Raw genomic sequence first — 140,736 nt, 5'->3', positions numbered from 1 at the left:
ACTGTAAAACATGATAAATAATTTTCGGCGGAACAGTATGATAGAATTGTCTGAAATGCGATGAATTAAAAGTACTCTTCGTTTGTTACTATTATCCACTACATAAATTTTAAGCAAATTTTAAGCTAAAATCAGTAAAATACAAGAGATGAAAAAAAATATTCGAATATTTGTTAATTGAAGATACATAATAAGATAAATATTATGAGAGAGGATGATGAGGGGGTGTGATAAATTGTTAACTCACTCTTTAATTGCTAACTACAACTAATTTAAGACCATAGGATTTTAAAAATCTAGTGGTCTAAAATTTGCCACGTGTAATTTTCGATTTTATTAATTAAATCGAAAGAGATAAAAAAAACTACCAAATTGAGGTTTTGGATGGAAATGTCAATATAGTGTTTTGAAAAATATCAACCCATGCTTTGAGAATGTCAACCCATTGTTTTAAGAATGACATTCTACATATATTATATTAACATATATTTTATATACTATCTTGACATATTTTATATACTATGTTGACATTTGTTGTTGTACGAAAAAAATGTAAATTTTTGAATTTTTTTCAAATTTTGACATCGGAACATATGCAAGTGAGATATCGTTAGAATCCTTATGGAATTATCTTTAATTTGATATATGTTGTGCGAAAAAATAATTTAAATCGAGAAAGTTATTTGCGTTTTAAAGTTATGGATATTTTTCAAAAGTTAGTTAGTTGTAAATTAACATTAATACTCTTATTCGACATTTCAGTCTGATGATCTAGGCCTTTGATTTGAACATCTAATGACTATTATTTAATTGTAGTTAGCAATTAAGTATTTAGTTAGCAGTATAACACTGCCCGGATGATTAGAGATAAATTATGAGCCAAAAAAAAAATTATGAGTCATATTACCAAAAATAAAATGGATTATTTTTTATAGAAATCAAAATATATAAAAAAAAAGACTATTAATTGGTTGTTGGAGTGAGTATGAAATTTTAATTTCTATCAAAGTTAAATCCAAAACCACTTATTCATTCGACACAATAATAAAGAATGTACCGTAAACATTCCTGGCGATTTAAAAACTAAAATTAGGAAAATACATTTGCATGTTTACGTTATTGAATTAGAAAAAATATTGTCAAATATCACTGAATTTTAAAAAAAATGGAGTATATCATTGAGGTATTTAACTATGTGAGTACTATTTATATGACGGTTAAAATTTTGCAATTTAGAAATATAAAAAATTGTACTATCATTTAGTAGTACATATTTTCCCACTGGAATTGAAAATTCAATACTTCAATATTGTGCAAGTATGATTTTATTCATTTGAATTGAACAATAAGTACTCCATAATTTAAAATTTAAGAGTGTATTAAATGACATTATTCAACCAAAAACAAAATTATAAACTATACGAAAGGTTAACCAATTCCCTCTCCTCAATTATATGCAATCAAAGTAGTTAAACATAATTATTAAAATAGCTAACGCCTTCCAAATATTTAAAAGGATTTTTTTAGCATATTTATCTTTCTCAGTTGGACGTTAGTATACTCCGCGTGATACTTGTTTTCATATTGACCTCTTATTTCAATCAATTGTCAATTGAAAATTGTGTACTCCTACTATTTAATTTAACTTTGGTACTACATAATTAGGGTCTTAACAATTATTAGAACCACATGCCCTACCTGAATAAATTCTCTTATTGGAGTGAAATGTAAGTTATTGATCCTTCTTCATTAATTTGTTGTATAGCATTAATATCATCACCCCCTACAAATAAATTAGGGACCAAATAATACTACTCCATATAAACTCTCGAAAATAAAAGATACGGTTCACACTTGCAATTGCAAAGGCCAACTGCTCAAATATCATCGCTACATAGTACTCCCTCCGTTCGCTATATAGTACTCCCTCCGTTCGATATATAGCCTTCGTTCCCTTGAGTCATTTTCATATATAGTAACATTTTCTCCTTCTTACTTTATTCTCTCTACTTTATTCATTTTTGTACTTTATTCTTTCTCTTTTTTTCTATCTTTTACTTTTTATCTATTTATTTAACACACTCAACATTCATTTCTTAAACTCCATGCCAAAAAGCTTTGCCTCAACTATGAGGGAACGGAGGGAGTAGTAATACTAGTACTCCACTACTTCTTTCGTTACCATCTAAAACTTTCAAATATACAGAAAAATAATCGAAATGTAGATGGTATAGTGTACAAATTAAAAAGGGAAGTTCATTTTTACATCCTAATATTAAGATCCTAATTTCTAGAAGATTCACGTGGAAATTAAAAAAAATGAGAAAATTCACAAATCATGAGAAAAGAGTTGTGATCAATGTCGAACCCTTCTTAATGACCGATTTAGAGACCAAATTTGGGCCATCCATTTTTCTTAATCTTGTGGTTAGGATTAATTTATAATTAATTTAATATTTTATTCAATAAATATTTTTTTATTTTAAATTTTTATTTCTATTTTTAAAAAAAAAATTATTCAATAAAAACTTGTTGGAGTAAATAATGAACTATATTCACTGAACTAAATGAACGTATGTTATGAAGTAGTTTTTTGCATTAATTACATACCGAATTTACTTCAACTGAAAGATAATTATGTCATAACACATTATGAAATAATAAACTAATGGAATGAAGTAATAAACTAACGGAATGAAGTAATAAACTAATGGAATGAAGCAATAACATGATTGAATGAAGTAATAAGTTCATTACTATTGTTTGACGTTCAACACAGTTAACATTGTATTTCAATAAAATGTCATATTTACATCATTACTAACGCTTATTTGGTTCATTATTTATTGAATATAGTTCATTACTACAGCTTAATGTATAACACTTAAATTTGTTGTATCATTAATGTATTTCAATAACATGTCAAAATTACTTCATAACATACTTCATTTAGTTCATTATATAGTGAATATAGTTCATTATTTATTCCGGCAAGTTTTTATTATATTAAAAAAATTTAAAAAAAACTAAAATTAAATAAAATAAAAATAAAAATAAAAAAATTTATTGAATAAAATATTAAATTAATTATAAATTAATCCTAACCACAAGATTAAGAAAATGGATGGCCATAATTTGGTCTCTAGTTCAGTCTTTAAAAGTGGATTTGTGGATAATGAGACTCCATGATAAAATTCACAAATATGAAAATATATAAGTTATCTTTTCATAAGTTAAAATGTTATTGGTTGACAAAGTATTTACAATAAATAATACTCCTATTAACAAAGTAATATAATGATAAAATTTGTTTTTGACAATTATTAAACCCATTAATGATAATTGAGTAAGAAAGTAATAATAAGATTAAGTAGAATTATTATTTACACACCTTTTATACCATCAAGGAAAAAAATAATCAGATAAGGTACTTTAAACGCAATTTTTCATATTCAGGCCCTTATAACATGATTTTTCTTCTTTAAGGTACTAAAAAGATACATATCCCATTTTTAAAGACCAAATTTTGAAGTTCACTAAATTTATTATTACTATCACAAGGAATAAACACACAAAATATTTTAAAAAACGCGCGAAAGGTTGAGATAACAAATCCATTTTATTTATGATGGAGATAGCATTACATTAGATCTAAGTAGCTACTAACTATACTTGATTGATTAAACAAATTACAAGCCGACACTCGGAAAAGAAGCAAAATTTGCCATTTAATCGGCAAACCGACTATGTTAATTCATCACACATATATGATTTCTTGAACATCTATTATAATGACAACAATGCAGCATCAACACCGTCGAAACTGTTCATGTCTTCAAAATAATCCTCCACATCGAGTGAGCCGAGTTCTAGAAACGAATCCTTATAGAAATTGCTGCAAAAACTCGTTCCATTCTCGAACAAATGCTCTTGCGGATCAAAATCGAAGAAATCGTCGAAAACCGGAATGTCTGTTGGCAAATAATCGCTTGAATAATCTGGTACTATAATCGTTTCTGCTTCACACACCTCCATATTGTTATCATTATAAATTGGACCGGCCTCACATCTAGACCGGCCAATAAATACACCCTCGAATCCAACCGAGTCAAAACTAGTTTCTTCCTTCACACACTCGAGAACCGGTCCGGTCGGACCGGGTTTAGTACACTCAATGTTTAGACTGACCGGTTCAGTGGTCTCACTGAACCAGCTAGTATCAAACCGGAGAACCGAAACCGGAGAGGAAGCAACATGAGAAGACTCGTCAGTGGAATCATAGCCCGAAACCGACGCCAAATTACTCTCCGGCGGCGGCGCGGTGAAGTTTGTGAGAGCGTTGGGGCCGCGGAGCTTGATCGCGGCGTTGTCGTAGACCATGGCAGCCTCCTCGGCGGTGTCGTAGGTTCCCAGCCAGAGCCTCACTTTCCGACAAGGGTCTCTTATCTCCGCCGCCCATTTCCCCCACGGCCGCTGCCTGACGCCGCGGAACTTCCTCGGCGCCGCCACTTTGGGCGTCTTCATGGGCTTGGGTTTGATGCGGAGAGTGTCGACAGTAGCTGTCTCCATTTTGATCTCGGTGATGTATCGCTTGACGCGTTGGCGGTGGAAGAGGTCGTCGTCGTCGTCGTCGCCTTCGTCTCCGGAGGAATCGGTGGCGTCGGGATCGGTCATGGAAATTCGGATACATGAAATGTTTTGATGGGGTTTATTGTGATTTTGGTTTTTGATGAATTTGGTAGTGGTTTTTTTGTGCTCGGTGAATTTTATTGGGTGGTAGAGAATGGTGTCGTCATCCATGGTTCGAGCATACAAGAAAAGAGATTTATTTGCTTTGAGATGATAAATAGAGAATCAAACCCACGCTTGCAAAAATGTGACAAACAAAAAAAGACAATAGCCTTGAAAGGAGGCCTTCTATTGCAAAGTGAAGCCTATAGTGCTATAAAAAGATGAGAGAGAGAGAGAGGGTGTTTGAGATGTGTTTGTGGTTAACAACACTGAAAAAATGGGTATTTTATAGGATCGGTGAAAATGGTAATACCGAAAATTTCGTAGACCTTGAAGATATTATATTGATTTGCCGAAAGGAAATCAATCTTGGAAATAGGCCTTTGTTTGAAAGATGATCAAAGGAAATGGCTGAAATTGAGTAGTTTCTTTTGTATTTTGTGTCTTCGTGTGTGTGTTTATATATACTCCAAGTATTAGGATGGATATTAGTATAGTTATTTATTAGTATTAAAATTAAGATATGAATTTGATCGATCGTGTGGTAGTGGACTAGTTGATTAGTTTTCTAATCAAGAAAATAATGAACTTAAAAGAGAGTTAAAAGGTTTACAATGAAAACTCATATAGCTAAGTTAAGTCGTTGCACGTGATAAATAGGAGATGAATGATAATTGCAGTGAATAATTAATGAGAATCAATTCATAATCAAGTTACTATGGTTTCGTGGTTGTAGAGTGATAGTGATGGGTAGTACTTAAAGTAAATATTCACAATTACCCAATTTTCATTGATTCACTATATCATTGTACTAGGGAAAAAATATCATTTTCATTGAATACAAGGCAATAAGTGTAAACAATGTAAGTGTTAATTTTCCCAAGATAGAGATTTACCTTGTCTTGGAATTGATATTAATGATTTGAGGTAGTGTGACGATCATAAGGGGAAGAGTCCCTATGCTTCTTCTCTACTCAATCAAAATAAATAGTAAAAGTTAAAATTAAAAAAAAAACGAGATCCGTTGTGAAAAGAAGGGCCATCACGTTAGTGTTTTGAAGCTTTATTATGAAGACGTATTGGTATTAGTGTAATAAAATGTTTTAAGTACATATTTTGATGCTTCAAACACAGCATTAAATGTTAGTTTTCTACCACGATTACCGTGTCATAAGGTGTCTTCTTGAAGCAAGAGATGTTGGTCTCTCTCATTTCTTGTACATTATGTTGAGTTGTTGAAACTTGGGAGTGAGATATAATGATGAAACAACTAACTAAAACACTTGCATTTCAGTACCACAAGAATGCGTTTGGTAGAATCATAACTATGAGTCAAATCTCATATATCTAATAGCTGTGGATATTTAAAAGAAATAACTCATGACTGCAAATGAATAATAATGGCTAGGGCGGTCAAAATGGATATCGAGAATTGGATATCCGATATCCAAACCCGAAATATCGGATAATTGAATACCCAATACTCGATGTTTCGGGTTTTGGGATCGGGTTCAGGTATTGAATTTTTAGATTATTGGGTATCGGGTATACCCAAATTACCTAATTTTTTTAATTTCTTTTAAATTTAATAAATTATGTATCTATTTTATTATTAAAAAAAATCAAATGCACTCCCCAAATCCTTCACTCTTAAGTCACATTTAGGGTTAAGGTATGATTGTGATGTTTATTATGGATGAATGATATGATTTTTTTATTTCTATTCATTTGTAGTAGTTTTTGTTATTATCTTAAACTCGAATTACTTCAAGTTTGTATCAAATTTTAACAACAAGTTTGTATTTCTAAAATTTTGTAGTTAATTTTCCTAAAAAAATAAAAAAAATATTAAAAAAATCCACAATCGGGACTGGATACCCAAGTCAGGTATCTGGGTACCCGAAATCATTTTTGGATCGAGTATCGGGTATTAGATTTTGGGAAATTCGGGATCGGGTACCAGAAATTTTCGGATCGGATATCCGCGGATACCCAATTTGATAGGCCTAATAATTGCTCTCATTACATATGAACGGGTTATTTGGATTTTGCTACCATTTTATACACATGGGAGCGGCTCTATGAAAACGGTTTAAAATTGAGAACTTTGAAAGTAAAAATTAGTATATCAATTCTATATATTAATATAGGTATACTAGTTGAAATCATAAAAAATATCCGTTCCTGATTTTGAGACATGAACTAATATTTTGTGATGATAATGGACTGATATTGAGTTGAATTGATATGTTTGTGATGACTACGAATATTAATATATTTGGGAATTAATATTATTATGTTATGATTTCTATATACATATATAGTTGTATGGACCGTTGCGACATCTAATGGAACAAAGGTAGCTAATGTGGTCGAAAAGGGACTGTTTTTTTTTATGAATATCACTTGGAAGAAGTAAAATGTATAGAGAAAAGGCAGGTAGCCCATTCGTGACCATTCATCACTTTTGATTAGTCAAATAATCTACAAACTGCATAATGCATTCTGCTCTCTGCCTGCAAAGTTATCTTTACTTTAGATTCTTTTTGTAAATAAAAATGGAACTTGTGTTTATTCGAATGTATTTTATGCTAAATAAAATCTTGAATTTACTAACTTGATGTATAACGATTCGAGTAACAAATGCAGTGTAACAAATCAAATTGTGAGATTACATAATAATTCTCGTAAAACTTTGTTACGTTTTGAATATGCATACTTGAATACTATAAAGTATTTATTTAAAGTCGACGTGAATGTATATAAGATTAAATATGTAATCAAATCATAACTTAAATTTAATACACTTAACAAATTAAGAACAGTTTTAAATTATTAGACTTCCTATTTTTTCGATATTATTGATTTGGTTTCTTTATTCATCTTCTTTGCTTATTAAGTTGATTCTATGTAAATTTCTTAATATATCACAAAATTTTCATAATCTACAACAATAATTAACGCGAGTTTTACGATAGAAATTATACGAAAGAAATATACTCCATTTGTATAACTTTTTTGAATATATTGTGGATTAAAATGGAAAAAGGAGAAAATAGAAAGAAGTGCTATAAATATATAATATTCCCATTTCGCAAAAGGAAAAAGGAAATAAAAGAAAAAGGTATATTTTGGGAAACAAAGAGAAAAAGAAAAAGAAAAAAAAAAGTTGGTTAATTAGCCTTGAGAATCGGCAAAAGTGGACCCCACCTGAGAGCTCTCCACCGCTTCATCGGTGCCCTCCACGCGGCCAGACCATCTCATGCCACGTGTTCTTGTTCACGTGGCGGTGACGTGGCTCCCCACTGTTTTTTTTTTAAATGTGCTACTCGTATTATTCATTAATTTCAAATACAATGAAATTGAATATATTGCTACTATATTCAATTTTTTTATAAAATTGTAATTAATTTGTCCAAATTTGTTTTAATACAAAAATATAATTGCATCTGTTCATTTTTAAAATCTTAGCACCATGCTTGATTAATTAGATTCAGATTTTGGTCTTATTACTTTTGCAGTTCAGATTTTCCTATGACATACATATACATACTATTGTTAATTTGTTATATACTATATATATTTGGTAGTTTTTGGTATGGTCTAGTGGGGATTCTGTCTGGGAAGTGCTTGGAAAATGAGGGAGACATGGAAATTATATTTAAGAAAAAAAATTTTAAATTATTTAGTGCCTTAAATTGGGGAGAAAAGGAGAACTTTCTCACTTGAACTTTTTCATTTTGTTGGCATGTTTTATTAGTGGTCTTGGTACTTGTTAATCTACCTTAATTTTTGTACAGAAAGATTGCAAGTATTTTTCAAAAGTGAATAAATTACTTCATATTTAAATAACCTTTTTTAATTTTGCAAATTAAATTCGATTATCTCTGTTGTATTTTATTTATTTGAAGTTTAAAATATGCACTAAATGACTAAATATGAGATGTGTTCATGAAACTGTAACTAATTCAAAAAGTGATCAACATAAAAAGAAAAGAAAAGGAGTATTAAAAATAGTTTTCATTATCACTATATATAAAAGAATTAGATGAATAAAAGTTTAAGTTAATGCCACCTCTTCCTTTTGTATTGTGCCTCCCAATGTTAAATGTTTCGACTATTATTAAAAAAAATTATAACACTAATTATTGCACAATAATTGGAATAAAGGGGACCCCACCTCCATCCCGCCAACTGACCGCGCCGCCTTGCTCCGGCGGCTGCTCCGCCACGCAATCCTCCACTCATGCAGTGGGTGTCAACTTGTCATTCAAATCTTGTCTTCAATTAAGACAAATCCCAACTAGTAATATTTAAAAATAAAGAAAACATTAGGGTTAGATTAAAAATTAAATAGAATTGAAGCAGATTTTAAGGGTCCATGCTTCTTCTCCCTCTCCACTCGTGGGCACGACCCTTTTGCCGGAACTAAAATATGATAAATATCTGAGTTATATAATATAGTCCTTCTCAGATTCTATTAATAGTTTCTATTAATAGAATATTTATTAATAATACATACACGACATGGGTCACCCAAGTACTATACACTTATTTAAATGCTTTAGGGGCAAAAAGGAATAGATTTATTTAATTATAGGGAACAAGAACTATTAATAAATTGGTTTAGGATTTCTAGGCACTATTCTCTCAGTTCTTACTTCTTTGTTTTTGGTCTTCATTCATTTAACTTGTTACTTATTAATTTGATTATATATGATTGAAAATGACCCTTTATATGCAGTGACTATATAAAGGATTATTTGGAGTATATTTCTTAGCACACTATTTTTGGTGAGTTTGTGCAAGCGACATGTTTTTTTTCGAATGTGACCTTTATATTCGTTAATCAGATACATTTAATAATTCGCATATACTAACTTATTAACATGCAGATGCTAATTATATATGCATATGCATATTTAAATATAAATATAAATATTTTCAAGTTTGATAACAACGTCAAAGGGTCATCAAATCGTGTACTAGCCAATACAGTTTTATTACATATATACGTGACGTATAAACACATGTATAAAATACTTTCAAAGAATTGAAATAGACATTATGTTACACCAATTGGAAACAAAATACTAATACATACGTAACGTGTATGAGAATTATATTGAAGAAAAAGAGTTGGTGGAAAATACAACAAGAATTATAGTCTAAATTGTTTAGTACATACTCTATTGGATTCGGTGGGACTTGCTAATTAGTTAGATCATATCTCAACTAATTAATTAACTAATTAATTAGCATTGTGCAGTATACTATTCCTTTGTCTCCTAAAAATAAAAAAATTTAAAACATCACAATTTTTAATGCAAAATGAGATAAATAGATATATAATCTAGTAGAATTAACATTATACTCTATCTATCAAATAAAAATAGACTACTTTTAAAATGATACGAGTAAAATCTATACTCTACTTTATTTTGGGAGTTAATTATAAGTGTGTTTAGCACATTATTCAGCTACTAGTTGTGAGCTTTGGGTAGGATTCTTTACTCATTTACTTCACATAGCATACAAAACTACTAAATTTAGAGCTTTAATTTCAATTTCGACGGTAACATAAGATATGCACTGAATAGCTATTTTCCATTATTACGCAGTGCACTAATTGCCACGATAAACATTAAACAATAACATTAGTAAATGAAATTCTTGGACGATAAGTTTCATTCTCGATTCTCCTAACTATACATTGTATACTCAATTAACAAATAAGTAATTTAATGTAAAAAAATTAAAATTATCTTTTGAAATTTTTTTATGCCGACAACACATGTAAAAGAAGCAGGGGCGGACGCACGTGGATACAGAGTAGGGCTTAAGCCCTTACCCAATTTTTTTTAAAAATTTTCTACTTTCAATTTTTTCTTAAATTTGAAAAATCATGTTAAGCCCTTACCAAACAATGCTACTGAAGAACAAATTATCTTGTGATGAATAATTGTGTGGGGCTGAAATTAAAGAAGGAGAAGTAAAAATCTGCAGAAAAAGAATGTAACAATGACGTTTGGCAGTGTAAGGAAGAAGATGAGTAATTTTAGAAGTGAATTAATTAATTATAAAAGTAAAAGTCAAACTTACCCCACTTACCCCACATTATATGTTGAACTCGTTTTTAACTTTTAAAAATAGAGAATGCATTATTTAATTTTATAAAAGTGCTATCACTTTTAAACATGGGCGCACATTTTTATTAAAATTTGAGAAGAAGGGAGTTTAAAATTTTAAGTGGGTACACGGTTTTGGGACTTTAAAAAATCAAAGGAATACAGGCAGAAGTGTTTTGAGGTTTAGAGCAGAGCGGCTGCGGTAAGAGGGTTTGAGTCTTTGAGACTTTACAGAAATTAATATTCAAATTCTACATAAATTGTGAGGTAATTTTATATTCTATCTCTTGTCTTTTTAAGATTTTGATAGAATAGTTGCAAGTTAAAAAAGTTATAACAATGGTTAGTTGCAAGCTAATATTTGTGAATTGTGATTGTCTAGTATACAAAATACAATTATGTTATGTGGATGTGGGTGTTGATAGTATCTTACTGATATAAACAAATGGGAGGTGAATAGATGAATGGCAGTTTAATTGTGTATATTGAGAAGGACCTGTTTTGAACTATTGATAACGGGCGAATCTTATAACGTTTTCAATCAATGAGAACACGTAGGATTCAGTTGCCACAGCTTTAGATGTAAAACCACAGCTCTGACATGTTCTTTTTATTAGATATATTTTGGACTAGTTCGTATTAAATATATATGTATTTTTACAGTTGTTGTGATTGCGGTTTTTATATTGTATAATATATATATATATATATATATATATATATATATATATATATATATATATTTTATATTTGACTGTGAAAAAATATATAATGAAGCTCAACCCCTACACTCAATTTTTTCTGCGTACGCTCCTGAAAAGAAGTACTACTATTAGAACTCGACCTACTAAAGACCAAAGATATATATTGTTATATTGAAGAAACAAGAAATTGTGTTCAAAGATTAAGAAAGGAGGGGCATGGCATCAGTGTTATATACACCAAGTCCATATATACATTGAGTAGGGGTGAATATTCGATTTTCGATTTGTTTTTTTTTTTATCCTAATTGAACCGAAAAATTGAAATTTTGTAAAATTAAAATCGAACCAAAATTTCCGAAAAACCGAACATGAAAAACTGAAATCTGAACTATAAAACCATCTAAACCGAAAAACCGAAACTGTATAAATATATCCGAAAAATCGAAATCCAAACACATCCGAAATTGTACAATATATCCAAAAAATAGAAATTAGCCAAATATTTAAATCGAACCGAAAAAACGAATAAAACCTAACCAAATTTTGAAAACAATTTGATTCGGATCGGATATTCGATGTTCGAGTATTTCGGTCTCCCCTAAAGTTGAGTACGTACTTTGACTTCGTGTGCATAAGAGTGCAGAGCTCGGGTGAAAATCTCAGTAAATCACCCATCACATGCTTAAGAGGAGATCTCAAGACAATTTAGAGGCAATTAGCATGCTGTTATTATCATAATACTAATAATTAATCACAATTATTAGTATTCTTAAACAAGATTATCAGTATTCTTAAACAAGATTATCATACTGTAATACTATTAGATATCATACAAGTAACACACTACTTACATATTCTTCTACATAATTAACAACATATAAAGTTGCCTTCTTATTGCGAAATCTTAAGGTTTAGGTAACATTTTTTTTACATTCAATAAGTCGGAGATTCAAGTTATTATAACGGGTAACCATTACTAATTAATTTTTTTATATTGAAAAAATGTAGAAAATAAAATTGAACATGCATCAAGTTGATCCTCACTTAGTCACTTACTAAGACTCCAATGATATGAACTTGAATGGGCGAGTAAATAATTAAGGGTGTAATAGTTGGTTTTTTATTGGGCTTGGAGAAATATTAAGGTTGCAATAAATGGACTTGTCAGGAGACATTTTATTTTACAAAATGGAAAAGCGACCCATTCATAATATAACCATTTTTGCATATCTCGTGAATTTATATAGAAAATACTTTGTTGTCACTCATAATATAGCCAAATAGAATTGCTATTTACAAACATGTTGAAGTAAAACTATAAATTATTTTCACTCGCTATATAAAGTAAATGCACTTAAAACCTATAAAGATACTCCTTCATTCCATAATAATAGTAGAGTCATTTTGAGCGTTCCATAGTTGTAGAGTCATTTCCTTTTTAGTAAAAATGACACAAATTTTTCCCACTTAAGCACAATTTAACGAAAATAAGCCATGTAGAATTGCTTTTAATCTTATTTTCTTAATTTTTAATTCTTGAAAGTAATGATGTCATGTCTCCATCCTATCTTACCAACAAATTGAAAATGTTACTTACCTAGTAGTAACATATTGGATTATGGATCATATACATCCACGTATAACAAATGAAATACAACTCCAAGAATATAACTAACAATTAAAAAGTTTCGTATCCCATCTCAAAGAGAGAAAAGACAGATAATAAAAAGAAGATGATTTGATATCCTTTTGGCAAATAGCTGTCTAATAAATTAAACCAATTGGAAAGTTAGTAATCTAGTTGAATAGAACAAACATAGGGGATAAGCATATTCTTGAATCACTAATAGAGCATAACATTAATATCTCATATATATTGAAGTTGAATCACATTGCAAGCATCAGCATATCCAGCATTCTTTAGCAAATAGTCTAAAGCGAATGTTTCTAAACAACATGCATCATGACAGTCAAATTTGAGAATATGTTGAGTGTTTTGAGCCATTGATTGATGAGATTTGTGATTAGAACCAATCTTTTGTGTGTCCCTAGTGTGGTGAATATCAATAAATGTTATGATACATCACAGCAAGCATCATCTAAAACAAGTTTATTAGGATAATAAGGTGGAAATAATAGCATCCACTTAATGTAGAATAAAGTATTAAGTTCCCATTGTATTTAGTGGATAGCAGAAACAATGGAAGACAACACACAAAATGTGAGATCACCAATCATAAAAGTGGTCTTTTGTGTAGTGCAAAAAGGTAGTTTTTTTATAACTCCTGATTTCTTAACCAACACAAACTTATATAATAGTCATGAAGCACTCTTGGAGATGAAGCCAAACATCAGATTAATCAGATTAGTGGTGTAATGAATCAGGCATTAAATAATTACGATTCTTGGTTACGATCAATGTGTTTACCTTGAACAGTTGCAATACAAACAATACAGCTATGATTGCAAGTTTACAATGATCCTTAGAAGAAAAAGTACTATAGATATCAAATGCTGTTACTGTTGGCTATGAACATAAAGCATACAAAATGAAATCGTACCGTTTTCTTTTTTTTTGGTTTTCACCATTCAGAGAAAGATCAAGAAACTAGAATTAAAAAGATTACCTCAGTTGTTATAAGTGGACAGTGGAAGTCTTGTAACATCTTCCACTTGCAAGAGAACCTAGCAACTTATTCTTTCATACATTTTCCTGGTTTAGTCTCTTCCCTGTCCTTTTATTACTAAGAGATGCTGAAATTATTTTGAAACAACAAAATCAAGGGAAATAAGATGCAAACTGCTGGACTCTTATTCCTACAATTGTTTGCAGGTTATTCTTCTTTCCTCGCACTATATATATCGCTCTCTCACTATTACAAGCAGTTAAAGGGAAACAATAATCAGCAGTAGCACTTTGTAGGCCGGATATTCAAAACCAAACGATATGGAAGAGAAATTTCGTATAGCAGTAGGCATTTCAGGTAAACTTATTCTGCTCCCGACTCCTCAACCTTCTCATTGTATTTGTTGTGAGGATTGAGTTTTAAACGTCGTTTTGTTTTTCCTGCAGGGAATGCAGCCTCTATGCTACTTTATGCAGCACCTATGTAACTAAAAACTCTGGACTCTTACTCCGTTTTGCAACTTATGATAATACAAAATGTTTATAAAACTGAATGTTGACATTTTCAGATTCACTTTCTCAAAGGTGATAAGGAAAAAGAGCATTGAAGAGTATTCATGTGTGCCATATATCATGGCTCTGTTGAACTGTGTTCTTTATACTTGGTATGGCTTGCCAGTTGTAAGTTACAAATGGGAAAACTTTCCAGTGGTTACAATCAATGGAATAGGCATTCTTCTGGAGCTATCTTTCATATTAATATATTTCTACTACGCTTCAACCGATGGAAAGGCAAGTTATCGTACATAAAACAAACAACAAGCCTTCCATATCATGTATATCAACATAGCTTTGATGAAATTGCAGAAAAAGGTGGTTATGATGACTCTACCTGTTCTCCTGCTGTCCAGTTCAGTCGTGCTACTATCAGCATTTGCATTCCACGATCACCATCATCGAAAGGCGTTTGTTGGAAGCATAGGACTGGTAGCATCTGTAGCAATGTATGGCTCTCCACTGGTGGCTATGGTAAGTAGTACTACTTCTGTCAATGGGAAAGTTCATAATCTTCTTGGAGGATTTCTGATATAGTTGTTGTGATTATGCCAGAAAAAAGTAATACAGACGAAGAGCGTGAAGTTTATGCCGTTTTACCTGTCACTCTTCTCGTTTCTAGCCAGCTCCCTTTGGATGGCGTATGGACTATTAAGCCATGATCTTTTTCTTGCGGTTAGTGTGATCATGAGGTCTATTTTTTGTAAGGGAAATGGCTGATTTAGATAACTAACTTTTCGAACTGTGGTCTGTTTTACAGTCTCCGAATCTTGTTGGTAGCCCACTAGGCATCCTGCAGCTCATCCTGTACTGCATATACAGGAAAAGGGGAGGTGTGAAACAGCCTCAGAAATGGGATCTCGAAACTCATTCTGAGAAATCCGAGCAACATCTAGAGGTGAAAGAGGCAAACACAGATGATAAACCAATTCAGTATCTAAAGGTGGATGAGGAAAAAGATGATGAGAAAGCAAATCAGCAGCAGTTGCAGCTAGTGGTTGCTGATGCAACAAAAGTGAGTTTTATTTTATGAGATATTCAATAAGTGTGTCTCAGCCAACTTAAAAGTAGCAATCTGTTTCAACTCAAACAACCATTTCTGACTCTGTGATTCCCCTTTTTGACAGGCAAACTAGTTGATGTACTTGAGAATAAATGCCATGAACATGAGACAGAGGTGGGTGCAGAATCGTTTCGCCTCGCCTCGCCTCACAACAAATGAGGAAAAAGTTGCGGCATGCTAGATAACTATATCTATAAATGAAAGTTTGCTAAAGGTGCAAAAAAAAAAAAGTTCATCATTCTGTATAAAACTTGCATCCTTTTCAACCTACGAGAATCACTTGACAACAATTTGATGTATAATCTGGAAAATTTGGATAAACAATTACCAGTTTATAGCTCATACATTCCTGATGGAGAACAATATACAAGTATTTACTACTCCATATCAGGTTTTTTTGATTACATCTTGTTTTTTTTTATTATTATGGCGTTATTAATCAAACACAAAAGGCACCTGTGAAATCCTAATGGAGCATATATCAAATACCCCCTATCAATAAATGAATAAATGCCCTGGTAATTAAAATCTATTCATCAAACAACGAATCTCGACGTTTACTGTTCTATCAATATACCTTTTGCATATTATGAGATTCATGTTTACTGTTCAATTCATCTCGATGGCTGTGTTCTGTTTGGATTCTATAAATAAACAATAAATAATTAAACTCCATCATCCACATTTCTGCTTCTGCCATAGGTAATTCGTTGGAGCATTTTGTCAAACAAGTGGAGTGGAATAGAATGCGATACCTTCTTTTACCTGCCGTTTCGCCGGAAATGATCATGACGGCGGCGGCTTCAACTCCACTTTTACTTAATTCAACTTAATAAATAATCAAACCATTAATCGATATCAATTGATTATAAATTACTCGACGCTTTTCCCCAATTTAGCTATGGCGAAAGCGACACGTGTCGCACTGCAAACTTCACGCCAACCGCGACGATACTCATGCATTGAGCCACGTTACCATATAAACAAACTCCCCAATCTCCACTGACTAATTCTTCTCCCTAAACGAATCAAAATCCCTTTCTCTCTCATCGCGTCTCAGTTGAAGAAAGAGAAAAATGGTGAAGCTGGCGTCGGCGCGAGAGGCCCGGACGTACGGGTCGAGAGTGTCGCGGCACCGGGCGGAGTACATGAACGCGGGGCTCTACATCTTCGCCACGATCCTCCTCGCCGGCGGCTTCGTCGCGCAGTTCTCCGGCGAGCCTAGATCCGGACTGGTGCTGCTCCTATTGGGATATTTCGCGGTTATAATCGTGAACGTGCACGATCTCTTCGCGCATCTCGCCGCCGTCGATTACCGGATGTCGCTGATGGAGTACGATCTGCAGCTCGCTCTCGTCGAATTCGCCGTCCCACTCGTTTACACCATCGGCACTATTCTCCTCTTCGTCGCCACACTTTTTCTCTTCGTGCAGGTACCATTCAATTAGTATGTTTCAATTGCGATAATCATTTTCATTAAGATGGATATTACTTTCTAATCAAATGTGTGTGAGTAACTTTGATTGAATCGATCATGCTATACGAGTCTATAAGAGAGAGTGTCATTTTGGGTGTTGACTACTTTCGTGGGCCACCACTTCGAGTTGGCTCCCAGATGTCCTCGTTGGTCATATATACATATGTCACATCTAGTTCCTATTCCCAAGCTACTACTTCGAGTTGTCATTAATGTTACGTTCTAGAATTCTAGTCGGTTAATCAAAGTAGCAATGTTACTCTCTAAATATGAGAACTAATCCTAGAAGACTAGCTCATGGGGAGAGAGGGGTGCTACTTTGGTCTATAAGTCACATGTATTGTCTGACACGACTGATGTGGGACGAGTTTCCTTGCATTGGAGTCCGTAACATTAGATAGATAAATGACACTTATGTGCCCAAAAGTTGTGAGGATAATAGTGTTTTCCTTTTTGGATTATGATATCATCATCATTTAATGGGTGCGTACCTAGTCTTCGTGTAACATTTCGAAAATGTCATTGTTTGAAGCGAATAAAAGAAGGCCATTACACTTAAGCATTGATTAGTTCTCGTGGAGGAATAGTTGACACAGAGTAGAGGAATCTGCACTTCCATTAAAATCGGGTGGGATTGATCGATGTTTTATTGGTAATTACCATATCTTGTAGTTGAGATTATAGTGATCTTATCTTTATTATCACATTACTGCACATTACAAGTATCTATATAATTATGCTTCTTCAACTTAATTTGGTGTCTGCTTATGGAAAGTTCGGTGGATGAACGAATGTTGGACAGGCAGAAAAAGGATATGGATTGTTCAAATTGGAGACGCATGCTTTAAGAATGCTCATTGCTGGTCCGGTCCTGTGGCTGATTGGATCAATCCATAACTCATGCCAGATCTACGAGAGGTCGGATGCTCATATTCAAATCTTGCAAGAGGCTGTTCTCATTCCTTTCTTGTTGGCGAGCGTGTTATTTATAGTCAGTGCAGTTATCAATTGTCTAGAACACGATGCCGCCATTCACCACGGCTTGGACTTGCTCGTAAGTGCCAACCTGACATCGCCCTACTTCTTTTTTATATAATTTCTCTTATTTATGCCTTGTAGTATAGGTTATGTATCTTGTTATACTTAGTTTCTCTTAATATTAAGTTGCATACTGATTTGAGAATTTCATCGTGTTTTATCATGATTTGCAGGGCGAGACGTGCATATGGTTATGCATAATTGCAAGTTTGACGCTCTTCATTGGGGCGATAGTGAACGTAGTAAAAGTGTTCAAGATGCAACAGCATAACAGGATGAGACTAGAGAAGCTTCGAGGCGGAGCACAAGAGAGGCTCAATGAGTTAAGAGAAGGGCACATGCCACTCGTGTCGGAAGATTCTAGAAGGAGGAGGAAGTCAGATGCGCAACGCTCCAGCAACGAAACGGCAGGGGACTTGGAGAAGGGTCGAGCGATGAAGCTTCCCACGCCTTACAAAGATGTTCTTCTTTCTTAAAAGTGAGCAAAACCATTTTTCTACTATACTTTGGTATTGCTAGCGAAAGACATGAACATTTCTAGAATTGATTTTGAAACATGTATATTTCACTCTCAACTTACTTTTATCCTTCAATACATGTATACTTGTCTCTCTCTCACTCTAAGAGCGTCCTATCGCCTCCCAAACGCAGCATGCACCGGATGCCGGGTTTAGGGCGGGTCGGACGGGAGGGGAGGGGAGGGTTCGATTGAGGCTTTCGGTCTGGCTGGGTTGAGGCGTTGGTGCCTGGAAGCAAACATCTCTTTTTCCTTTTTTCCTCTTGTTTTTCTTTCCTTATTTTTGAATTTTTATAGTTAAAAGTTTATTTTGTCGATTATTCATTGTAATTTCAGTTATTTAAAATTTTTAATACGTATGAAATTAGAGATGAATGAAAAATGATGAATTAAAAAGTATTAGTCGTTTTAGAAAGTACTACTACTGTAGAAATTTTATTTTGACACTAACTAAAATGCAGTTTTTTGATGGATTCAACTCCCAAAGCTTCAATAGCTGCAACATAAAATGAAAAATACAGCTATTATTACATCATCTCTATAAGAAGCATCATCTCCACATTTACAACATCAATAGCACAAAGTCTCCACTTTGGCAGTTCATATCTCGGCTCCAGTTTGCTCATTCCATCTGTTTACACTCAGATACATCTATATACCGTGGTTCATGAGCAAGAAGACGACGAGCCAAAAAAATGACTTTGAGAACTAGTTACGAATACCAGACAACATAGTACAAGACGAAATGTAGAGGAAGTGAAGAGGGTGGAACTGAGAAGGAATGGCTATATTTCTGTCTCCAAAGCCTTGAAGAAAGCTTCATCCTGGGTGAAAATAGCATACGAGCAACGTACCAGCAAACTGTTTTAGGTACGGTGGATGGGTTCAGTTTTGTCTTGCACAGCAAGCCTCTCTGAAACATCAGCTAGTGATTTCAGATTACACCTGATCAGTGCTTCAACGAAGTAGCATGTTTCGTCCTTTGTGTTCCCTTCTGGCACATCCACCACAAACGATTCAATCACTACTGTCCCAGGTCTCCCGTCAATGACCTCAGGATGAACAGACACGATGGAAGAGTAGTTCTGCAAGAAAGGTATAGCAATTGTTATACCGAATTTGATTAATGCAGAAAGAAAGAAGAAGAGCAATCAGACGAGATCTAATGAGTCAATACAACTACGTTCTTCCTGACACTATAACAAGACACCCTGTGCTAAATAAGCATGTGATTGAAGTGAATGCAGGTGATTCTAAAACACTATGATTGAAACATACCCTTAAGGAACATTATCACAAACATGAATCACACCATAAGGCCTACAAAATGAAGATCTCACACTGTATATTAAACTTTTAAAAGATACTAATATATGATGATCAGGGCACAGAGTATTATCACAACAATGAACCCAACCAGGAATTTTCGCTGTACATCTAATTTTTCGAAGATTACATGAAATTTGATATGATCCTCGTCCTTCGGCTGCATCAAACTTCAAGGCTTGAATACATTAAAGTCAAGATTCACGAACCCAAACTCGACGCTACCACTCTTAAGAATTCACTGATCCATATAATTATCAATGGAAGGTCAGAACCTAGTTAAGAGACACGATGTTGATAATGGTTTAACTCCTAACAAAAGTGCATGAGAAATCTAGAAACAAATTAGGAGACGTAGAAAACAAAGAGGGAGAAGGAAACGTTGATCATACTCTGAGTCTGTGGTCTCCACCAACGATCCTTACACTAAGTATGTGCTCATTATCATCAAGAAGCTCCAATCTCTCAGTGCTGGTCGTAGCAGGGAGACCTGACTTCACATCGACTTCCCTCAGACTGCCAATTTCAAGATTTCCCTGCACGATGCAACGGCTAACAAAAGGTTTGTACTTCTGTGGCTGATCAAACCTCCTGACATGAGACCAAACCTAGCAGAAAACAACAGTATGAGCATAAACAGATTAAGCTATAAACGATGCATCGTTCAAACATCAATGCTAGTAGCCACCATCATCATCACCTTGTTTCAATTTCATTTGACCTTAATCCTCTTTGAAACACAAAAAAATCTCTTGCAGAGCACAAAAACATAGCTAGAAACCACATCCTCCAGAAACATTAAACCTTCTTCCAACTTATAAATCCGAAATGATCAAACGAAATTTTCAACCGTAAGCTGAGAATATCACCCTTCACTGTAATCAATTCAGATAATTCTAACTAATGAAAAATATAATTCGCTAGAAAACATAAAATTAAAAACATTGGACTAAGAAGAGAATCGCATAATTTTTTCTTTTTTTTTCTTTACAGAATCCAGTCTATTTGAAGATAAACGGATTAAACGAAAACCGAATCGAAACTTCAAATCGAGAATTCCATCACAACCAATAAAAAACACGCATTTAACATCGTCTCCCGCCCAATCAGAGCTCACCAACAGGATATAAACCCCAAACATAAATCAAATAAATAAAAATGAGTAAAAACCGTAACATTACAAGATGTACGGGCGCTTTAATACGCTTGATGAGGAAGGAGCTGCATTGATTATCCTTAATCTCGAGCGTGTGATGCTTCCGTATATACTCTCTCCCCGCCGCGCCGAATCCTTTGATGTTCATCATGCTCTTCCTCGGAAAATTTGACTTCCGATCACCTGCAGCTACGGCGAGTTGACTCAGCGAGATCGGTACAGAGTCGGCATAGCCATTTTTTGGAGGTTTGGGGAAGAAGTGAAAACTAATCATCATCATCATCAATGTGCCTCCCTGAATGGAAATAAATATAAAATCGCTATCTTACCTAATTTATCTTTTTTCTGCAATACTATTATTTTATTTAAAATATAAACAATTTTTGTGTGAAATAAAAGAATTTTAGGCACAGTATAACTTTACTTGCGCAAATTTTTGGTAGAGACTTGTATAGACATGCCCACAGTTTCCGGTTCCGGCGGTTAACTGCCGATCCGGAACCGCCGGTTCCGGTTCAGAACTGGAACTGTGACAAATTTTACGAACCAGAACCGTCGCATTTGAAACCGCGGTCCGATTCCGGTTCAAGATTTTACGAACCGGAACCGTCACCGAACCGCTGGTTCCGAACCGCCAGTTAACCGGCGGTTTCACGGTTCCGGCGAAGTAACCGAGGCGTCAGCGACCGACAGCTTTTTCAGGCGGTTTTGTTGACCGGAACCGGCGGTTTTTTGGCCGGAACCGACTGTTAACCGCGGAAACCGACGGTTTTCCGGTTCCGGTGCGGAACACAAGGCTGATACGTTGCAGGTAGTCAGGCGGTTTGTTGACCAAAACCGGCGGTTTTGGGGTAAAAACGGCGGTTAACCGCCGGTTTCGGCCGATTTTCAAAAAAAAAATTTATTCTGATTTTGAATTCAAATTAATCCATTTTATCCTCATTTTTATCTATAAATACTCCCTTCTATCCTCACTTACATTCACCTCATTCTTGTGTTAACAAAAGTTAACACAAGAATCTTGAAGTTGGAAGGTGTATATAATTCATGTCCAACCCCAATCAATTTGAGACTTTTTGAGAGTGATCTAAAAACAAATTCGTGTTGGCTTGAAATTTCTCGAATAACTTGAATATGAAACCACTTAAACCAATTTCATATCAAGGTGATCAACTAATACCACTATATTCCAAATTAATGCCCTGCTGAAATTATGTAAAAAAAATTAATTATGTAATTTTCGTTATTTTATTTTAAATTTTTAATTAATGCCATATCAAGGAGTATTTATTTTGTGTATTGGCAAACCAATTTAATTGTTATTGTTATTATAAAGCTAAGAAATTAGAGATAAAACCTCAATTTTTAATGCTAAAAATTGTGAATAATGCTCAAGATCTTAGTAATTTAAACAACTATTAGACGAAGTGGAATTAATAAAACTGCAGCCGAATTCTACTAATTAAGTCATACCAGAATGAATTGACATAAATTTGTGTCAATACCCTTCCTCAAAAAATATTAAACATGTTGGATTTTTTTTGATCAAGTTGGATCAGCCTATCCATAGCTTGGTCAGTCAATTATTTTTGTTTCGATTATTCATAGAAATCAATTAGTAGTAAGTAAGACTTTGTATAGTTTAAATCCAAAAAAATACTAATAAACTGGATGATCTAGCTAGATTAAGAAAATGCACAAACTTGATAGTTTATATAAATATATGAAAGTTTGATTTGAGGAAGAAACAAACATGGCAGACACTCACACACCATAACTACATAACTACATAGACAATCGAACAGGAGATAAGATGATACTCAAGAGAGAATTTATTAAATTACAAATGGCGCGGCGCTAATTGAGATGGTGAGTCTCGATATCTTTGGTGATGTGGAGGCAGAACTCCATGAGCGTGTGAGGATCAACAGTATCATCCTTCACCTTCTCGTACTCGATGGTCCACGTCACCAGGTTGTCTTCCCCTTTCGTGTCCACGTGGACCGTCAGCTTTAACTCCTTGTAATGCTCCATCAGATCCCCTTCTATCACTTTGTACGTCACCGACTTGTTCTCCTCATCTATGGCTTCGATTATGTCCTTCGCCACCCTGTCCTTCCCATCTACACACGCGAATGCACTTTTTTCAAAACGTTCACTATAGTGTTCTCGGTTATCCTCTCTATCTTTTTCTTTATCGATATTATTGAAAATTATCTTCAGTTCTTACTAAGTTGAAGCTGACAACTTCCTCTAGTCTCTATTGAATGTCCATTTTTTTACTGGTGCGGTTTGCATTAAATTGTTTGACTTTGTTAAAGTTAGTGAAATAATAGTCCTATTTTTATATATTATGAGTGGAATTAGGTAGTGGAATATAAAGTCCAATTACTATAAATAGTAAAAGTGATAAAATGAGATAATTAAAGAGGATTAGATGAAAATAACAAAATGAAACAGCTAATAGGGACTAAAAGGAGTAAATGTTGGTAAAACGTAAGAAAATAGGTTCAACGAGAGCCTCTGCCGATATTTTTTTCTGCGTACCATGGAAGTAGTTCCAGACGATGATGGATCCGACTTTGCCCCATTCGCCGGCATGCAAATCACATGTTTGGATCTTGTCTGGGCAAATGCCTGAGATCTGATGTGGTTTCTCTCTGAACAATTCATGGAACACATCTCCATCAGATTTTATGTTAATCTTATCAACCAACTTGCCACTAAGCCCAGCCATATTCTCTCTCTTTTTCTAAATATGAAATATCACAAATATGCAAGTTTTGATGTGATTATGAGCTTGCACACCCCTCTTCATATAGGCCTCAAAATGCTTCTAGAATCACATTTTCCTTATATTTTTGAGTTTTTCATGATGATAATGTGGGACCCTGCCAGTGGCGTATCCAGTATAGGAACAGAGGTACAACAATACCCCCAAAATTTGATATCTTTACTATATATTGTTGAGTTTTTGTAAGGAAAGCTTTATTGGTCTAGTGGTAAAAACTCTTTATTCTTCTTACTCACCCAAGTTCGAATCTCAGCAGCAACTTTCTATTGCTGTGGTTTTGTTTTTTCCCTTGGTATTTGGTAGTTATATTCTATATGAAATTAATATTTCTATTTGTTTTGTACTCCCTCCGTCTCACTGAAGATGACTCATTTTCTTTTTTGGTTTTTTCCCTTGGTGTTTTGTAGTTATATTCTACATGAAATTAATATTTCTATTTGTTTTGTACTCCCTCCGTCCCATTGAAGATGATTCATTTTCCTTTTTGGCAAGGTCACCCATTACTGAAAATGGAAACACTATTATCTATACTTTATTCCTTCTCTCTTTACTTTATTATATCCACTTAACATGCAAAATAAAGATGCATAAAATTTCGTGCCGCCTAAGGAAGGGTGATCTTTCTTGAGACGGAGGGAGTAGTATTTTGTTTGAATAAGAAACTTTCAATATTTTATATGTATTAATTATATTGTTTCTTTTCTAGTTGAAAAATAATAGATATTTCATTGAAATATTTTATCAATTATCACACCTCCGAATCAAAAATTCTGGATACGCCGTTGGACAATGCTCACTGTCATTTAAATTATTTTAGTTTTTTTTCTTGCATTATTGCCTCTTAAATTTATTGAATTTCTTACATATTTACAGGTCGATCGATGAATGCGAATGGAAGACTAATTCAATTACTCCCTCTGTCCCCGATTAAGAGTCACACTTTTTCATTTCGGTCCGTCCCCAATTAAGAGTCACACTTCATTTTTATCATAAATGGTAAGTAGGTTCCACATTCCACTAACCCACTTCACTTACATTTTATTATAAAACCAATATAAAAAAATGGGTCTCACGTTCCACTAACTTTTTCAACCAACTTTTCTTTACATTTTTTAAAACTCGTACACAGTCAAAGTGTGACTCTTAATCGGGGATGGAGGGAGTATTTGAGAATAAAATAAATGGGTATCAATAATTCATTGGCTTACCATGATACACGTTGATTTAATTGTTGCATGGTGCAGGTTTTTTGCTGCAAAGATATATATATATATATATATATATATATATATATATATATATATAACAATGAATACATTGTCCCACAAGCCACAAGTCACGACTAGACAATAAATAACTTTGTCCCACAACTATACGATAAATTTCAGTTTGAAAAAGATTTCTCCTTTAATTACTAAATTAAAACTTTGAATTAGCATGATTATATTTATAGATAATGAGAAACTATAACTTTAAAAATACTTGATGTATGAAAAAACTAGTCTTTGATTAAAAAAACAGAAGAAATAATAACAAATAATTATGGAACTAAATACGAGGTCGCTTAAAGCGAAAAAACACCTTAAATACAGAACGCAGAACAAAAAATAAATATAGTTTGAGAACACCTAGGTCACTTTTAACTTCATTATTGGAAATTCGGATTTTAAGATGAATAAATAGGTCATTTAAAAATCCAAATTTCCTATAATAAATATTTAAAACTAAAAATAACCTTAATTGCTCTCTTATAATAACCTAAGTTAGTCCTGTATAGATCACATAACACAAAGTACTACCTCTAAATATAGAAAGTTCGATGTAGAAATTCTTAATTAGAGGATGGAATGGATATAGTTTACTCAAAGCTTAGATTTTAACTTTACTCATATGCAACGTTATGAATTCAAGTGTCAATAAATTTCTTGATTTTGTACGTGTGGTTGTCTTATCATGAAGATTTGCTGAGATTTTGTTTGTTTGGTTAATTGAAATATCAATTCGGTATGTTAATCACATTATCTGAGATCGGCAGATAATGACTATCTTAATTACAGCTAACTATCATTTTTTAAATCTTGTTAGTCAAATTATCTGAGATTAGCAGATTATGACTATCTTAATTAGAGAAGAACTATTTTAATCTGACAGTAATTATTTTACCATTAATGGGATGAAATGATTATTTTATTTATAGGTCAAATTTAAACTAACCATTAGTTAAGTAAAGGTTAATAACAGTCGTAACCGTAAAGGCTACTGACTATCTTGAGGGCATCAGCAGTAGAGCGCCCTAAAGCCAGCCCTATACGTCAGCATTTTATCCTCCTACCCTTCCATCTGCAGTCGGGCGCCCTAAGACGCGCCCTATAAGTTTTACTATTATTTTGTTAATTAATTTAAATGTTTTCAAATATTTAAATGCAAATTAATTAAAAAACACAACGATTAAATGAAAACGGAAAATACTACATTGATGAAAAAAAGTTACAAGGTTTAAAAATAAAAAAAGTTGACTACTCTACAAAAGTTCCAACTTCCGGCGCAGCTCATCGATCAACCCCTGGAGGTATTCAGCTCTGGCCGGATCCGTACACTTCATGAGGGCGTTGTGTGTGTCCAACAGCATCCGCGCCATCAAGGCCGTTGCCAACTCCGAGTAGGCAAGTGCCGTCGGGGTCGGGGTAGGGGTCGGGGTCGGCGATGGGGGGCGGCTTGCGAGGAGGATGTCGCCTTCGCCTTCCCCTTGTTCTTCGCAGCCTTGACGCCTATGGGATGTCGGGAGGACATCGGTGTGCTGGAAGTCTCTTCCTCCGTATACGTCCGGTTGAGGTCCACCGGACGAGTTCCGCTTTCCCTGCTCGTGTAACCACCAGGGTCGGTGGTCTTCGTCCTCTTTGCTGCACCGGTGTGCAGAATCCCTCCCTGGAACTTCTGTTTGTCCCTCAAGAGCGCCCAGATGCTGAAGTGCTTGAAGTCACCGTACAGGGACTGGTTCGACAACAGCGCTCTATCGCGCACATCGCTCAAGCTCTCGCCGCTTCCTTGCTCCCTCGAGCACTTCTCGTAATCCGCCGCGAACAGGTTGACTTGCTTCTTCACCTGATCCCAGTGCTTGCGGAGCTGCTCCCTATGGCGCTTGTACGCGCTCGGCGATGCGTTCCAAGTACGCGAGCTGCTTTTGGTTGTTCGCGAATATCAGGTCCTCCGATATATCCACCCAACACCTCGCCAAGACTAGGGTTTCATTCGGTTGGTAGTTCGTCCTCCCGGGGGCGTACTCTTCATTCGTTTCCGGAGGTGGCAACTTGTACGCCCGGAACTTGGTCCGCTTCTTTCTGGCGGGGGCGGAGGGGGCGGCGGCATGGCGTGAAGGGGCGGTAGGGCGAGTTGGAGACGGCTCCATGTCAGAGAGACCGTACGAATCCGTACTGAAATCGGGGATCATATTGGCGTGTTGGGGTCGAACGACCGATATTCGTCAGGTTGTGTACCCGGTCAACGTGCATCATCTCCAAACATCGGGCTATTGGGACTTGAGTATTCACCGGAATCCATTTTATAGCGTAATTTGATAGTGGAAAAGTGAATCGAAAGGTTACAAATGAAATGTGGAGTAGGGGTATTTATATAAATAAAATTTTTGAATTTTAAAAATAAAAAAAAATAAAACACGTTGCATCATCCGCGTCGCCCACAGTGGGTGGCCGATGGCGCGGACGATGCCCTATCGTCCGCGGACTAAGCTTAGGGCGAGGACGACGCATCGTCCATCGTCCGCGCACCCACAGTGGCATACGATGGCGCGTCCAATGCATCGGGCGGCCTATCGTCCGCCCCACTGTGGATGCCCTGAAGTTGAAGATAGTCCTTAACCAATTTTTGAATTAATTATTTTCATTACAATTTTATCAAGGTCAAGTATTCTATCCATACAAAACCTTATTAGAATTAATATATTGCTTATAAAATCAGAAATTTGATCTAACTTTAATGAGTTCCGTACTTCCCAAAAATTAAACAATAAATTGAGAAGTTTTAGAAATTTGTCCAAGATTATTTTTTCTGAACAAATGCGATGTTGAGTTGACACACATATATGAGTTTAAAGATGTGTATAAATAGTGACGACTTATATTATAACTACTGACTTTTAGTAAGTAGATTAGCTTTTAACACTTTTATTTATCATAAAAATCAAATGAATTGTTAAATCCACTCAGTTTCAAATTTCAATCCTCAGGCCCATGATGCTGAAGCAAATCGATCTATTATTGTCATTGTTGGACACGAATTAAACTAAATCTTAATGTTAGGAATAGTACTCCTACCATTTTTCTAAAATGATCACTAATACTCCCTCCATCCAAGTCACCTTTCTTGGCGGCACCGGTTTTAAGAAATGTTAAGAAAAATGGGTGGAAAAAGTTTGTGAAATATGGATTACACTTGTATAGTTTAAATGAAATGTAAGTGAAATGAGTTAGTGGAATATGAGACCCTATTACTACTATTTATGATAAAAGTGAACCAAGACTCATATTCGCGGAAGAATGTAGTAATATTCAAAATGAACCTCTTTGCTTTATGACCCAAATCTCTAATCTATGATTGAAAATGAACCGTTTCACCAATTTCGATATGATACATCAACCTCACTTAATTGTATTGTTCTTGTTATTTGAAATAAAACAATTCTCGTCGCAAAACGTGGCATTGCTCTCATGATCCGCACATTTAGATTCCCACCTACAAGTAGAATCACAAACGAATAATAATTTTGTCGACCAGACATATTGCTATATGATGTGGCTAGCCAATTAGACATCATCATATGATAATGTGTTCGAACTACCAATATTTTACTCATATTTTCAGGAATTGATTGTAAATCTGGAGCGTTGACTTTGTGAAAAAAAATCTCTTCTATATCTGCAGTTTAATTTTAGAATGTGAGCTTGTATTTTGTTATATTTTGTAGTAGCAATCATCCAAGCAATGCAAATTTAATTTATGACCTAATATTGACTGGAGCACGGTACGGTAAAAGCAATAAACATAATCATGGATAAAAATATACTAAGGGTGAGAGTATAAGGGTAAACTGATTTCTGTCACACTGGAGTATTAATTTTACTCCTTTCGTCCCCTTTCCGTTTACTCCTTTCGATATACTCCCTCCATCTGCTATTACGAGTCTCATTTCTTGGCGGCATGCGTTTTAAGAAATGTTAAGAAAAGTAGGTGGGAAAAAGTTAGTGGAATAAGAGTCTCACTTGTATATATTACTAGTTTTAAATGAAATGTGAGTGGAATGAGTTTGTGGAAGATGAGACCCTATTACTATTTATAGTAAAAGTGAACAGGAGATGACAGTCTAAAATAGGACTGGGAAAATATACCGAAATACAACACTTACTGTACCGAAAAAATACCGAAAATACCGAATTATTGGTATACCGTACTTTTCGGTACGGTATCATACCGTACCGACAGTTTTAGGTACGGTAAAGGTATGCATTTTGTATATACCGCGTTATACCGCATCATACCGCAAATTTGCGGTATATACCGTAAATTTACGGTATATACTGGTATAACACGGTATACCGCAAATACGGTATATACCGTAATTGGTAGTATATACCGCAGATATACCATATTTAACATATTTATTATTTATAAAATATATTATCATATAGTTTTATTGCGGTATACCGCGGTATACCGAAATCATGGTATACCGCGGTATACCGCATATTGCGGTATACTGAAATCACCGAACGGTATACTGAAATGTCGGTAAGGTAACGATATCAAAATTTTGGTATACCGACTTTTCGGTATACCGGTATGCGGTATACCGACAAAAGCGGTACGGTAAATGTAAGGTTTTAGGTCATACCGCACTTTTCGGTACGGTATGCGGTATGGCAATTTCGGCACGGTATACCGTACCGTTCCAACCCTAGTCTAAAATGACAAAATAAGACTCCTATTCGCGGACGGAGGGAGTAATTAACTAGAGGCTATAAAAATTCCTTTAATTTAAAAATAAGATATATATATATATATATATATATATATATATATATATATATATAGGATTGTTCTATTGTTCTTTTTAATCTCAGCCTCACGATTTTGTCATCCGACGGTTAGATTGATGCCACGTGTCATTTAATAATACAGATTTTTAGTTGAATAATGCACACCGACTAATAATGCACCATTATAGTGTAATAATGCAGATTTTCAGTTGAATAATGCACACCGACTAATAATGCATCATTATAGTGTAATAATGCAGATTTTCAGTTGAATAATGCACACCAACTAATGCCATTATAGTGTAATAATGCAGATTTTCAGTTGAATAATGCACACCGACTAATAATGCACCATTATAGTGTAATAATGCAGATCATCACAACCATCCAATTCAAGGATCCAAAGGCTGTGATTAAAAAGAAGTTTGGACTGAAAAGCTGCAAAGGATCTTAACACACCCCTATATATATATGTATATAGGGGGGCGTTATTCTCCTATTCAACCCTTAGATCCTTTATTCTTCTTAATATGAGCCGTTAGATCTCATTCATCAACGGTCCAGATGATCTGCATTATTACACTATAATGGTGCATTATTAGTCGGTGTGCATTATTCAACTGAAAATCTGCATTATTAAATGACACATGGCACCAATCTAACAGTCGGATGACAAAATCGTGGGGCTGAGATTAAAAAGAACAAAGAACAAAAGATACAAAAAGGAAATGAAGTAGTGATCTAGAGCAAATGCCCCTTAACCAAATAACTAGAGAACAAATCATAGCCACAAGATCAAAAAAATCAAGGGCTAGTATTAATACATGTCATTTTCTAATTTAAGGAGAAATTAGTTCCCTCAATCACAAATTTACTCCACAATAACAAGGCGGGGATATAATGGTCATTGCACATCCAAAATTAGGCTACGTCATTGACATTTGAAAAAGAATCTGCGTTCTTCTCATCTTCTCCTCTTCCTTCTTTTGCAAAATTAGGCGGGGAGAGGACTACGAGGAGGAGATCTTCGATGTCGTAGGCGACTTCTCTGGTCTCGGCGATCCAGTTGTGGATTCCTTTGTCGATTTCATGCCTGGCGTCGGCGATCTCGAGGATGGATTGCAGCTGCCGGAGCTTCATTTGGATCACCTCGATTCGGCCGCGGAGCTCGGGGATGTGGCGTGCTTCGTATATTAGGAGCTCGCTGAGGCTGCGTATTACACAGAATACGACGTATTCCGCTATTGTTGGTTGGGGATTGATACAATTCAACTGCCGATTTGATTTTTGAGAAAATGGTTGTGTACTGCAAGTTGACTTTGAGTTGATGCCCAACCGTGTTGAATTTTGGACTATATTATTATACTATTGCAAGTTCATATATTCAAGTTTCAGGAATTTGGAATGGTGATTACTAGTTGAGATTATTGCATTACATGGCAGAATGTTAATTGCATTTTTCAAAACTTTTATACTCTCAGATACCATGCTGATAGTGATATGTTTTGTAAACAATAATGAAGTAAAATCATGATAAGAGTGATGTGTTTTGTAAACAAGAGTGAAGTAAAATCACAATAAGAGTGATGTGTTTTGTAAACAAGAATGAAGTAAAATCACAATAAGAGTGATGTGTTTTGTAAACAAGAGTGAAGTAAAATCAGAATAAGAGTGATGTGTTTTGTTAACAAGAGTGAAGTAAAATCAGAATAAGAGTGATGTGTTTTGTTAACAAGAGTGGAGTAAAATCATGCTAAGAGTTATGTGTTTTGTAAACAAGAGTGAAGTAAAATCATGCTAAGAGTGATGTGTTTTGTAAACAAGAGTGAAGTAAAATCAGAATAAGAGTGATGTGTTTTGTTAACAAGAGTGAAGTAAAATCAGAATAAGAGTGATGTGTTTTGTAAACAAGAGTGAAGTAAAATCACAATAAGAGTGATGTGTTTTGTAAACAAGAGTGAAGTAAAATCACAATAAGAGTAATGTGTTTTGTTAACAAGAGTGAAGTAAAATCAGAATAAGAGTGATGTGTTTTGTTAACAAGAGTGAAGTAAAATGAGAATAAGAGTTATGTGTTTTGTAAACAAGAGTGAAGTAAAATCACAATAAGAGTGATGTGTTTTGTTAACAAGAGTGAAGTAAAATCATGCTAAGAGTGATGTGTTTTGTAAACAAGAGTGGAGTAAAATCATGCTAAGAGTGATGTGTTTTGTAAACAAGAGTGAAGTAAAATCAGAATAAGAGTGATGTGTTTTGTTAACAAGAGTGAAGTAAAATTAGAATAAGAGTGATGTGTTTTGTTAACAAGAGTGAAGTAAAATCAGAATAAGAGTGATGTGTTTTGTAAACAAGAGTGAAGTAAAATCACAATAAGAGTGATGTGTTTTGTAAACAAGAGTGAAGTAAAATTACAATAAGAGTGATGTGTTTTGTTAACAAGAGTGAAGTAAAATCACAATAAGAGTGATGTGTTTTGTTAACAAGAGTGAAGTAAAATCACAATAAGAGTGATGTGTTTTGTTAACAAGAGTGAAGTAAAATCACAATAAGAGTGATGTGTTTTGTTAACAAGAGTGAAGTAAAATCAGTAATAATTTGCACAAAGAGTGAAGTAATATTGTTAACAAAACTAGTACTTCAAAATTGGTTAAGTGGCTGATTTTAATTTGAAAATATTGGATTTGGAATTAAATGAATAGAAGTAATAAGTGAGTTTGATTGGGCACGTCAAGGCGTCGATCCAATTCTGAACCTAACAATGTTTCCAATTTAACTATGGTCCATGCATAGCATAATACCCATCTTTCACAAAAGCATCTACAAGTACTACATATTCAGTCGAGAATTAATTATCAATCTAAATTAATTAACTCCCTAAATAGCGCAATGTATGATTTATGATGCAAACATTAGCATATACAGTAAAACCCAACTGTAATACATCCCTCATTTACTCGATCGTGTTATGAAAATTTATTAATTATCAAGGATCATTACAATATATTTCCTGTATTTAAGTTCCCCACCTCAGATACAAATATAAACTGCAAAGGGACTTGCTCCACAGTCGAACCCAAATTTTACAGAAAAAATGAAGAATAAAGAGTACAGGAACTGCCAAGCATTCAACTATTAAATTCACCCTATCCTCTGCAACAAAACACACCTAATTTCATCACAGATCATGGAATCGCGATTTGGATGAAGTGATCAGATTTGGAAGGAAATTTTAAATTCTGAAGGAGATTTGATTGCAGATTTGGAATGAGAAAGAAGAAAACTGCGTAATTGATCGCAGGTTTAAATCTTAAATGTAATTTCCAAAAATACCCTTCTCCTATTTTATATTATTAAACTAAATAATATTTGTTCCATTAAGATGTGTGGCTGAGATTTGTTCTCTAGTTATACACTTAAGATTAGTTATATCTTGATCACTAACCTATATATATATATATGTCCATGATCAATTGAGATTTTTTAGGCTAATTGAGAAATGAGATGCAACATCAGCCACTCATTTTTATTAAATGAGTGGTCCAGATTTTGCCAAATAAAAAATATTTTTAAATTAATTTATTATGAAATGGCAGAATGGTAATTTCATGTTTTATCTTCTTTGCCATCAATAATTTTTCCAATTTCATTCAAAAAATCTCCTCCTCGTTAACCACCGCCGCTCCTCATCTCCGCCGCACTTCATCTCCGCAGCTTTCGCACGACTCCACATCCTCCTCCATCGCTCCCGCCATTGCTGCGCCTCCGAATTGGAAGGCGAAATGGAAGGCTTCTCGATCGACGCTGCCGAGTTCCCCTATTTCCCCGGCGTCAATCTGTTCGACAGTATTGATTTCGACGATCTCTTCCTCGGAATTGACGAGAGCGACGTTTTGCCCGATTTCGAGATGGATTCCGAGCTCCTCGCCGACAGCATTGGTGTCTACTCTTTGTTGGATTTTGTAGTGAGATCTGCGATTTTACTCATTTTTCCTGAATTGGATTTTGTAGATCTAAAAATTGGAACAATAAGATTTGTGAGATATTGAATCCTCATGTCGAAATTGTTAGATTTTTTAATTGACTAATAGATTTTGTGTATGTTGGTGGAAACTCTGCGATGTTTCTGAATTTGATAGAGTTGTTGACATTTTAATAGAGTTGTTGACATTTGATATTCTCGCTATTGATATGTGAATTATAAGTGTTATTTTTTAGTTGTTGACATTTTAATAAAGTTGTTGACATTTGATATTCTCGCTATTGATATTGTTTTTGAGTTGTTGACACTTTATACAAGTCGTTGACAAGGTGTTGACATTTTATATACATGCTATTAACATGTTGTTGACATTTTGCTATAAGTTGTTGACATTTGATATGCATGCTATTGACATATATTGTATGAACATGATGGCTGATGATGTGATATTTTAGAGTTCTTAATCAATGTATAAAGATTATCAAGTTCAATTATTTTAACTCTAATAATACTACACTACTGCAAGAATACAGTATCGTAGTAGTATTTCAAGTGTCGATCCACAGGGAGGCAAGATTGCTTACACTTAATATGACTACACAAAGCATATAAAGATTTTGTTTTGATTTTGAGATGGTTAACTAAATTAAGCTACTAAAATGAGATTTTTGACACGAGAAAGACAGGTCACTCCAAGTTGCTCACTAAGCTTGCGTTGTTTTACACCATTTACAACGAAACATACGACGGGATTATAATTATCAACCTAATCGCGTGCACTGAACATGTCTACGACGTATAGTTCACAGTCAGCTGAACACTTGTTCCATGAACCAACTTTCAACGACATTTAATTCCTGCGGATGCGCGGGAATAAATGTCGTCTACTATAATCACTTACCTAATCCACTATCAATTTATCCCCTGAACAGTTCTAAATCGAAAGCATACCAACAAACGATCAATCCTAAGCTATGTTAAAGAGACAATAGTTAAGATTTAACAACACTACATCATTAGCCAAAAACGTAGCATTTTAATTATCAAACACATTGTTGGTATCAAACATACGATTCAAGGTGTTAAAACAAATACACAAGCCTAGATTACAACTCGGAGCAACAAAGAGAGCCTAGCCTATACACATGGTAGAATGTAGAAATAAAACCATAGGTGTGATGCTCTCGTCGAGTGGAGTCGGGATTCGGGAATGGATGGTCGGGATAATGGCCGGAATGCCTTCCTTCTCTTCTTCCTCTCCTCCTTTCTCTCCCTCTGTCTCTCCTCTCCGTCTCTCCTCCTGTCCAATTCATTTTCTAGCTTTTTTTAATCCTTCAACCGCTGGGTCAACTGCAAAATCGCAGTTACGCGACTAAAACGCCCGACCGGGCGAATTCAAAGGAGGTAATCGCCCGACCGGGCGAAAGGCTACTGCATGGCCTCGCGGGAAACGCCCGACCGGGCGTTTAGTTGAAATCAGAACGCCCGACCGGGCGAACTTTCTGGACTCCATATGCAAAAAATGGAAACGCCCGACCGGGCGTTTAGCGACATCAAAACGCCCGACCGGGCGAACTCTCTGGAATCTCAGCTATGCATTTCCGACGAACTTCCAGCTTCTAACACCCGAAACTACACTCAAAGCACGACTTGGTGAGTTATAATTAACATGAAATCCGGGGTAAAGAATAGGAAATAAGCTTCGCATCAAATACCCCCAAACTTAAGCTCTTGCTCGCCCCGAGCAAGGTACATTTTTTAGCACAAAAACTCAACGCAAGTCTACCCCGCAGAGAAATTTTCATCACAAAGAATCATGTAGGGACGTGAGTGACAAAATCTAAACCCCCAACATTTCCAATCGAGATTTCCCACTCTCAAGAACAATCACTCATCCCCCTAGAACGTCAAGTTAAGGTGCACTTCAAAATAAGTCCAAGCATGCGATCAAACAACTCAAACCATCATCATTGACTCATTAAGCAATACTAACCACATAGACTCACAGATTTCAAATCGAACCTCTTTAACTCTACCAAGTTCTTTACACAACATCCACAAGCATCAACGATAAGGTCCAAGGTCTTATTTCAAGGTTGTAATGGGGCTAGGGACGAGGTAGGATAAGTATGGATAGTGAGCTCAAAGGCTACACATTTGAGTGCCAAAATCTTCCCTCCTACAACTTCCTTCCAAAGATTAACCAACGAAAAATTACAACCAAACCCACACTCCCCCAAACTTGAGATCTATTCCAGACGAGATTACACAAACAAACATAGAAGCTCTATCTTTATTTCATCAACTTATTCCTTTTTTTTTTGTATTTGTAAAGACCTCGACTTTTGTGAATTTGGAGGTCGTCTTTTTCTTTTTCTTGTTTTTTTTTTCTTAGAACTTCATTCTTTTCACCTTCTATCAAGTCTAGAAATGTCTACTCTTTACAATTCACCACCCACACTCAAACTCAAACCACAAAGCTCAACTTGTATTTAGCACCCAAATAGTAGCAAGGTCTATCGATGAGGCTAAAATTAGGCTTATTTCAGTGGCTAAGTGTTTGGCTAAGTGTTTACACAAAGAATAAGAAATTAAGCTCAAGGTGGCTTCTAGGGGATCATTTGATGGACTAGGCATGTGATCATTTGGCCATGGAGTTCATCCTAGTGCCTTATCCTCCCAAATCGTTAACACAAACGAACGCAAGCACTTCACTCGATAAAGCAAATCAATCCAAAATAATTTCCACAAGTCATGCGATTTTCATACTCTCCTCAACTTAAGAAATCGGATGTAATCACAACATGCTCTTTCAAATAAATTCATGCACCCATTCCATTCATCCTAAGCTTCAAAGATCAAGTAAGATCAAGCAAGATTTCCTAACCAGAAAGCCGAAGATAAAGCATGCACCCGTCAACTACATAGATTCAAAACATCTTTATCAAGCAAAACACCCAAAAACAAACATCACAAATCATTCATAACCCCCCCAAACTTGAATGCGTCATTGTCCTCAATGCATGCAAAAAAGACAAATAAAGTAAAGGGAAAGGAAACTCCCCCAAACTTGGCATGACGTCCATAGTGCATTCGGGTGGGAGGGTGGGTGTAAAAATCCTTTGCAGGTGTGCTTCCTCCTAAGCTCCAATCCGCTCTCCATGATGCTCCTACAAAAAGAACAAAAACTACAAAAAAGAAACACTCAATTCAAAAAAAATGTTAGAGGAAAGAATTGAGCAAACAAAACCTCCAACATATGAAACCAAAAATAAAAACATAAAAACTTGGGTTGCCTCCCAATCAGCGCCTTTGTTTATAGTCGTTGGCTCGACCTTCTTCATCCTTGTCTACCTCTATCCAGGCTCCAATAGGCGCTTCCCCGCCTTCTCTTGCTTGATCACCACATTCTCTCCATCTACTCGAAACATGACCGTATTTGTCTTGGTCTCTATCACAACATCACCGGTTGCTAAAAATGGCCTACCAAATAGGATAGGCATATCCTTGTCCTCTTCCATCTCTAGGACAATGAAGTCAACCGGGAGTACAAATCTATCAACCTTCACTAAGACATCCTCGATGATACCTTTTGGTTTCACAATTGAATGATCCGCCAATTGTAGGTCAATGTCGATTGGTTCAATCCTCGCTTCTAGACCGATTGACCGTGCGGTTTTCAGAGCCATCAATGATATTCCCGAGCCTTGATCAAGTAGGCACTTTGGGAACTCCTTATCTCCCATCTCACATGGGATCACACAGCTTCCAGGGTCTCTTCTCTTTGCCGGCATCTTTCCCTTCACAAATTGTGAGCAAAATGCGCTCAATATCACCACACCATCGTCTTGTATCTTCTCCTTTTTCGCAATAAGATCCTTAAAAAACTTGGAGAATTTAGGAAAGTGTAGGAACAAATCCACCAGGGACACATCTACATTAACTTTCCTGATAATGTTCATCATCCAATCGAGTCCTTTCTCTTGAATTATTTTCCTACCCTTCTTCTTATTCTCGACTGGGAAAGGTGGTGGCGGGATAAAATCTGGAAAATTAAATGGACACTTCGGGTCCATTGCCGGACTTAGTGGATTCTTCTTGTGGATATCACTCATGGTTGACTCTTCTTTTTCTTGTTGACCTTCCCTAGCTTCGGTAGTAGCCCACTCAATCCCCTCGTCCACCCCTGCGTGCGAGGTTTGTGAGCCACACAACTTGTCCGCCCCTGCGTGCAAGATGTTGAGCCATTTTGTGCATCTAGCATGATTGGAGACTCAAGATCCTTTCCACTTCTTAACTTAACTGCCTTGCACTGTTCAAAACCTTTAGGATTGGGCACCGTATCACTCGGGATAGCATTAGGAATTCTTGTGTGAGATGCTGTAGCAATCTGCCCAATTTGAGTCTCGAGATTCCTCAATGTAGCCTCCATCTGACCAAACTTCTCTACCGTCCTTTCTTTGAAGCTCTCATTCTCCTTTTGACTCTTGGTCATGAAGGAGAGTATCTGTCCCAATTGATCTTCTACCGATGGCTTCTTCTCATAACCCGGGGGTTGAGTGTTTGTCCTCCATTGGTTCCCCGAGTTGTTGCTAGGACCACTTTGATTCCAGTTCGATTGCTGAGGCCTCCAATTCTGCTGATTGCTGTATTGGTTGCCTTGGTTAAACCCTTGGCCATTGTTGCCAATGTAGTTCACATCCTCGATTGGTGGTCCTTGAAGACTAGAACATTGATCAGTATGATGCCCTCCTTGACACAATCCACATCTCATCACTGCCACTGCTTGGGGTTGAGGAGTCAGTTGAAGAGATTTAACTGCCTTTGTCATCGACGACATTTGAGTGCTAATGTCCGCCAGTTGAGCCTCAATTGCGGTCACTCTTTCCGCATCCTTGGTAGCACCAAATGTATCTCCCGCTCTATCAGCCCCTCGCCTTGGATTGTGCCAATTCCGTTGATTGTTGGCCAGCCTTTGAAACAAAGCCCTCACCTCATCGTGAGTTAGATCATCTAGGTTCCCATTCGAACCTGCAGTCACCAATCCCGTGCCTTCACTGTTGAGTCCCTTGTAGAATTTCAAAAGGTCATGCCCCGGAGCTAGTCCGTGACTTGGGCATTTCCTTATCAATTCCGTGAATCTCTTCCATGCTTCCGCGAAGGACTCGTCATACTTTTGTCGGAAAGAGGTGATCTCCTCTCTCAACTTCTCAATCTTCATAGGAGAATTGTATTCCAAGAGGAACAACGTCTTCAACTCTTGGAACGTTGCTATGTTGTAGCCCGGGATAGAGTCATACCAAGCTCTTGCTTTCTCCCTCAGAGAGAATGGGAATAAGACCCTCTTGATTAGATTGTGTTCCACATTCGGGGGTCTGTGAGAGTTCGTCAACTCGTAGAAGGCATTGAGGTGGCTCACCGGGTCCTCATCATCCCGTCCATGGAAAAGATTCCCCCCATTCACCAAACTAATATAGTGAGGTGGAATGTTGATGTTGTTGTTCGCATAAGCAAACTCTCCGGGGTACTCAATTCCCGATCTAAGAGTGTCGCCAAACCTCACAACGGGTGGTGGGACAGCGTTGTTGTTATTATTGTCGGCCATCGACTCAGCTTCCAGATCACTGTCACTATTCTCAAACAATGGGTTATCTCTGATTGGACTCGGCGAATCCTGTTGAATTTCAAACCCGGCTGAACTTCCTGACCCTTTCCTTCTTTGATAACAGAGTAATCCGAAAGGCGGTGTACCATGAGATCTCGTGTGCATTCACGACTTTCCTTTTTTTTTTTTTTTTTTTTATCTACACAACAGAAAATACACCAAGCACAAGCACAATATATTTCCTAATTACCGAAAGCGAGACCTCTCGACAACTTCGGGGTAAGTACTATAAAAAGTGTGTGCTTAAGTGAAAAACTAAACTACCTAAAAACTAAACTAAGAGTTAGCTAAAAATTACCCAAAAAAAACACTCCTTCGTCTTCAAGTCCGGACGTGGTAGATGGCTATCACACCGTAGAACACGAACAAAGTACCTATAAAACTCAAAAAGGAAAAATCAAACAAAATAAAATAAAAACTAAAACAATTAAGCATAAACAAGCTATTGCCTCCCCGGCAACGGCGCCAAAACTTGATGTGATATTTTAGAGTTCTTAATCAATGTATAAAGATTATCAAGTTCAATTATTTTAACTCTAATAATACTACACTACTGCAAGAATACAGTATCGTAGTAGTATTTCAAGTGTCGATCCACAGGGAGGCAAGATTGCTTACACTTAATATGACTACACAAAGCATAAAAAGATTTTGTTTTGATTTTGAGATGGTTAACTAAATTAAGCTACTAAAATGAGATTTTTGACACGAGAAAGACAGGTCACTCCAAGTTGCTCACTAAGCTTGCGTTGTTTTACACCATTTACAACGAAACATACGACGGGATTATAATTATCAACCTAATCGCGTGCACTGAACATGTCTACGACGTATAGTTCACAGTCAGCTGAACACTTGTTCCATGAACCAACTTTCAACGACATTTAATTCCTGCGGATGCGCGGGAATAAATGTCGTCTACTATAATCACTTACCTAATCCACTATCAATTTATCCCCTGAACAGTTCTAAATCGAAAGCATACCAACAAACGATCAATCCTAAGCTATGTTAAAGAGACAATAGTTAAGATTTAACAACACTACATCATTAGCCAAAAACGTAGCATTTTAATTATCAAACACATTGTTGGTATCAAACATACGATTCAAGGTGTTAAAACAAATACACAAGCCTAGATTACAACTCGGAGCAACAAAGAGAGCCTAGCCTATACACATGGTAGAATGTAGAAATAAAACCATAGGTGTGATGCTCTCGTCGAGTGGAGTCGGGATTCGGGAATGGATGGTCGGGATAATGGCCGGAATGCCTTCCTTCTCTTCTTCCTCTCCTCCTTTCTCTCCCTCTGTCTCTCCTCTCCGTCTCTCCTCCTGTCCAATTCATTTTCTAGCTTTTTTTAATCCTTCAACCGCTGGGTCAACTGCAAAATCGCAGTTACGCGACTAAAACGCCCGACCGGGCGAATTCAAAGGAGGTAATCGCCCGACCGGGCGAAAGGCTACTGCATGGCCTCGCGGGAAACGCCCGACCGGGCGTTTAGTTGAAATCAGAACGCCCGACCGGGCGAACTTTCTGGACTCCATATGCAAAAAATGGAAACGCCCGACCGGGCGTTTAGCGACATCAAAACGCCCGACCGGGCGAACTCTCTGGAATCTCAGCTATGCATTTCCGACGAACTTCCAGCTTCTAACACCCGAAACTACACTCAAAGCACGACTTGGTGAGTTATAATTAACATGAAATCCGGGGTAAAGAATAGGAAATAAGCTTCGCATCAGCTGAACTTGTGTCAATTAAAAAAATTAAGATAAAATAGTTGTTATTTTTTAATTACAAGAATTGTTTTTGAGTTGTTGACACTATATACAAGTTGTTGACAAGCTGTTGACATTTTACTATAAATTGTTAACATTTGATATGCAGGCTATTGACATGTGTTGTATGATCATGATGCCAAAACTTGTGTCAAATAAAAATTGAAGATAAAATAGTTGTTATTTTTAAATTATAAGAATTGTTTTTGAGTTGTTGACACTATATACAAATTGTTGACAAGTTGTTGACATTTGATATACAAGTTGTTGATATTTTCATATAAGTTGTTGATATTTGATCCGAAAGCTATTAACATGTATTGCATGATCATGATACCAGAACTTATTTGAAATAAAAAAATTAAGACAAAATAGTTGTTCTTTTTTAATTATAAGAATTGTTTTTGCGTTGTTGACATTTCAATACAAGTTGTTGAACTGATTGATATTTCATATATATTACATACTGCTAAGTTCAAAAGTCAGAAACCACAATAGTTGTCCATGGTTTGTGTGGGTAGTGCAGGTTTTTGGAAGAAGCCTTCACCAACCCAAAGTTTGATGAGTTTAGAGGCACGTATCTCACAATCTTCGGGAAATGCACCCAGGTAAAGGAAACAGCCTTGAAGTCTAGCGGGCAAGTAAAGGTAGCTGAGAGCCAAGATCTCCAAGTAGGAACCCTCCCCCATTGCAGCAGCATCAGCAGTATCTTCTTCTATCCTTTTCCAGAAATCAATCTTTTCTGTCTCCTGAATGAGAAGACCACCAACCACAACTAGTGACAGAGGAAGACCTTTACATTTCTCGGTGATTGATCTTCCAATTTCCTTCAAGTGGGGAGGGCAGAGCAATGTAACATCATCATTATCATTTTTCAGCATATCACCGAAGGTAAGATAACAGAGGAACTGCCAGCTGTGCTCCAGCCCGAGCGGCTGCATCTCATGAAGTAAACTAGATTTTTCAGAATTTTTATCAGTGACCTCCCGAAGCCTAGTGGTGAGAAGAATCCGGCTGCCGTTCTCCTTATCTGGCAAGGCGTGCGCGATCCGATCCCAAGCATTATCATCCACGACGATTAGAACTTGAGATTGTAAAGCACTTGATGCAGACGCTGGAGCAACGTCTGCTCATCGCCCTGAGTGGCATAGTGGCTTGCTTGGTAGTTCTTGCTCTCCATGATTACTAGCAGTTCATGACCTCACCTATAATTTATTTACTACTGTTAAATATCAAATGAACTTTGTAAATTTGTTAAATTTAGTCATGCATCAAAAACATTATTCCGATATTGCATACTGAGAAACATGTTTTTACAAGCAGGACGAAATTAATTGATATCAAAATCATAAAAATAAAAAAATAAAAACACTTTGACGAACTTTCAGTAGCCAACTTCATTTAGAACTTTCATCAAACAGTTGGTAGAAAGATGCAATACTTACATACCGACGCATAATTCGTGACGCTCTTCACACCTCCAGAACCACCGCGGCCAGCGCGATGGAACTCATCCTCAACGTACAAGCTGATCGGCGCAGTCCCTTCCTGCAAACTACAACAATTAAACCTTATCCACAAACTCCTTAATATCCCCTTGATTCAATCGAATTAAAATTGAAAACGTAAACACAACCTTGAAATAGTTTCCAACTGGAGAAGCATACACCAAAAATGTGTACTCGGAAGACGACGCCAGCCCCAAAACTAGCCCGTTCCCTATCATCAGATGCTGAATAGTCAATTTGACTATGTCAACAATGATTCTAATAAGTATACACTATGTCAATAACAAGTATATCATGTTTAAAGCAAGCACACTTATCTTTTTACTTTTATATCAATTGTTAAAGTTTATAATGTCAACAACAATCCAAACAAACTTACACTATGTCACAATATACAAAATTATCTCAATGACAAGTATATGCCGTTTATAGAAAACACAAGTATATTATCATAACTATGTCAATAACTATTGTATGAAATGTCAATAATCTTAAAAATTTAAACAAATCCTTAACTGGAAGAAGATGCTTGTTCTCTTCCGTTTTTTCCAGCAGCATTGTTCATTTTCATCTCTTCCGATTCTACCATCGCTAATCAATAAAAAAAATAGCAGAAATCGAATTAATAAGAAAACAAATCCAGATGTGTTTTAATACACTAAAATCAAAGCAATATACTTAAAATTTGAATCAATTTCTTAAGCTGAAGAAGTCGCTTCAACGACCGCCGATTTGGAATGCCTTTTTCTGGCTACAATCGGCGCTTCAGCTTCAACAATTTCTTCGATCCTCATTTTTGGAAATTAATTGATGTAGAAAACTGAACGAAGTCTAGATTAGAAGAGAAGATGCAGAATTGTATAAGAAACTTGGGAGAGAAACGTTCGAGAGTTTTACAGAGGTTTTTTAATATAATTTAAACATTTTAGAACTGAAATGACAAAATACCCCTTGTTGACATAAACTACACGCTGTTGACATCGCACGAAAATTGTAAATGAGTGGCTGAGATTGCATCTCAATTCTCAGTTAGGCCCTAAAATCTCAACCTAACAGGACCATATATATATATATATATATATATATAGGGAGATGATCAAAATAAGTATGTGTTTAAATCCAGAAATGCAGACCAAATCTTGGCCCTAGGATTAGATGATCTAATGGTCAATAATTAACCAAAAACACGGAAGGTCATAATTAAACAATTTTAGGTCATATTATAATATTTGGGTTTAATGTCATGCTAAGATCGTTTTAGGTCATGCTTTGTTAGCATGACCTAAAAATTACCTAATTATGACATAAAAGTGCCCTAATTATGATATTGTTCTGCGTTTCTGTATTTAAATCTAGTTTTGCATAGATCAAAACCCTATATATATATATATATATATATATATATATATATAGGAGAGCGTTATTCTCCTATTCATCCCTTAGATCCTTTATTCTTCTTAATATGAGCCGTTAGATCTCATTCATCAACGGTCCAGATGATCTGCATTATTACACTATAATGGTGCATTATTAGTCGGTGTGCATTATTCAACTGAAAATCTGCATTATTAAATGACACGTGACACCAATCTAACCGTCGGATGACAAAATCGTGGGGCTGAGATTAAAAAGAACAAAGAACAAAAGATAAAAAAGGAAATGAATACATCCATATATATATATATATATATATAGAATACATCCATATATATATATATATATAGAGGTGTGATCAAATACAAACTCTCTAAAATACAAACTATACAAACTATATCACCGGAGTGTACAAATTCTGTCACCGAGGGTCGATGTCAACGGAATGTACAAATTATGTCACCGGAGGATGTACGGAGTGTACAAATTCTGTCGACGGGGGTGTCCAAATTCTGATTTTTCGATGTCAAAATGTTGACATTAGAAAAATCTCTTATATTAACCGTTGATTAATTGTATTAAGTGAGTATGATTAAAGTTTGTATAGTTTGTATTTTAGAGAGTTTGTATTTTATCACACCCCTATATATATATATATATATATATATATATATATATATATATATATATATATAGGGTTGTATTATATACCAAACTAGTTTTAAACACTAAACGCCAAACACATCATTATATAATAATGCGGAGTTCATTACAACTTTATTTGTAGTTCATTATAGGGAATTCTAAGATTTAAAAACAATGACATCATCATGCATAATTTAGAAATCTGAAGTTCATTATATGTTTGTTATTAGTTCATTATAATGAACTCCATTTTATCATATAATGATGTTGTTCGGCGTTTAAGGTTTAAGAGTGGATCGGTATTGATCACAATCCTATATATATATATATATATATATATATATATATATATATATATATATATATATAGAGTCCCATTATTCACAAATCCACTGTTAAAGACCGAACCACCGAACCATACCAAATTAGGGTTTTTTGATCTAGTTTTTCTATGGATGAGAGACACAAATTTATAATTTATTTTCACCTTCATCACGAGCCTATTTTAATTCATCCGAAGGTAAATAAGTCATACAAACATGTTACAAAGATTTAAATTCATTCCAGTAGGTTTTTACTTCATTCCAGTAGGATTATTACTTCATTCCAGTACGTAAATGCGGTTTCGCCGTCGCGTGTCGTTCTTTCTCTCTACAATATCTATCACCACCGCCACAACGCTGATATGATGTAATAAACACATGGAATGATGCAATAAATTACTGGAATGAAGTATGTGAAGTCCTACTGGAATGAAGTAAAAACATTATCCAATGAAGTAATAACGTTTCTGAATGAAGTAATAAACGCACTTGAATAAATTGCATTTTTCAATGAAGTAATATATATATATATCTTCAAAACTCTTGTTTCTTGAGTTGGCAAGTTTCTTTAAATTTGATAGAAAAAAATATAATTCAAACTATTCAAAATAACCAACCACCAACCATACATAGATAACATCATCATGTTAATATAAACATTGTTGGGTGTTGGGAGCTTTAGCTTATCTCTCATTAATTGCCTGTTCATCATCTCCACCTTGTGTTATGTTCCACTCATATTTATGATCAACATATGTCTTAGTATCTAGCCAAACATTCATACTAATATTCAACAGTTTTCGAGCTTCAAGAAAGAATCTTTCCTCCTCAAAACCATCGCTTATGGGTTTGGTAAGAACCTTCCAATTTCAAGAAAGTTGAGATTTCAATACCTTATTTTTAATTAAGATCACTCCTAGAGAACATATATCAACCCTCTTCTACGAAAAGGTCAATGCATAAAGTATTGACTACTAATATTTTATAGATTATGTTTAATCTAATATGTTAACATTTGGAGAAATTGGAAGCATTCAAGTCAATAAAAACATCTACTACACTTCTAGGAATAATCAATCCCTCTATTATTCAATGTTTATATTACAAACATTGCAAATTCGCCCCCAAAACCTTCTTAAATTATCATCCACGACCCCAACTTTTTCAAATTAACCATGGCATTTTTTCATTTGTTAATTGATTGATTCGAAATGTAATCAGTAGATAATAATGAGGTGAAACAAAAAAAATAAGCAGAAGGCAAATAATTCACTTGTATAGATCATTTGGAGATTGGGACCCAGCCACCATATATTATTCATTTATTTGTAATTTGTATCTGCAGTATACTTTGCACTAGAAGATATTGACAGTTATGTATTACCAAAGTAATATATCAAATAAAAAAAATTCATTTATAGTATTTTGATAATATTTTTTTGATTTTTTTAAATACCCTTATAAACGTTCCTTCTCAAATCCTTAAAATACCTTTTTTGCGCTACTTATATAGAATTCATGGCTTTGTCGGTGCATCAACACCACTCACAAACCAGCATATCTAAACGGTTATATTTTGAATAATGTTCTATTAATTTCGAAACGTAAAATAACAGTTATGATAAAATACTCTTTCGACACAAGAAGGAGGTTTTGGACATGGTGAAAAGAGGATAGGGCTTAAGAGCATCCACATCCATACTCTTGCGGAAGAGCATGGATGTGGGTCCGGCCCCACATTTATTCATTTTTTACTCCATGCTCTTTCGCAAGAGCACAACACTCACATTTATGCTCTTCCGCAATAGTATGCTCAAGGGTCTTACCATTCTATTATTCAATTTAAATACTTCAATTACTAAATACATTTCCACTATTGAAATGCATTAAAAATACCCGAAATACTATTACAAACTACTAAAAAATTAAAAATTACATAATTAAAATCCTAAAAATTAAAAATTACGTCATTAAATTCATAATCAAAAAAATTTGAAGTATAAATGAGAGATAATTTGATGTAAAGAATGGATGATGAATGTGAGTATTTATACATGATTTTGGGATAATTTTATTTTTAAAACAATAAAATTTTTTGAAAAACGGCTATATTTTTGGGAATCCAAAAATATTTTTTTTTTCTTTTTTCTGGATTATTTTTTATTTTTCATGAATTTAAAAAATTAACGGAATAAAACGACCCAATCAGGAGGCGCCACGTAGGCGTGCTCTTCGGCGCGGCGGTGCTCTTACTATCGAGCAGGGTTGTGCCATCGGCACGAGCACAACAACTCATAGCGGTGAGCACGGACGTGCTCTTCCGCAAGAACACCGGTGCATATGCTCTGATCGCATATCTTTTGTAAGTTGTATACTATCTCTTTTTCTTTATTTTTCATGTCACCACAACTACCAAATGATATTAATATTCCTCCAAAAAGGCCTACCAATTTTATTTTTATAATTTCTATTGCTCCTCATCAACGAGGCATAAGGTATTGATTATAAGGATAAGTAACTTGACACCGTAAATAATAAAATATCATGCTATATCAATCTAGCCACGAGAGACCATATCCACATGTAGATTCAACAGTTGTAGATCCCATCAATATATATTTGAACCAGTATTGCTAGATTACCAAATTGATTACTTTTATAGTAAAAAAACAACTTAACATCTGCAACACTAGTAGATGAATAGGCTTGCCAAAATAATAAAGCTTTAATGCGTATGTGTCAACCTATGAATGAATGCACTAACAATCACTAAAAAAAAATGCCGCCATTTGCTAGCATCCTCGTGCTAGCAAAAAGCTTTCAAGCATGCTCGCAATAGTTCAATTTGCTAGCACATTGAAAGCACAGTGTGTGCTAGCTATAACGCTCGTCGCAAAGTTGTGACAAATTTTTCTAGCACGAATTCTTTTTTTTTATAATCAAAATCGCCCACAAAGGGCGGAAGGTTTAGGCAGACCTCCAACCCGTAAATAATATCAAAATAAAATGTTCTAACAACATGATCTTAGCTCAAAAGTGATTAGGATCTAAACAAGAACATGAAGAAGCCAAATAGAGGTCCCACAAGTCGGGATCATCTGTGCTATCAAGTGGAAAAAAGCTGACTAAATACATACGAGTCAGAAGCGAAATATTATCAAAACCAACCACCAAGGAAGCTGGGTCAACCCACATCTCTACGTCGGAAACGGAAGTTAGGATATCCCAGCTGGTCCATCCTAACCAGCGCCTGCAGATACCGAGGCCCAGAGATTGGATCATAATAAGTAAGGGCAGGGGTCTGAACCACTCTACCTGCAAGAAAGTCAGCAACTCGGTTCCCTTCTCGGTAGATGTGTGAGAACCGAACATGCCGCTGAGCAGTCATACTCCGGATCAAAGCCACGTGATGTCTGAAATCCGCAGCGCCAAGCTGTCCAGATGACAACAAGGTAACCAGAGCCGCTGAGTCAAGCTCAATCCAGATGTGTGTCGAAAGCTCCATAGCCATCTCGAACCCCCGAATTAGAGCCAACAGTTCCGCCTCAAAGCTCGATGATGCGGCTATTGTAGCACAGAAGGCACGCAGAAGTCCTCCATCAAAGCCTCGAACCAATCCTCCCTCCCCCGCCTCCATTGTCGATGTAGAGAAGGCACCGTCAGTGTTTAGCTTCACCCAAGGGGCATCAGGGGGATGCCATAGGACCATGAGTGACCGCAGAACACGTTGTCTGGGGGAGAAAGACATGAAATCAACCGACGGCGAACATCCCCTCCAGTGGATCGGGGTGATCTTGCCGGCCAAGACAAGCACCTTGTGCTAGCACAAAGGCGAAGTTTGGACCTAGCTATATTGTGCTCGCAAATTTGCGAGTACCTCCATTGTGCTAGAAAGTTTGCGGTGCTTGGAATTTCGCCTCTTTTGCTAGCATTTTTGTGCTAGCAAATTAGTATTTTATTATCAGTTTTAATATTATTATTTTTACAAATTATTATCTGGATAATTCATAAGAGCAAAGACACTCAATTATTGGCACTTTTTACGAATAATTTGTAGAATATATATGCATATGATTTCGTTTTGTGGTGGTGGTGTGCATGTTTGTACTAGTTTGTATGGCTCTACACCCCTAATTTTGTCAACGATCATATTATTAATAGAAATGAAACTAGATCGTGTATGCATTATCTTATTGTGAAAACGATTGAGAAAAGGACTTAGGTATATGATTAAAGGGATATTCCAATTAAAGGTGATTGCGTGGGAATTTGAATCTGTAAAGAAATCGACATCATAAATTTTATTAATCATGAATATTGACAATTATTTCAAAAATAACTAAAATACCACATTTAATTTCTTTCCGAAAAACATATTCCTTTTCTAAGTTTACCTTACTAAATTTCATATTTATTTATTTATTTATTTATATTACCAGCTACAATGATAACATTTTTACTTAATCTTCTAAGAATATTAATTTTATTCATTTTCCAGACAACAAATTTAGTTTGTTCAATTGAAATATAAGAATACTAGTAGTACTACATAAATTATATAGTCTTTTGTGATCTGCCGGGACGGAGCCAAGAATTTATACTGAGAAGGGCAAAAATATACATAGACAAAAATTAAGAGTTTTAGAAGAGGCCATTAGTGAGAAATTAAAATAAATGAATTTTATAGTAGTTAATAGTACTTTATATAACTATGAGGAAATTGGAGGTGGGGCATTTGCTCCTTCTAGCTCTGTGCTAGCTCCGTCCTCGGGCAATTTAGTATGAGTGCATGTGACTACATATATCGGGTATCGAATAAGTTTGTCCCACATCGAAAGTGGAACATAAAACATTCAAGGATGTCTCTATAAAATAGAGACAACCAAGAATGAGTTTGTCCCACTTTACTTTTTTACTTCATTCCTTAACTAAGGAACGAAACCTGCAACCCTCCGTTTCTTATCCGTTCCTTAACCGTTCCTTAAATTACTATTCATTCAATTTCATTTTTTATTTTTATTTCCAACCCAATTCAATTAAAACAAACACACTTCATTAAAATTAAAATAACATTACAACTTCAAATTCAAAAAAATAGAAAAAGACATAATTAAAATCCTAAAAAAATAAAAAATGACATAATTTAAAATACAATTTTATAGAGACAACTAAGAATAAGTTTGTCCCACATCGAAAGTGGAACATAAAACATTCAAGGATGTCTCTATAAAATAGAGACAACCAAGAATGAGTTTGTCCCCCATCGAAAGTGGAACATAAACATTTAAGGATGTCTCTATAAAAGAGAGACAACCAAGAATGAGTTTCATAAATTCGCAAGCCCATCAAATATATATGAGCTAATACGAATTTCTAGTATTCATTTATTTGTAAAAATTATTTTTAAATATAAAAAACAATTTTTATAAATAAAAAATATTTTTTTAAAAATTCATTTTTTTAAAAAAATGAATTTATTGCGTTAGCGTGACGACGCCCACTCGCGGGCCGGCGAGTGGGCGTCACGCACGACGCAGGGCGAGCCACGTCGCCGAAGCGCTTGGCGACACAAGCCGTGCCGCGTCTCGCGGCGACGGCACCCGCGACGGCATGGGCACGACACGGAGACGGAATGCACCTCCGCAACTCGTCGCGCGCTGGTTCCGTTCCGCCGGCACGAAACGCGGAACGCGGGCGGCCCGCGTTGCGGGTGCTCTTATCTCCTTCATTGGCAGTTAGTGGATCTCTATTTAGAGCATAACCTATGGTTTGAAAAAAAAAACTTGGTACCTTTAATCTTCCTTTAAATCTATTGGTTTTCTTAGCCAATCAAGGTTGAGCTTTTCTCCTTTCTAGGCATTCAACTTGTCTAGATATAGCATTGATGTGCACTTATTTTAGAAGCGACTTGTATGTTCAATTACTTGTCTCGAGATTGTCCAAAATTAAATTAACCAGAGATTAATTTTGTTATTAAAAAAACAAGTGTTATAAGCCAAGATTAATCATTTGTATTAGTATTCCATAATTAAGTTCAAACTCTATCCATCCAACCAAACATCAATCAAACAATATCAGCAAAATAGTAAGACTCGGCTAGCGGACCGGCTAGCCGATTCCCGGCGCTGGCCGGTCGCTAGCCGAACCATTGTAGGTGGCGAGCGGCAAAACGGCTAGCCGATCGGCGATCTCTAGCCAATTCGCGATCCGCTGTCCGCCATTGTAGGCCCGGAATCGGCTAGCCGATTTTTTTTTTATTATGTAATTTTTTTATAATTTATTTTTTTTAATTTAAATAAAATTATTGCATTTTCCCGTATCTGTGTCGTAATTTTAATTCCGTATATGCGTGATTGTAATTTTTAATTTTGTAATTCCGTAATTCGTGTGTGGAAGAGGGGTTTTTTTAATTTTGTAATTTTTTTTAATGAACTTTTTTTAATTTAAATGAAATTATTGAATTTTCCCGTATATGTGTCGTAAATTTAATTCCGTATTTTGTGTGATTGTTAATTATTTATTTTTAATAATTTTGTTTATTGTGGCTGGGCTATGGCTGAGCTATTGTTTGTCCAGTTGCTTGTCCTGATGATGTGACAAGAGGAGTTTTAATGCTGATGATGTGGCCGGAGGAGTTTGTGGTTGAACTATGGCTGAGCTATTCTTATTGGAGATGCTCTAAATGCTTGAACACTTCTTCGGATTGAAGATAGTATATCTCAAAACGCAGTTGAATTGTATGGTAGTCACAATTTTTCTTTGTGATCATTCTCTTCTAGATTTCTGAGTCGTGTGAGAAATCAGATGCAAGACAATCTGACAAAAAAAATTAACTACACAACCAAGAATAATTAGAATATAGGTGCAGAGAGTTCAGAGAATATTGACATGTGAAACAATCTCAATTTTTGTGCATCAACAAATACTGAAACTGCCGAATCATTGATGTAACAGAGACAGCAAAATTCCAAAACTGTTGTTTGCTTTTCTTCTGATCTGCTAATCAGCTAAGCTCTAGTTTCAAAAGAATCCGCCAAAATCAGCTCTAGTTTTAAAATGTGAAATTTCTGGAGAGCAAGGCTCGCCACTTTTGTGCAGTTGCAAAAACTAACCAAAAAACAGTTGTATTTCCCGACTACGTGATCATCTAGTCGATGTCTTGACCTACTGAATGCTGGTTACCTTGTCACGTTCACTTGCTTGTTCCGTTCTTGGCCTCGAGATATATAAATACATCCAGAGCTCTAATTAGACCCGTCAGCAATTTCATCTGAACTACTACTAGGAAAGTCCTGCAATGCCTCTTCATCGCCATTTTTCGGCCATTTAGGATTGGAACCTCGTTACTTTTCCGTTATCACCTGAAGAAGTTCCAATGGGGTAGCCGCAGGGTCAAGCTCCAGGCATCCTTTTGGAGCATCTTCGGTTTCTAGCCCGGTGAGCAAGTGGTTTGAAACCCGGTGAGAAAAACGGTACATCTCTTCCTTTGGAATCCTCTTGATCCCTTCAGGGTCCATATTGGGACGAAATACTGTCTTGAAACCGGCAACCTTTACAAGGGGAGCAACGCGCACACCCTCTTCCTCACTGTAGTCATCCAGCACGGCCACCATGTCGTACTTGTGGATTACTTCATCAGGGGTATGCTCATTCCAATCAGACAACCAATTTTTGTAAAGTGCCCAAACATCACCCTTCCGAGGGACTATTAAAATACTCCCACGTGGGCCCTTTGACCAGTTAACCTTTTGAGAGAATGCATTCATTGATTTGCAGTTCTCGTGCCTTCCCACCCAAAATTCTCCACACGTTTTATAGAAACCTGAGCCAACCCAGTCCATATTGCTAAATTCATTTGTTGTTTTTGAGTTAAGCCAGCTAATCCTCAGCTTAAAAGGCTTCCTAGAAACCACCTTGTGAACCAGAGCATAAAAACGTGGCATGCCATCATCATCGTCATAAGCAGACCAAACTTCATTATCCCCAAAAGAAAGTTCTGTTCTATCCATATCAAAATCATGGAAATCTGAATCTGGAACAGTCATTGAAACAGCTTCAGGATCCTCTTTACTAGCATTATCCGCAGAATTGCTGACCTGAACCTTCCTTGGTTGATCACCATTCTCATTCTGATCGGGTCCATCAATATTACTAGTACCTTTACGTCCTTTCTTGCTTCCCTTAGATATATTTTTCTGTTTGATTGCTTCAGGCTTTGACCTCCACGAAAACAGCTTATTCATAATCTCCTTCCGAGCCTTTGCAATTAACAAATTACGTGTTTCAAGGGGTGATAAATCTCTTGTACTGTTTGGTTGTTGATAGGTGGTACCAGAAAAACCATAAATCCTTGATCCTGGTGCACTACTACCAACTGCAAAGACACCATTTCCTGGAGCCACGTTATGGTTTGTTCCAAAATGACTACGATTATCATCTAGTTCTCTCTTTTGAACACCTCCCTCCCTTACCGCAGATGCATGTAATTCACTATATGACCTCTTCAACTTATTCTGTGCCTGCTGAACAACATTGGCTGCTTTCGCTGCAATAGATGGTTCTGTACTTCCAGATCCAGAAGGCGGACACTGCTTGTACGAGTGTTTCCCCAAATTTGAACCTGCTTGAGATGGACCTGAGGTTTTAGCAGCTGAAACATTTCTTCCATGTTCAAAAGAATTCCGACTAGGACGAGAATTTGAAGATTGCTGCCGAGGAAGCTGATTAGAAGATTTTGGAAAATTTGAAGGTGGGGCTGTCTCAGAAGCCAAAAAAGCTTCACGACAATTGGGACAAAGGAGAGTACTGTTGAGATACTCTTTAAGGTATTCGTAATGCATCTTGCACCGATGACAGATAGTCCAAAAAGTATCATTCCTAGGAGGTGGTCCAGGAGGAGTTGGCTTAGGTGGTGGTGGTGGTGGCCGCTTAGTAGTATTGTTCTTCGAAACGGATGGTGCCCTACTGCTGAAGTTGAAAATCCCATTTCCCCTGGATGGTGCTGATGGACCACCACTATGCATCTGGGCCTTGTGCTGAAACCCTATGGAACCCCTCCTTTGATTATACTGCAATCTCTTATTCTTATCTGATAACAAACTCCAGGCCTCTGAAATAAGTTTAAAAGCACCATCAGCACCAACTGATTTATTCTTATCAGGGTGCAAACTCAGAGCCAACTTGCGATAGTGTTTCTTTATTGTTTCATCATCAGCTGATGGGTTCACACCAAGTACCCCATACCAGTCATTTTCTCCATTTATTTTGTTCTCAGCAGAAACATACACCTCAAGTGTGGTCAAAATTTGGGAAATACCATCTAAACCTGGATACAGAGTCTGAGCCTTTGAAGCAAATTTTACGGCACCAGCAAAATCTTTTTTTTCTAACTTGCCCTCAGCAATTGATTTTGCCCGGAGGGCTTCATCTTTGTTGCACTCCATACTTCTCTAATTTTTTGGATCTCAAACGTTGACTTGATCAATGATAGCACTCTCACTAAACTGCAAACCACTGAGCGCTGAGAATCTTCAGATCTGTCAACACCTGCTTCATACCAAATACAAATGTCAGAATAATGAAAGAAGATAAGAACTTTACAAAACGAATAAATGTTCAGATGGAAGGCAAAAAATTTCATTGAATAGCATTAATCACTTAACTTTCAAATAATATCCAAAAAAATACATCAAGTATTGGAATTGGGGATGGTGCTAGACAAGGAGGAGGCAGGGAATATGAGGGGTCAGTGAAGGATATGTAAGAACACAACTTAGAGTTCAGAGATGGTTTTATATCATTTTTAATGGATTTGAATTTTCTTTTACCTACAGAGTAACACACAGATTATAATTTCTCTTTTCTAAAGATGCATCACATTTATTAGCCAAAATACTATTACATCTTGAAGAACGATGCAAGGAGAATCTAGAAAATTCTTCATGCAAGTATGAAGTATCATAAACAACAAAATAGCCAATCTTCGCCAGAATAACCGCATTAGAGTTGAGAAGGTACTGAAAAAAAACAACATAGTCCCAAAGATGGAACACCAGAATGGCTACAACAATCGACCCTCAATGGAAAAAAGGAACTAGAATCAAAATTGTGTGACTCATCTATAGCATCACTGCAAAGTAGAATAGTGCTGGCCTCCATGGCAGCCTCCTGATACTTTTGCAAAAGTGACAACCGCACATCACAGACATATTGACCATGAACACTATACTTAATTTTGCATACGATATCAAATTGCACCTATGAGTTCAAGACGGCGGCTTATCTGGGACCGACACAACCATTTGCATCTGACGTTCTAGTTCACAACACAGCCTAAATCAGCAAGTCTCTGAACTAGTGTTTCTTACGTTCTTTACCCTTTGGACATTGCAGAATTCAGTGAACCCCTTAACATCAACTGCCAAAATAAAAAAAAATTAAAAAAAGGAGACTAAAAGCAGTAGATTATACATTGCACCAAATCAGCAAATTCTGGGGCAAAAACTGTCAACACGTCGTAAAATTACTTCAACAGCATGAATTGAGATAAAATTTCAAGCAGCTATCAGAAGTTCAACACAACAAAAAGGGCTAAAACTCACGAATCAGATAAATTAAGCCAATTTAAGCTTAAAGCAGACCAGTACAATGGATCTGAGCTAATTCACACAAAAAAAAACGCACAATTCCACTCCCAATCAAATTTTGCACTGCTCAAAAACCCTAGATTCAGCACAAAAAATGAAACTCACTCACAAACTAGAAAATTAAAATTACCTTTCCATTTCAGAATTCAGCCGGAGTTGAAATTTTGTCAGGAATTTCTTCCCTCCTTTTGTTCAAAATTTTCCCACCAAATTGATATGGGAAAACTGCAAAAGTTTGTTTTAGTCAAACCTCATATGAGAAATGAGAAATCTGAAATGCCCCAAAAAATATCTGAAATTGCAAATGTGTGAAGATGTAGGGTTTCACTTTTCATGTTTAAAACCAAAATTTGGGTTACCTCTAACTAGAGTTAGAACTAACCAAGGTTAATTGCCATATTGAGCTTAACCATGGTTACTTTTTAACTATTTAATATAATGCCTTTTTTGTTCTTTTATTTATTTAATATATTTATTTTTAAATTGTTATTTATATTTTCGATATTTGTTTTTATCCGAATAAAGTCATTTATTCTTTCGCCCATTGGTATACTTCAATTACATTAAGCTAACATGATAACATACACACATTTCATATACTGTTCATCCAATAATCAAATATAATTGTATAATAATTTCAATTTTTGTTACTACTCCACAAATTTGTGTCACTTGTTATATTTTGGTGATCCAAGGTTGTTTGTTCTTCTAGTCATACATAGCATGAACAATTGGACATTAAGGCACATTACACCCTTTTTTATTAGCTATAAATAATGTTCATTGTAGATTTGAGGCAATGATGAAGGGATAAAGGCAATATTGAAAATAGAGAGATTAACAAAAATAGACTTACCTAGATTTGATGTCCTTTTTCCTAGTCATTTTTTCAACTCAATTTATTACAACATGCTCTAATCACACAAAGTCTATCTTCTTTCTTTCTTTATTTAAAAAAGCCAATGAATTAAACTTGGGGCAAGTCAATTCACTTTTCATGACCACATGAGGTTCATCTACATTACTACTAGTATAATAGGCCCAATTAATATTAATAGATTAAATGACCTAATTGGAGGTGCCTCCAATAATTCAGTATTGAGATTACACCATCTTTTTTTTACCAAATGTCAAATATGAAATCAAGAAATATTTTCTTTTAACATCAAACAACCACCAATGTTAGTAAAATTTAATTCACCATCAAATAACCAAATTTATTCTCTAGTTTGTAGTACTACTTTATTTTAGTGCAGAGAGTGGCGTGGCAAATATTTAATTAATAAATTAAATAGGAAACTCTATTTTAACACAATTTGCAACCGTTAAAAGATTGTTTATCAATTTATAATCATTAATTAAACATCAAACCATTGAAAATAACAGTACTTAAAAACAAAACGGAATATAGTGCTGGATCCAACTAAATAATAGGCACACCAATATTTGGTGAAATGTGTAATAATATAAATGAATATTTTTCATAGGTTGCTCTCTAATTGACCTAGTCTACTCTTCGGTGCAGTTCAAAGCAAAGTCGATACAAACAAATAAAACGAACCGGAGAGAAAATGTCTTCGTCCATTTACAAATGGGCCCCACCGATGCGACTTTTCCAAAAACACACACTACAATTACAACAGTCAAACAGCGAAGTTAATTTATTTTAACTATAAAAAACAGTTTTAATGAGCAAATCGTTTTCTTTTTCGTTATTAATTAATCTTTTTTTCGTATATTAATCATTTTCTCAATCTGAAATGCCAACTGCAAATTCACAAGTTTTCAACTTCCATGAGAAAGCGAAGTCTACGCGAAGCTTCCCTTGTCTTTCTCTCTCTCACATACTGATTTATAACAACTCATCACTTCTGTAAGTCTGTCTTTTCTTGCTCTTTGGTTGATTTTCTGTTGAATTTTCTGAAATCGGAGTTCAAACTGGTAAATTCTGATTCCTCAATTTTCTTCTTGCTGATTACGCTTTTTGTGGTGGAATTTGACTTTTGGATAGGGAGATTGGGGTTTATCCGATAAAATTTGCTTTGACCTTTTTATTGTTTGAAAGTTTAGAAGGATGAAGAAATCGATGTTGTAATGTTTGGTAGAAATTGTTTGACTAAATATTGAGTGAAGAAGAGTTCAGTTTGATTTGGAAAGGCTACTGATTTGATGCTGTCTGTGGGACTGACTATTCTGGATTTGGAAAATGTGGAATTAGGAAAAGTAGGTGTTTTTTTTTTGCTTTATTTAGTTACTTTTGTTTGTTGATCAGCGATTGAGTGATTGTTTTGGCGTTTTGAATTTGGTTACTATGGTTAATAGTAGTTCGCTTTTCTAACCGTGCAGAGCTTCTAGACTTCTGCATTTTCTGTTAGGTCCCGGAACGTCTGATTTGCGTGATATGCTGGCAAAATTTTATTTTAATGTCTGCTTGCTCTTGACTGTATTAGAAGAAATTGAATTATAGTTATTTTAAATATTCCCTGCTCTCAAGGGGCTAATAGTTCTTTCAGTTCAGATTTAGAGACGAGCAATTCTCTGATTGAAAGAAATCAATCGTATTACAGGAGGTGTGACCATCATCAAATTGTGGCACTAGCAGCAGTATGGGACACATATGCTTCTTCTCAACTATGTTAATGTTCCTGTAGAGTGAGGTTTCATCTTCTTTTTTCTCTTTTTCTAATATAAGCTGGAGTAATGGATCACTACCGTGAGAAGTTCGTGAGGTTAGTTCAATATTCTTGTTATCTCTATATAGGTGTTATTGTTTGGGTTTCAGGTTGCATTTTTGGAGGTTTGTAATGTTTACTATGTAGCATTTTAGGAAGTAAAAGAAAAAAATGATTGGAATTGAATATTGTATAAGTGAAGGAAGGATATGGAAATTGAATGGAGGATTACTATTTTCTGGAGAGATAGACAAGATAGTTCATTCCTCGATAGATTGATGAAATATGTGCCACTTTTGGAAAAGATTGAACATATTTCTTATATAGTAATGGGAAAGGGTGAGTGGCTTTTTCACATTTGCCTTTTCTGTAGAAAGGAGAGCGAGGAAGAATCTTATAGTGGAAGTTTAATTTTCTATTGAAGGACCTTAAGTACTTGGTAATAATTCAATGAGTGTTTTATCTATGTATATATCAAAAATAGGTTTTGAAAGAGTTTGATGATGTCTTTCCTCATGCATAACTTAATATTATCATTCAGATTTCAAGAATCGAGATCAGATAAAAGTTTCAACGAGCAATCTAGTAGGGGAATACAGCCGAGCAGACTTAATTCAGTAGTATACTCAATTTCAGACAAAATTCATAGGGGTGTAGAAGCTGGTTCTGATAGAATCAGGAGGTTCAAGGGATCAATAAGATCTTTCTCATTGAAGAGATTCTTGGCAGACGATGAGGTACCTAGGAAGAAAATCCTTGATCCTCAAGGACCATTTCTTCAGAAATGGAACAAGATATTTGTGCTGACATGTCTGATTGCTATCTCCGTGGATCCCTTGTTTTTCTACATTCCTATTATCAATGATGAAAAGAAATGCCTTGATTTGGACAAGAAATTGGAGCTTGCTGCTAGCATTTTACGATCCTTTACGGATATCTTTTACCTCACACATATTATTTTCCAATTTCGTACTGGTTTCATTGCTCCTTATTCGCGTGTATTTGGAAGAGGAGTTCTAGTTGAAGATTCTTGGGAAATAGCAAAAAGATATCTGGCGTCATACTTTATAATTGATGTTCTCGCAGTTCTTCCGCTTCCACAGGTATGGCATAATGGTCTGGTTTTGCTTAATGTACAATTATAGAATTGAAAAGAAATGCTTTATTCAATTAAAGTACGTTTATTATGGTTAGCTGCTCATTAAAGAGGTACTCTTTTAACTGCAACCTGAACCATTGAGTACAATAGTTATCTGTTGAACTTGTATACTGTTATCCCTGCATATAATTTTCTCTTGAGAATCCGTCATTGGATGTACCTCTTAGCTGATTGTCTGTAACTTCCCCAGATTGTAATTCTCATCGTCATTCCAAAAATGAATGGAGCAAGATCTTTGAACACCAAGAATTTGTTAAAATTTGTGGTTTTCTTTCAATATATACCAAGGGTTCTCCGTGTCTATCCTCTGTATAGAGAAGTCACACGAACTTCTGGCATACTGACTGAAACAGCATGGGCTGGAGCTGCCTTCAACCTTTTCCTTTACATGCTTGCCAGTCATGTAAGTCTATCTTATAAGCCTCATTTGCATCTGAGATAAATACGCTCTTTTGTCCATGTTGCTGATTGAGATAATTTGCTAGATTTTTGAACTACACCTAGTATTTAAAATCCTCTTGAGCATTGTGGGGGGCTTGATATGTTCTATACTTCTAGGAGATAATCATACATGCTACATATTGTTTAACTATACATAAACACAAATTACGTACGTGTGTTATTATAGCACAGTGCACTTAGAAACTACAGTACACATGTTTAAAATTTCTCCTATTCATTTGTGTAGTTTTTAGTTTTATCCACCCCGCCAGTATGTATATATACTGAACTAATAAAGCAATGATATTTCTGTAGATGATAGATCAGGAAACAGTAAATCAACGTATCAGTTAAAATGAGATTTAAGCAAATTAATGCTAGCTTATGGGAAGTAGTATAAATCTCTACTTATACAATGAATAGGCTATCTTCTAATCTCTTTTCACCATTGGATTTTTGGTCTATTTTTAGGTGCTTGGAGCTTTTTGGTATTTGTTCTCAATAGAACGCGACACTACGTGCTGGATAAGAGCTTGTGGAGATCAATTTGCATGTAGAAATGCTTCGTTTTATTGTGATGCTGACCATACAAGATTCACACAAAATCTGACGAAGCTGTGCCCTATACAGCCTGCTAATACGACACTTTTTGACTTTGGGATATTCCTTGATGCTCTTCAATCTGGCGTTGTTGAATCAAAAGACTTCCCTCAGAAGTTCTTTTATTGTTTCTGGTGGGGTTTGCAGAATTTAAGGTAAGCAGAAGTTCATTATGTATGTGATGATATATTAATTAAAACTATGAAATGGGAGAGCTGTATCTCATGATACTATAAAACTACGAAATGGGAATGCCAATGTTATAGTCATGAATTTGTTCTACAAATTAGGTGTACTACTGGTGGATGTTTTCATCGCAGAGTTTCTTATCCAGTGTATCGCTTTCTCTTGTCTCTTATTGCAGTTCCCTTGGTCAGAACCTTCACACAAGTACTTATGTCTGGGAAATTTGCTTTGCTGTCTTTATATCTATATCCGGTCTGGTGCTGTTTTCGTTTCTGATTGGAAATATGCAGGTCTGTGAGTTGCTTCACAATTGATAATGTGCTGAGATAAGAGATCTGTAGTAATCTTTAGATGACTTTGTTTGTCCGAGGTTCTAATAAGCTGTAACTATTCATTCTGCAGACTTATCTGCAGTCTACAACTCTAAGGTTAGAGGAGATGAGGGTGAAACGAAGAGATGCTGAACAATGGATGACTCACCGTTTACTTCCGGATAATATAAAGGAGCGAATCAGAAGATATGAACATTATAAATGGCAAGAAACTAGGGGGGTTGATGAAGAGAATCTTATCCAGAATCTTCCTAAGGACCTCAGAAGAGACATAAAGCGACATCTTTGTCTCGATTTACTTAAGAGGGTGAGTATTTCCGTAAACCCATTTGCTACAAAGTCTATCTTCGAATGCAAAATACTAGCTAATAATCGGAACTGTTGTCTGCTACTATTCAGGTGCCACTCTTTGAGAAAATGGATGAACAACTGCTGGATGCGATGTGCGACTGTCTTAAACCGGTTCTTTACACTGAGGACAGTTACATAGTTCGAGAGGGCGATCCAGTTGACGAGATGCTGTTCATCATGCGTGGCAAGTTGATCACTGTGACCACTAATGGAGGAAGGACCGGGTTTTTCAACTCCGAATATCTGAAAGCAGGAGACTTTTGTGGCGAAGAACTCTTAACTTGGGCTCTGGATCCTCATTCGTCGTCTAATCTCCCCATCTCTACCAGAACCGTGCAAGCCCTTTCAGAAGTCGAAGCATTTGCTCTGATGGCTGATGATCTGAAGTTCGTGGCATCCCAGTTCAGACGGTTACACAGTAAACAGCTGCGCCATACTTTCAGGTTCTACTCACAGCAATGGAGAACCTGGGCAGCTTGCTTTATACAAGCAGCTTGGCGCCGTTATTGTAGGAAGAAGCTGGAGGAGTCTCTCCGGGAAGAAGAAAACCGGCTGCAAGATGCTTTGGCCAATGGGGGGACAGGCTCGCCCAGTCTGGGCGGAACCATGTACGCCTCCAGATTTGCAGCTAATTTGCTTCGTGCAGTGAGACGAAATGGTACGAGAAAGACGAGGATGCCAGAGAGGATATCGCCAATGCTGCTTCAGAAGCCAGCTGAACCAGATTTCACTGCCGAAGACAAATGAAATCATTCTTTCATGTAATTGTAATATAATAGCCTTTTCCATTTATGTTGTTATCAAATATGAGTGAATCTTGGCTGCTCCTGTACATCTTTCCATTTTTTTCACTCGCGAAAATAATATCGAATGAGAGTAAATTGTATCTAAAATTTTGCATCTAAATCTCAGCAAAGAGGGTTTTGAACATTTTTACATACTTGCTATACAGAGAGAAAAAGAAATGAAGAATGGAAGGCATCAACCGACACGATTAACTAACATCAGAGGCTTCAGTTCTGCTTTCGCGTTCATGCATTGGCTATTTAAAATGGTGTCGAGAGTAGACACGGCTTCCGCAATATGTTTGCCTTTGTTCAGCATCACGCAGCTCGCCCTGCCATACAAAACCACCATTTCTTTAGTTTTTTCTATTTACTATAACACAACCACCAAAACCATAATCTCAATGAAGATACAACAATAATGGCTTCAGATGTTGGAATGTTAACCCCACACATGCTTAGTTATGCTAAACGAGCGCTACATTCTAGTCAATCCCGTGTTTCCCTCATTCTAAAAAATTTATTCCCTGACAGATATATAATTGGTTGCAAACAATATTCAGATTACTGCTTACCTCCTTCCATTGGCTGCGTCAGTGATTTCCGCTCTAGTAGGCACCCCGGTTTTGACCAGTGATTCGAGAACCTGCGTTGCTAAGACGACTGGTAGATGGGCAGCACTGCAAATGGACATAATTTCTTCCTGTATATCAGCAAGCTTTTCCCATCCGCATTCCACGGCAAGATCTCCTCTAGCAATCATCACTCCTAAAGGGTTTCCTGATTTCATAGCTTCTAGTATTAAGAGAGGCAACTGCTCAAATCCACCTTGTGTCTCAATCTTCAACACAACCCCCAGCTTTGAAATTTTTCTTTTTGAAAGCTCTTGCCGCAAGACAACAATATCATGAACATCTCGAATGAATGAAATACCCACCATGTCAGCATGTGCAGCTACAAAGTCGAGATCCATAAGGTCCTTTGAAGTGAGACCTTCAAACCGGATATCACTCTGGGGAATATTTATGGATTTTTCTGAACCTAGCTTAGTACCTTTAGGATCAGCATGAGTGATTGTTACAACTACTTCTGAAATGCTATTTCCTAATCACTCCCCATATCTTTCCATCATCAAAAGCAATAGGGTCACCAGGTTTTACTGAATCAAACAGATACCCACAAGGGCAAGTCATCTTATGTGTGCCAACGGCTGAACAAAGTGACGTGTTTTGCTCGTCTGAACTATCTCGAGATAAAACAAGCAAGTCACCAACTCTCAACCTAACAAATTGTTCTGCTGGAGGAACATCGACCACAAATCCAACTGAAGATTTCTTTCCTTTCTCCTTAATATACAATGCAGTGCCAGACTCAAGATACGCAGTTTTGCTGCATTCAGCCATAAATCCAGCACCGGAAAAAACAGGATATTTGCTTAAGATTTGGAGACTTCTGTGTTTTCCACGGGCATCAGTGAATCTCACAGAACCATCAACTTCCAGCTTACTGAGAAATTCTTCACCATCCACTTGCAAAATAACATTGGGGGATAGGTGGGAAGGTGGTGGGCCTGCTCCTTGTGGGCTCAGCCAAACTTGGCCTCCACGTATAACACTACCAAGTGCATTCCTTTTGGGAGAGATTTTAACCACACATGGACCATCCTTCAATCTTCCAGTTCGAAGCTTTGGTCCAGCCAAGTCCATAAGGATCCGACAAGGTTGCTCTAGAATACGAGAGCATCTCTTCACAGTAGAGATTATCTTACTCCATAACTCTGGGTTTCCATGAGCACAGTTGATACGAAAGATTGTGGCCCCTGAATTGACGAGATCTGTTATATGCGTATCATTTTCTGCTGCCTCTTGCCCAACCGTTACCATGATATGAGCCATTTTCTGATTTGGAAGTTTTCCCAAAAGTATATCTCTGTTAGAAGATGCCTTTTTCACCATCGCAGTCATTCCAAGGTCTACATTTTTATTGACCAAGCTTTGGTGAACAGGGAAGCCTTCACTGGAAACTTGTAAGCCAAGGAGAGATTCTGGCCTTGAGTTAATGATCATTTCAATACATCCAGCGAGACTTGAAAGAACATGAGTATTTATTGTCTCTAAATTCATAAGCCCAATAGAGGAAAGCTCTTCTTTTATCTGTTCCGTATCCAGGCTTTTCAGTGCCAAATAGTGCAACACGTTTATAGCACTTGCCGAGTAATTTCTGCAAATTATTAGGACGTAGATGATAATATGATATCATAAATAAAATTTTTGTCTAGTTCAATTGTTAAGTACTTACCCTGCCAAAATGTACCACTGATTTAGCAGTTTTGAAAGCACGGTACAAGAAAAAGGTATGACCGTAATACCGTATGCAGATTGTACTTTTGGTTAAATTCTCGGGAACTCGAGGTGATATTAGGGACAGGAAAAGAATATTGAAATACAAAATGCAGTAAAAAGAGGGAATAAGTGAAGCTTACCGGTGACACATGTTAAGCCTTGATGCATTACATTGTTCCATAGCTAAGATGTGCAAATGAACTGTCTTCAGTTTATCCAGAATAGTCACTTTGTTTCCCTGTTTTTCAGCAATTTGTTGAAGGTCAATACTTGACTGCATTCTGGAGGAAGCTCTTTCTTTTTTCAGCTCCTTATGATCCCCATCCCTCTCAGGATCATCACAAAAATTAGGAGAGCACTGTAGGTGAGTATCCTCACGTTCAGGTAGCATGCTATATGCAGCTATTGGGGTGAGTTTTCCACGACCTTGAAGAAGCAATATGTGATCCCCATAGTCTGGTGCTTTAGAGCCAGATTTACAAGGCAGAAATGAGGAGTTCCCATATAAGTTGACTGCTGCTAGATCTGGGAACCTAGCCTGCACAACAGTATACCAATTAACAAGTAGATGAAAATAAGAAAGGATTTTCACAGGTTCAGTGACCCTGCATATCATCTTGAATGTAATGGTTAATAGTAGTTGATATCAGCGTAAATAACTTTTGTGAAGAAAAAAGTAATTACTAGAGTAACTTTCTTGTGAATGCCTCCAGAACAGAAATAAAATTGTAGAGATGTCTATGATGGTCTTATGAAATGAAAAATAGGGCGATGGAAGTTTTTCTCCACTTTCCGATAGGAATATGTGAAATAGGGTCTTAGGAAATAATGTTCTGTTCACTGAAATGGTGTTCTGTTACGGACTCAATTCCCACATCGATTGTGAGACCAACTGGTGTGGGGTATATAGGCTAAATGGGCTCTCTCTCCTAACAGGCTAGTCTTTTGGGATGAGTTCTCCTGTTTGGTCTGTATCATGTTCATAATTAAGGAGCATATTCTCAAAACTACTTTAACTACTGAAATGGTGTTCACTTCCACCATTTTCTGTTCAAAGGGGCAGCAGCTTTTTCTTAAAGCGACTTAACTGAAAATGATATAGTTAGAACTTAGACATACAAGCCTGTGAAATCATGCAGTAACCTCGAGAACAAATGAACAAGGGCACTCACATGATACATAAACGAAGTCTGGTCAACAACTGAAACTGCTCCTTTGATCATATTCTGAAGTATGGTGTCTGCGTGACATCAAAATTCGTTAGATCAACTACTTTAAGAGAGATTACAAAGAAAAGAAATGCACTTTTCTGGTTACATCATAGCAAGATGATGTAAACTGGACTAGCCTACATCTAAGAACAATTCCAATCTGCCTTAAAAAACATAAAAAAAAAAGAGAAAAAAATCCCTAGTGGTCCTACACCTGACTTGTTAAATCATATGCAAAGCAAAATATGAATGTTATGAACATGTGGACTCAATTTCAAAATATGCATACTTCATCAAAAGCATTTATCTGATAACCTTTCCTGTTCTACAATGATTGAAACTAGGTGTTAATTTGTAACTCAGTTGATGCCAAAAGCCTCATAATTCGTGGAAATCTGAAACAGATAATTCAAAGAACCACCAAATAAGGAGAAAAAAGCAATGATAAAAGTTCATTTCCACACGATAGATAACCTTGTCGAGAAACATCCCCAAAAAACATTATCTATTCAACATGCACCGACTCTAATATGCTGAATTTTTCTATTTAGGGTTTGTAAATACGAAATGTTCAGCTGAAATTCACCTCAAAGCTAACAAAATCGCGAAATGGATGAAGATAAGGTTAAAGCATAGATTATGAAAGAAATAATACAAAATTTGGTATTTAGCTGAAGCGCGATAGAAAAAGGTACCGATTGGAAGCTCTGCAGAAATGGAAGGTTTAAGCGCGACGAATCGAACTCCGGAAATGGTACATACAAAAGGTAATTTCAATTGAACTTGAGCAATGCTTCATGAATTTCAATCGCATAGAGAGATGGGAGTGTGGATGGCACGTGCCTGATTCCAGAATCTCATTGATTATAAAATTCGATCCATTTTTAAATACTACTACTACTACAAAATTGTTACTTTAAATTATATTATTTCCGTCCCACGAGTAAGAGAGACGAAAAAACGAAATAAAATTTTTATAAACAAAGAAAATGACTTAACTACTTCATGAAAAATAAAAAAAGAATATGACTCATACTATATTGGATTCAGAAAATATTTTTTTACATTTTTTAATTGTCTTACAAAATAAAATTTTTAATAATAAAATTTGTTATGACTTTTATATTTTTCATCATTATATCTTCACCAATCACATAACATTCATCTAAAATTGACCATTATAAATAGAATAATGCTAAACTATGATTTAAACGGCGATTTCATCAAAATTGTTTGAGTTCTGACAACAATTTGAGCCAATTTTATACTTTTTGTCATTATATTTCTCAAAGGTTTCCAACAATTTTAGATAAAGAAGAGGGTTGAAAGGGAATATTCTGGTATTAAGAATTTTTGTTTATTTCAAATAAAAAGAAGAGATATTGGTCTATAAAATCATTAACTTTGTTTAGATTCTAGTATTTTCCATGAATTTTAAAAATGGTCATAAAAATCATAATCTTTACAAACTGTGCTAATTCCCAATGGCGGGTCCATCGTCGATCCGAATGGTTGACGACTTGATGTGGCTTAATTGATTCTATTTGGCAAATGTAAATAGATATAGACATCACTGTTTCTCACGCTCCTTCGTTACATCATACTCCTTCCGTCTTTCGTTACAAGTCTCATTTGTTTTCAACATAAGTTTTAAGAAATGTTAAGAAAAATGAATAAAAGAAAGCTGGTGGATAGCAGGCGTACATCATTTGTATATAGTATTACTTTTAAATGATACTCCCTCCGTCCCACTTTAGGAGTCTCGGTTTACCATTTTTGGATGTCCCACTTTAAGAGTCCAAGTTGAAATATTCCATAAATGGTATTAAGCTCCACATTCCACTATTCCACTCACATTTTATTTTAAAACTAATATAAAAAAGTAGGACACACCTTCCACTATATTTTGAAGCAAATTAAACTCAACCAATTTTTATCTTCGAATGTTGTAAAATAAGCAAATCCAACAACCAGAAAGCCCCATAGATATAGTAATTGAATAAATCATGTTGTAGACATGCACCATAGTTTCAGCAAAAAAGTAACAGAAATTCAAGTCGCTAAATCTCTCACCAAACGATGAAACACCATGACGAATTTATTGAAAAACACAACACCACCCACATACACAATACGACTCCAGTAACACAAGTAACAAATCAACCACAGCCAAATCCAAAAATCCACACGAATTAGAATATGTATTATCCCACTCTAACCCTAGTCAGGCATCATCAGTCATAATAATAGTCTTAGCGAGGCAAATGCCATCGACGTGTTTAATATGGTGCGCAACGAGGCATAAAACCAGCTCCGGCTGACTTTAAAGAAGTTGGTCAACCCCGGAGTGCTTCTACCTCCCTCCTTACGAAAGATGGCAATGCAAAGGCAGCTCTATGAATCTGTCATCCACAAAAAGCAAACGTAGTTGAGTGTCTTTGCAAGTATCAGCGCCATGGAAATTTTGGAAAAAAAGGATCTTAATTTCGGAATGGCTCGGGACAATGTGTGTATCGTGTGTGCCAAAGGTCAAATTTATACACAAAAGCTTAGAAAATCTGGCAGCCGATAGCAGATAAATAGCCTGAGAACAGCACACACATATGTTGACGAATCAAATAAAGAGAGCAATAGTATAGTTGATAGTTGAGTTTGAAGAAGTCTGATTAATTAATAGAACATAGTAGCCAGTGATGCTCTCTATATTTGACAGAACATAGTATTATTGATTCTAAATAACAATAAAAACGCACAAATAAACATTATTCTATAAACCATCCATTTTGTGAACAAAGTTTTGAGGCTGATGGAAATCCTCAAGAATAAGAGCATATTCGAGAGCTTCAATAAACAATTTCAAGAATAGACCAGAAGATACCTCGGAGTTGTAGAATTTAATTTCCCTTCTATAGTCAAGTGCACCATCCAACTTCTCAATAGGGTTGATAGGGTGTACGAAATCAACAGGTGGTCCCTCAGTTGCGCATAATAGAAACCCTATAACACCGCTGCCAACCAGAAGGAGAAACCATCACTTACAGATTACAACTTAACAGAAATGACCCATGAATAATGAGAAAAAAAAAACAATCTTGGTCGACAGACTGGATTAATCTTTAGGATAACTGAGCAGACTTAATGGAACTTCATAAGAGAAGTGGTGGGTAATTTGAGTATTTAAATACAGTTCGAGAACTTGTAAATACTTGTATGATAGAATGGTAAGCTTTTTACCTTGGATATGTAGGGACACTAGCCCATGCATAACACACAGAACCTTTAAAAATGTCTCGGCATATGGTTAACATATCCTGAATCAGATGTGTATGAAGCCACATACTTTCTGCCATATTACAAAGAACACCACCGGACCTTAATGCTCTGGCAATGGTCTCAAAAAAAGGTCTCTCCACAAGCTCCTGAGCAGGACCTGAGCAGTAAAAAAACATAAGATGTAATAAGCTACATTGCTGCTTGTAGGATACCTCGAGTAGTACTATGTAAAGTCAATCATATGAGGGGGGAGGGAGGAATATATAAGGTCCAGTCATACAATATCATCGAGATATAATAGTGTAGAATACACTCTGAAAAGGTCTCTGAGTTGCCATAATAATTACTACAAGTCTATTGAAGTATTCAAACATACTATTATTCATCAATGAAATGATAGATTTTTTTACCATGATTGATTAACCAAACACATTTCCAACTGTACACATTCAAACACAATCCACTTTTATTTCGGTTACAGAAATATTTACTTAACAACCAATTTCATAATTGCCAGTCATATGATTGTATATTATATAGAGACTAATATACTCAAGTCAAAACATTAAGAGAAAAAACATAAATATCCTCATTAGCAGTTAATCACCTTAGCAATGAATTAAAGAACTTTATTAGCAGTAGTGTGATTTATGTATGCGTATTGCAGGTTATGAATATACAAGTAAAAAATCAATATAATAAACAATTGTTCATGCATGACAAATTCACCAATAGTACACGTACCCACAGGGTCTGACGAATCAACAATAATTGCATCATATTTCCCTTCAGGTGATTGCTTTAGAAATTCAATAGCTGTGAAAATAAAAAATGGAACAAATTTAAAAAATTATTAACCACACTGGAGTAATAAATGCAGGAAAATGGAGCAAGGGTATAACTATCCATAGCACTTGCAAGTGCAAGAGAATACATTTGAGGTCAAACTCATGGAAAAAATGAAGACTGGCATGTGTCAAAAAGCCCAGACATCAATTGTCAGGCGTCATGCTGCTCATCAGGTCACAGATATTTAAAGAGTAGGCCATATGCACATGCTTCCTTGAAGCAACTTAAACTTATAAAGAATGACATGCGTTTAAAAGTAATGACCTAATCGAAAACTAGCACTTTCAAATTTGAAAAAAAAATCAAAATGAATACAGAAAAGTGAAAGAGATTTTTATTAATAACATGTGCAGGATATCTTAGTTCCGAGTGGCATATTAAACATATGTTCAACCTACACTTTAAAGGCCAGGTAGCGTTTTACAGAACTTAAAATCATACCATCGCCAACATGAAGGTGCACACGAGGATCCTCAAAACCAATAGCTAACTCTGGAAAAAATTTCTTGCTTACCTGTGAATTAAAGAATAATACATAAGCAGCAATAAGGTATAACATATACAAAGCTAAGTTAGGCAGCAAGATTGAGTGCTCACATCTATGACCATCTGATCGATTTCACAAATATCAATCAACTTTACAGAGCTGTGACGGGCAATTTCTCTAAGGACGCCACCATCACCACCACCTACCACCAAAACCTGCATTCCCAAATTCAACATATAAAAACCTATGCAGCAAGGCAGGGTACCAAACTCCAGCATTATAGGGAGGTAAAGTGCCAATAAAGTATCCAGAAATTACATTTTGGGGTGATTCAATTGAACAAAGAGGGAGATGGGTTATCATTTCCTGGTAAGCACATTCATCTTTCTCCGTCAACTGAACAATGCCATCTAGCACAAGAACCTTTCCATATGCTGATGACTGCAATAAAAAGACGAAGTACAAAGTGAATAATAAGTTTACAACAGATAGGGAACAGAATAAAATCATACAAAGTCAAAGATGCAGAACCTGGAAAACCAGAACCTCTTGATACTTTGACTTGTCCTTGAACAAAATCTTTTCGACTTTCAGGGAGTGTGACTCTCCTACAACCAAATGTGTATCAATTAAGTACAAAACTGCACTCCATTTTCGAAGGTATTGGAGATTACTACTTTCAAAACTAATAAGTAAGACTGTCAAATCACTTCCCCCACAAGTGCAAATATTTTTAAGATTCAAACATCAAAAGAAATTGACCTATTGTCCACAATGACACATGAACTAATTTATCAAATTCAAAAAATACGTAACAGAGGATCCATCTGGTGTTTGAATCAGGACAAAAAGAGGATTATACCTGGCCACATTGGGTTGTTAAAATAGACTTCATTCAAAGACTCATCTGCAACCAATATCACAAAGTACATATTGATTAGCCCATTTGGAACACAATGCAATGCTGAAAATGGTAGGACTAAAGCAGAAGTGGACAAGAGTGTCCCAGGAAACACATAATAAGCATATTCCAATACCAGAGGATGGCTGAATTTCAGAGAACCATCCAGAAACAACAGTTGAGTGGCACTTGGCATCTAGCTCCGGTGCAGATGCCCTTGCTTTCAAGCAACAAGAGGGTATGCTTATGGCCTTACTAGAACTATTGTCACTACTCGCCCTCCCACCTGTAGTCCTCTGGCATTCCGAACCTCTTTCTGCGCCGCCCTCCATAAATTATCCTTTTCTCCTGTGGATCCAGTCTCTGTTCACAAATAAGGTAAACTGAGTTAGATATACAAAAAAAATCATACATATGTAGACAAACCTTAAAAGTCATAAGTGAGAATAAGGGAGACCAGGATCACATTAAAAGAAAAAGGCTTCAAATCAAAGACATATGCATATCCATAACAGCACATACATAAAAATTTGAAATTTGCGTAGCTACAATTACACAAAATAAAGAAAAGACAACATGTATCTAAAACCAACAGGGATGTCAACTAGAGATTACAAAGACAAAACAGAATTGACAATAGCTTCCAGCCAAATTAACAAAAAAAAAGTACAGCTTTGACATCTTAAACACTAGAAGCTGTGGAAAAAAATGAGCAGAACGTGCGTACAAGTTCAATCTCAGAGAAGGGTCCGAGCAAATTTAACTGTCAGTTACCAGGATTAAAAATTACTATATGAATGAAGGCAAAAAAGATTCTCACTTTAGCTGAAAGATAATAAAAGGAACAAGTAGGTGAGAATAACAGTAGTAAAATAATACACCAAAAATAGCAGCAGAATCCGCATATTATACAATAGTAATTTTAAAAAGGAAACAGCAATTATTGTTTATTTTCCTTCCAGGTACCAAAAAATAATTGCAATCATCGTCTGATAATACTTCCTCCGTCCCACACTACTTGCACTTATTTCCTTTCTGGGCATCCAAAGCTATTTGCACTCTTTCCATTTTTAATAAAAATTTATACCTACAGCCGTAATTGTTGACTTTGTCTATCACTCATTCCTTAATCTCCGTGCCCAAAAGGAAAGGTGCGTGTAATGCGGGACGGAGGGAGTAACAAATACGCCGCCCAAAAGTACGAGCCGAAATCTAAATTATTTTAGCTAAATCGATTCAATGTGAAGAAAATTAACCGCTTCAAATAATCACCTCACTGCGGTAAAAAGTTAATTCTCCGATTACAATTAGTATACAGGATCATAAACTTCAGCGTGATTCATTTTTTTCAACGAAATCAACAAACCACAAATCCCAATCAAAGCTCACTAGGGTTTTCGGAAATCCGGGAAATGTGGATTGGGATGAAAAGATCGCCACGGCACCACCCTTAAATGTGCTTTCAGATAGAGAAAGGAGAAGGAAACCGCTCCATACCTGTTGCGAATGTGGATTTCTCCGAAAAAGCTGTGGATGAGGAGAAATGGCAGCGAAAAAGCAGAGGAATAAATTCTCGAAACGTAGAAAGCAGTAATTATTATTGATGGGAGAAATTGCAACTGAATCTTCACTGCACAGCTCCACTGCTGGCGATATCAATGGAGGAGAATCGCGGTAGTGATGGAGTGAATTATTATGAGCAAATCGATTATTTATGGAGTGTTTTTCCCACCAAAAAAAGGATTCTTCAATTATTCAGAATTTTATCAGAGTGTATATTTAAATATAAAAAAAAAGAAAGGAAAAACACACGTTTCCACGTGACGGAATTTCAACTATTCATACATGGCATCATCACCTTCTAGATTTACATTTCTATTTCATTATTTATTTTAGTAATAGTATTAGTGGTACTTAATTATCAATATTTACGAAATTAAAATAATCTATTCAAATTTCAAAAACCTCATAATTAAAATATAAAATTACTTAAATAAATTTAAAGACACTAGAAATAAAAAAAAATTTACAAATATCATGAATATGTAGTATATTATATTCCTATAACATAAAAATTGTAAACTGTATTTTCCAGAGATTAATTATAAAGTTTATACTAAATATAAACTTGACGAACAAAACCACGTTACAAGTTACTGTAATTGTACTATAATTATTGATTTATTTCTTTGCTCGATTTTATCATCTTTTTGTCCGAAAATTGGAGGAATTCATGTATATATATTTGTTCACGTATAACAAAACTACCTCACATATGAAGGGAGTACCGTTGACGACTTATAACTATAGTATTAAAGTCTGATTTTGTAGTCCAACAATGAAGTGCTTATATAGACAAATAAATTCTCAACTTATGAAATAATAAAACTTAAAGGAAACAACTAAAAAGGAAATAAATTAAAAAGAAGCACTAATTGATAGAAGGAAAGAATTTCAAAACCAATTAATATTGATCAATAACTTTTCAACTACTTAATAAATTAACTAGGAAAGCAAATAAAATGTAACAATCCGAATTTTTGAGCACGAGTTTTGGAGCAAAAAAAATGGACGAAGAGACAATTGGAGTTATTTTGCTCTTGTTAAGTTGGATTTAATCCTAAGTGAAGGAGTTAAGTGATGTTTGGTTCTTTTACCTCCGGGGATTAAAGTGCAAGGAATTTCAAGTTTGTGAAGTATAATTGTTGGAAGAAGAGAGAAGAGAATGCCAAGAAATTAATAGAAGAGGGCTATGTAATGCGCATACACACATACAATTCCTTACATCATGTTACACAAAGTTATCAAAATTTTATATAAGGTTCACGTGTAATAGATAAATCATAAATGTATATATTTTTGAAGAATATAAACAAAGTTATCAAAATTTACCAGTTCGTTTTCTAGCAACGGTTAAATATACTGATCAAGCACGAAATTACATAAGTGGAAATCAAATTATCATCTACGATACTAGCTTCCGAGTGAAACGAAACAAATGAAAATTATGCCATAAAACAATACCCGCGCATCGTCTTTCGTGCATACGTGTGCATGCATTTATTATCCAACATTTAAAAAACCATTTACAACGAAATCAATGATATAAATTAAAATACCTCTAACATTTATTGTGAAAGCAAATAAATTTATGACGTTCACAAATTGATAATTTATTTGTTTTTCACATCGAGCGTTAGAGGTTAACTTCCACAAAATAAATTTATTATAGTACTAACTTTTTGTGCAATAATTTAACTTTTCTAAGGTATATTTGCTACTTAACCCTTTTATATACCCAGCCTCGCTAAATAAAGTGTTAAAACAAAAATAAGGAAAATAAAGGAGTGCTTTATGATTCTTATCATAAAAACGTTATTAATGAAAAGTATTGGATGCTTATAATTTTATAATTTTATAGCATCTCACGATTCTCTCGAAATGAATATTTTATTTAAGACATCAAAATCTACATTATTATATTGCAGTTGTCACAAAAAATTAATATGGGGTTAGATGCTTATTGAATAACACGTGGTATCTTTATGCACTTAAAAAATTGAAAAGAGTTAAAGTCAGAACTAACTTATGAAGCAATCAATATGTGACACAACTTTGTATGAAAGAGACTGAATATGATATTTTATGAAATTATTAAATTGAACGACAGCTACATATAAGTGGAGTAGCATTTATTTTAGGCGCTCCTAGAATATAAGAAATTGATATGATGAAAATAACAGCAATAAAATATGTGTTTCTTTTTGCTTTATTTGTATCTATTTTATGAAAAGGATTATTCCATTTTTTAATATATTTATTCAAAACATATTTTCCACTGGAAAAGGAGAAAGAAGAAAAGAAGGAAAATTATAGTGTGAATGCCAAATTGTCAATAGAATATTGATCTGTCTTTATTATTATTTCTCATATTTACTCTCTTTTCAATTATATATTTAAGTCTCCCTATTACCTTAATCTCTATTCTCCTATCTATCCATTCTATTGTCTCTCTATTTAACTAATTCTTTAATTTTCGTATCCAAAAGAAATGAATCAATCATAGCGAAACGGACGAAGCGCCTTTTGTGCTAGGGATGAAAAAATGGAATTTTTTTTCAGGAATTAAACATATAAGTAAATATTCCAACAATCTCATCAATCTTTCGACAAAAAACAACCTATCGAAGGAGAGACACGAACACAACATCCCTCGTTACACATACAATGTGGCTGCTGTTTATACGAGTTGCATAAGATGTTCGATGCTTTGAGCAGAACGCCAAAAGAACAAACTCCATTCGTTCATGAAGTGAAAAGAGACGTCAAAGCGAATCTACTCACGTGCCTTAAGGTGTTTAGGAGCTTGGGTGCCAATGTGATAGCAAGTGTTGGTGCCACCATCTAGAAAAACTTGAAGACGTAGCTGGAAACGCCCCATGCTTAAAGATTTATTTCGGGACGCGAGTGTGGCTGGTTGAGTAGCTCGAGTGTGCTGACTATCTTTTGGGCAATATCACCATAGGCCCGGGACACACAAGATTCGGGATTGGATATCACTACAGGCACTCCTTCATCAGAGCCACTTCGTATTCCCGTCTCCAGTGGCAACTACGATGATATATTTAAAGATCAGTGCTTGAGCAAATAAACAGTTTGGAACATTACAAGAGATTATATACCAGAAAATGTGTCATAAATCTGTTTAGAAATAGAAAAGATCAAGAACACAGAATTCAAGCTCACATTGTGATAATGTAACCAGAAATAACACGAAAGAATATTGCATCCGGTGACAAAATCAGTGGAAATACCTCACCAAGAAACCTCATGCCCATTTCATCGGCTGTCTTTTGAGCTCCACCCTTTCCGAAAATGTAATGAGCCTCATCACAGCTCGGACATTTAAAATAGCTCATGTTCTCCACGATACCTAAAATCTGCAATGCATTGCCAACAGTGGACACATCATTGAACAAAATCTATCGCTAATCATCTTTATTTTATGTAAGGTCACTGCTCCACATATGATTAACACAGTATTACTATCTCGTCCAGGAATACAATGCAATGAGTGAATTCTTTATCCAACCATATGCTAAGGACATATGTTTGGCGAAAATATATGAATGAAAGCTGTGGAAACACAAATTCTGTAACTGAAGGTAAGGGGTATACTGGCACGTTCACTTGGGAGAACATTTTAACACCTCTTCGAGCATCCATTAAGGCAACATCTTGAGGAGTTGACACAATTACGGCTCCTGTTAACATGTAGCAAAAATGATGTAAAATGAGCTATGTAATCGAATTAAACATCAAGTTGAATTGGAACATAGAGAATCCAACCACTTCATCGACCCCTATGCGATAGATAACGATTGGATTTTGTCCAAATGCAGATGACAAAATCCACTTTACACATCCATTAGAAGATATAAAGCATATTTTCCCAGTCATATCATATTATACAAACACGAGAAAAGTGATTACATAAAAACTATTTCATCACGCTGGAATAGACTCTTGTAGATCGAAAGAGAAAAAAAGGCATAGTCTAAACTACCTGACAATTGCAATCTCTGCGAGATGGAAATCTGAGCATCACCGGTGCCAGGTGGCATGTCCACCACAAGAACATCTAGAGTTCCCCAATCAACTCCTCTCGTCATCTGTTCAAGTGCTTTCATGACCTGAAAAGATAAAACAGTATCTACATATATCAAAATGGTTGTAGCATGATTCTTAGACAATTGGATGCTCTCCACGAGTTTTCCTGACCAAACTGATAACGTAAAACATGATCTGTAATTAGCAATTCAACATCATTATATAACGAACAACCTTCATTTTTATAAAACCAAACTGATAAAAACATAAGCAATCGTGAAAACATAACCAGCAGAGAAATAATCTGCACTTACCATAGGACCTCTCCAGACTAGCGCGTCCCCTTCTGCGACCAGGGACCCCATCGACATGCATCTAACACCATAGTTTTCGATTGGGATCATTTTCTTATCTGCTAGAGGCACCACACCGTCAAAACAGCTCATAACTCAAAATTTGTAACATCACACATTAATAAAATGAAAGAAACATGCGAACTAAGAATCTAAGATAATCAACTCATCCACTCATAGTAACAGTAACAAAGTTCAACACATGAAATAAAAGCACATAATTTCAAGTTCATCAAAGCATCACCTGCACTCACTTCAGGCTTCCCATGGAGCTTCATCATCATCGGAATCGACGGCCCGTAAACATCAGCATCCAGTAGCCCAACCTTTAGCTGCCACTTATTTGCAAGCGAAACAGCCAAATTAACTACAAATTCACAGCAATATCACAGGAAAAAAAAATCGTAAATTGGCATTTCTAAAAACTCAATTTAACAAATTTACACAAATCCATATATTGGAGAGACCAAAAATCCAAACAATGAATCAATTAACACACACAAACACATAATAAAAAAATTCAGTAATTTTTTGAAGGAAACGATAAATTGGAGATTAAATACCGGCAGTGGTGGACTTGCCGACGCCGCCTTTGCCGGAAGCAACAGCTATAATGTCCTTAACCCCTCCAATCTTCAGATTTTGCCCCTTTCCGCTCTGCGCGGCGAAACCCCTAAACCCTCCACGCTTGAAATTTATGCCAACAAATAATTTCTTCATCAGCTTTGAATTGAAAAAGGTAACTGATTTCAGCTAAAAGTGGTGCTACTTACTGAACATTGTCTCAGAAGCCGGGTCATTTATTCTGAATTTTCTGATTAATTTCCAAGATTGCAGCTTGAAGACTCAATGTCAGTTGCCCAAGAATGAAACTGAAAAATGTTTGTGCAATTATACTTGTTTTGTGTTTGTTAAATCTAATTAAATTTGGTACGAGCTTTTATTTTAGGGATTCTTAATCCAATTAGAAGATTTATTTAGGGTTTATACTTTATAGAGTAAACATGGAGTACTAAATTTTCTTTGACACTTTTTTTCAATATTAATTTTTTATGAATTAATCAAAGTTCTATGACTATGAATTTAGGCTGTCTCCGGTTTTTTGTTTTAAACTTTTAAGTGATTGCTCATTGTTATTTGGTATGAACTTAGGATTGATTATTTTAGTAATTTGAATCCTATTAATTATCTAAGGAATAATAGTGAATTAATGTATAACTTTTAACAATTTGAAAACTTTAAAATGATATTCAAAGTGTTTGTGAATTGTGATAATTTCACTTCATATTCTCAACTTGTTACAGAACTAATAGTGGCATTATTATATTTCATTTTTATAATCTAAATGTTCTAATATTGAGGGGGAAAAGTTGGAGAAGTACAATTGAGGTAGGGGAGGGGGAAAATACCGAAATATTGTTATACCGCACTTATCGTACTAAAAAATATCAAAACTTATTAAATTTTTTTATACCGGAATTTTAGGCATAGTATAACAACGTACTATATGATTTCGATATGGTAATCATATGAATTTTTATATACTGCTGTATATTAGAATATACTGAACATATGGTGTATATTAATATATTCAATATATATATACAGAATGATATTTTCGTTAAATAAGGAGCATAAGAAACAATATGGTATAAGCGTATCGAAGTTCAGTATATCGTATTTATGGGGTGCGTTATAATGCTAATTTTTTTTAAATTGCTAACTTATCAACGCAGTGTATTAAAAATGTTAACACGATCACGTTAAAATATCAACACATATTTATGTTGACATTTCAATAAACTATGTTGACATTTAAATATTAATGTCAACACAATGTATTAAAATATCAACTTAAATTTATGTTGACATTTTAGTATCATCGTATTGATATTTTTAATACACTACATTGATGAGTTAGCAAGTTAAGAAAAGTTAACAACGGATCACACCCCTCGTATCTATGGTATATCATTTTGGTACAATATACCATAAAATTGGTACAATAATGATATTATGATTGTTTCATATCGAATTCGATATTTTCTTTTAAATATATTTTCGTGCGATTACTAAACCGACCCATGCCTAAACTGGATTTCCGACCATGCATGCCACATAAGCTATTATATTGACAAAATTTAGGTAATGAACTTATGAAAAATCAAAATCGAATGATGTTATTGGAATAGTGTTAGTGTTTGAGCTCATCAAGATCGGATTGAGCTGGTGGAAGAATCAAGTCAGGAAATAGCCGTTGGGAACCGAAACAGAAACTAGCCGTTGGAAACGGTTATAACCGTTTTCGGCAAAAGGAAGCTGTTCGCCAAAAGGTGTTCGGCAAAAGGTGTTCGCCAAAAGGTGTTCGCCAAAAGGTGTTCGCCAAAAGGTGTTCGGCAAAAGGTGTTCGCCAAAAGGTGTTCGCCAAAGGAAGCTGTTCGGCAAAGGAAGCTGTTCGGAAAAAGAAGCTGTTCGGCAAAGGAAACTGTTCGGCGGTTTTTTCTTGATCGGTACTACTTAAGGAAGTTGCGATTCATTCCAGAACTAACAACAACAGAAATCAAAAGTGATAGAGAGAGAATTCAAGAGAGGAAGTGTTATCTTTCAGCTGTGCGTTTTTAGCTCTCGAAGCAAGAAGTTTTCGGGCGAGTTGAGGGTTTTCCATCTTGTAAATTCTTGAGAGTTTTGAGTGCTCTTGTGTTTGTAATCTCTCGAGTGATCAATAAAGAAACACACCAGATTCTGCCCGTGGATGTAGGCTTACGCCGAACCACGTAATTCGCTTGTGTTCTTCCTTGCATCTTGTCATTTCATTAATTTCCTTTTCGATCATCACAACCATAGGTTCGTTCTTCACAACGTGGCGCCGTCTGTGGGAACTTCACCCACTGAATTGATCGAGAAGGCACAAAGTTTTGGGAGTTCTTTCTTTGTCCTCAAGAAGGCGCTCAACCTGTTTGAATAATGGCTGCAGCAAGGTTTGATGTTGAAAAGTTCACAGGCCGAAATGATTTTGGTCTATGGAGGCTGAAGATGAAAGCAATCTTGATGCAACAGGGTTTATGGGAAACCCTAAATGGTGGAGGCAGTAATGAGGGGGAGAAGCCCGAGCCTGATGAAAAGGAGAAGGCAAAGGCTCAAGACAGAGAGTACAAGGCATATAGTACCTTGATACTCAACCTCAATGACAGAGTCCTCAGAGAAGTTTCAAAGGAGGAGACAGCGGCTGGAGTTTGGTCCAAGTTGGAGTCATTATACATGGCCAAATCTTTGGCAAATCGGCTGCACCTGAAGCAGAAACTTCTCACTTTCAAGATTGCTGATGGAAAAGGTGTGTTGGAACAGCTCGAAGAATTTGGGAAGTGCATCGATGATCTTGAGAACATTGATGAAGAGATTAAAGATGAGGACAAGGCTCTGATGTTGTTGAATTCCTTGCCACCAAGTTATGAGCATTTCAAGGATGCTATACTTCTTGGTAGAGAGTCCAAGATTGGATATGAAGAGGTGTACTCTGCTCTAAAGCTCAAGGAAATCCAGAAATCTAATCCAAAGTCCACTGAAATGGTGTCTGAGAGTCTGAGTGTTACTGATCACAAGAAGAATGTGAAAAGAAAGTCACAGAAGAAGCCATGGAAAAACAAGACAGCTGACTGGAAAGAGACCAGATCATGCCATCACTGCAAGAAACCAGGCCACATAAAGAAGAATTGTTGGGTTTGGAAGAAGAAGCAGGCCGAGGAAGAGAATGGCAAGAACAATGCTGATATTGCAGAAGAGTTGGTGGTCCCGGAGGCTCTGTGTGTGACTGAGGACATGGAAGAACTTCCATGGATCATGGATTCTGGATGTAGCTTCCACATGTGTCCAACTAGAAGTCATTTTGAGGAAATCAAGAATGCAGCTGGATCAGTTTTGTTAGGAAATGACCAGATATGCAGAATCAGAGGAGTTGGGTCCATCAGGCTTAGACTTCATGATGGCTCCATCAGGTTACTCACTGGTGTGAGGTTTATTCCAGAGATTAAGAGGAATTTGATCTCTATTGGAGTGTTGGATGCAGCAGGATATAATTGCATATTGTCTGATGGGATTATGAACATCGTCAAGAATGGTGATGTTGTTATGATGGCTAAGAGATTCTGGGGTGAGGCTGTGAGTATGGCAGCAGTTCTCATCAATAGAAGTCCTTCTTCAGCTATAGCTTTTGACACTCCTGATCAGAGATGGTATGGAAAGGCCATGGATTATTCGAATATGAAGATTTTTGGTTGTATGGCTTATGCACACATCAGGCAAAGTAAGTTGGAGCCAAGGGCCTTGAGATGTGTGATGATTGGATACCAAAGGGGAGTGAAGGGCTACAGGCTGTGGTGCATAGAGCCAGGAAATCAGAAAGTTATTATCTCTAGAGATGTGCAATTTGAAGAAAGTAGGATGCCATTTCTGGAAAAGGCTCAAGAGAGCCAGAGGCCATCTCATTCTGAGAAAGAACCAGAGCCTGAGAGGATGGTGGAGATGGGTGTTCCAGAACCTGAGGAGGCTGAGGAATCAGTTCAGGTGGAGGTTTCTGGAGCAGATAGAACTGCTGAGCCTGAACAGCAGATGGGAAATCATAGTGAACAAGAAGAAGCAGGTGCTGATGTGTTGAACCCTGAGCAGCAGGATTTGGGTGACTATGTTCTAGCCAGAGATAGGGTCAGAAGAATCCCTAAACCATCTACAAGATACAGTGAAGAAGAATACTTGCTATATGCACTATGTGTTGCAGAAAACATAGAGTATGCAGAGCCTTCAAGCTTCAAGGAAGCTATGAGTTCTAAGGAGAGCAAGCAGTGGATGGAGGCTATGATAGATGAAATACAGTCCCTGATCAAAAACAAGACATGGGTGCTTGTGAAGAGACCTTCCACACAAAAACCAGTGAGTTGTAAGTGGATATACAAGAAAAAATTGGAGGTTGGGAACAAGATTAGGTTCAAGGCTAGGCTTGTAGCTCGGGGGTTCACACAAGAGGAGGGAATAGACTATAATGAAGTATTTTCTCCAGTGGTAAAGCATGCCTCAATCAGAATTTTGCTAGCTATAGTTACTCAAAGAAGTTGGTTTTTGGACCAACTTGATGTGAAGACAGCCTTTCTTCATGGAGAGCTTGAGGAAACTATATACATGAATCAGCCAGAGGGATTTGTGATACATGGGAGTGAAGATAAGGTTTGTCTACTAAAGAAAAGTCTATACGGTTTGAAGCAAGCAAGTAGACAATGGCATATCAAGTTTGATGAACATATGCAGAGTATGGGATTTATAAATTCCAGATATGATAGTTGTGTCTACTTCAAATCAAAGTCTGAGGGACCTGCTGTGTATTTGCTATTATATGTAGACGACATCTTGCTTGCTGGACCAGATAGACAGGAGCTAGATAGGGTGAAAGCCTTATTGAAAAAGGGATTTGAAATCAAGGATCTGGGGAGTGCTAGCAAGATTTTGGGAATGGATATATTCAGAAGTGCAGATAAGAGGGTGTTGTGGTTGTCCCAAGAAGGCTACATTCAGAAAGTACTGCACAAATATCAGATTGACAAGAGTAGAACAACCTCAGTTCCACTATCACAACAGACTAAGCTGTCCAAATCACAATGTCCCAGAAATCAGCAAGAAGAAAGAGAGATGAGCCAGATACCTTATTCCAACATAGTTGGGAGTGTGATGTATATGATGATATGCACAAGGCCTGATATTTCTCATGCGGTAAGCGTGGTGAGCAGATACATGTCCTGTCCGGGAAGAGAGCACTGGTTGGCTTTGAAAGGGATTCTCAAGTATCTTAAAGGAAGTAGTGATCTGGGAATAATGTTCAAATCAGAGAATGAAGGAGATAAGGATAGCATTATTGGGTTTTGCGATTCAGATTATGCAGCTAACCTTGATAATAGGCGCTCACAATCTGGGTACATATTTACCTTGTTCGGCTCCGCGGTGAGCTGGAAGTCTAATCTCCAATCCGTGGTGGCTCTATCGACGACGGAGGCAGAGTATATAGCTCTTGCTGAGGCAGTAAAGGAAAGCTTCTGGCTTAGGGGTATAGTTGGTGATTTTGGGGTGAAGCAAGAGAATGTTGTGATCAAGTGCGACAGCAATAGCGCGATTTGTCTTTCGAAACATCAGACATATCATGAACGCAGCAAACATATAGACGTGAGGCTGCATTTCATTCGAGATGAGGTTGAGAAGGGTGCGGTGAAGATTGAGAAGGTCAGCACCGAGCACAATGCGGCTGATGCACTTACTAAAGCCCTACCGAGATCCAAGTTCCGACATTGCTTGGATTTGGTTGGGGTGGTCCGAAATTTGTAAGTATGGGAAGGAAGGTGGAACTGGTGGTGATGGATCTTAGATTGCTCAAAGGTGGAGGATTTGTTAGTGTTTGAGCTCATCAAGATCGGATTGAGCTGGTGGAAGAATCAAGTCAGGAAATAGCCGTTGGGAACCGAAACAGAAACTAGCCGTTGGAAACGGTTATAACCGTTTTCGGCAAAAGGAAGCTGTTCGCCAAAAGGTGTTCGGCAAAAGGTGTTCGCCAAAAGGTGTTCGCCAAAAGGTGTTCGCCAAAAGGTGTTCGGCAAAAGGTGTTCGCCAAAAGGTGTTCGCCAAAAGGTGTTCGGCAAAGGAAGCTGTTCGGCAAAGGAAGCTGTTCGGAAAAAGAAGCTGTTCGGCAAAGGAAACTGTTCGGCGGTTTTTTCTTGATCGGTACTACTTAAGGAAGTTGCGATTCATTCCAGAACTAACAACAACAGAAATCAAAAGTGATAGAGAGAGAATTCAAGAGAGGAAGTGTTATCTTTCAGCTGTGCGTTTTTAGCTCTCGAAGCAAGAAGTTTTCGGGCGAGTTGAGGGTTTTCCATCTTGTAAATTCTTGAGAGTTTTGAGTGCTCTTGTGTTTGTAATCTCTCGAGTGATCAATAAAGAAACACACCAGATTCTGCCCGTGGATGTAGGCTTACGCCGAACCACGTAATTCGCTTGTGTTCTTCCTTGCATCTTGTCATTTCATTAATTTCCTTTTCGATCATCACAACCATAGGTTCGTTCTTCACAAATAGTATTTCACATTCATATTAAAATCTTCTACTAGATGGAGTATTCAAGAAAGAAAATAGATCCATCAACATGCTATATTTGTGACACGTCGAATAATTTACTTTCAAAGGCAGCTAAATAGCGACTTGTTATTAAAGTCGAGAGGCGCATGCCAACAACTACACATCACACATGTAACTATTTTGTTTATCTTTTGTTGGCCTTCAAAATCTTTTTGTGATCTCTTATGATGAATGAGCTCAACAAGTTGGAATATACAAGAAATGAAACTCATGGGGTTCGCAGGAGTGCAGCAACATTGCACATAATAAGAGATGAAGAACGCAAGTGAACCCGACTCCCGACCCCCGACCCCACCTAGATCCGGTGCCATTGAGTGCACATCACTAGCATGAATAGGCAGCAGTTTGAGTTTGGTTGCGGGTCAAATCGACTACGACGACGCTGATGTTGTCGCAGCTGCCCCTAGCCATCGCCAGCTCAACCAAAACGGCAGCTGCCTCCATCGTTCGCGTACAGCCGGCGCCAGAGCTCCTCCTTATCCGGCCCTCCAAACACCTCCTCACCACCTGGCACGCCATCTCGTTCGAGATCACATCCCACAGCCCATCGCTCCCGAGTATCAAGAACTCGTCCAGTTTCGTCCTACTCAAAATCTTCACTTCTGGATCCGTAATTACATATGGTTTTAGATATTCATCACCTGCAATTGCAAATTAACCAATGTTATGATCACATCCAAAATAAATAACCATCTACTACTCCCACCATCCCACAATAAGAGTCACATTTTGCCATTTCCTTCTGTCCGTCCATCCCACAATAACAGTCACAATTCATTTTTACTATAAATAGGTCTCACGTTCCACTAGCTCATTTCACTCACATTTTTATTATAAAACCAATATAAAAAAGTGGGCCCAATATTAAATAACTTTTCCAACTCATTGTATTTCTTAAAACACGTGCCCACACACACCAAATGTGACAGGGAGTACTAAATATGAATTCGACTAATCTTTTCATGTAATACCATACCTATAGATCTTGAGGTTGCCAGCACTCCCGAAACTCTTAAACCGTTCCAGTTTATCACCTTCCCTCCGCATCCTTCGATCCTCTCTAGCTCGTCCGGTCTATCGGGCTGGTGTAATGTCAACAACAACAACATATCATCAGCTTTCGTTAAGATTCATTAGCACAAATTGAAATGAAACTAATAAACAGAAAAAATTATATCGATTTCTTTCGTCCCATCATAATTGAGACGTTTCTTTTTCAGAAAATCATCGAAAAAGTTATGAAATTTGGTCAATTTCTCCTATCTTTGAAAACCGGTCAGAAAAACTAGAATTTTGGATTCCTTTTCAAGTACTCTTATAATGAAAATTTTAATGAAATTGTATCTGATATGATAACCTAACATGCACTACACCATTCGTGAATTAAACAATATTGTCTATATAGATATATAACAATTTGGTTGAAAAATAAGAGCAACATATTAAAAGCATCATAGATAATTGAAAACAATCTACACTTTATAATTTTTCTAACTAATTTCCAAAAAGTTACATCAAATGAAAAATATGAACAATAGTATAATTTACCTTGTGATCATCGGATATCTGTACGGCGACACCGCCGCGCGAAAGCACGGCCCTCGAATCACCGCAGTTTGCCACCACGACCTCCTCCTCCCCGACCACCGCCACAACGGCGGTCGACCCGGTCGACGCCACCAACTCGCCGCTCTTATTCACTTCCTCATCCATTTTCCTAAACCCCACCGCCATCACTCTCTCCCACGCTATCTCCTCCCCAACATCTCCCTCCACGATCTCCGCCAACACCTTATGCAGCCTCTCGCTGCAATCACGCGCCACGCGCCACCCGCCGTGGCCGTCGTAGACTCCGAAAAAACTGTACCTCCTCCCGCCTCTCTGTAAAAAATCCACCTCCGCCGCCACCGCGTCCTCCATCTCCCTCCGCCGGCCGATAATCGACACCGCTCCGTGCCGAATCAGCACCGCTCCTTCCATCGATTCGATCTCTTTCTTCACATCCGGTCTCCTTTTCCCACTCGAAACCGATTTAATCCGCCGCGGATCCATCCTTTTCCGGCAGAAATTCTTCGATTTCGCCGCGTCGCCGCTGCACAAAACCAATTCCCCACTCTCACACTCCGGCGCCATAGCTATTGAATCTCGAAAGAGAGTGAATTTATGAATAAATAGAAAACGGAATGCGTAAACGGATGCATGAGAAGGGCGAGACGAGGAGAGATCGGAGCCGTTTAAATGGAAGGACGTGGATCGGCGCCACGTGGATTTAAAAGCGGCAGTCAAATAAAATATTGAAGCGCCGAACCACGTGGGCTGTCGAAATTGATGTATGTAGACAGGTGGCACTGGGGCGAGGGTGCGGGTCCCACTGGGTAGAATTTTTAAAGTTCAATACTTTTATTCAATTCCCACATTTATTACGCAGTTGCGTGCATATACACATTTATTTTCTTCATTTAATTCTGTTTACATAACACCGAAATGATTATTGACAGCATCTGTTCTCTTTTTTGGAAACGGATGACATATTGTGTTAATTGAATTAGTAGGTCCAAGACAACTTCATCCATCAATATTATCATTACAAAAAATATAAAGAATTTGCCAAATTATTATAGCATTTAAAAAACAAAAAAAAGAGGAGAAATAAGAGGGGTGATTTGATGGGGAGAGGGAATACAGAGACGTGGCGAGTGGTATGTGGAAAAGTATCCTGTTTTGATACTTAGATGCATGGGGAGTTTGGGACGTTGAGAGCTTCGGTTGTTGGGTGACACGTGTCGTTGATGTTTAGTTAGGTGGTCGTATAATTATTCGTGTCCGAAGATGATGGTTTCAGACAATCAAGTTTTCTGATTATTAATCTAACTTATGATTAAGAATTAATTGCAACCGGCCTCCACGTTTCTAAATTGAAGTGGTGATGTATCCAAGGCGCAGCAGTTTTTAGAACATTCCGATGCAAGGGTGTAAAAAGTACACCGAACTGGGGGCCCCACACGCGGCGGCTGCAGACAGAGATGCGGGTTGAGTCACACGTGCACCACAATTGTACATGGCTATGAGGGTAGTAGCATTGTCGAGGCCTTGTGCGCTAGGGACATATGTGCACAAAAGCGTGAAAATGATGCACGATGCATCATCCATGGTTATTTCTCCGACTTGTCACGATTCCATGTGTTTGGACAATTTAGTCATGTCGTGATAAAAATTGATTTAAATAAAATCGGTATAATATGATTTAAAATTTAGAGGTACTTATTATGCTAATAAAATTACGAATTATGTACGGACGATACTATGTCTATTACAACTGATGTATAAGCATATATATATATATTTATAGGTCCATGATCAATTGAGATTTTTTTTGCTAATTGAGAAATGAGATGCAACATCAGCCACTCATTCTTATTATATAAGTGGTCCAGATTTTGTCACACAAAAAATATTTTTTAATTAATTTATTATGAAAGGGTATAATGGTCATTTCGTGGTTTAATTAGGGTTCTCAAGACACCTCTGCGCCTCCTCCAAACTCGTCCAAGCAGATTGAGCAGCTGCTCTTCTCTCACTATTCACAGCCACCATCTTCTCGCTCCTTTTCCTCACATACTCCTTCTTCCTCTTTGGTTTTCTCTCACCACCCGCCGCTGCCGATGTGTCGCTGATCGTCGGAGCCAAATACCACACAATCGACGTGCACAGAATCGTGAATGACCTGCCGTAGATCGCCAGAAACAGCAGAATCAGCACCACCATCACCGGGAAAATCAATTGAGGACGTTTCAGATCCTCTATCTTGAAATTCCCCTTGCTTCTCCGCGATCTCTTCTTCTTCATCATTTTCTCGCTCTCCGCCTCGGGTTCCGGTGACGGCGGCGGCGCAGCGTTGATCGGTGAAATTCTTCGCCAATTTAGGCGGAGATCTATCCTTGGAATACAGGAGCGTTGTCGGAGTCGTTATCGTAGACGAATCTGTTTAGCGTTGTCGGAGTCGTTATCGTAGACGAATCGGACAAAGGAGATGTCCTCGGAGCCTTTCTGCTTGTAGATCTTCTGATTCTTATCATCGAGATCTGCTAGGAGCGCGTAGAATTTGTCGAGGCCTCGATCGGCGTAGGGATTTTAGGAGGCATTGTCTCTTGACATGAGTTTGCAGAAGCTGGTATTGACATGTGAATTATAAGTGTTATTTGTTAGTTGTTGACATTTTAATACAAGCTGTTGACATTTGATATTCTCGGTATTGATATATGAATTATAAGTGTTATTTTTTAGTTGTTGACATTTTGATACGAGTTGTTGACATTTGATGTTCTCGCTAGTGATATGTGAATTGTAAGTGTTATTTTTTAGTTGTTGACATTTTAATACGAGCTGTTGACATTTGATATTCTCGGTATTGATATATGAATTATAAGTGTTATTTTTTAGTTGTTGACATTTTGATATGAGTTGTTGACATTTGATGTTCTCGCTAGTGATATGTGAATTGTAAGTGTTATTTTTTAGTTGTTGACATTTTAATACGAGTTGTTGACATTTAATATTTTCGGTATTGATATGTGAATTGTAAGTGTTAATTTTTAGTTGTTGACATTTTAATACGAGTTGTTGACATTTGATATTTTCGGTATTGATATGTGAATTGTAAGTGTTAATTTTTAGTTGTTGACATTTTAATACGAGCGGTTGACATTTGATATTTTGACTATTGAAATGAAATGACACTTATACCCCCGTGTTGACATAATGTGATAGCTATTGACATTTAGTTAATCTTGTAGATTAGTGGCTGATATTGCATCTCATTTCTCAATTTAGCTAAATAATCTCAACCTAATAGGACCCTATATTTATATATATATATATTTATTGGGTAGTGTTAAACTCCTTTTCTCCCCTTAGATTTAAGTTCCTTCTTAATCTGGACCGTTAGATCTCATTCATCAACGGTCCAGATGATCTGCATTATTACACTATAATGGTGCATTATTAGTCGGTGTGCATTATTCAACTGAAAATCTGCATTATTAAATGACACGTGGCATCAATCTAACCGTCGGATGACAAAATCGTGGGGCTGAGATCAAGAAGGAAATAGGAGAAAATATGGAAAAAGGATTTGAATACAATCCTATATTTATATATATATAGGGTTGTGATCAATTGAGATTTTTTTAGCCTAATTGAGAATTGAGATCCATTATTAGCCACTCATTTTTATTAAATGAGTGGTCTAGAATTTACCACATGGAAAATATTTTTACATTAATTAATTGTGAAAAGGCAGAATGGTAATTTCATCATACATTTTATTTAATAAATATTTTTTATTTTTAAAAAAAATTATATTTTTTTTTCGATTTTTTATTTTTTTTATTATTTTTATTTTTTTTGTCAACTACATATACAATTCATGTCAACTACACACATATAATGTCAACTACATATACAATTCATGTCAACTGCACATATATAATGTCAACTACATATACGATTCATATCACCTATACACATATAATGTCAACTATAAGCTGTTGACATTTGATGTGCAGGGCTATTGACATTTGATGTGCAGGCTACACATCGTAGTTGACATCGCGTGAAAATTAAAAAAATTAAAAAAATTTAAAAAAATTTTTAAAAAAATTTTAAAAAAAATAAAAAAATAAAAAAATAAATTTTTTTTAGTTGTTGACATTTTAATACGAGTTGTTGACATTTGATATTCTGGCTATTGAAATGAAATGACGATAATACCCCTTAGTTGACATAATCTACTTGCAGTTGACATTTCAAAATGAGTGGCTGAAAATGCATCTCAATTCTCAATTAAGCTAAAAAATCTCAACCTAACAAGACCATTAGGTTGAGATTTTTTAGCTTAATTGAGAATTGAGATGCATTTTCAGCCACTCATTTTGAAATGTCAACTGCAAGTAGATTATGTCAACTAAGGGGTATTATCGTCATTTCATTTCAATAGCCAGAATATCAAATGTCAACAACTCGTATTAAAATGTCAACAACTAAAAAAAAATTAATTTTTTAAATTTTTTTTTTAATTTTTTTAATTTTTTTTAAATTTTTTTTAAATTTTCGCGCGATGTCAACTACTGAGACATTATGTCAACTACGATGTGTAGTCTGCACATCAAATGTCAATAGCTCTGCACATCAAATGTCAACAGCTTATAATTGACATTATATATGTGTAGTTGACATGAATTGTATATGTAGTTGACATTATATGTGTGTAGTTGACATGAATTGTATATGTAGTTGACATTACATGTGTGTAGTTGACATGAATTGTATATTTTGTTGACAAAAAAAAAAAATAAATAAATAAAATAAATAAAAAAATAAAAAATCGAAAAAAAATAATTTTTTTTAAAAAAATAAAAAAAAATATTTATTAAATAAAATATATGATGAAATTACAAATATGCCCTTTCACAATTAATTAATGTAAAAATATTTTCCATGTGGCAAATTCTGGACCACTCATTTAATAAAAATGAGTGGCTTATAATGCATCTCAATTCTCAATTAGGCTAAAAAATCTCAATTGATCACTAATTGAGAATTGAGATGCATTATAAGCCACTCATTTTTATTAAATGAGTGGTCCAGAATTTGCCACATGGAAAATATTTTTACATTAATTAATTGTGAAAGGGCAGAATGGTAATTTCATCATACATTTTATTTAATAAATATTTTTTTATTTTTTTAAAAAAAATTAATTTTTTTTTTCGTTTTTTTTATTTTTTTTATTATTTTTATTTTTTTTGTCAACTACATATACAATTCATGTCAACTACACACATATAATGTCAACTACATATACAATTCATGTCAACTACATATATGATTCATATCACCTATACACATATAATGTCAACTATAAGTTGTTGACATTTGATGTGCAGGCTATTGACATTTGATGTGCAGGGCTATTGACATTTGATGTGCAGGCTACACATCGTAGTTGACATCGCGTGAAAATTAAAAAAATTAAAAAAAAATTTTAAATTTTTTTTAAAAAAATTTTAAAAAAATAAAAAAATAAATTTTTTTTTAGTTGTTGACATTTTAATACGAGTTGTTGACATTTGATATTCTGGCTATTGAAATGAAATGACGATAATACCCTTAGTTGATATAATCTACTTGTAGTTGACATTTCAAAATGAGTGGCTGAAAATGCATCTCAATTCTCAATTAAGCTAAAAAATCTCAACCTAACAAGACCCTATATATATATATATAGGATAGTGATCAAGATATAACTAATCTTAAGTGTATAACTAGAGAACAAATCTCAGCCACACATCTTAATGGAACAAATATTATTTATTTTAATTATTGAAAATATGCTGAGGGTATTTTAGGAAATTACAATATGAAATTTAAACCTCCCCCATCTTCTTCACGCTGGTTGAGTGAATTCCTCTCTTCACAAATTGAAGAAGACCTCGTAGGCCGCTTCGCGGAGCTCATCGCGATTGAGTCCTCCGATCTCGCTGAACGAAGACGAGAGGTCGGTGGGTGTTTCCGGTCGGTGGGTGATGGCAGTCGGCGAGGAGGGGGCACTGTGGTGGTTAACGTTAATGCGGAAATCACGACCCATAGACGACGGGATCGAATTTCCGGAAAGGGAAATCTGCGTCGTCAAGAATGCGGAAATTACGTGGTTTCCTTTTCTTTCTCCTTCCAATCTGCATCAATTACGTCGCCGATTCACAGAATTTCCTCTGCGCCTTAGGCAGTGTTTCTGGATCATCTGCTTAGAATGCAGATTTCTTGTGTGTATGCTTTATCGCGTAGTGTATGATATAATTGAATAAGTTTTAATTTAGGAGATCTGTGTGATTACGATTTCTTCGCAATTTCTTAGCTTTGTTTTTCCAAAAGAGGGTTAATAGTTTTAATAGAGAGGGAATCAATTTTCAACACATAATATATACGTTCATGGTAATAACTCCCTACTTCATGCAGGAATTGTGAAAATAGATTTTTATGTATCTAAACTCAAACAGATAATGAATGTCAATATCAATTTGGGATAACTCTATAAAAATATGGATAAATTGGCACATCACTCTTAGCATGATTTTACTTCACTCTTGTTCACAAAACACATAACTCTTACTCAGATTTTACTTCACTCTTGTTCACAAAACACATCAATTTTACTCAGATTTTACTTCACTCTTATTCACAAAACACATCACTCTTACTCAGATTTTACTTCACTCTTGTTCACAAAACACATCACTCTTACTCAGATTTTACTTCACTCTTGTTTACAAAACACTTCACTCTTAGCGTGATTTTACTTCACTCTTGTTTACAAAACACTTCACTCTTAGCATGATTTTACTTCACTCTTGTTTAAAAAACACATCACTCTTAGCATGATTTTACTTCACTCTTGTTTACAAAACACTCCACTCTTAACATGATTTTACTTCACTCTTGTTTACAAAACACTTCACTCTTAACATGATTTTACTTCACTCTTGTATACAAAACACTTCACTCTTAGGCATGATTTTACTTCACTCTTGTTTACAAAACACTTCACTCTTAACATGATTTTACTTCACTCTTGTTTACAAAACACTTCACTCTTAACATGATTTTACTTCACTCTTGTATACAAAACACTTCACTCTTAGGCATGATTTTACTTCACTCTTGTTTACAAAACATGAGTCACTAAATTAATTTCATCAAGAAACTAAAATTAAAAATACCTTCTCTATAATTAATTCCATTTCCCCACCAGATTTTCATCTTTTTGCTTTAAATCTTCAAACTAACAAAAATAAAAAAAATCAAAACCAGGCTAGATGAAAAGTGAGCTTCAATTCCCTCAATATTTAAATCCTTTTACACTGCATTCTATGGCAGCTTAAAATAGCAATGGCAAAGAATTTGAAGCTCAGAATTTGCAGAGCCATCGCCACCACTCTGCAGTCCTGCCGCTCCAAACATCCTTCTTATCTCCCAACAGATCCTATCCCTTCACTCTCACACCCCTCCGAATTCCCCCAACCTCACGCCGCCAACCACCCGCCGCAATTCAATTGCCAAAATGAAAAAAATGGCACGCCGTCGCCGAAATCCCCGCGGTAGGGCTTCTTCTCCGCCGCCTACTTCCGCTTGCTCGGATTCTCGGAGCTCAACGAAGAACGCGGGTTCGTTCTCAAAGAATTGAATTTGTGAATTTGCCAATGACGTAATTTTGGCTGCAATGACAATTATACCCTGCCTTGTTATTGTGGAGTAAATTTGTGATTGAGGGAGTTAATATCTCCTTAAATTCAAAAATTAATACTAGCCCTTGATTTTTTTGATCTTGTGGCCATGATTTATTCTCTAGTTATAGGTTTAAGGGGTGTTTGCCATAGATCATGACCATATATATATATATATATATAGTGAGAAAGGTGGTGTATCTCTCTTCTAGTCTTTTAAACTCCCCATCTACAGATGAAATCTATTTGTAATTCTATTATTTTAATAAGAAATGTACAGCCAATTACAATGAAATCTCTATTTGTTCTATTGTTTAAAAAAAGCTACAAGGACTAATTTAACTTGTGTCACTTAAAAATACCCATTTTTGTACTCAAACCACATTCTCATTCACCAATAATCATTACAAGAACATCTCCCACCCTTGATGTGATGAAACCTATTCGAATCCCTCACCACAATCTCTCTCCCAGTCGCCATTGATGCATACTTCATCGCAGCATGACAGTCCCCACACACTCGAAGATTCTTAAAGATTCTAATCGGCTTAGCTTTGCCTGTGCTTATAAGCCCATACGCCAAAGCTATCTTCTCACTATGCTGAAACAAATACCTCTCCTTCTCTCCCTCCTCCACTTCATGCATCACATATCTTGTATCCGGAACATACCCCATCCCCTTTATTTCCACCACCAGCCTCTCCAATTCCTCGTATATCTCCCTCGCCTCCGGGTGCTTCGTGTCCCCAACGTAGAACTTATGCACGGTGTTCGCAGTCTCAATCCAGCTGCACCCGGCTTCCTTCACCACATTCCTCTCCTTCATCCCTTTCCTGATCTTCGCCACGTCCTCCCATTGCCCAGCCGAGGCGTACAAGTTGGACAGCAGGACGTGCGCTGCAGGGTCGCTTGGGTCTTGCTCGATGATCATGTCAGCAGCGCGCTTGCCAAGGGCAGCGTCGCCGTGGACGCTGCAAGCACCGAGCAGCGTGCGCCATACTAGGGCGTCGGGAGGGAAAGGCATTGATTCGATGAACTCCATTGCTTCGTTTAGAAACCCTGATCTTCCTAATACGTCGACCATACACGCATAGTGCTCCATTCTCGGCCTTATCCCATGCTCTTTCGACATTGAGTCGAAATGCCTCCGCCCCTCGTTAACCAGACCTGCATGACTACAAGCCGACAACACAGCAACAAAGGTGACCTCGTTCGGTTTCACACCAAAATCAAGCATTTCCTCGAACAGATCCAGAGCTCGTCTTGCAAGTCCGTGTTTAGCGAAGCCTGTGATAATGGAAGTCCAAGATATCACATTTCTAACTCCCATTTCTTCGAAAGCCTGAAATCCAGCTTCTATGTCGCCACACCTCGTGTACATAGAGATCAGAGCATTGCAGACGGATAGATTGGACGCGAACCCTGCTTTAAGCAAGCGAGCGTGTAATTGCTCGCCTTTCCCAACTGCTCCAATGCTCGCAGCACCACTCAAGAGACTAGCAAACGTAAAAGCATCAGCACCAACACTAGCATTTCCAATTTGGTTAAACAGTCCAAAAGCCTCACCAGAACCTAAATTTCTAGAGTAACCATCAACTAATGCGTTAAACGAAACCAAATTCTTTTCAAATAAGAACTCAAAAGCTTTCCTTGCATCTTCCATCATATCCATCTTGGCATACATGCTAATCAGAGAGTTTCCAACACAATTAACCTCAGCAAGGCTCGATTTAATGGCTTGGCCGTGAATCTGTTCGCCTAACCTCGGATTGAAAAGATTCCCGCACACCTTCAACAGACTAGCAAACGTGAAGTGATTTGGTCTAACTCTTCCCTTTGTTATCATCCTAGAATACAATTCAATTGCTTCAACATCACACCCTCCTTTCTGCACGTACCCCGTGATAATGGCAGTCCACGACATCACATTATGCTCCGCCATTCTGTCAAAAACCTTCCTTGACTCATCCATGGATCCATTAACCGTAGATTTCGCATACATATCAACCAAACTACACCCAACACAGACATCCGAAGTCAGCCCTGTTTTGACTACCCAGCTATGCAACTGTCGCCCAATGTCTAATGATCCCACCTCCGAACAAGCCGATAAAACACTACTAAACGTAAACCTATCCGGCACATACCCCTCAATCAACATATCCGAAAACAACTCAATCGCATCAACTGAATCACCCATCTGCATAAACCTCGTGATCATCAGAGTCCAAGAAACAGAGTTTCTCTCAGGCATTTCATCGAACACTTTCTTCGCAGACTCCAAATCCCCAAATCCCTTCCCAAATAAATCAACCAAGGCGCAACCAACACAAACATCGGACTCAAAGTAGCCACTCTTCACCACAAATCCAAAAATCACCAATCCAATTCCCGCATACTCCCGATTCGAGCAAGCCCTAATCGCGGCGGAGAAGCAAAACTGATTCGGCCGCTCCCCAAACTCTACCATCTCAAAAAACAAAGCAATCGCCTCCGAATTCAAACCGCTATGAGCATATCCCGAAATCATAGCACTCCAGGAGACCAGATCCCTGGCTCCTCCTCCCATGGAGGCGAATATCTCCTCCGCTTTTTTCCAGTCGCCGCATTTGGAATAGAGACTGATGAGGGAGTTGAGGACGATGTGGTCGAGCTGGATTCCGGAATTTTCGAGCTTGGAGTGGAGGGCTCGGCCGAGGTCGAAGCTGCGGGTGCGGATGCAGGATTTGAGGAGGACGGAGTAGGTGGTGAGATCCGGGGAGAGATTGGAGCCGGACATGAGATCAAGGGTGGAGATTGCTTCGTGGAGGCGGCCGGCGTCGGCATGGCGGATGATGCGGCTCTTGAGTGATTCGAAAGTGATGATATCGGGAGGTTTTGGAGTGGTGGAGGTTTGACGGCGGGAGTGGTGGTGGTGATTGGGTTTGAGCGGAGGAGAGGCGGTGGATGGTAGAGAGAGCCTTATCATTCTCTCCCCCAAAATTACTCTGTAATCAACCAAATTGAAATTTAAAATTTGGTCCCATTTTTTTTTGTTTGATTTGGTTTAAACTTTTGGTTTTTAACTACAGTTTTTCACTTAGTTAGATTCGGATAAAACCGAGAAATCGAAAAATTGATTTTTTTTTAATACTCCATCCGTTATATGGAAGTAGAAACTTTTGAAAGAAAATTTCCGTAAATAGAAATTTCTAGTTTCTATTTTTAAGGAATGTGTCAAAAAAGAAAAAATTTCTATTTTTATTAGACGGAGGGAGTATTATATATTCCATGTAATATATTATATCTAAACATAAACTTTATTCCTGTTGATTTATATTAATAAATGCAATATTTACATTTTATAAATATTTTAATTTTTTTAGATATGTTAATTGGTTAATGCGATATATTTTTGTGATAATTATAGAAAATTATTTTTTGATTTTTTAATATTTTCAATAAGCTAAGGGCTAAGGTTGTTTACTATTCTTCTATGTGTTTTATACTTCCTTCGTTATTTAAATAATAAAGATTTTGTGAAAGACACGAATTTTAATACATGAAGTTGAAAAATTAAAAACATAGAAAGAAAACGCGATTGATATAAAATTATCGATTCACTTCGTAAAGGCAAATAAGCTCTACATATAGTCCACGAAGTCGGTCGCCCCCACCTACCCTCCTAAATCCGCCATTAACACTGGTTATCTTTTACTCTAGGTAATAAATGCGATATGAATCATCTAAGTCACGAGGTCGTCACTCCACCAAAAAAAGTTATATAGAAAGTGCACAACATGCTTCATAAGCAAAGATGAAAATAGAAGAGTGTGTAGAGTGTAGACATTCATAGCACTAATTGTTACTAGTACTACTTAATAATCAGCTTACTTGTTTTCTGTCTTCCCAACTAATACAACAAATCCTTATGTACATATTACTGATGTAGACTGCTTCTGCAAACCTGATCACTCTTGCACAGTGATCTCCACACTGGGAAAAGAATCATCATGGTGTGGAAATGACACATAATCTGACGAGCACGTAGTTCCGGTTTGATCCAAATTTGCTACTATCTGCGTTGACTGAGATGGATATTCAGGAATCCGCATACGCTCAACATCTCCTTCCAACATTTTCAACACTTCATTCATCGAAGGACGATCACCTGGATTCATTTGTATGCACCACAATGCAACTATTGTCATCTTCCGACAAACTTCCCTTGCACCGCCATTTTCATCAACACATCCAATTTCAGTATAGTCCTTGCCTTGGTTGATGTGATCATATATCCAATACGGAAAATACTTGCTAGAACTATCATTGTTTCCAACCAAATCTCTCTTTAAGCCAACTATGTCCATTAGCATCATTCCAAAACTATACACATCAGCTTTGTATGAGATTGTGCCAATACCTCTGTTGATCAATTCGGGAGCAACATAGCCTATGGTACCTCTGGCTGCGGTCAAGGTCACACTGTTCTTTTCTTTGGAGAAATATTTCGCAAGCCCAAAATCTGATACTTTTGGGATGAAGCTATCATCGAGAAGCACATTGTGAGGTTTGATGTCAAAATGCAGAATCTGGATGTCACAACCTCGGTGCAAATACTCAATCCCTCGAGCCACTCCCACTGCAATCTCAAATTTCTTGGTCCAATTCAAAGAATACATTTTCTCTTGATTGAATAAGTACTTGTCCAAGGAACCATTTGACATGAAATCAAACACAAGGACGCGTTTGGATCCGTGTGCACAATATCCAACAAGTTTCACCACATTGACATGATGGATCCTTCCAATAGTTGCAATTTCATTCATGAAGTCTTGCTCATTTCCTCCTAATTTTCTTAGCATTTTTACTGCTACTTCATTTCCACTTCGGAGTTTTCCTTTGTAAACATGACCATAGCCTCCTTGGCCTAGTTTCTCTCGAAAACCTTTGGTCATCTTTTTAATGTCTGAGTAGGAGTATCTGATTGCTGTGAGTTCGTTATTGCTTTGTAGGAAGCCTTCTATTTCCTCATACACGGACAAATGCCTTCTAAGAAATTTGATGATAAAAAACGACAGACCCATAGGAAACATGACAAGTTTTGTTGCATAGAAGAGGCCTGAGATGAAAAAAAAGAAAAGAAGAATAGGGTTGCTCAAATGTTTTATTTTGCACTAGAACCATGCATTCAAAATTATTCGGTTTAAGTGATAAATATGGGTAAAAATAGATAAAATGTACCATTATTTCAGAGAATTTTGTGAGGGTTCTTCGATGCACCCAAACTTCACATTAATATGATATTGTCCATTTTGAACAAAACCTTCAACGGTTTTATTCTTTGGGACACTTCCCAAAAGAATTGTTACCAATGGAGTATGAGTTGCAATGCACTTATATATTGCTTCTACATTTTCTAATCCTCTAATGTAAAATGGTAACAAATTATATAGTATATAAAAAGATTCATTTTTCATACTATATAGTATATGTATATACTATTAATTTACTAAATTATTATGAAATACTCGTATAAGAGTAAATTGCATGCTTTTGATATTTTTTCAACAAACAGTATAAATTAATGTATAAATCACAACTTAAAATAGTACTACTAACATAAAATAAGAGCGCACCTAGGGCTAGTCCAATGGCAAGTGCAACATATTTGTAGATATCTGCGGCTGGAAGCACAAAGAAGATAGGAATGTGACTCGTTGATATTTACATATTAGAGTTATGATATTGGTGGATTTCAGACAATGGCACAGATGATGAGGAATTTAAATCCCTAAATTCCGGCCATGATGTCATCACTATGAGATCTAGTCTGCACAAACGTGGTACCTCAGAGGCGCGCATGCTTCCGACCTTGATATAAGCATACATGGACGAATTAGAGGCACAATGAGTAGTAACATCTGTGAAGAGGGAAGAGTTATGCAATGGATATGGGCAGCTCATCAAATGAACTGGATAGCTAGGATTTGTATCGGTTAGATGACGATAATGGCTATGTAAGTCAAAGGTGAAGTTATAGTGATATGCAGAAGAGGTGGGGAAGGAGCAGTTATCTTGGTTGTTTAGGGAAGCATCAACCAGCCTTATGGTGGATCTGCTGCTGTAGATGATTGCTTTGACATAGTATCGATAGGAATTGAGATAGATGGAAGTCACGTTGTTTTCGCATACTAATTCAAGCTCGGGATAGCCACAGTACCATGGATCGCCCTTGAGGCGGAAAGGGTGTTTAATGTGGCGAATGGCGCCACACGAAGAAGGTGGGCAGAGGATGTTATAAGCTTGTGAGAAATGGAGTAAAGATATCAGAGTAAGGAAGAAGAATTGTTGAGTTTTCATCATCATCATCACAATCTTCATCATTATTGCTGGAAACATAAAGATACTGGCTAGTCAATATGAGGAGGCTAAGCAAATTTGAGATAAATAAGGTTGAATAAGTTATAACTTGTTTGTGGTGGGAGATGAATGCTAGTGTGAGATGTGAAAACAAACCAATCCAAACGGAAAACATCGTCACACACGAAGGTTCGTTATGAATTTCATGTTTGAATTTTCGATACAATAATTTTATGTTTAGTTGCTGAGAAAGGTGTTTGCATAATAATTTATATAATAAACAAAAAATAATGATTTTTTAAGTTTGGGAAGTGTGTATATGTGTATGCAATACGGGAATATCTTCAAGAATATCCCTCATATCTTATTAATTAATAGCTATCATATCTTTCTAGCATATTTATTTCTTTTTCATTAAGTTAGGTTTATTTCTTGTTCATTAAGTCAGAATACTCCTATTATAAATAAGAGACATTGTTATTTTCTTCAATCAATATATCAGAATTATCTTTACTTTTGTAGTCTCTTTCATTTCCTGCAATTTATTTCTTGCTCAAAACCCTATTTGGTCGATAATTGGCTGCTCGTTGGGATTCTCCCGCGAACGAACCAATATATTCTCAGCGATTTCTCGTAGTTATCTCTCGATACGAGTTTACTCGTATCATCTGGTGCTTTCATTGAGAGTCATGATCGTCAAGTAATGCATTAATTTCCAGTGGCAATGGTGAGACTATAGAGTGATGATGAATCTAGTATTATCCTTTTCCCAGCAGTTGTAGATCCAATATCACCTCTCTATACATGATTATTTCCATATTTAATTGCATTCAGCATTCGTTAATATATTCTGTAAATAGGGACATATATTTTACAAACTTTAGTTACAATGAGTGTCTATTTTCATCGACTTGACTCAGAAGTGTACTCTTATTTCACAATATTATTTGAAGCGATTATATAATACACGCCAAAGCCCATTTTAAATATTAACAAACACAATACTAATCCCAAATCAAAGGCTATTGTCTAGAGTCTACACTTCACGCACGTTAGAACTTTCATGCAATATTTTAATATCTTTATTAAACATATAGTGCAAATTTGATGGTGAGATTTAATTCTTAAATAGTCGTAAAAATTAAGTTCATCTTATTGAGTTGCTACCTTTCTTATATCTAGTGAATTTGAAGTGGACTAATTACTTATGTGCTCTTTTAAAATACCCTTTAGCTAAATAAAAGATGAAGAAATTCGTTTTTGTAGAAAATGATTGGAAACTTATTAAGGGATTTAGAAATAAAGAATTTTCAAAACTTTCATTCTCATAATAAATTCACAACCAAAAGACAACAAATCTTTCATTATAATAAATGAGTCTAATTAATTGAATGACATATGTGTTGTTATTGTATTTTCCACGCGTCTATACCACTTTTCTACATCCATCACTTCATATCATTGACTCGATTTTTAAAACCTACTACATATCGAAAAATAGAAATAAATAGAGTCTTATAAGTAATTTATAATCATAAAAACAATATTTTTAATATGAATGCTCCGGACTTGAATCATGCTCTAATGTTTTTTCCTTTTCATTCAAACAAAAGCATTTGAAAAATTCTTAATATTAGGTGCCGCTTTGTATACAAAATAATATAGGCTTTACATACTCTTATTAAGATATTAGATCTGCTGCGCAGTACATTTGAGCGACGGGTGGGCGACATCTGACGTGGATCACACATCAATTTTCTTTTCTTTTTAATAGTTTTTCTTATTATATTACTCTATATATATTTGTTAAGGGTGCACTCCCTTAACAAGATTCCGACGACGACGAGAGGTCGACGCCGAAGGGATAAAAGTGGACGTCTCGGGCTTTCCCCGGGATCAACTCCAAACTAGGATTGCGAGAAAACAAAGAAGACGATAAAAATAGGAAAATACGATAAAATGAAAATAAGATAATTTGATATTTCTTGAATACTTGAAATGAATAACAATGTCCACTATTTATAATAGTAGATATTAACTTAATGAGCAAGACAAAAGATATGAAAAAAATATGCAATCCCTAAATTATCTAACTAAATAATGCAACTAAATAATTAAATACTAAACGAATCAATATTCTCCACTTTGTTTTCTCCCTCATTCTGATAACCATGATATAGCAGTAGTTGTTCAATCCCTAAATACTTGCAGGGAAGATAATATTTAGTTGCATTCTGATATTCCACTAATTATTTAGTATTATCTAACTTTGTTTGCAGGGAGTTTACATTGAACAAGAACTGCTATATCATGGTTATGATTGCAAATCGAATATAGAATGAAAGGATTTTAAAACTAGTTAATTATTAAATTTTCTTGGCATTCTTTTAAATCCCTCTTATTGCATATAATGAAATATTTACAACATCGATTTCAGTTTCACAAAATTTCAAGAAGTATTCTGTAGAAACTCATTTGGTGAGGAAAAATAATCGTAGAATCCATTGACAATGTGCAAAAGTACTAATTCAACAAGATTTGTAAGAAAAAATGTCATTCATTTGGGGAGTATGTTGGATATTTTAGTTTAATTGGATTAACTTGATTGATCAACGTGATCATAATGAGACATCAAATAAGTTGGAAGTGCGAAGTGTACACTTATTTGAATAGACGGGGTTCGGGGGCAGCGCCCCCGAGTAGCGGGGTCCAAGGGGCAGAGCCCCTGGCTGGGGTCGAACTGTACAGAAAATTCATCCGAAAAAATTATTTTCTGATAGTCGAAGGACTAATTTGCAATTTTAGAAACCCTTTGAAAATCGGTTAAATTCGGTTACCCAAAACGAAGATACGCAACTCTTCGTGAAGAGACACAAAGTTTCGTTTTAACCTCTTCTTATTGATCAATTTTCGGTTCAAACAAGATCACAGAATCAACGTACGAATATCTTCGAAACCTGAATTGTATCCGATCAAATATTGGTAGAACCGCCAAATTGATTTGATCTGAAAGTGTTTCACGCCTTTTAGGATATACAAATTGTTCACGTTTTTGTTTAAACTGCCTAACAAAGATCAAATCAATTTTTCTGAAAATGTCGAACAAGGAAACAGCGAAGGAAGCAACGAAAGGTTTTGCGAAGTTGGACAAGTTTGCTGGCCAGGATTTCAGACGCTGGCAGAAGAAGATGCATTTCATGTTAACGGGTCTGAAGGTCGTGTATGTTCTGAGTACTCCCATGCCCGAGGATGTTGATAATGAAACTCTGGAACAGACGAGGAGGCGGGTGAAGTGGGAGAACGACGACTACATATGTCGTGGTCACATCTTAAACGGTATGTCTGATTCCCTTTTTGATGTATATCAAAACGTAGAGTCTGCTAAAGAGTTGTGGGATTCCCTCGAAGCCAAATATATGGCAGAAGATGCCTCTAGCAAGAAATTTCTTGTTGGTAATTTTATTAACTATAAAATGGTTGATTCGAGGCCTGTCATGGAACAATACAACGAATTGTTGAGGATATTGGGACAGTTTTCCCAATATGATATGAAAATGGATGAATCCATTTCTGTCTCTAGCATTATCGATAAACTGCCACCCTCCTGGAAAGATTTTAACAAGGTCAGCTTAGAAATTTTTTATTTCCATTAAAGTTGTTGTACAGAAAATTCATCCGAAAAAATTATTTTCTGATAGTCGAAGGACTAATTTGCAATTTTAGAAACACTTTGAAAATCGGTTAAATTCGGTTACCCAAAATGAAGAGTCGCAAAGTTTCGTTTTAACCTCTTCTTATTGATCAATTTTCGATTCAAAGAAGATCACAAAATCAACGTACGAATATCTTCGAAACCTGAATTGTATCCAATCAAATATTGGTAGAACCGCCAAATTGATTTGATCTGAAAGTATTTCACGCCTTTCAGGATATCCAAACTCCCTAACAAAGATCAAATCAATTTTTCTGAAAATGTCGAACAAGGAAACAGCGAAGGAAGCAACGAAAGGTTTTGCGAAGTTGGACAAGTTTGCTGGCCAGGATTTCAGACGCTGGCAGAAGAAGATGCATTTCATGTTAATGGGTTTGAAGGTCGTGTATGTTCTGAGTACTCCCATGCCCGAGGCTGTTGATAATGAAACTCTGGAAAAGACGAGGAGACAGATGAAGTGGGAGAACGACGACTACATATGCCGTGTTCACATCTTAAACGGTATGTCTGATTCCCTTTTTGATGCATATCAAAACGTAGAGTCTCCTAAGAGTTGTGGGATTCCCTCGAAGCCAAATATATGGTAAAAGATGCCTCTAGCAAGCTATTTCTTGTTGGTAATTTTATTAACTATAAAATGGTTTATTCGAGGCCTGTCATGGAGCAATACAACGAATTGTTGAGGATATTGGGACAGTTTTCCCAATATGATATGAAAATGGAAGAATCTATTTCTGTCTCTAGCATTATCGATAAACTGCCACCCTCCTGGAAAGATTTTAAAAACAATCTGAAACATAAGAAGGAGGAGTTGAATCTAGTCGAACTTGGAAGTGACTTCCAAATCGAACAGTCCATACGTGATATGGAAAAGGGCTCTATCGGTAATGGGAAAACAATGGTTGGTTCTTCTGTGAACACGGTGGAAGAGGGTGAATCCTCCAAGGCTCGGAAAGAAAAAAGATCGTTTCAAGAGAAACGAAAGTTTCAAGGAAACTACAGTAAGACTGAGGATAAGAAGCCTAAACTGATGTGTTGGAAGTGCGGTAAATCTGGGCACTTCAAAAGGGACTGCAAGTCTGGAAATGGTGGAAGTAAAGGAAAGAACGTGGCTGGTTCGAGTGGATCTAAGGATCCGGGAAAACAATCACGTTCATTTTCTGTACCTAATGATCATTCGGTTGAAAATTATTATGCATCAATAATTTCTGAAGCACTTTATGTGCAGGATGATGATATCTCGTGGTGGGTTGATTCGAGTGCAACGTGTCATGTGTGCAAGGATCGTCAATGGTTCAAAGATTTCAAACCAATTGAAGATGGATCTTCGTTGAAGATGGGTAATGTTGCAACTGAACCAATCAAAGGATTATGAACAGTTAGTCTAGTGTTTACTTCCGGAAACTCTATATGTACCTGGTATTCGTAAAAACTTGGTGTCTGGTATTGTATTAAACAATTGTTGTTACAAACAAGTTTTAGAAAGTGATAAATATATTATGTCAAGGCATGGTACTTTTATTGGCTTTGGTTATCTTTGTGGCATGCTTAGGTTGAATCTAGATGTTTCTTTTGTTAATAATTCGGTTTGCATGACTTCTACTAGTTCTAGTAATCATGTTAGTAAATCAGAATTGTGGCATGCTAGATTAGGACATGTACATTACAAGAAATTGAAAGACATGTCGAAAATGAGTTTAATACCTGCTTTTGAGTTGAATAATGAAAGGTGTAAAACTTGCATGTTAACTAAGATTACTCGTCAACCTTTCAATAAACATATCAGTAAAGATACTAAGGTATTAGAACTTATACACAGTGATTTGTGTGACTTTCATTCTACTCCATCACTTGTAAATAAAAAGTATGTAGTTACTTTTATTGATGATGCTACTAGATATTGCAATGTGTATTTGTGCCATTCAAAAGATGAAGCTCTTGATAAATTTAAAATCTTCAAAAAAAGTGTAGAGCTTCATCATGGTGTGAAGATTAAAGTTCTTCGCACTGATAGGGGAGGTGAGTATTATGATCCAGTATATTTCGAATCTACTGGTATAGTACATCAGACCACTGCTCCATATACACCACAACAAAATGGTGTAGCGGAAAGAAAGAATAGAACATTGAAAGAAATGGTTAATTCAATGTTGTGTTATTCTAGCCTAAGTGAAGGATTTTGGGGTGAGGCTATGTTAACAGCCTGTTACTTATTGAACAGAGTTCCTAATAAAAGGAACAAGATAACCCCTTATGAACTTTGGCATAAGAAACCACCGAAACTGAGTTATCTCAGAGTTTGGGGTTGTCTAGCTGTGGTAAGACTAATTGATCCTAAAATAAAGACCATAGGTCAAAGAGAGATAGATTGTGTATTCCTTGGATATCCTGAAAATTCTGTTTGTTATAGGTTCTATGTCATAGAACCTAATGACTATGTATCCGTGCACTCTATTATTGAGTCAATAGATGTTGATTTTGAGAATGAGGATAGATTCACATCTTTACCTAAACCTGGAGGGATGATTGCAAGCTCTAGTAACAATGATGTGTCTAACAAAGTGACTGATTCACCTCTCGAGGTTAGGAGGAGTGATAGAGCAAGAAAAGCTAAGTCTTTTGGTGATGATTTCCAATTGTACTTGGTGGAAGGATCAAGGAATGAAATTAATTTTCAATATCAATATTGTTTTAATATTGATGATGATCCAATGACATACAAAGAAGCTATGGCTTCAAGGGATGCTGCATTTTGGAAAGAGGCAATCCAAGATGAGATGGATTCTATAATCCAAAATAATACATGGAAACTGATTGATTTACCACCCCGGTGTGAACCTTTGGATAGTAAATGGATTTTCAAAACGAAGTTGAAGGTGGATAGAAGCATAGACAAATATAAAGCCAGACTGGTTATCCAAGGCTTTAGACAAAAGGAATGAATTGATTTCTTAGACACCTATGCTCCTGTTGCAAGGATTTCTACCATTAGATTATTGTTAGCACTTGCTGCTATACATAATCTAATAATTCACCAAATGGATATTAAGACTGCCTTTTTGAATGGTGAATTAGATGAAGTGATTTAGATGAAACAACCAGAAGGCTTTGTCATGCCTGGTAATGAACATAAGGTATGTAAATTGGTAAAATCTCTTTATGGACTAAAGCAAGCCCCCAAGCAACGACATCAAAAGTTTGATGACGTGGTGTTGTCTAATGGTTTTGTATTAAACCAAGCAGACAAGTGTGTATATAGCAAATTTGACATTACTGGTAAATGAGTGATCATTTGCTTATATGTAGATGACATGTTGATCTTTGGTACTGACCAAGATCAAGTGGATAAAACAAAGGAATTTTTGTCATCTAAGTTTGAGATGAAAGACATGGGGAAGGATGATGTGATTCTTGGAATAAAGATCACACATGAAGAACAAGGAATTTCCATTTCTCAATCACACTATATTGAGAAGGTGTTGGAAAAATTCAATTTCAAAGATTGCTCTCCAGTTAAGACTCTTTTGATCATAGTGCAAAACTCGTGCCTAATAAAGGAGTTGTTGTGCATCAGCTTGAATATTCAAAGGCTATTGGATCACTAATGTATGCTATGATTAGCACTAGACCCGATATAGCCTTTGAAGTTGGAAAATTGAGTCGATATACTCAAAATCCAAGTTTAATCCATTGGCAAGCAATGAATCGAGTATTTAAATACTTAAAAGGAACCATGGATTATAGTTTATGTTATTCCGGATTTCCTTCTGTTCTTGAAGGTTATTCGGATGCAAGTTGGATTACCAATACGGAAGATCGTTCTTCCACAAGTGGTTGGGTATTCCTTCTTGGAGGTGGTGCTATATGTTGGGCATCAAAGAAACAAACTTGTATCACCAATTCAACAATAGAATCAGAGTTTGTGGCATTAGCAGCAGCCGATAAAGAGGCTGAATGGCTAAGGAATTTAATTTATGAAATTCCATTGTAGCCTAAACTGATGTCACCTATATCTATCAGATGCGATAGTGCAGCTACCTTGACTAAGGCATATAGTCAAGTGTATAATGGAAAGTCAAGACACTTAGATGTTAGACATAGCATGATTCGTGAACTTATTATTAGGGATGGTGTGATATCTTGTGCACAAGTCGGCTATAGGGATGAGATTAAAGTCCACTACAAATCTCTGATATTAAGATACCCAATTCCCATTTAGTATAACACTAGATGCTGAATTCAATGAGGAAGACTTAATATTTTGAGATTGGAACACATTGAAGAATCATCCCAAGGTATGTGTTCAAACCTACAAGTTAAGGAGGTTGAATGTATATATTCTTAATGGTTCTTTTGAAAAATTGCATATGTAGGTGCAAGAATAAAGGAACTACCTATATAAGCATGAAGGTTAGCCGCTTCAAGAAGCTAGGACTTGGCTTCGACATGTTTATGAAGGATAAGGACATAGGCTAGTAAATATAATGTCAAGATAGAACATATTTGTATGTAAACTTTTGTGTACATTATCTTCGTGTGTTCAAAGTGAGTTCCCATGGTTCAATCCTTAGAGACACCATGTGTATTCGAATGTATGGAATGTATAATGTGCTAAGGTGAAATTCAATCGTTACGATATTTCATTTATGCAAAAGTTTGAATTTTGAGATGACTTGTTTTAGTTAATCAAGGATTGCACTAAAATAGGGGAGTATGTTGGATATTTTAGTGCAATTGGATTAACTTGATTGATCAACGTGATCATAATGAGACATCAAATAAGTTGGAAGTGCGGAGTGTACACTTATTTGAATTCGTTATGACTAGACGGGGATTCAGGGGCAGCGCCCCCGAGTAGCGGGGGGGTCCAAGGGGCAGAGCCCCTGGCTGGGGTCGAGCTGTACAGAAAATTCACCCGAAAAAAATTCTTTTTTGATAGTCGAAGGACTAATTTGCAATTTTAGAAACCCTTTGAAAATCGGTTAAATTCTGTTACCCAAAACGAAGAGACGCAACTCTTCGTGAAGAGACGCAAAGTTTCGTTTTAACCTCTTCTTAATGATCAATTTTTGGTTCAAAGAAGATCACAGAATCAACGTACGAATATCTTCGAAACCTGAATTGTATCCGATCAAATATTCGTAGAACCGCCAAATTGATTTGATCTGAAAGTGTTTCATACCTTTCAGGATATTCAAATTGTTCACGTTTTTGTTTAAACTCCCTAACAGAGTATTGATCCTATGGTGAATAAATTGATTGACTAAGTTGAATAAATTTGCCGATGAGAGAATTGAGAGAGATAGAAGGTCTAGTGCAAATATTCCATCAATGGCGGCTATAGGAACGAGAATTGGAGGATGGAAGCAATAACATTAAGTGAATAAAATATGTGACGTGAAGAGTAGGGATGTCAATGTAATCCGAACCCGCGGGCCGGCCCGAATAACCCGATAAAAATACAGGGTTAGGGTTATAATTTCGCAGCCCGAATATAAAATCGGGCCATTCGGGCTGACCCGTTCGGGTTGTCGGGTTAGGCGGGCTGACCCGTTCGGGTTACGGGTCGGCCCGTCGGGTTGAAGGCTTCTGCACAGCGAGCAGTTTTTGTAACGGTCATAACTTTCTTTACAAAGCTCCGATTGGGGCGTGCAATATATCCACGCGAAGCTCTTTCGAAGACGAAGAGAATGATATGTATTAGAGGTTTATCAGACTTCAAAATCGCGAGAAACATAGACTCAGACAAGGCTGCTGCACATCCACATATTTTGTGTACATTTTCTAATCAATTTTCTATCATTTCTCAACAAACATGTAAACATACCAAAATATAGAAATATAATCAAAATCATCCAAGACAACCCTCTAAAACCATGCAAAATCCAAATACGTCAACCGACTATATAAGATCACGAAAAAAATCACCATGTGGTTCATGGATTCATAAATACTCGTATATAGAAGCTTTCTTTTAGTATATTTCCAATATAATAGTGCAAAGTGTTTTGATGCCGCTTCGTCATTGAATTATGCGTACTTTGATGATTCTTAAAACAAAGATGAATTATTATTTGACTTATTTACAGCTGGAATAAATTAAATTTGACCAATCATAATTCAAGAAAACTTAGAGTTACTCCAATTAGCTAGCATCTTGATAATTCACTCTTTAACAATTCAAAATATTTTTGTTACATCTACGATGCACCTCTCACGTTATGAAAATTTTATTTAATTTTCTACGAATTGATTTGTGTTTGAATTTTGAAACAAAGTGTTGATTTATGTTTTAAATACATAAACATAAACATAGTATTGATAGATATTTTGTAAATAATTATGTAAAGAATAAGTTATTTAAATTTAAATAACTTCATCTTTTTTAAAAATATTAAAGAAAATTAAAAATATGTATTTCATTGTTGAATGATTAATTAAAAATATGTATATAATTAAAGAAAATTTAAAATATGTATTATTTTTTGAAAATATTAAAAGAATTAAAATACGCATTGGCCCGAATAACCCGGTGGGTTAGCCCGAAACCCGAAGGGTTAGGGTTAGGGTCGAACTTTTATAACCCGAAAAAATCATAAACCGAATAGCCCGTACCCGAATGGCCCGACAACCCGAACGGGTTGGCCCGAACCCGAACAGGTTGGCCCGATTGACATCCCTAGTGAAGAGAGAAAATATTGAGGGGGTATAAATTAAAAAAATTAATGATGACACTGCCACATCAGCATAGTTGCCTACAAGGCGCTGAAGTAGTGTCGGTTAATTATTGATTGAAAATGAAACATTTTATTAAGATATGTTTGGTAAGAAACATATCTTAGTATTATTGAGATACAATGCACTCCATATATGTGGCGTATATTAGATTCATTTAGGACCATAAATCCATAATCTTCTAAGTCAACGTGGCATTGACTTGGAAGTCTACTCCACTATCCACGCATAACCATACCCAACATACAATTTTTTCATAATTTATTATCACTTAATTGTTAAATATATTATGAGAAGAGAAAGTCAGATAATAAAAATGGCAAGATAAAAGATTCCAAGTCTTGGCAAACGTGCAAACTTGATCACTCATGCACAGTGATCTCCACACTGGGAAAATCATCATGATGATGTGGAAATGACACATAATCAGACGAACATGTAGTTCCGGTTTGATCTGCATTTGCTACTATCTGCGTTGATTGAGATGGATATTCAGGAATCCGCAGACACTCAACATCTCCTTCCAACATTTCCAACACTTTATTCATCGATGGACGATCATCTGGATTCATTTGTATGCACCACAATGCAACTATTGTCATCTTCCGACAAACTTCCCTCGCACCGTCATTTTCATCAGCACCTCCAATTTCAGTATAGTCCTTGCCTTGGTTGATGTGATCATATATCCAATACGGAAAATACTTGCTAGAACTATCATTGTTTCCAACCAAATCTCTCTTTAAGCCAACTATGTCCATTAGCATCATTCCAAAACTATACACATCAGCTTTGTATGAGACTGCACCAATACATCTGTTGATCAATTCCGGAGCAACATAGCCTATGGTGCCTCTGGCTGCGCTCAAGGTCACACTATTCTTTTCTTTGGAGAAATATTTTGCAAGCCCAAAATCTGATACTTTTGGGATGAAGTTATTATCGAGAAGTACATTGTGAGGTTTGATGTCAAAATGCAGAATTTGGATGTCACAACCTCGGTGCAAATATTCAATCCCTCGAGCCACTCCCACTGCAATATTAAACTTCTTATCCCAATGTAAGGAATCCATTTTCTCTTGATTGAATAAGTACTTGTCCAAGGAACCATTTGACATTAAATCAAACACAAGGGCACGTTTGGAGCTGTGTGCACAATATCCAACAAGTTTCACCACATTGACATGGTGAATCCTCCCAATAGTTGCAATTTCATTCATAAAGTCTTGCTCATTTCCTCCTAATTTTCTTAGCATTTTTACTGCTGCATCATTTCCACTTCGGAGTTTTCCTCTGTAAACATGACCATAGCCTCCTTGGCCTAATTTATCTTGAAATCCTTTGGTCATCCTTTTAATGTCGGAATAGGAGTATCTAATTGGTGCCAGTTCGTTATTGCTTTGTAGGAAGGATTCTATTGCCTCATATATGGACAAATGCCTTCTCCGGAATTTGTAGATCAAAAACCCCAGAGCCAAAGGGATAATGGCGAATCTTGTTGCAAAGAAGTGGCCTGACATTGAAATAAAAGAAAAAACATGGTTGCTCAAATGTTTTATTTTGCACTAGATCCATGCATGCAAAATTATTCGATTTAAGTACTCCCTTCGTCCATAATTTGTTACAATTTGCCTTGACGTGAGTTTCAAGAAATATAATAGAAAAGTGGGTTAAAAGGTTGATGGAATATGAGTCCTATGTTTATATACCCCTTCGTTCGCGAATAGGAGTTCCATTTCTTTCCGACACAGATTTATAGAATTGTTAAGAAAAGTTAGGGGAATATGAGTCACACTTATATATATTGGTTTTAAATGAAATATGACTGAAATGAGTTATTGGAATGTGGTGCCTACATACCATGGATAGTAAAAGTGAATCGGGACTTCTATTCGTGGACATACTAAAATGGAAAAACGGGACTCTTATTCTCGGATGGAGGGAGTATTAGTTTTATACTCCCTCCGTCCCAACTAAGTTGAGTCGTATTCCTCTTTGGGATGTCCCAACTAAGTTGAGTCATTTCTTTTTTTAACAAAAAACAAAACATCCCATCACTCTTACTTTATTCCATCATCTACTTTACTTTCTCTTTCCTACTTTATTTATCTCTCCTACTTTTCAACACAATTTTTTAATCTCCGTACCCAAAAGATTTGTCTCAACTTAGTTGGGACAAAGGGAGCAATAAAATGTGAGTGTGAAGCAATTAGTAGAATGTGGGGTCCATTACAAAATATGGTGAAAGTCAAAGGTAACTAATTTTTGGGGATGAACGAAAATAAAAATATCTGACAAATTTTAAGGGATAGATGAATTAATAAATATGTGTAAAAATGGATAAAATGTATCATTATTTTAGAGAATTTTGTGAGGGTTCGCGGAAGCACACCCGAACTCCACCTTAATATGATATTGTCCGCTTTAAGAAATTCCTAACTGTTTTATTCTTAAGACAACTCTCAAAATGCATCATGTATACTTAATGGAGTATGGTTGCACTTGATTACATAATGTTTGCACATTTTCTAATTCTCTAACAAATTTGACATATAGAAAGGTTCATTTTTTCCATATTAATTTACTAAATTATCATTAAATAGAAAAACAAATTACATGGCTTTTTTTATATTTTTTTAGTAAACAAGATAAACTAATCTATAAATCACAACTTAAAATAAAAAAGTAACTACAAAATTAAATAAGAGTGCACCTGTGGCTATTCCAGCGTCCATTCCAACGTCCATTCCAACATACATGTAGACTGCAGCTGGAAGCACCAAGTTCATGATTAGCAAAGAAGATAAGGATGAGATTCGTTGATAATTATATGCATGAGATTTATGAATTTTAGACGAACAAATTGTACTCAAGTGAGTCCATAAAAAATAGTCCTATTGTTGGACAACATGAGTTTAATGAGGAATTGATAAAATAAGGAGAAAAATTAGATAAAGTATAAAAACTATGAGAAAAAAGTAAGAGGAGAGAATGAAAAAAATGGATAATATAGTATGAGAAAAAATTTTCATTTTTAAACTGAGACTAATTTTCATAGACAATCTAAAATGATAAAATAAAACTATTTTTCATGGACAAAAAGAATATGTTCAATTTGGATTCATGAATTTGATGTACTCTAACATAAAATTATAGGGATTCTTACATTGTCCAAAGGCAATATGATATAAGAGCATTGATACAAATAACATTGTAGGAAGCCATGCCCCTGCACATAAAACACCTGCAATTATGTTTGAGTCTCAAATTATGTAATGATAGTTGATACTCCATCCGTCCCACAAGACCATGCACTTTTATTGGTTGAGTACGAGTTTTAATACACAATTTGTAAAATAAGAGAAAGATAGAAAGAAAAGTATTGACAGTGGGAAATGAGTTCCACCTCAATAGTTAGAAAAAAAGTTTTCAAAATTAGAAAGTGCATGTTCTTATAGAACGGACTAAAAGTTAGGAATTATGATAATACTACTATTTAACAAAATTATAGTAGTACTATGTATCAATATATGAATTGTTTACCTACAACGACCTCAAGCATCGAGAGAGCAACTTGAGAGGATCAAAAGCATCAGCAAATAAAATGAATTAGGTAGGGTCAATATATAAAGATTAAATATTAGTACTATATATAATGACATAATAATGCATCTCTGATTCTTACTCCACTTTGAGGGGGTTTTGTACCAGAGGCAGATTTCAAGTTCGAATCCATACAAGAGAGATTGGTGGATTTCAGAGAGTGACAATGATGATGAGGAATTCAAATCCTTAAATTCCGGCCAAGATGTCATCACTATGAGATCTAGTCTGCACAAACGTGGTACCTCAGAGGCGCGCATGCTTCCGACCTTGATATAAGCATACATTGACGAATTAGAGGCACAATGAGTAGTAACATCTTATGCAATGGATATGGGCAGCTCATCAAATGAACTGGATAGCTAGAATTTGTATCGGTTAGATAACGATAATGGCTATGTAAGTCAGAGGTGAAGTTATAGTGATATGCAGAAGAGGTGGGGAAGGAGCAGTTATGTTGGTTGTTGAGGGAAGCATCAACCAGCCTTATGGTGGAGGGGGTGTAGCTGATTGCTTTGACATAGTATTGGTGGGAATTGAGATACATGGATGTCACGTTGTTTTCGCATCCTAATTAAAGCTCGGGATAGCCACAGTGCCATGGATCGCCCTTGAGGCGGAAAGGGTGTTTAATGTGGCGAATATCGCCACACGAAGAAGGTGGGCAGTGGAAGATATAAGCATGTGAGAAATGGAGTAAAAGAATCAGAACAAGGAAGAAGAATTGTTGAGTTGTGATCATCATTATTGCTGGACCAGACATTCACACATTTCATATATATAGGGCTGTGGAGACATAATAAGATACTCCTACTAGTCAATATTAATTAGGATGCTAAGCAAATTTGCCAATGAAAGAGGCAGCTTAGAAGGGAGATTAGTACTATTAGACATACCGAGATAAGTTAGGTTGGATACGTAACTTTATTGTGGTAGGTGATGAATGCTAGTGAGAGATGTGATGACAAGCGGATCCGTTATCGTCCATAACATTATATTTGCAGTCAGGAGTGGACACAGAAAATTGTTTTTGAATTTTTTATATAATAATTTTTTTTATGTTTAGTTGTAATGAGAAGAGTGTTTACATGATAATTTATATGGAGTATAAAATACTAAAGCATTCAACGATGTTACTATATAAACAAAAAAACAATGATTTTATAAGTTTGGGAGGATGATGAATCTAGTAGGATTATTATCCTTTTTCTAGCAGCGGTAGATCCAATAGCACCTCACTCTATATATAATTGTTTCCATATTTAATGGCACTCTAGCACCTGTTAATTACTATATACTACCTTCGTCTCATAATAAAAGTAACATCAAGTTTTATGAAATATAAAGAACAATTAGTAAACTATGGATCTCAATTATATATACTTCATTAATTCATAATAAAATGTGAGTGAAATAAGTTAGTAGAATTAGGGGCTACTTACTCTTTATAGTAAAGAATGTGACTCTTACTATGGGACGAACTGAAATGATAAAATGTAACTCCTATTGTAAAACAGAGGTAATATTTTATAAATGGGGACATATGTTTTACAAACTTTAATTAATTTAATTATAAATTAATAATAATGTAGTAATGGAAATGAATGGGAGTCTATTTTCATTGATTTGACTCAGAAGTCTACTCTTATTTCGCAATATTATATATAGCGATTCCTCTTGATCAAAATGGTAAATTTCAACACATGGCAAACACATTTCACGCGTTTCCCCATTCTCAATATAACAAAATGACGAACACAATAGACTCAAATAAAGGCTATTGTCTAGAGTCTTGACTAGACTCTAGACATCACTCACGTTAAAACTTTCCTTTAATGCAATATTTTAATATTTTTATTAGAACATAATACCTCAATCCCTTTAGGGTGTCCACTATAAGGTGGACACGCCCAATAGCCCCGCCCAGTTTTTTGTCCATAGCCCCAATTTTTTATCCATAGCCCCAAAATTCTATTTCCGCCACTATAGTGGACAACTCCAATAGCCCCAAAATTTTATAATCAACTTTCATTTTATAATATATCAAGTAATTATTAACAAATTTATCGGGCTCTAATTAGTGGATTAAGAAAGGCCGACTATACGAATTAAAAATAAGAGCACCTCCGCCAAACGTGCCGCTACATCCTGTTGCACCTGTTGAATCAGAGCATTCCAGTTGTCTCTCCACAAATTGTTCATTTCCGACCCCAAATTGTAGTGAGAGAAATTTGTATAGATGTTGTGTTTGAATGGTGTGAAAATAATGAATGGAGTGGGGTGTATTTATAGGTGAATTGAAATGTAAAAAAAATAAAAAATTCGCGCCGAATAGCCGCGGCTTCTTCCTCGTTACACTATAGGCGCCGCACCTATAGGCGCGGCTATAGCTCCATCGCCGCGTCCTCGCCCCGCACGCGGCTATCCCGCGTCCGCCGCCTCCCTCCCCCCTCGCCGCGTCCACCTCCGGGGCGGACAACTCCGCCACTATAAGGCGCCCCGCTTCCGCCCCGCTTCCGCCCCAAACGCGGCTATAGCCGCGAGCGTGTTATAGTGGATGCTCTTAAAAATAGATGCTACTATATTCTATTTCGGCGCTTAATATCATAAAATTTTCTGTTTTAGTTAAAGATATAGATCACACCATTCATTAATACTATTTTTGTTACTTTTTTTTTACCCCTCTCTTGCCTTACCAATTTATCTCTTGCCTTACCAATTTATCCATTTTATTTCATCAACTGCGCATTAAAATCTGTATTGTTTCAAAACATATATTAAGCGCCATTCATACATATATTACTTTTTCAACATATATTGTTTCAATTTGAGTCCGGGCGACGCCATTCATACATATATTACTTTTTCCAAAACAAAATTCAATATGTTTTGAAATACTAAACAGAGAATACAAAGCTCCTTAAAGGAGTTACAATACTAGGGGAACTGATCAGATCACAAATAATTCAAGAAAATTGTGAATTTCACCACATGACACATTTACATTACTATATTTTCAGGTTTTCAGTTTCGGATCCGAATCTAGAGCATAAGTGCCAAGGCTCGACGAAGGATAAGTGTGACGGAGCAAGGACACTTGATCAACCGAGCTAGTAGTAGCAGTAGTAGTACCATAGCTTTGATCATCATTTACTGTGACCTGGATTGATTCCGAGGGACGATCAGGAATCTGTAGGTGTTCAACGTCTCCTTCCAACATTTCCATCACTTTATTCATTGAAGGCCGAGCGTTTGGACTCATCTGTGTGCACCACAATGCAACTATCGTCATCTTCCTAATAGTTTTCCTGACTCTCTCATTGTCTTCGTTGCTGATTTCGTCAACATTTCCGAATTCAACATCCTTCCCTTGGTTATAGCAGTCGTATATCCAATATGGGAAACACTGGCTAGAATCATTAGCATTTCCTGGCAAGTCTCTCTTTAAGCCTACCATTTCCATTAGCAGCATTCCGAAACTATATACATCAGCTTTGTAAGAGACGGCACCGATACTTCTACTGATCAATTCAGGAGCAACGTAGCCTATGGTTCCTCTAGCAGCAGTCAGAGTCACGGTATTCTTTTCCGTGGAGTAAAATTTTGCTAGCCCGAAATCAGAGATTTTTGGAATGAAATTCTCATCCAGAAGTATATTGTGCGGCTTAATATCAAAATGCAAGATTTGGATATCACAGCCTCGATGCAGATACTCAATCCCTCGAGCCACTCCAACTGCAATCTCAAATTTCCTATCCCAGTTCAAAGAATTCATCTTTTCACGGCCAAAGAGGTACTTTTCAAGGGAACCATTAGGCATGAAATCAAATATAAGGGCATGCTTCGATCTTTCTGCACAATATCCGACTAGCTTGACGATATTGACATGATGGATCCTTCCAACGGTAGAAATTTCATTGAAGAAGTCTTTGCTATCCGGTCCTGCCTTCCCAAGCAGTTTCACTGCCACGTCATGGCCACTTCGAAGCTTCCCTTTGTAAACAGCACCGAAACCACCTTCACCTAGTTTTTCTCGGAAGCCTCTTGTCATCCTCTTCAAGTCCGAATAGGAGTACCTAATTGGCACGAGCTGATTGTCGCTTTGCAGGAAGCCCTCTATGTCATCATACGAAGAGAGATGCCTTCTTCGAAACTTGTAGACTAGAATCCCCATCACACAAGGATATGCAATGATGATCTTTGCTGCATAGCTAATCACTGGGAGGAAGAAAATCATGTTAACGTTTACCTAAAATAAATTCGTACGTTAACAGCTGTTATCTCTTCGACAAACAGATAAAAGAAGCATATGAATAGCTCACCAACGATGAGCAGAAGTTTCATGAAAGTCCCTGCAAGAAAAAAAATAGACAAATATAAGGGACATGTTGCAATTCATAGTAAAGACCATATTGTCTTGTGTTTACCAACTTATTACTTTTTCACATGTTTTTTACGCAGAAAATGGGGATAGTGTAAAATATCTTACCATTGACTGAATTGAAGAACCAAGCTGAGTTACTTAGTATTAAAAGTCCCCATACAATGCTGAATCCGGCAATGATCAAAACTTCTAGCCTACACCCTGCCAAAAAGACGAATTTACGTATCTCTTGCACTTTTTACCTTTGTACATTGAGCATACACACATAATGGGTAGAGGAATTAGAACAAAAGAGTGTACCTAAGACGAGCAGAAGAATCACAACGAACCCTGCAGATTTAGAAGACATACATGGAAATCAAGAGTCACAGCAGAATATATTGAAATCAAGAATTTTCTGATCACTTTTGTATTTCTACTTGCTTCATAAAACAGATAGAAAAAAGTTGAAAAGATACAGTATCACAGAATTCTTACAAAAAATTCCCAAAAAGAGAAATTTGGTTTCCTCTGCATATACAGAATACAAAAGCATTAGCATAAACCAGTGTATGCTGAAGTAAAATTACTGATATGGAAGCTATATTGCTTCTCGCAGACTCTTACCTGAATTCAAATCAATCTTAAGCTGAAAGGTGTCGTCCGAACAGCCATCCAGTTTTTTGTCAATAGTAGTACACTCCCATCCTCCTTTGCATTCTATACAGCGAAACTGGAACCAAGACAGTTCAAATCCGTACAGCAGAGCATCATGTATTCTCGAGAGAGTTACATTCTTGAAATCCTTAAATTTCAAAGATGTCATCACAATGAGGTCTACACTACATTTATCTCTTACATCCGAGGCCGTCATGCCCCCAACCTTCACATAAGTATATCTAGCACGAGACGAATTTGAAACACCAACGGAATTTTCCCCACTGAAACAGCCAGTGACGTCTGTAAAGTTTGAAGAATCCTCCAACCGATACGGGCAGCTCACGATATTAATAGGCCAAGCTACACCAGGATCATTTTTATCCTTGAAAATCCAATCAGAACTCGTGCTAAAAGGATATTCGTCTCTGAAGTTATAGGAATAAGTAGAATGCTTAGGGAACGAGCAAGCTTCGTCAGTGATGGAAGCATCAACCAGCCTTATGGTGGAGTTCCCGTAGTTGATTGATTTGACCAAATACTTGTGAGAACTCAAATACATGACGGTGACATTGTTTTCGCAGGCTAATTCGTATTTGGAATCGCCACAGTTCATCGGATCACCCTTCAACCGGAAAGGATGGCTGATATTGGGAATAATGCCGCAATGAGAAGGGGTGCAAGATAGGCTGGCATGAGAGGCTTGAAGCAAATGGAGCATGATAATCAAGAAAGACCAATATGCGAGGAGGCGGTTTTCGAAGATCATGATTCTTGGTGGTGGGAATCGATTAGCCTGGTAAAAATCAAGAAGAACAATTCACATTCCAAGCAAAAACTAGGGCATTTAAATTCACACTCTGCTTCCACAAAGAGGCATTCAAACCTGAATTATTTCCACTAGGTCATGATAAAAGTAACAAAATTATGAAGCAACTCACATAAATAAGTGATACTCATATTAAAATTGAGGTTTGATGTGTTTTCAACTACAAGAATATGAACAATAAGCGGAAGAACGAGCGAGATTTGAAAAGTAAGCTGCAAATTACAAACCTAATTGCGCATCTAAGCAAATCCCAGCTCCCAATTCAGCTCAGGCTACAGTTAAACTATGTGACTGGAACTTGCCATTGCTGCAAATTCTCTGCGATAGCAAGAGCGTAAAAGGCACGGCCTTTTTTTGTCCATTGAAGTTGGAGGACATCTCAATCGCAATCACTCACCTACCGCCATTAAATGCACGGTTTTTTCCGCTTTATTGAGGCTGAGCAATCGAAATAGCTCAACTCCCACCAACTGATATTTTCTTCTAGGATAAGATTATTGTCCAATTGATTTTTATATTTTAATTCCTCGGTAGTTTCAATTGTCATTGTCATTGTCATTGTCATTGTCATTGAATCAATTAGCCAATTTAGCTCTTAATACAGGATCATTCAAATCAGGTTTTTTTGTTATTGGGATAGGTGAATTCTTATAGATCCATCCCCCCGCGGAACCGGACATGATAATTTTTTATCATTGTTAGTTTCAGAATATCATAATTAAAAATAAAAAACTTATGTGGTAAATTGAAGCCTATGGCAATCAAAACGACGTCATTTTGATTTTATCAAATAAAAAATTAAAAAAATGAAATTCCACCACACCTTTCTCTCCGCTTTTCTCTTTCTTTCTATCTTCGGTCTTCTTTCCAAACTCTAACATCCATCTTCTTTCCTCTGCCATAGAATTGATTTAATAATCATAATAAATTATTAGGTGAATCTGAGTGTATAGTATTTATGTTTTTATTTGAATTTTTTTTATGTGTGTAATTTGAGGGTTTCTTAAGAAAGAACAACACCAAAGCATGCCATTATTTTGTTTGAGTAGAACAAAATTGCAGATGGTGTTTGAGTGGTGGAGGAAGGGACAAATTGCTGCTGGAGGTGTAGTAGCCGAAGAAGATAAAAATGGTAGAGAGAAAGAGAAAGAGAAAGAGAAAGGGAAAGGGAAAGGGAAAGGGATTGAGAGCATTCGCAGCGGTGCCGTTCGTCCGTCCGTTCGTGCCGCTGACGCGGCGCTTCGCTGTTCGCCGCTGGCACGGTGCTGCTCGATGCATCGAGCACGTCCGTGCCAGCGAGCAGCCGACATGTCGTTTCCTGATTGGCCAACGGCAATTCCGTTGGAAATTCATTTAAAAAAATTAAAAAATAATACCAAAAATTTTAAAAATATTTTCAGACTCCCAAAAATATGGCCGTTTTATTACCGTTTTTCTGAATTTTTTTTAAATTTTTTATTCCCAAAATCATCTATAAATACACACATTCATCATCCATTTTTCACATCAAATCATCTCCCATTCATCTCTCATTCATCCTTTTTCATGCAACTCATCTACATCTTCACCTCTCACTCAAACCCTCTCGAAACAAGAAACACAATGCGCGATACTCGAACCCACATTGAGCTACAAGAAGACCTAATCAAACACATTTGGGCAAAATTCGACCACGAGTAGTGAGTTTTTTTAATTTTTAGGATTTTAATTATGTTATTTTTAATTTTTAGGATTTTAATTATGTAATTTTTAATTTTTAGGATTTTAATTATGTAATTTTTATTTTTTTATAATTTGTAATATTATTCTGGGTAATTTTAATGCATTTTAATATTGTGGAAAAGTTTTTATTTAAATTGAATAATAGAATGGTGGGACCCTTGAGCTTGTCCTTGCAGAAGAGCACGGATGTGGGTGTTGTGCTCTTGCCTAAGAGCAGAGAGTAAAAGTGGGTCCGGGCCCACATCCGTGCTCGTTGGCAAGAACACGGATGAGGATGCTCTGAGAAGTGAGGTGGAATTTTTTTTAATTTATTTTAAATTACTAAAATCAAAACGATGTAGCTTTGACCGCCATATAACCTTTACTTTGCCACATAAGTTTTGATTTTTCATTTAGGAGAGAAATCAGAAAGTTTCGTGTATTTACATTCAAAAAATAAAGTTCGGGGGAAAAATCAGAAAATATTGAAAATTCGTGTATTTATAGGTCAATAACCCTTTTATATACTCCCTCCGTCCCATAAAAAATATGGACAATAAGGCACGAGAATTAAGACAAAATTGGTAAAGTAAGAGAAAGAAAAAGAATGGTATGGTAAATAAGAGAGATGAGAAGAATGGTAATTAAAGTAGTATTACTGGATAGTGAGACCTACATTATTAAATTAATATAACTTTCCAAAAATGGAATGCACATATTTTTGTGGGACGGATGAAAATGGAAAGTGCACAGATTTTTATGTGACGGAGGGAGTATTAATTTTATAATAAAATATGAATGAGATAAAACTAGTAGAATGTGAATTCCATTACTAAAAATAGTAAAAAAGAATGACACATGTATCGGTGAACGAACAAAAATAGCAAAAATTAGTCGTTTATTGGTGGACGGAGGAAGTACTGCTAATATAAAAGTACAAAGATCTAGTGAAAACAAAAATATGGTACCAAACTAAAATAAATGTGAAAGTATGAATACCTAATTATAAAACCACGATTATTATTTCACACTTCGGCCTCGATCGAAGCATCGACATGATGCAACAAGGAAACCAAATCAGATGAACATGCAATTTCGATTTGATCAAAACTCACTCCGATCTGGGTTGATTGAGAAGGAATATGCAAATGTTCAATATCTCCTTCCAACATCTCCAGAACTTTATTCATTGATGGACGACCGTCTAGTGACATCAGTATACACCACAATGCAACTATCGTCATATTCTTAATAATAATTTTTCTGCCCTCATTCTCATCGGCAAACTCCATTTCATTTGCTTCTTCAATTTCAATATCCTTTCCTTGCTCGAAACAATCATATATCCAATATGGAAAATACTGGCTGGAATGGTCGTTCTTTCTTCTCAAGTCTCTCTTCAACCCCACCCTATCAATTAACATCATCCCAAAACTACACACATCAGCTTTGTAAGAGACTGCCCCCATACTTCTATTTATCAATTCAGGAGCAACATACCCTATAGTTCCTCTAGCTGTATTCAAGCTCACTGTATTTTTACCTGTAGAGCAAAACTTTGCAAGCCCAAAATCAGATATTTTTGGGATGAATTTATCATCCAAGAGTATATTATGCGGCTTGATGTCGAAATGGAGAATCTGGATGTCGCAGCCTCGATGCAAATACTCAATCCCTCGAGCAACTCCAACAGCAATCTCAAACTTTGTCTTCCAATTCAAGGGTTTCATGTTATCTCGATTGAAAATGTACTTTTCAAGGGAACCATTAGTCATGAAATCAAAGACAAGGGCATGTTTGGATCCATGTGCACAGTATCCAACTAGTTTGACAATATTAACATGATGTATCCTTCCAATTGTTGCGATTTCATTCATGAAGTCTTGCCCTTTTCCACCCGATCTCCCCAAGAGTTTGACTGCAACATCATGGCCACTTCGGAGCTTTCCTTTGTAAGCAGAACCGTAGCCTCCATGACCTAGTTTATCTCGAAAACCTTTAGTCATTTTTTTGATGTCCAAATAGAAGTACCTAATTGGGGCGAGTCTGTTGTCATTTTGTAGAAATGATTCTATATCTTCATGTAAGGAGAGACGCCTTGTTCGGAATTTGTAAATCAAAAGCCACGCTGCCAAAGCAAAGGTGATGAGCCTTGATGCAAATATGATGATGCTAAAGATGAGGGCTGACTAGACGTAAAAGAAACTCAAATCTTTGCTATGTGTAGTACAATTATTATTATTTAGTAACAAAAATAAAATGAGAGCGTACCAGGTAGTAGATAAGTCTGTGATCTGGCACAAGAGTTTAAAAATGATAGCATGACTCTAGAAAGCAAATGATGTAAGGACTGTTATCTCATTGAATCACGTTAAAGAAGTGACCTACTGTGTTTTATAGTTGGAATAGAGTTTAGCAAAACAAAGCGGGCCTAGGCTGGGCTCCTAGCTTGAAATGAGATCCAATCAGGGCCAATTTTCAAACCTAAGCCCAGCTTGAGCCCATGACCACCTGAAAACCAGCCCAAGCTCGTCCTAAGACCATATATATCAAGTTATGCTACGGTCTGAAATTAAACGGAAGAAATAAATAGTCAACTAAAATGTGATTATCGGATAATACAAAATTTAGTATACATAATTCTACAGTTAATTATGCAGTTAAATTTAGTATACATAATTCTAATTGAGTTGATTTTATTTTATCTATTATAAATAATTACTATCTATTTAGTCTTTGGCCATACATCATAAGTTATGCTAAGTCATTAAAACCTATAGTGTTAAAGATCCATTTGGTACTTACTATTATAACATTTGTTGAGATTCTAGACAGAGAGGGAGAAAACCCAAAAAAAAGAGCCGTGTTTACAAACCCAAAATATAATGCAGATTCTAGACAGAATTTGACACTTTTCATTTTCACCAGTCCACAAAATGCAGATTCTTATCTGTTGTACAAATATTTGTTTGTTATTGTTTATAATATTACAAATACTTATTTTAATTAGTTCTTATAGATCCAACTATGTAGCAATTAGATACTTCCTCCGTCGGTGGAGCGGCGGCGGCGATTTAGGAGGGAAGCAAAACGAGATGGTAGCAGGCGAGAGAAGAAGAGGATGGAGAGATAGGGCCACTTTAGGGTTTGGCATTTCCTAATTTATGTAGTTCATATTTGGGCTTTATGTAGGGCTTTAAAGATTTATTTATGTATTTATGCATGTATGAAATATAGATACTATTAAAATTGATATTTTTTTCATTGAATATAGTTCAATTGGGATGTTATACTTTATTATCATGTCTTAAATTATAGTAGATTTCTAATTTCAACTTTTAATTTATTAGATTTTGTATGATATGTATTTTGAAAATCAAAAAGCTGCTGCTTATGGACGAGAATCAATGCAAAACTTCCCAAACAATTCAATACACAATGCAGAGCTTCCCAAATACTCCAATACCAAATTTCTCCCCTCTATAAATACCGAAGTTAAAAGAACAAGAACTTAACAAAATCTATACAAAAACACCAGATCAAAATACATGAATTAAGTACTGTCGACGCCGGCATAGCAGCCGAACTGCGGGTGGAGCATGGTGGAAGAATAGTACAGCAAAACAATAAAAAAAATTAATCTTAGGAACGAAGAAAGTTGAACCAAATCAAATCTTGAAATGTCGGAGCACACCACAACCTGGCCGGCTGTGGTGAAGCAGGGCGGTGGAGCGGCGGGGCTAACATTAATAATGAGAAAGCTCCAACTCTTAAAACTCTAATCTTAATGTGCAAAATTTGTATTCTATTCCATTTACTGTTTTAAATATCTACACATATATAAAGGGAGTTTTCTAAAAATTTACATAAATGCCATTGTAATTAATTTAAATTTAAATTTAAATTTAAATTTATATAATAGTAATAACTTTAGATCTTTTTTTCACACATTTTTTTTTGTTTGACCACAGGTATTCCGAACCCGCCTTCGGCGGAATCTGAGCTCGAGCTCGATTGGGCTTATGGATTAATTCCTATACATATATTCAAGGAGAGTTTTCTAGAAACTTACATAAATGCTATTGTAATTAATTTAAATTTATATAGTAGGAATAACTTTAGATCATTTTTTCCACATATTTTTTTTGGTTTGACCACAGGTGTTCCGAACCCGCCTTCGAGGAAATCGGATTAAACCTGCTCGACTGGGCTTGCGGATTAATGCCAAAAGTCTCCCAGCGGGTGGTGGAGTTTGAAACCATGACCTCAAGGTCATCACAGTTCCACGCTACCAACTGCACTTATTCTAATTAAATCATTTCTTTGATCATTAGTCACACATTTTCTCTTTGTCATTATCTTTATTGTTTTTACTCCACTTAAATCATAAATTAAAATTGTATAAAATCGTTTGTCGAATTTAAAATGTTTCATTTATTAGGGAGTAGTAAATTATTCATTTAGAATGAAACAAGATAAGTACTTTTATGTTTTTTAAATCTTCTAATTACTTTGAATTTTTATTTTCTATATATTCATTATATTTTGTACTATTATTGTTTGAAATTCGTATGTTCCGTGCATAGCACGGGTGTTAATACTAGTATTCTCTTATAGGGGAGTGATTAATTGCTAACTAATTAGCAATAATAAATTAAGATCAAATCTTAGCCATTAGATTAGGAAATCTAATGGTTGAAATAATACCACATGGATTATATTTTAAATTAAAAAATATATTAAATAAACTTAAATGTTATTAATGTCAATTCTTTTTCATCAAAATCATCTTAAAACTTTAAATTTACGTAACTCTCTCGATTTAAATTATTTTTTCGCAAAAAATATATCAGATTAAAGATAATTTTATAAAGATTCCAACGAGATCGCAATTGCATATGTTCCGACGATGTTCGGGTCATGAAATTTGATAAATTATATTTTAATTTTCGTATGTGTTGATAAGCATATTTTATCAATAAATTCAAAAAAATCTCAATATAATGTATGCAAAATCTCAATATAATGTATGCAAAATCTCAATATAATGTAGGTAAAATATCAATAAAACTGTGTTGATATTTTCTTGTACTTGTGTTGATATTTTCATGTCATATTGTTGATATTTGTAATACACTATGTTAATATAAAAAAACACCCACGAAAATTATCATATGATAACATAATGATGCTATTACCCTTTTGTTGATATTTTGTCTACTATTTATTGAAATTTGTGAGCTTTAATCTCATCCACTCATTTTAAAATCTAATGGTGTAGATTTAGTCTTAGTTTTAGATTATGGTGTTATAAGCATTAGAAGAGGACCCTTCTCTTCTGTTCTCTTCTAATCGTAATTATAATTTTATTTAAATTTATTCTAAACTTCTATAAAAATTCATATTTTTAAAATTTCCTCTTTATATTTGAAATTTTCAAAAATAAGTGTAGGGAAATTTGAATGTATATATTTATTTAAAATATTAATAAATTATTTTATATAATTTTAAAATCAGTCCATGAATATATATAAATTATAAATGAAAATATAAATTTCATAAATAGTTTAATCCTCTAATTTTTATTTATTTATAATATCTAATACTTTATCCATTCCATGCGACATAAGATTTAAGAAAATTGATGCTTGAAGGTTCAGTTGAGAGAAAATAAGTAGTATAAAAGAGAATAACGTGCGGTGAGATAAAATAAAGTTTTTGAAGGAAAGAGTGTAGGTAGCAACCGAAATGGAAAAAAATTCAACCCATCCCATCCCATTTCATCGGTGGGCTTGAGCTGGACTGGGCCCCAAATTTTCTGTCCCAAGATGGGCCTAGCCCGCGCTGGACCGGACCACATATGGTGTATATAGACATCACCAAACCGAACCGGCCCGGCTGAACCGGCCCGGAACCGTCACCGGCGGTTCCGAACCGGAACCGGAACCGTCGGCGGCGGTTCCGAACCGTGACCGGAACCGGCGGTTCCGACGGGCCGGTTCAGGTTCATGAAATTTGCGAACCGTAACCGACGGTTCCGAACCGCCGGTTTTCACCGGAACCGGCGGTTCCGAACCGGCGGTTCGCCGGTTCCGACACCTTTTCAGGCTACCACCGGCCTAGACGTAGCCTTTTCAGAAACCGGGTCAGAAACCGCCGGTTTTTGTCAGAAAACCGTTGACGAAACCGGCGGTTTCTGACCAAAAACCGGCGGTTCAACGAGTAAACCGGCGGTTCCGGCGGTAAACCGGCGGTTCCGCCGGATTTCAAAAATTTGAAATTTTTTCTTTTTTTTTTCTTTTTTTAATCACATTTTTCCCCTATAAATACCCCCTCATCTTCATTTTCTACTTACCCCATTCTTGTGTTGATAAGAATTTCTCTCTCAATCTCAATTTCTCTATTCTCCATCCTCTTTCTCTCAAGTTGTTTACGTTATTTGCGCTCATAATTTACTCACGTTGTTCTTGTTTACGTTAATATCACATAAACACTACTCTCTATTCTCTACTTCCAATTTCCATAATATCATGTCTTCATCTCGTCGTGGTGGTGATCGGGGCAAGGGAATTGCCCAAGATCAAAGTGACTCTCGTCGTCGTCGTGCCCCTTCTAGAGCACAAGTTGCGGAGGAGGTGGGAAGGCGAGCCGCTCTTCGATTACAAGTAAGTTCTAAACTTCTAAATTAAATGTTTTACTATGTTAATATGTTATAATAAGTTTTAATATGTTAGTAGTTTTTTAATATGTTTTATTATGTTATATGATATAAGTTTTAATATGTTAGTAAGTTTTAATATGTTTTAATATGTTATATGATAAGTCTTTAATTTGAGAGCACCATTTGGTATACTTGCTCGGAAAAAGATTATGTGCGGACTACCGAAGAAGTAGGCTCACCGGACAAAACATGGAAGCCACCATGTTACTTGATGATTGGTGCTCCGCCGAAATTAGAGACCAAGAACCGGATTGGGACAAACTAGTAGTACAACCCGACCAAGACTACTTCCCCGACGAAGAAGAGTAGGCGCCAATACTTCCGATCAAGCCAAATAGGTAAGCAAGGTAAGAGAACTACGTGGACTTTGATTCCAAAATGCAATTGAGCATTGAGGATACGTAGGCATCTCAACTTATATTTCAACTTAAATTTTAAATTTAAGTTTAAATTTAAGTTGAGCTCAAGTCCTTTTCCTTTATTTCTTTTTTCTCCCCTTTATTTCGAATATGTAATTTTGTAAATTGTAATGAAGACTTTAAGTCTTTTGTAATTTATAATTTTGAAGTTGTAATTTCTAATTTTTATGTTGTAATTTGTAATTTTAAAGTTGTAATTTGTAATTTTGAAGTTGTAATTTGTATCAATAAAATTACATTTGTACATCGCTTCATTCTAATGTTATTTACGCAAGTTTTTTTACATTTTAAACTTGAATTACAATTTACAAAATGCAAAAAAAAAAAAAAAAATCAAAACGAACCGCCGAACCGGCCCGGAACCGGCCAATCACCGGCGGTTCCACGGTTCACTTGAACCGGCGGTTCCACGGTTCACGAACCGGAACCGCCACACCTTGGCCGGGCCGGTTCAGGTTCATCAATTTATTGAACCGGAACCGGCGGTTCCGAACCGTGAACCGCCGGTTCCGGAACCGTGGTGACGTCTAGGTGTATAATATAAAAGCATTCCTACATCTGTGAATCCACATATGGTGAACACAGGAGGGCTTACCACTGCACATAAAAACCCTGCAAATATTCATGTTTTTTAGCAATCTTTATTCATAATATCAAACCAAAACAGCTTCTAAAAGAAAGCTGAATATTTAATGATGCATAAATTAAGTGCTCACCTACAATCATCACAAAAATTGGGATCATACCTGCATACATATAGAAGCACTCACAATTAACCTTTTGTTAATCATATATACATTACTAGTATATATGAGATTGAGAGAAAATGGAGTGTACCAAAGAAGATAGATTCATAAAATCTGGCAAATAAATAAAAGCATTAGCATATATATAAACGGAAGAATTATATATATTGATAGATTAATCACAGCTCGAGTCTTACGCAAGGTAAATCTGCACTCGGGGCAGAAGACAAGTTCGAATCCATACAAGAGAGATTGGTGGATTTCTGACAGCGAAACGTTGCTCAAGTCTTTAACTCCCGGCCATGAAGTTGTCACTATGAGATCGAGTGTGCACAAATGTGGCAAGTCGGACGCGTTCATGTGCCCGACTTTGATATAAGCATATATGTTGGGAGGAAGGGATGAGGCACAATGACTAGTAACATATGTGAAGATGGAAGAATGTTTTAGTTGATGTGGGCAGCTAAGAAAATTAATAGGGTTTAGTGTTTTCGGAATTCGGTAAGGAATAGGATGAGGATTATCAAAGATGATGGTAAAGACATATGAAGAAACATTAGGGAAAGAGCAGGTGTTGTCGTCGTTAATGGAAGCATCAACAAGCCTGACGGTGGAGTTTTGGTAGTCGATTGCTTTGACATAGTATTTGATAGAGTTTAGATGAAAGAAGGTGACATGTTTTCGCAGTTGAGTTCAAATCTACGGTCACCGCAGGTTTTGGGGTCGTCGTTGAGGCGGAAAGGATAGCTGATATTGGAAAGGATGCCACAGGGAGAAGGGCTGCAATTTGCATCACAACATGGAAATAAATGGAGTACTACTAATGCAATCAACAGATATGAGAAACATTTCTTATAAGAGTTATGTGTATAAATACATATGAATAAGAGTTTCGATCCATTGATAATTATCTTAATTTGAGATATTATTAATTAAGAGCATGAGTCATATAAGTTACCAATTGATATTATTTGGCTGCACAATGCACATCGATTGGACTGATAGTTAATAATTGATAGTAGTATATTTTATGTTGTTATCAGCTTCCAAATGATACTCAATTCTCATTTTACAATTACTCTCAATTGATCACAACTTCTGATATTCAGGATTTCACGTTTACAAATGCAAGATAAACTCGAATATTTTTTCATCTCTTTCATTGACTAGTGCTAGTATTCATTTATTTATTTAGTTTCAGGATAGTGACACGACTATTATCAAAACAAAATGGTAGTCATGTCTAGGTTGAATAATTGAACATATTAATATCTTTCGTCAACTGAAGACCAAATAAGCTTTGACCCATTTACAAATAAAACCCTTAATATCACCTGATATTCGATCAATACAATAGACTATAATGTGGGCCGAGGCCCATACATTAACATCACAAATCACAGCCCAAAGAAGTAGTCTAAGACCACGAACCCATCTTTTAAAATCTCAATATATTGTGTATCCATGTGAATTTCAATTTTTTAGAATAAACAAAATTTTGGCATAAGTACACAAGTTTATAATGGTTGAGTGTAGAAAAAAATATTGGTATGTCTTTGATAAACTCGTATCGAGAGATAACTGCGAGAGTTCGCGATGAAGATATTGGTTCGTTCGCAGGGAGATTCCAGTCGAGCACCCAATTATCGTCCAACTAGGGTTTGGAGCAAAAATAAATTGCAAGGAATGAAAGAGACTATAAAAATAAGATAATTCTGATATATTGATTGGTTGAAGAAAATAACAATTTCTCCTAACTCAAAGAAAAAGAAATAAATATGCTAGAAATATATGAACAAGAAAATAACAATTTCTCCTAACTCTGAAATAATGAACAAGAAATAAACCTAACTCAATGAAAAAGAAATAAATATGCTAGAAATATATGATAGCTAAATAATTAATAAGATATGAAAGATATTTTGGAAGATATTCCCGTATCAGCCTTCACTCAGCTTCATATTAAAATTTAAAACTAATAGTACTCCATACCTTAGACAAAATCATACTAATAATATATTTCACATATTTGACACAAATCAAACCTTTTGACCTCCATTATAAACACATGATTGTTTCACACTTGGGTCTCGACACAAATCGAAGCTTCAACATGATGAAGCAAGGAAACAGAATCAGAGGAACATGTAGTTTCAGTTCGATCAAAACCTACTCCAATTTGAGTCGATTGAGAAGGAATTTGCAAACGCTCAACATCACCTTCCAGCATCTCCAACACCTTATTCATTGATGGGCGATCATCCGGAATCATCAGTATGCACCACAATGCAACTATGGTCATCTTTTTAACAATACTCTTTCCAGTCTTATTCTCATCATCATACTCTGCTTCTTCAATTTCAATATCCCTGCCTTGCTCTAAACAATCATATATCCAGTATGGAAAATATTGGCTAGAATGATCGTTCTTTCCTCTCAAGTCTCTCTTCAAGCCCACCATGTCAATCAACAACATCCCAAAGCTATACACATCAGCCTTGTAAGAAATTGCTCCCATACTTCTATTAATTAGTTCAGGAGCAACATATCCTATAGTTCCTCTAGCTGTAGTCAAGCTTATTGCATTTTTACCTATAGAGCAAAACTTTGCAAGCCCAAAATCAGATATTTTGGGTATAAATTTATCATCGAGGAGTATATTATGCGGCTTGATGTCAAAATGCAGAATCTGAATGTCACAGCCTCGATGCAAATACTCAATCCCACGAGCAACCCCAATTGCAATTTCAAACTTTGTGTCCCAATTCAAGGGTTTCATGTTATCTCTATTGAAAAGATACTTTTCAAGAGAACCATTAGTCATGAAATCAAAGACAAGGGCAAGTTTGGAGCCATGTGCACAATATCCGACTAGTTTGACTACATTGACATGATGTATCCTTCCAATAGTTGCGATTTCATTCATGAAATCCTGCCCTTTTCCTCCCGATTTCCCCAGGAGTTTGACTGCAACATCATTACCACTTCGGAGCTTGCCTTTGTAAACAGAACCATAGCCTCCTTCACCTAGTTTCTCTTGAAAACCTTTAGTCATTTTTTTAATGTCCGAATAGGAGTACCTAATGGGGGCGAGTTTATTGTCACTTTGTAGAAAGGATTCTATATCTTCATGTAAGGAGAGACGCCTTGTTCGGAATTTGTAAATCAAAAACCACATTGCCATAGGGAAAGTGATGATCCTTGATGCACAAATAATGTTGCTGAGGATTAGGGCTGAGAAAAAATGGAATAGGATATCCTCAAATCTTTGCTATGCATACACTTCTAATGACTATAAATATTTATTGAAGTACAAAGTAAATACTGTAAACACAAATGGGATAATCTTTTGCTCGAACGACCTCATCTTAGACGTAAATAATTACTACTAAATACAAAACTATGTGATTTTTATGTCATACTACCGATTACTAAAAAATAAAAATAAAAATAAAACAAAAATAGAATGAGATCTTACCAGGACGTAGATAATTATAAGTCTCTAATTCAACCGCTGCAAGCACAACGAATTAATACATCATATATATGCCAAAATAAAAATATCGATCGATAACGAATGTAACGTGAGGATTCTTACTTTGAATCATGGTGAAAAAGATAGCTGGTGTATAGTATAAGAGCGTTGCTACAGCTGCAAATCCGAAGACGGTGAACACGGGAGGGCTCACCACAGCACATAAAAGACCTGCAATTCATGTTTATTTATTTCACCAATGTTGACTCTTTTATCTTCATTCATATTTCATATCAAAACAAAACAGCTGGAATATTTAATAATGCATAAATAATTAAGTGCGCACCTACAATTATCAGAAGAATCGGGACCATACCTGCAGATTTATGTATTTAATTACACTCACAATTAATCATATCTAAATATGAGATTGAGTGGAAATGAAGTGTACCGTAGAAAAAAGATGCATAAAATTTATCTGCAAACAAAAAAAGCATTAATTAGCATATGAAACAGAAGGCATATAAGTGATCGAAACTCGAGTCTTACTCGTTCGCGCTTTGCACCAAGGGCAGAAGACAAGTTCGAATCCATACAAGAGAGACTGGTGGATTTCAGACAGCGAAACGTTGCCTAAATCCTTAAATTCCGGCCATGAAGTCATCAGTATGAGATGAAGTGTGCACAAATGTGGGACCTCAGATGCATTCGAGTGTCCTATCTTGATGTAAGCATATTTGGGAAGGGTGGATGAGGCACAATGACTAGAAACATCTGTGAAGAGGGAAGAATTCTTCAACGGATTAGGGCAGCTTACAAAATTAATAGGGTTTATAGTGGTGGAAATACTCATTGGAATTATGAAGGGAAGATGATGAGGGTTATGAAGGAAGAAGTGGAAGGGGTTTCTGGAGGTTGTGAAGTTGTAGGCGTATGCAGAAGCGGTTGGGAAAGAGCAGATGTCGTCGTTAGCAACGGAAGCATCAACGAGCCTGATGGTGGAGTTATGGTAGTTGATTGCTTTGACATAGTAGTTTTGAGAGTTGAGAGAGATGTAGGTTACATTGTTTTCGCAGCGAAGCTCAAATCTGCGGTCGCCACAGTTTTTGGGGTCGTCATTGAGGCGGAAAGGGTAGCTGATGTTGGAAAGGATGCCGCAGGCAGAAGGGCTGCACTTTGCATCATAGCATGGAAATAAATGGAGCAGTAAAACAATCAACACATATGAAAATTTCATCATTGTTGATTGATTCAGATTAACACTAAACTCTTTTTAATTTTCTTCAACAAATTAATGGAGTGCACAACCATATTTGCAAACTTGATTAGTTAATGAGGCCATTTTCAATCACTTAATTATTTATTAACTTTAATTAAATATATTTTGAATCAGTCTCCTCATGCTAGGAGGTAAAATTTGAGGTCACTGCCTAGCTTGTCAAGAAGTTATTATTGATTTGTGATGAGTTTGTACATGTAGAGACACAAACTCTATTAATATGAGATGAATAAAACATGTACTGATGTACCAATGCATTCAACTAATATTTTTGATTGACATGTATAGTTTCTTTTGTCCAAATTACAACGATATTTGAAAACTTGACTACTTATTGAATACATTTTGCTTCACTTAATTATTTGTTAACTTTTATTAATTAAATATATTTTGAAAACGTCTTCTCGTGGTCGCGGCATGTAATAGGGAAGGTTCATTCATCACTTATTGTTGAATATCCTATCTCTTTCATTGACTTTGTTTTTTTTGCGTGGGTGTGAAATGTGACTTTATAAGGAATCTTAATTTAATTAATATAATGGTATATGTGGTAAGAAGTGGAATTATAGAATGATTATACTTTCTTCTCTTAAAAATATGAATTTTTAGGATGATTATAAAATTAGTAAAACAAACAAAATTAAAAGCAAAGAAATTCAAGTAGTGTGACTCATGCACACTTTATTAGTGTTATAAAATATAGAAAGTGTTCTAACTTCTAACTTTATGGAATGAACTTAAAATTGTGCATGTATCCTATACTCCCTATACTCCCTCTTTCCCATTGAAGATGACCTACTTTCCTTTTTAATTTGTCCCAACTAAGATGACCCATTACTAAAAATGGAAACTCTTTTTCCTCTATTTTATTCTTTCTTTCTTACTTTACTCTCTCCATTTCACACACAAAATAAAATTGCGTAAATTCCCGTGCCACCCAAGGAAGGGGTCATTTTCCTTGGGACGGAGGGAGTGCATAATTTCTCACGCAGAAAGGTCGTTGCCACATGAAATTTTTAATGGAGTATAATTATATATACCACTCCATTCTTTCCTGAAAATTTGTCACTTATCTCTATTTCCGTCTGTCCCTAAAAATTTATCATATTTCACTTTTATCATTTTTGACAGTAGACCCCATATTCCACTAACTCATTCTCACTTTGTATTAAATCTAGTATATAAAAGTAGGGACCAACATGCCATTAACTTTTTCAACCCGCTTTCTATTACATTTCTTAAAACCGGTGCCCAGTCAACTGGTGGCAAATTAGTAGGGAGTAGGGACGGAGGAACTACTATGATATTCAGGTTTACAATTTACAAATGCAAGATAAATTTTTTCCTAAATTCATTCTACTCCGGTGGAGTTAAACAAGAGTTCAAAGGTCCATTAAGTAGTACTTGGATATTTTTTTTCGTCTCTTTCATTGACATACAGTATTTATTTATTTATTTATTTTCAAAGATAGTGATACAAATATTATTAAAACAAATAATTATATGTCAATTTCTTGCGCGGCATGGTTAGGTGAATAATTGACATTTTACTCTCTTTCGTCAACTGAAGAACCAACTTGGCTAATGGGCTTTGACCCATTTACAAATAAAACTGGAAACCGAAATTATTTTACAGCCCAATGATATTCTACCAATCCAATGAATTCTTATGAGGGCCGAAGCCCAATGTTAACATCACAAATCACAGCCCAAATAAGTAATCTAAACCTAGTTGAGATTACCTGAGTTGTATGGATCATGACGAGTAATGCAGCATTGATTTTTGGATTAGTATAAACGGATTTAGTTAAGTTAATATCAACTTGATAGAGTTAAAATCATATTGAGAAAATTCAATCATAATCCTCCTAGAAAGTGTAGCCCACAACCCTTATATATAGAGGCGTTGGACGCAAAATATATTTTAATTTATTTTAAGTTTTAATCTCTATAGTGGTATTCTGTTTCCAAGATAAAATAATGACAAGATACAATCTAGGATTGAGTTGTAAGATTATTTTAGTCCTAGGGTATTAGCTATGACTAATTATCCCATGATTATCCACCCATCTAGGATTGAGTTGTGGGGTTGAATTTTATGAACCAAACACATTATAAATTTAATCCCGGATACAATCTTGCAAACCGAACACCTAACAATCTTGATTTTTATCTTTGTTTAATTTTAGTTTTTATTTTGGTTTGTCTCACTAACGCTACAAAACGAGCCTGTAGTGTGTGTTGTGTGATAGCTAATTAAATCATGAGTTACAGTATATATAATTCATTGATTCAAAATAATATTCTTGTAAACTTTAATGAGGCATTTTGGCTATTTTCTCATATTCTACAAAATTAATTAGGATAAAAATATACTCCACTTAGCACATGGACTATATATACAGAGATTCTCGGATAACTACAAGAATGTTAAAAAAAGAAACAAAAGTAAAAGTAGAGAGACCCCTAGAACTTTTTTTTTTGCCTAAAATCAAACTAATAAATACACAAATCAAACATTTTAAGCAAAGTAATATTGTTTCACACTTGGCTCTCGACGGAGATCGAAGCATCAACATAATGAAGCAAGGAAACAGAATCAGATGAAAATGTAATTTCCGTTTGATCAAAACCCATTCCAATTTGAGTTTATTGAGAAGGAATCTGCAAACGTTCAATATCATCTTCCAACATCTTCAACACCTTATTCATTGATGGACGATCATCTGGGCTCATCAGTATACACCACAATGCAACTATCGTCATCTTCTTAACAATATCCCCCCGACTATCATTTCCATCATCATACTTCATTTCATTCGATTCTTCAATTTCAATATTCTTACCTTGCTCAAGACAATCATATATCCAGTATGGAAAATACTGGTTAGAATGGACGTTCTTTCCTTTCAAGTCTCGGTTCATGCCCACCATATCAATTAACAACATTCCAAAACTATACACATCAACCTTGTAAGGAACTGCCCCCATACTTTTGTTGATTAATTCCGGAGCAACATACCCTATAGTTCCTCTAGCTGTAGTCAAACTTACAAAATTTTTACATGTATAGCAAAACTTTGCAAGTCCAAAATCAGATATTTTGGGGATAAATTTATCATCGAGGCTTGATGTCGAAACTTTGTTTCCCAACTCAAGGGATTCATATTTTCTCGATTGAAGAGGTGTTTTTCTAGGGAACCATTAGACATGAAATCAAAGACAAGGGCAAGTTTGGAGCCTGATGGGGTACGAACTAAACCCTAATGGCAAGCCCAATAACAGTGACGGCCCATCAGCCCAGAGCCCAAGAAAGAGTATCTGTTCGGCACCAAAGAGTTCGGCACGACCAAAGAGTTCGGACTCAGCCTACAGCTCGGTAAAAGCCGACCAGTCAAGCTCTCCTCTCAGATCGGCAAGAGTTGATCGGTAAAGTCCAGCAGTTCGGTCTCAGCATTCGACCGAACTAGGAGTTAGTGGACTCATGAAAGGCCTCCACGACCTCCGCTATACCCACGATCTATTTAGTGGTATGAAGCAGTTATTGAGCAGTTATTGCTCACCCACGATCTTGTTAGTGGGGCTGCAAACCACGATCTTAGTTCAATGTATAAATAGAACTTAGATCAGATAGAAAAGGGTTAAGCTCTCTAGAGATAAAATCATATAGCAAGGCTGTGTTGTAAGCTGTAATCCCAGATCAAGCAATACAATCTTGCCCTCCCTTCTTCCCGTGGACGTAGATTTACTTCAGTAAATCGAACCACGTAAATTCACCGTGTCGTAATTTATTTTTACGAGCATTTATCATCATCAGAAATTCGCGGAATCATCACTGGCGCCGTCTGTGGGAAACAGAGAACAAAATTTGTGATAAAGCGAATTTTTGATCCATTTTTTCCACCCAAAAAATGCATACCAGATCGCAGAATACCCGTATTCCAGCCCGTGAGAACCAGGAGGAAGCCAATCCATCCCATAGGTCGGGAAAACAGCCTAGGGATAAATCCACCACCAGTTCTCATGGCGAAGGAACAAGCCGCTCCAAAAATCGTCCCACTGAGTCTTCCCAGCAGCCTGATTTGAATGAGGCTGTCAAGCAGTTTTTGGCTGAAAAGCAGGAGGAATTCTTAACCTTCCTGCGAAAAAGCCAAAAGCAGCCGGAGACGAAAACGACGGATTCTCCTTCTCCCTCCGCACAAGAAAGTCACTACCGCAGTAGTGTCGCATCTCCCAGGAGAAAGAATCCTCAACCCCGACATATTCCTGTTCCTCCTCGGTACCGGAATCACAGGAGAACTCAATCTCCTCCATACCGACGAGATATCGGATTCGCCGTGTACGGAGCACTGAAGACTCCGTTCTCGGACGACATCACCCGAACTCCCCTACCACAGAACTACCGAACTCCGTCGATGACTTACGACGGGCTCGTGGACCCTCACGATTTCTTGGGGCGCTATCAATATAACATGGCGAACCAGGGTCTCAACGAGGTCCACATGTGCAAGCTGTTTCCCGAGCTGCTCATCGGGAACGCGAGAAGGTGGTTCGATAGCCTCCCCCAGGGCAGCATCAGATCTTACCGAGATCTAATGGATGCCTTCCACAGGAGGTTCTTTCAGAAAGCGGAAGCCCGAATCACTTCGGCTCAGCTGCTTTCCATTCGTCAAGGTCGCGACGAAAAAATCAGCGACTTTATGACAAGATTCCACAAGGAATGCCTGCAAGTAGACGATCTCAACGATCTGCTTGTCATCTCGGCATTCCAAAATGGAATCTTGCCCGGAGCTCTCTACAGGAAGCTCGTTGAGTGCGGTCCGCAGACAGCTCAGGAAATGTGGGACATTGCGGACCAGTACTCCCGGGCCGATGAGGCAGACCGTCGCAAACGGTCGTTAGACAGCTCATCGACCCGAGGAGACAGAAGGAAGCCCGATCATAGCGATCAGGGGCATCCTCGCCGGACTCCATTTGAAAGAATTCAAAGGGCTCCGGTGCAAGACAGATTGGGACCTCGTCTCAATCCCGAGAAGTCGCCCGCTCAGTTCGTACCGCTGAACAAGCCGAGAGCGGAAATTTTCGAACTGCACTCTGACCTGTTCGAAAAGCCAAAGCGGATGACGAAATCAGCCGCGCGCCGACCCCAGGATAACTACTGCTCCTACCATCAAGACCACGGTCACGATACCGAGGAGTGCAGAAACTTGGCTGCAGGTATCGATGTTCTTGTGAAGGCAGGGACATTGAAAAAATACCGAAGTAAGCAGCCAAAGAAGAATAAAAAGCAGAGTGGTGCGAACTGCGCTCCTCAGGATCCGAAAAGGCAGCCGGATCCCGAAGACGATGACGAGCCGCAATATGATGGAGTAATCCAGACTATTGACGCGCTCCCTGCCGGGAAGACCAAGTCGTCCCTAAAGTCAGAACGCAGAGGCTCCAATCGAGAGGAGCCAACGCATAAAAGGCTGAAGCAGGACGAAGTGATTACGTTCTCGGCTGCTGATCCCGTCCCGGCCATCTCTCCTCACCAAGACGCCATTGTCATCCAAGCCGGAGTGGCAAACAAACTGATCCACAGGGTGTTTGTGGATACAGGAGCGTCGGTTAGCATTCTTTTTAAAGAGTGCTTCGACAAACTAGAAGTGGACCCAGCTCGGCTCAGTCCGGCTCCGCTTCCCCTGAAGAGCTTCACCCAGGAGGACACCCGCCCTGAAGGTATTATCAGCCTTCCGATCACGGTGGGGAAAGCGCCTACTAGCTCCAGTACGATGATTGAGTTTTTCGTGGTGAAAGCTCGGTCCCCGTACAACGTCATCCTGGGAAGAGACTGGCTCAACACAGTTCGGGCCGTTTGCTCCACCTATCACCTCACCATCAAGATCCCTACTAAAGGAGGGATAGCGGTCATCCGAGGTGACCAAAAGAGAGCAAAGGAATGTCTGCAAATTGCGCTTAGAAGTGCCGAGCAGTCAGATCGGCACCACCAAGCATAGCAATCACAGCAGCCGGAGTCAGAGGCGATGACCGAAGTCATACCGGAGCCGAACTCGATGACGGTTCAGCTGTACG

At 36.3% G+C, this 140,736-nt stretch overlaps 17 protein-coding genes, 1 long non-coding RNA gene, 1 other non-coding gene and 1 pseudogene across 32 annotated transcripts; 4 read left to right on the top strand and 16 right to left on the bottom strand.

Annotated features, from left to right (window-relative positions):
• Nucleotides 1–3,672: 3,672 nt before the first annotated feature.
• Nucleotides 3,673–4,800, bottom strand: LOC121779353 (pathogenesis-related genes transcriptional activator PTI6-like). Its single transcript, XM_042176684.1, has one exon. The coding sequence runs from the start codon at nt 4,798–4,800 to the stop codon at nt 3,787–3,789; it is 1,014 nt and encodes a 337-aa protein (XP_042032618.1). The 3' UTR covers nt 3,673–3,786.
• A 9,026-nt stretch (nt 4,801–13,826) lies between these two features.
• Nucleotides 13,827–16,147, top strand: LOC121778744 (bidirectional sugar transporter SWEET3b-like). The gene is made up of 8 exons (XM_042176149.1): nt 13,827–14,396; nt 14,487–14,547; nt 14,637–14,673; nt 14,759–14,981; nt 15,057–15,218; nt 15,300–15,419; nt 15,505–15,759; nt 15,872–16,147. Exons 2-8 carry the CDS (start codon nt 14,511–14,513, stop codon nt 15,878–15,880), a joined length of 843 nt encoding a protein of 280 aa, XP_042032083.1. The 5' UTR covers nt 13,827–14,396; nt 14,487–14,510; the 3' UTR covers nt 15,881–16,147.
• On the bottom strand, nt 14,810–16,698 carry LOC121778745. Of its 2 annotated transcripts, none has more exons than XR_006045716.1 (3): nt 16,563–16,698; nt 15,345–15,636; nt 14,810–15,234 (listed from the first exon to the last, which is right to left on the bottom strand). It is a non-coding gene; the product is annotated as an uncharacterized LOC121778745 (long non-coding RNA). The 2 variants fall into 2 exon arrangements; XR_006045717.1 differs by having other exon boundaries at nt 15,345–15,554; nt 16,563–16,697.
• Nucleotides 16,699–16,883: 185 nt separating this feature from the next.
• Nucleotides 16,884–19,019, top strand: LOC121778743. 3 transcript variants are annotated; one of them, XM_042176148.1, is made up of 4 exons: nt 16,884–17,240; nt 18,087–18,338; nt 18,496–18,800; nt 18,974–19,019. In XM_042176148.1, exons 1-3 carry the CDS (start codon nt 16,884–16,886, stop codon nt 18,796–18,798), a joined length of 912 nt encoding a protein of 303 aa, XP_042032082.1. In that variant the 3' UTR covers nt 18,799–18,800; nt 18,974–19,019. The 3 variants fall into 3 exon arrangements, with proteins under 3 accessions (XP_042032082.1, XP_042032081.1, XP_042032080.1); XM_042176147.1 differs by having other exon boundaries at nt 18,948–18,989; XM_042176146.1 differs by having other exon boundaries at nt 18,496–18,985.
• A 324-nt stretch (nt 19,020–19,343) lies between these two features.
• On the bottom strand, nt 19,344–21,621 carry LOC121780157 (abscisic acid receptor PYL8-like). The gene is made up of 3 exons (XM_042177675.1): nt 21,347–21,621; nt 20,558–20,773; nt 19,344–19,924 (listed from the first exon to the last, which is right to left on the bottom strand). Exons 1-3 carry the CDS (start codon nt 21,602–21,604, stop codon nt 19,706–19,708), a joined length of 693 nt encoding a protein of 230 aa, XP_042033609.1. The 5' UTR covers nt 21,605–21,621; the 3' UTR covers nt 19,344–19,705.
• Nucleotides 21,622–23,015: 1,394 nt separating this feature from the next.
• On the bottom strand, nt 23,016–24,120 carry LOC121778595 (kirola-like). Its single transcript, XM_042175963.1, has 2 exons — nt 23,869–24,120; nt 23,016–23,444 (listed from the first exon to the last, which is right to left on the bottom strand). The coding sequence occupies exons 1-2, from the start codon at nt 24,056–24,058 to the stop codon at nt 23,179–23,181; spliced, it is 456 nt and encodes a 151-aa protein (XP_042031897.1). The 5' UTR covers nt 24,059–24,120; the 3' UTR covers nt 23,016–23,178.
• Nucleotides 24,121–39,246: 15,126 nt separating this feature from the next.
• Nucleotides 39,247–39,353, top strand: LOC121780482. The gene has a single exon (XR_006046026.1). It is a non-coding gene; the product is annotated as a small nucleolar RNA R71 (small nucleolar RNA).
• Nucleotides 39,354–52,323: 12,970 nt separating this feature from the next.
• On the bottom strand, nt 52,324–56,379 carry LOC121779667 (meiotically up-regulated gene 184 protein-like). Of its 4 annotated transcripts, none has more exons than XM_042177032.1 (3): nt 56,217–56,379; nt 55,698–55,857; nt 52,324–54,986 (listed from the first exon to the last, which is right to left on the bottom strand). In XM_042177032.1, the coding sequence occupies exon 3, from the start codon at nt 54,881–54,883 to the stop codon at nt 52,784–52,786; it is 2,100 nt and encodes a 699-aa protein (XP_042032966.1). In that variant the 5' UTR covers nt 54,884–54,986; nt 55,698–55,857; nt 56,217–56,379; the 3' UTR covers nt 52,324–52,783. The 4 variants fall into 4 exon arrangements, with proteins under 4 accessions (XP_042032966.1, XP_042032968.1, XP_042032969.1 ...); XM_042177034.1 differs by having other exon boundaries at nt 55,808–55,857; XM_042177035.1 differs by having other exon boundaries at nt 55,817–55,857.
• Nucleotides 56,380–57,822: 1,443 nt separating this feature from the next.
• On the top strand, nt 57,823–62,733 carry LOC121779666 (cyclic nucleotide-gated ion channel 1-like). Of its 4 annotated transcripts, none has more exons than XM_042177030.1 (8): nt 57,823–57,959; nt 58,654–58,815; nt 59,300–59,861; nt 60,108–60,320; nt 60,830–61,113; nt 61,323–61,434; nt 61,547–61,783; nt 61,876–62,733. In XM_042177030.1, the coding sequence occupies exons 2-8, from the start codon at nt 58,787–58,789 to the stop codon at nt 62,572–62,574; spliced, it is 2,136 nt and encodes a 711-aa protein (XP_042032964.1). In that variant the 5' UTR covers nt 57,823–57,959; nt 58,654–58,786; the 3' UTR covers nt 62,575–62,733. The 4 variants fall into 4 exon arrangements, with proteins under 4 accessions (XP_042032964.1, XP_042032963.1, XP_042032965.1 ...); XM_042177029.1 differs by having other exon boundaries at nt 57,890–58,027; XM_042177031.1 differs by lacking the exon at nt 57,823–57,959 and adding an exon at nt 57,994–58,027 and having other exon boundaries at nt 58,605–58,815.
• Nucleotides 62,699–67,020, bottom strand: LOC121779665 (annotated as a pseudogene).
• A 1,113-nt stretch (nt 67,021–68,133) lies between these two features.
• Nucleotides 68,134–73,410, bottom strand: LOC121778591 (spermine synthase-like). 2 transcript variants are annotated; one of them, XM_042175960.1, is made up of 11 exons: nt 73,173–73,410; nt 71,812–72,038; nt 71,637–71,681; nt 71,306–71,382; nt 71,093–71,215; nt 70,885–70,989; nt 70,729–70,801; nt 70,183–70,254; nt 69,400–69,595; nt 69,044–69,173; nt 68,134–68,567 (listed from the first exon to the last, which is right to left on the bottom strand). In XM_042175960.1, the coding sequence occupies exons 2-11, from the start codon at nt 72,005–72,007 to the stop codon at nt 68,502–68,504; spliced, it is 1,083 nt and encodes a 360-aa protein (XP_042031894.1). In that variant the 5' UTR covers nt 72,008–72,038; nt 73,173–73,410; the 3' UTR covers nt 68,134–68,501. The 2 variants fall into 2 exon arrangements, with proteins under 2 accessions (XP_042031894.1, XP_042031895.1); XM_042175961.1 differs by lacking the exon at nt 73,173–73,410 and adding an exon at nt 72,403–72,473.
• Nucleotides 73,411–75,767: 2,357 nt separating this feature from the next.
• On the bottom strand, nt 75,768–78,581 carry LOC121778289 (iron-sulfur protein NUBPL-like). Of its 3 annotated transcripts, none has more exons than XM_042175610.1 (8): nt 78,412–78,581; nt 78,202–78,325; nt 77,883–78,005; nt 77,600–77,697; nt 77,242–77,368; nt 76,854–76,939; nt 76,490–76,615; nt 75,768–76,286 (listed from the first exon to the last, which is right to left on the bottom strand). In XM_042175610.1, the coding sequence occupies exons 1-8, from the start codon at nt 78,436–78,438 to the stop codon at nt 76,119–76,121; spliced, it is 879 nt and encodes a 292-aa protein (XP_042031544.1). In that variant the 5' UTR covers nt 78,439–78,581; the 3' UTR covers nt 75,768–76,118. The 3 variants fall into 3 exon arrangements, with proteins under 3 accessions (XP_042031544.1, XP_042031543.1, XP_042031545.1); XM_042175611.1 differs by having other exon boundaries at nt 76,185–76,286; nt 76,495–76,615; XM_042175609.1 differs by lacking the exon at nt 78,412–78,581 and having other exon boundaries at nt 78,202–78,358.
• A 6,238-nt stretch (nt 78,582–84,819) lies between these two features.
• LOC121778476 (protein phosphatase 2C 51-like) lies at nt 84,820–87,019 on the bottom strand. The gene is made up of 3 exons (XM_042175832.1): nt 86,353–87,019; nt 85,781–85,886; nt 84,820–85,445 (listed from the first exon to the last, which is right to left on the bottom strand). Exons 1-3 carry the CDS (start codon nt 86,935–86,937, stop codon nt 85,129–85,131), a joined length of 1,008 nt encoding a protein of 335 aa, XP_042031766.1. The 5' UTR covers nt 86,938–87,019; the 3' UTR covers nt 84,820–85,128.
• A 7,293-nt stretch (nt 87,020–94,312) lies between these two features.
• LOC121778190 (pentatricopeptide repeat-containing protein At3g49170, chloroplastic-like) lies at nt 94,313–97,113 on the bottom strand. Its single transcript, XM_042175493.1, has one exon. The coding sequence runs from the start codon at nt 97,048–97,050 to the stop codon at nt 94,474–94,476; it is 2,577 nt and encodes an 858-aa protein (XP_042031427.1). The 5' UTR covers nt 97,051–97,113; the 3' UTR covers nt 94,313–94,473.
• An 876-nt stretch (nt 97,114–97,989) lies between these two features.
• Nucleotides 97,990–99,799, bottom strand: LOC121779371 (rust resistance kinase Lr10-like). The gene is made up of 2 exons (XM_042176704.1): nt 99,701–99,799; nt 97,990–99,183 (listed from the first exon to the last, which is right to left on the bottom strand). The coding sequence occupies exon 2, from the start codon at nt 99,155–99,157 to the stop codon at nt 98,033–98,035; it is 1,125 nt and encodes a 374-aa protein (XP_042032638.1). The 5' UTR covers nt 99,158–99,183; nt 99,701–99,799; the 3' UTR covers nt 97,990–98,032.
• An 11,420-nt stretch (nt 99,800–111,219) lies between these two features.
• Nucleotides 111,220–115,205, bottom strand: LOC121779359 (rust resistance kinase Lr10-like). Its single transcript, XM_042176688.1, has 5 exons — nt 114,557–115,205; nt 114,415–114,444; nt 114,038–114,115; nt 113,585–113,641; nt 111,220–112,384 (listed from the first exon to the last, which is right to left on the bottom strand). Exons 1-5 carry the CDS (start codon nt 114,759–114,761, stop codon nt 111,234–111,236), a joined length of 1,521 nt encoding a protein of 506 aa, XP_042032622.1. The 5' UTR covers nt 114,762–115,205; the 3' UTR covers nt 111,220–111,233.
• A 2,131-nt stretch (nt 115,206–117,336) lies between these two features.
• On the bottom strand, nt 117,337–120,796 carry LOC121779950 (LEAF RUST 10 DISEASE-RESISTANCE LOCUS RECEPTOR-LIKE PROTEIN KINASE-like 2.8). The gene is made up of 7 exons (XM_042177435.1): nt 120,551–120,796; nt 119,465–120,290; nt 119,336–119,368; nt 119,159–119,188; nt 118,964–119,059; nt 118,797–118,826; nt 117,337–118,692 (listed from the first exon to the last, which is right to left on the bottom strand). Exons 2-7 carry the CDS (start codon nt 120,261–120,263, stop codon nt 117,491–117,493), a joined length of 2,190 nt encoding a protein of 729 aa, XP_042033369.1. The 5' UTR covers nt 120,264–120,290; nt 120,551–120,796; the 3' UTR covers nt 117,337–117,490.
• Nucleotides 120,797–123,049: 2,253 nt separating this feature from the next.
• Nucleotides 123,050–124,030, bottom strand: LOC121779222 (rust resistance kinase Lr10-like). The gene has a single exon (XM_042176542.1). The coding sequence runs from the start codon at nt 124,028–124,030 to the stop codon at nt 123,050–123,052; it is 981 nt and encodes a 326-aa protein (XP_042032476.1).
• Nucleotides 124,031–131,908: 7,878 nt separating this feature from the next.
• Nucleotides 131,909–134,664, bottom strand: LOC121778798 (LEAF RUST 10 DISEASE-RESISTANCE LOCUS RECEPTOR-LIKE PROTEIN KINASE-like 2.3). 2 transcript variants are annotated; one of them, XM_042176195.1, is made up of 6 exons: nt 133,935–134,664; nt 133,837–133,863; nt 133,732–133,761; nt 133,509–133,616; nt 133,389–133,424; nt 131,909–133,144 (listed from the first exon to the last, which is right to left on the bottom strand). In XM_042176195.1, the coding sequence occupies exons 1-6, from the start codon at nt 134,623–134,625 to the stop codon at nt 131,988–131,990; spliced, it is 2,049 nt and encodes a 682-aa protein (XP_042032129.1). In that variant the 5' UTR covers nt 134,626–134,664; the 3' UTR covers nt 131,909–131,987. The 2 variants fall into 2 exon arrangements, with proteins under 2 accessions (XP_042032129.1, XP_042032130.1); XM_042176196.1 differs by lacking the exon at nt 133,732–133,761 and having other exon boundaries at nt 133,509–133,562.
• Nucleotides 134,665–137,313: 2,649 nt separating this feature from the next.
• Nucleotides 137,314–137,655, bottom strand: LOC121779221 (PR5-like receptor kinase). Its single transcript, XM_042176541.1, has one exon. It carries the CDS (start codon nt 137,653–137,655, stop codon nt 137,314–137,316), a length of 342 nt encoding a protein of 113 aa, XP_042032475.1.
• Nucleotides 137,656–140,736: the final 3,081 nt, after the last annotated feature.

The sequence above is a fragment of the Salvia splendens genome, chromosome 19 (assembly GCF_004379255.2).
Source record: "Salvia splendens isolate huo1 chromosome 19, SspV2, whole genome shotgun sequence".
Taxonomy (NCBI): domain Eukaryota; kingdom Viridiplantae; phylum Streptophyta; class Magnoliopsida; order Lamiales; family Lamiaceae; genus Salvia; species Salvia splendens.
Note: the sequence above shows the minus strand (reverse complement) of the source record. Positions and strands in the feature narration are given on the sequence as shown.

What these genes read in the sequence shown, in the direction of transcription:
- LOC121778743 (XM_042176148.1), top strand. Translation starts at nt 16,884, where the DNA reads ATGGTGAAGCTGGCGTCGGCGCGAGAGGCCCGGACGTACGGGTCGAGA. An exon ending in CACTTTTTCTCTTCGTGCAG is followed by an intron (nt 17,241 to 18,086) that starts GTACCATTCAAT and finishes AATGTTGGACAG; the next exon opens with GCAGAAAAAGGATATGGATT. An exon ending in ACCACGGCTTGGACTTGCTC is followed by an intron (nt 18,339 to 18,495) that starts GTAAGTGCCAAC and finishes CATGATTTGCAG; the next exon opens with GGCGAGACGTGCATATGGTT.
- LOC121779359 (XM_042176688.1), bottom strand. Translation starts at nt 114,761, where the DNA reads ATGTATGCTTATATCAAGGTCGGAAGCATGCGCGCCTCTGAGGTACCA. An exon ending in CAAAACCCCCTCAAAGTGGA is followed by an intron (nt 114,445 to 114,556) that starts GTAAGAATCAGA and finishes GATCCTCTCAAG; the next exon opens with TTGCTCTCTCGATGCTTGAG. An exon ending in GATGCTTGAGGTCGTTGTAG is followed by an intron (nt 114,116 to 114,414) that starts GTAAACAATTCA and finishes ACATAATTGCAG; the next exon opens with GTGTTTTATGTGCAGGGGCA.
- LOC121780157 (XM_042177675.1), bottom strand. Translation starts at nt 21,604, where the DNA reads ATGATGATGATGATTAGTTTTCACTTCTTCCCCAAACCTCCAAAAAAT. An exon ending in TTAAAGCGCCCGTACATCTT is followed by an intron (nt 20,774 to 21,346) that starts GTAATGTTACGG and finishes GTTTTCTGCTAG; the next exon opens with GTTTGGTCTCATGTCAGGAG. An exon ending in GTGGAGACCACAGACTCAGA is followed by an intron (nt 19,925 to 20,557) that starts GTATGATCAACG and finishes CCTTTCTTGCAG; the next exon opens with AACTACTCTTCCATCGTGTC.
- LOC121778591 (XM_042175960.1), bottom strand. Translation starts at nt 72,007, where the DNA reads ATGGAGGGCGGCGCAGAAAGAGGTTCGGAATGCCAGAGGACTACAGGT. An exon ending in AAGAGGTTCTGGTTTTCCAG is followed by an intron (nt 71,216 to 71,305) that starts GTTCTGCATCTT and finishes TTTTTATTGCAG; the next exon opens with TCATCAGCATATGGAAAGGT. An exon ending in TCGATCAGATGGTCATAGAT is followed by an intron (nt 70,802 to 70,884) that starts GTGAGCACTCAA and finishes TTTAATTCACAG; the next exon opens with GTAAGCAAGAAATTTTTTCC.
- LOC121778595 (XM_042175963.1), bottom strand. Translation starts at nt 24,058, where the DNA reads ATGGCTGGGCTTAGTGGCAAGTTGGTTGATAAGATTAACATAAAATCT. An exon ending in CGTCTGGAACTACTTCCATG is followed by an intron (nt 23,445 to 23,868) that starts GTACGCAGAAAA and finishes TCGCGTGTGTAG; the next exon opens with ATGGGAAGGACAGGGTGGCG.
- LOC121779950 (XM_042177435.1), bottom strand. Translation starts at nt 120,263, where the DNA reads ATGATCTTCGAAAACCGCCTCCTCGCATATTGGTCTTTCTTGATTATC. An exon ending in GATTCTTCTGCTCGTCTTAG is followed by an intron (nt 119,060 to 119,158) that starts GTACACTCTTTT and finishes TCTTTTTGGCAG; the next exon opens with GGTGTAGGCTAGAAGTTTTG. An exon ending in GTTCTTCAATTCAGTCAATG is followed by an intron (nt 118,827 to 118,963) that starts GTAAGATATTTT and finishes TTTTTCTTGCAG; the next exon opens with GGACTTTCATGAAACTTCTG.
- LOC121778744 (XM_042176149.1), top strand. Translation starts at nt 14,511, where the DNA reads ATGGAAGAGAAATTTCGTATAGCAGTAGGCATTTCAG. An exon ending in ACGCTTCAACCGATGGAAAG is followed by an intron (nt 14,982 to 15,056) that starts GCAAGTTATCGT and finishes ATGAAATTGCAG; the next exon opens with AAAAAGGTGGTTATGATGAC. An exon ending in GCCATGATCTTTTTCTTGCG is followed by an intron (nt 15,420 to 15,504) that starts GTTAGTGTGATC and finishes TCTGTTTTACAG; the next exon opens with TCTCCGAATCTTGTTGGTAG.
- LOC121779222 (XM_042176542.1), bottom strand. Translation starts at nt 124,030, where the DNA reads ATGACTAAAGGTTTTCGAGATAAACTAGGTCATGGAGGCTACGGTTCT.
- LOC121779221 (XM_042176541.1), bottom strand. Translation starts at nt 137,655, where the DNA reads ATGGGGGCAGTTCCTTACAAGGTTGATGTGTATAGTTTTGGAATGTTG.
- LOC121778476 (XM_042175832.1), bottom strand. Translation starts at nt 86,937, where the DNA reads ATGGCGCCGGAGTGTGAGAGTGGGGAATTGGTTTTGTGCAGCGGCGAC. An exon ending in AGATATCCGATGATCACAAG is followed by an intron (nt 85,887 to 86,352) that starts GTAAATTATACT and finishes ACATTACACCAG; the next exon opens with CCCGATAGACCGGACGAGCT. An exon ending in GGCAACCTCAAGATCTATAG is followed by an intron (nt 85,446 to 85,780) that starts GTATGGTATTAC and finishes TTGCAATTGCAG; the next exon opens with GTGATGAATATCTAAAACCA.
- LOC121779371 (XM_042176704.1), bottom strand. Translation starts at nt 99,157, where the DNA reads ATGTTTCCTATGGGTCTGTCGTTTTTTATCATCAAATTTCTTAGAAGG.
- LOC121778190 (XM_042175493.1), bottom strand. Translation starts at nt 97,050, where the DNA reads ATGATAAGGCTCTCTCTACCATCCACCGCCTCTCCTCCGCTCAAACCC.
- LOC121778798 (XM_042176195.1), bottom strand. Translation starts at nt 134,625, where the DNA reads ATGATGAAATTTTCATATGTGTTGATTGTTTTACTGCTCCATTTATTT. An exon ending in TTATGCATCTTTTTTCTACG is followed by an intron (nt 133,762 to 133,836) that starts GTACACTTCATT and finishes ATAAATCTGCAG; the next exon opens with GTATGGTCCCGATTCTTCTG. An exon ending in GATTCTTCTGATAATTGTAG is followed by an intron (nt 133,617 to 133,731) that starts GTGCGCACTTAA and finishes CATGAATTGCAG; the next exon opens with GTCTTTTATGTGCTGTGGTG.
- LOC121779353 (XM_042176684.1), bottom strand. Translation starts at nt 4,800, where the DNA reads ATGGATGACGACACCATTCTCTACCACCCAATAAAATTCACCGAGCAC.
- LOC121779667 (XM_042177032.1), bottom strand. Translation starts at nt 54,883, where the DNA reads ATGGAGTGCAACAAAGATGAAGCCCTCCGGGCAAAATCAATTGCTGAG.
- LOC121778289 (XM_042175609.1), bottom strand. Translation starts at nt 78,358, where the DNA reads ATGAAGAAATTATTTGTTGGCATAAATTTCAAGCGTGGAGGGTTTAGG. An exon ending in CGGCAAGTCCACCACTGCCG is followed by an intron (nt 78,006 to 78,201) that starts GTATTTAATCTC and finishes GTGAATTTGTAG; the next exon opens with TTAATTTGGCTGTTTCGCTT. An exon ending in TAGTCTGGAGAGGTCCTATG is followed by an intron (nt 77,369 to 77,599) that starts GTAAGTGCAGAT and finishes TTATCTTTTCAG; the next exon opens with GTCATGAAAGCACTTGAACA.
- LOC121779666 (XM_042177028.1), top strand. Translation starts at nt 59,259, where the DNA reads ATGATGTCTTTCCTCATGCATAACTTAATATTATCATTCAGATTTCAA. An exon ending in CAGTTCTTCCGCTTCCACAG is followed by an intron (nt 59,862 to 60,107) that starts GTATGGCATAAT and finishes TAACTTCCCCAG; the next exon opens with ATTGTAATTCTCATCGTCAT. An exon ending in GTCTCGATTTACTTAAGAGG is followed by an intron (nt 61,784 to 61,875) that starts GTGAGTATTTCC and finishes GCTACTATTCAG; the next exon opens with GTGCCACTCTTTGAGAAAAT.